This window comes from Amblyraja radiata, chromosome 16 (assembly GCF_010909765.2).
Source record: "Amblyraja radiata isolate CabotCenter1 chromosome 16, sAmbRad1.1.pri, whole genome shotgun sequence".
NCBI classification, from domain to species: domain Eukaryota; kingdom Metazoa; phylum Chordata; class Chondrichthyes; order Rajiformes; family Rajidae; genus Amblyraja; species Amblyraja radiata.
Genome location: NC_045971.1, coordinates 1393885 through 1538063, shown reverse-complemented (window position 1 = coordinate 1538063; position 144179 = coordinate 1393885). Strand labels below are relative to the sequence as shown.

The window sequence follows — 144179 nt, the reverse complement described above, 5'->3', positions numbered from 1 at the left end:
ACCCACACGAGTCACAGGAAGAACATGTAAACTCCACAAAGACAGCACCCAAGGTCAGGATCAAACCCGGATCTCTGGCGCTGTGAGGCAGCAGCTCCACCCGCTGCACCACTTGTTTCTTACATTCGTACATACACAAATTTGTAATTCTTTAGAATTCTTTACTTCATAGAGTTGAGTTAGTTTAGTCTAGTTTAGAGGCAGAGTGTGGAGACAGGCCCTTCGAATACTAACCCTCGCATACTAACACTATCCTACACACACTTCATCTTTCGTGTCCATCTTCCATGTTTCAAATGTTGACCTCGCTGTCATGGTCCGCCCTGAACAGGACACAAGCATCCGGCGACAATCAGTGGGAGCCATCACTTGTTGCAATAGATGGCGGTGGTAGCAGAATTAGCTCAGGATACTTCCAGTTCCCAGCCCCCCCCTGCCACGTGGAGGCTTCTGTTATGGGGCCCCTACACACACTGGGGACAATCTACAATTTTACCAAAGCTAACTAGCCTACAAACCTGTACACCTTTGGAGTGTGGGAGGAAACCGGAGCCAATGGAGAAAACCCACTCTAAAGTCCAAAGTGGGATTATTGTAAACGAGTGGCCAATGTTCAGTGTAGACTCGGGGCACGAGGCCTGTTTCCGCTCATGCATGGCTTTACTTGTTCTTGGCCTTGCTTGGACATTGCCTACCATTGCTTCCTCCACCATTCATTGGCTACAGGAAGGACTCCTGGATTTACAAGGTCAAGTAATTATTCATGAATACATTTTGGGAGCATTCAAGAGAGTATTTTTCCAAATTTGAGCGCAGGCTATTTCCGTTTACAAATCTTTAAGACGTTAGGAGACCTGCACGTAACTCCACGGAGCGCAATGCTGACTGTTTCAACAGAGCTGTCAATCAGAGCAGCGATCAGCCTGTCTTCCTGCTCGGGGATTTTAACAGATGCGATGTCACCACACTGCTTCCAAACTTGGAGCAATATGTCACCACACCTACCAGACTTGACAGAACGCTGGATCTGTGTTTCGGTAACATACCTGGAGCCTATGTCTCAAAGCCCCGCCCACCACTCGGTCACTCCGACCACAATGTCATTCTGCTGCTCCCAAAATACAGACATAAACTAAAAACAGAAGATATACAAACAAAATCTATTCAAGTCTGGAACGGTGACTCTGTCGATGCATTAAGGGGCTGCATGGAGATCACTGACTGGGAAATATTTTTCCAAAGTTGTGAGGGAGAACTAAATCTGCTGACAGACTCTATCTCCTCCTATTTGTCATTCTGTGTGGATGCTGTTATACCAACAAAACAGGTCAAGCTGTACCCTAATAACAAGCCTTGGGTTACCAAGGACCTGAAGCAGTGTCTTAACAACAACAACAACAAAGTGGCATTCCTACAGGGAGACAAACACAGAGTAAAACAGTATAATAGTGAGTTGAGAAGGAAGACCAGGCTGGCCAAACTCCACTACAAAAACAAAGTGGAGGAAAAATTCACCACTGGCAATGCAAAGGAGGCATGGCAGGGACTTAACACCATGATGGGCAGAGCCCAGAAACCGGCCCTGATCCAATGCTCTGACCCCCGCCACCTTTGCTGAGCAACTCAACATCTATTACAGCAGGTTTGACAGGACACATCCCCAGAATGACTGGACCCTCACCAGCAGTTCATCAATCACAGTGGATAAAAGGAAGGTTACATCTATACTGGGCCGCATCAACCCTCACAAAGCTTCTGGCCCGGATAGGCTCAGGGGCAAGGTGCTGAGGGAATGCTCAGTTCAGCTGGGTGATGTCATCACTCAGCTATTCCAGCATCTCCTTGACTCCAGCTGTGTCCCACGGATGTGGAAGGAGTCCACACTTATACCGGTGCCGAAGAAATCTAACGCCAGGGAGATGAAGGACTTCAGACCCATTCTTTCCAAGTGTATGGAGAGGGTGATAAGTGATCACCTCACTGCTATGGTGCTGGACAGGCTTGACCCACTCCAGTTTGCCTATAAGGCAAGGCGTGGGGTGGAGGATGCCTGTTTGACTCTCCTGGACACAGTTAGCAGACAGCTGGACTCCCCACACCCCCACACACGGATTTTATTTATGGACTTTTCTTCCGCTTTTAACACAGTCAACACGGTCACCCTCTGCAACCGCCTTCTGGATCTACAAGTCAACCCATCACTTATCCTGTGGATAAAACACTTCCTGCAGGACCGGCCTCAGCATGTGGTGGTAAATGGTTTTAAATCCAAGAACATGATTTTAAACACCGGTGTCCCCCAGGGTTGTGTCTTATCACCGATTTTATTTTCCATCTACACAAACAACATAACAAACAATAACAGTGACATTCCCCTTTTTAAGTATGCAGACGATATGGCCCTGGTGGCCCACATCCAGGATCACACTTCTCTGGCTGCCTACTATCAGCAGGTCAACACCCTGATGCTGTGGATCAAAGAGAGATCTCTGGAGCTTAACATCTCCAAGACCAAGGAGCTGTGTTGTGGGGGGAGGCGAACATCTTCCCCCCAACCTCTCTTTGAACCTCTGAGGCTGAATGGGCAGACAGTTGAGCAGGTAGAGGCCTTTAGATACCTGGGCACAGAGATTGACACCCGCCTGTCCTTCTCCCAGCACACAGACTCTGTGTACAAGAAGGCACAGCAACGCCTGTTCCTGCTGAGGAAACTCAGGAGCTTTGATGTCAGACAGGACATTTTAACAGCTGTCTATGAATCACTTATAGAATCTGTACTCACCTTTAACATCACACCCTGGTTCACCCTCACCTCTGTCAAAGACAAATCAAAGCTTTCCCGGATCATCAATCAAGCAAGCAAAATAACTGGCAAAACTCAAAATCAATTATCAGTACTCCACACCCAGGCAGTTAAAAGGAAAGCCAACCTCATTACACAGGATTCCACCCACCCCCTGCACAAGTCCTTCCAACTTCTGCCATCAGCCCGCCGATATAAAGTCCCACTATCCAAGAAAAACATCCACAAAAACTCACTCATACCCATTGCCATAAACAGCTTAAATAAAAAATGAACGAATTAACCCTGACGCACTGTCACTTTACACGTATCCACAACTTTTATCTTGTCTATTTTTATAGTTTCTAATCTTTATACTTGTTTTTAAGATCTATACACACTGTGTGTGCTCGCAGAAATCTGTGTTGTACGACTGCTTATCAGTACATTGTCTTGGTTGTATGTTGAGCCACGTCAAAGAAGATTTTCTGTCACGACAGACAATAAAGTTTTCTGAATCTGAATCTGAATCTGAACAGCAAAACAATGCAGTACATAATAACTATAATGCATGTGCCCTGAGTAAATGACATATTCCGTTCACTATGAGCTGCACCATGGGAGATATATTTATTAAATATATCATCATTATATTGTAATGCATTCAATATCCAATAGGCCGTTGTGTACCATTGAACAGACTTGAAAGGACTGTGAAATTTGTTGCTGGTTTTAGTTCGACTGGTAGTCAGTAGTTCCCAGTTAATCAGCAAACTTTACCCTGGTATCTGAACCTACTTTTCCTCCCTGGATTGAACCAGATCCTTAGTTCCACTAATAATTCAACCAACAGCAGCATTAATTGAGTGTTTCTAAATTCTCCTGCTCCTTACAGCTCAGTGATCGCCACAAGTTAAATCTTTAAAATACATCGTTGACATTACTCAAGCTGGTTTTTCATCCTTGGCGTATGACATATATCATACATCCAGATCTGTTACACGATAGACCGTGAGTGATAATATAATTCTCTTAGCTGTTCTGTTGGCAGTTCATCCAGCAACCTGAACAAAATTGGCTCTGCTTCTCTCTCCAAGATGCTGCCAAAACTGCTGAGTATTTTCAGCATTTTCTATTTTTATTTTAGATTTACAGGAACTGCAGTTTTCACTTTTAAATTTTCTTAACTTTGTTTTTCTATTTTAGTCTTTCTTCTCTGTCTTTCCCTCTCCCTCTCCTTCTCTCCCTATCCCTCTCTCTCTCTCCCTCTCTCTCTATCCCCCTCCCTGTCACCCACCCTCCGTCATCCTCTCCCCCTCCCCTCCCCCTCCCTCTCCCCATCCCCCTCCAGCCCCCTCTCCCTCCAGCCCCCTCTCCCTCTATCTCCCCCCATCCCCCTCCCTATCCTCCTCCCTCCTTAGACCCCCCCCCCTCCCCATCCCCCTCTAGCCCCCTCTCCCTCCCCCTCTCCCTCCATCTCCCTATCCTCCTCCCTCCTTAACCCCCCCTCCTCCCCAGCCCCCTCCAGCCCATCTCCCAAGGCCCGTAACCTTGGCGTGATCTTTGATTCCACCCTCACATCCGCCATGTCATTAAAACCTCCTTCTTTCATCTCCGCAACATTACCAAAATCAGACCCTCTCTCACACCTCCCGCTGCTGAAAGACTCATCCATGCCTTCATCTCCTCCCGACTGGACTATTGCAACTCACTTCTCCTTGGCATCAGCTCCACCTACATCAACCGACTCCAACTGGTCCAGAACGCAGCCGCCCGACTCATCACCCACACCAAATCCTGGCATCACATCACTCCAGTCCTCAAACAACTTCACTGGCTTCCCATCTCCCACCGGATCACCTACAAAATCCTGGTCCTCACCTACAAAGCCCTCCACCATCTGGCCCCCCCATATCTCACTGACCTCCTCTCCCCCTACCAACCCTCACGGTCCCTCAGATCCACATCAGCCGGTCTCCTCTCCATCCACAAGTCCAACCTCCGCAGTTTTGGGGACAGAGCCTTCTCCAGGGCAGCTCCCAGGCTCTGGAACTCCCTCCCCCAACTGATCCGCAATTCCGTGTCCCTCACCATCTTCCAGTCCCGCCTCAAGACCCATCTCTTCACCTCTGCCTATCCTTAGCCCCACGTCCCCCTCCCTTTTCATCTGTGCATTAATTGCCTCATGTTGTGTTTTGAATTGAATTCTGTCTTTACTTTGTGTACTAGTCATGTCTCTACTATTTATTTCATTCCCTTACATGTTTTTCCTCTACCTGCTAAATTTTTGTAAGGTGTCCTTGAGACTCTTGAAAGGCGCCCATAAATAAAATGTATTATTATTATTATTCTCTCCCTATCCCCCCCTCCCCCTCCCTCCTCCCTATCCTCCTCCCTCCTTAACCCCCCCCCCCCCCCACCTCCCTATCCCCCCCATCCCCCCCCTCCCCCTCTCCCTCCACCTCTCCCTTTCTTTCTTTCTCTCCTCCCTTGTTCTCTCCTTCTGCCCCCTATTTTATTGCATTGTTCTTGGTGAAGGATTACCTCTGGTTATCAGACACGGGTCTTCCATCACTGTAAAGCCAGCATCTTGCCTGCTCCATTTTAACGTACAGTGGAGGGAAGCAGTCCTCGGTCCCAGAGGCCTGCCAAAGAAGTGACACCAGCGATTCCAAGTTGACTCTAACGCTAATGAAACATTTCTGTAGCCAGAGTCCAGATGAGTCTTCCAGTGGCAGCATGAAGGGACATTTTATATTAATAATTGGGCTTGGGGGGTTTTTTTTCCAAACAACCTCTTTGCTATCTCTTGGGGGATGGCATTTCCAAAGCAGTCTCATTTACTGTGTAGGAAGGAACACTTTGGTGACTTACTCTAACAAAGTGCTGGAGTAAGTCACCGGGTCAGGTAGCATCTCTGGAGAAAAGGAATAGATGATGTTTCGGGTCAGAAACCTTCGTCAGACTCATTTACCGCTGGGAACAACGTTGTTGTCTTCTCGAAATGGCCCCTGAACAGATTGCGCGCTGACTTTTTAAGGTGGCGTTTAAGAGCCAAACACATGGGTTTGTCTGAAGTCACGTTGGGACCAGGTGACACAGGACAATGGATTTGCTTCTGTGGAGGAGATGAGAAAAACAACAATCCAATTATTTCATTGTCATCCAAAATCAAAACTCTGCAGGTGTCGGTGATACTCAACTTTCACAGGGTATTAGAGGGATATGGGCCAAACGCGGGCAGATGGGACTAGTGCAGATGGGACACGTTGGACGGTGTGGGCAAACATAGAAACATAGAAACATAGAAAATAGGTGCAGGAGTAGGCCATTCGGCCCTTCGAGCCTGCACCACCATTCAATATGATCATGGCTGATCATCCAACTCAGTATCCTGTACCTGCCTTCTCTCCATACCCCCTGATCCCTTTAGCCACAAGGGCAACATCTAACTCCCTCTTAAATATAGCCAATGAACTGGCCTCAACTACCTTCTGTGGCTGAGAATTCCAGAGATTCACCAATCTTGTTGGGCTGAAGGGCCTGTTTCCACACTGTATCACTCTATGACTCCATGTCCTCCAGCCTTGGTTGCCTTCTCCACCCTTCTCTCTCCCACCCGACTCACCTGCCAACCAACCTCTCCTTACCTGGATCCACTTGTCAGTTGCTAGTTCTTGCCCCCACACCTTCCCAATGGTGGTGGGATTCAGAGAATAATGCATTGAATGTGGAGGCTGGTGGGCGGAAAGATGAGGACCAAGGGAACTCTACCAGCTATCTCCCATCTACTCCATTTATCTAAAGAGGGGTCCCAATCCGAAAGGTCACCCGCCCATTTTCCTGCCCATTCTGAAGGGCCTGTTTCCCCGCTAGATGACTCCATGAGTCTGACTCTATCAGGTAGCATCTGTGGAGAGAGAAGCAGTTAACACTCCAGATCTATGATCTTTCACCTGTTCACGAGCATCCGATGAAAGGCCACCAGATGAAACGTCAATCTTCTCGCTCTCCACAGATGCTGCCTGATCTCGAGCCACCTTCAGTGATTCTGTGGAATGCATTGCGGTGGAGGCCAAGTCATTGGGTATTATTAAAGCGGAGATTGACAGGTTCTTGATTAGTGCGGGTGTCAGGGGTTACGGAGAGAAGGCAGGAGAACGGAGTTGATAGATCAGCCATGAATTACAATTAAAACACAAAGTACTTGTGCTGTAATGTAAGGATAAGCGCGTGACCAAGAAATCCAAGCACTAAATGAGGAGGAGCTGCGTTGTAATGCAACGCAAAGGGATCTAGGGGTAGTAGTACATGAATCACTAAAAGTTAGTATGCAGGTGCAGCAAGCAATCAGGAAGGCCAATGGAGTTTTGGCCTTTATTGCTAGGGGGATTGAGTATAAAAACACGAAGGTCTTGCTGCAGCTGTACACAGTATTAGTGAGACCACATTTGGAATACTGTGTACAGTTCTGGGGTCCATACTTAAGAAAGGATGTACTAGCCCTGGAGGCAGTGCAGCGAAGGTTTACAAGATTAATTCCTGCAATGAGGGGATTGACATATGAGGAAAGGTTAAGTAGGCTGGAACTCTACTCTTTGGAGTTTAGAAGAATGAGAGGCGATCTCATTGAAACATATAAGATCGTGAGGGGCCTTGATCGGGTGGATGCACCGAGGATGTTCCCAATGATCGGGGAAACTAGAACTAGGGGACATAGTTGCAGAATAAGGGGGGGCTCTTTTAAAACTGAGATGAGGAAGAACTTCTTCACCCAGAGGGTGGTTAATTTATGGAATTCACTGCCCCAGGGAGCAGTGGAAGCAGAAACGTTAAATATATTTAAGTCTAAAATAGATGGTTTTTTAGCTGCCAAGGGGATAAGGGGCTACGGGGAGAGGGCAGGGATATGGACCTAGGTATGGTTAGTATAGTAAGACCTGAGTGATCTCCTGGACAAGTGTCGATCGCCTGGATTGGGGTCGGAGAGGAATTTCCCGGATTTTTTTCCCGAATTGGACCTGGGTTTTTATCCGTTTTTTTGCCTCCCCCAGGAGATCACGCGGTTCTTGGGGTGGAGAGGGGTGATAGCGGTATAAAGGGGAGAGTAGTGTCTTGTGTTCTGTGTCTTGTGTCTACTGTTTGTGGGTAAGTGTGTCTGTTTAGTGTTCAGCCATGAGCGAATGGCGGTGCGGGCTCGACGGACCTGGTGGTCTACTCTCGCACCTACTTTCTATGTTTCTATGTTTCTACAACGCCAAAGGACTACCTAAACTGATTATACAAACTTATGCTAAAGACAATAACTAATCCATATGCAATAATCAACTGCCTACATGTTAATAAGCATATTAAAAAAACAATTGTATAGATGCAGGTATGGTTCACTGGTTTCGTTGAGTTAGGTCCATGACATTATGATAGAATGGCGGAGTAGATTTGATGGGCCGAATGGCCTAGTTCTGCTCCTATGACTTATGATTCACATTTCCAGCAAATTACTGACATTAGTCTTTTGATTCCAGATATGTTTTGTAATTTAAGGCTCGAGCCGCCAAGGGGGATTCAAACAAACGTCTCCAGCCCCATCGTCCAGAGAGCACACCAGTCATTTAACCCTTTATTCAGCTGGAGATGGACACAAAATGCTGGAGTAACTCAGCGAGGCGTACCTCTAGTCTCCCTCTCCAACTGACTCTCAGTTTGAAGAAGGGTCACGACCCAAAACGTCACCCATTCCTTCTCTCCAGAGATGCTGCCTGTCCCGCTGAGTTACTCCAGCATTCTGTGTCTATCTTCAACCTTCAAACCTGCAGATCTTCAGGAGCGTGAGGAAACCAGAGCACCCAGAGAAAACCCACGCGGTCATATGGAGAACGTATAAACTCCATACAGACAGCACCCCGAGCTCTATGTTCCATATCACCATCAATTTCCCATCTACACTTTTATCCAGCTGATTAGCTATGGGGAAGACCTGATGGAAGATGTCCTTCATGAACCCATGTCAGTGAACAGGTTGTGTTTGCATGACTGATACATTGATATAATTAACATTACTTTAATTTAGTTTAGCTTAATAATAATAATAATGGATGGGATTTATATAGCGCCTTTCTAATACTCAAGGCGCTTTACATCGCATTATTCATTCACTCCTCAGTCACACTCGGTGGTGGTAAGCTACTTCTGTAGCCACAGCTGCCCTGGGGCAGACTGACGGAAGCGTGGCTGCCAATCTGCGCCTACGGCCCCTCCGACCACCACCAATCACTCACACACATTTACACACATTCACACACAGGCAAAGGTGGGTGAAGTGTCTTGCCCAAGGACACAACGACAGTATGCACTCCAAGCGGGATTCGAACCGGCTACCTTCCGGTTGCCAGCCGAACACTTAGCCCATTGTGCCATCTGTCGTCCCAGCTTAGAGATACACCTTGGAAATAGGCCCTTCGGCCCACCTAGTCCACGCCAACCTGTTCACTAGTTCCATGTTATCCCAGTTTCACTCCTTACACACTAGGGGCAATTTACAGAGGCTGATTACCCTGCAAACCTGCGCGTCTCTGCAATGTGGGAGGAAACTGGAGCACCTGGAGAAACCCCACGCGGTCACGGGGAGAAGGTGCAAACCCCCGTACAGCCAGGATGGGACCCGGGTCTCTGGTGCTGTAAGGCAGCAACTACCGCTGCGCCGCCGTGGTGGGATTTAAACATGTCTCCGGAGTAGCTCAATAATTCGCCCATTCTGCTGGCCGTCCGTTACACGGCCACATAAAACGTGTTTTGTTTGCACACCGGGCGTGGATCAACAGATAAAGACACACTCTCCCTTCTCTGTGTTGGGAGGAACTGCAAATGCTGGCTTAAACCGAAGATAGACACAAATACCTGTAGTAACTCGGCGGGTCAGGCAGCATCTCCGGAGAGAAGGAATAGGTCTGGAGAAGGATCTCTCCAGAGATGCTGCCTGGCCCGCCGAGTTACTCCAGCATTTTGTGTCTGCCTTGTGTCCCTTCTCAGCCTGGTTTCTACAGTCTACAGCAGGCAGCTGAATCTGAATCTGAATCTGAGCTCAGTGTAGGCTGTGTCTTGGCAGGGGCTGAGGTGTGGCAGCTTTGACCAGCTGGCATTGAGCTGCGATCCTTTACACGGGAGAATGGAGGGAGGGTGGATTGTGTAGAGGAACAGATGCTGCGGGAAGTGTCAAAAGCTACATTTCAACCTGGTTTGGTTGGCAAGTTATTGAATGTGTATTGTGCTTCCCAGTGCTGGGTGGTCTACTATTAACACCCAGTATTCACCTTCTGTCTGCCTCAATTCCCTGTGCAATTCTCAATGTTCCCCATTTGTTTTCCGGAGAATCGGCAGACGATCACAATGCCGCCATGGTCAAAGCAAGGTGGGGGCCATGGTCCTCGATCAAGGGGGATGCACGGCCCCCCCAGCACCTTGCCGGCAGCATCAGAAGCCTGAACCTGTATCTGCTCCAAGCTGTGTAATTGAAAAGCAAAACGCCTTCAAGTAAAAATAGAAATTGCTGAGGACACAGAACACTGTGGCGCAGCGGTAGAGTTGCTGCCTTTACTGCGCCAGAGACCCGGGTTCCATCCTGTCTACGGGTGCTGTCTGTACGGAGTTTGCACGTTCTCCCCGTGGGTTTTCTCCGGGTGCTCCGCTTTCCTCCCGCACTCCAAAGACATGCATGTTTGTGGGTTAATTTGCGGCGGTGAAATTGCAAAATTGTCCCTAGTGTTCACGAATTCATGTTCATAAATTCTAAGAGCAGAATTAGGCCATTCGCCCCATCGCGTCTACTCTGCCATTCAATCATAGCTGATTCATAGCAAAAGGATTTGAGTATAGGAGCAGGGAGGTTCTACTGCAGTTGTCCAGGGTCTTGATGAGACCACACCTGGAGTATTGCGTACAGTTTTGGTCTCCTAATCTGAGGAAAGACATTCTTGCCATAGAGGGAGTACAGAGAAGGTTCACCAGACTGATTCCTGGGATGTCAGGACTTTCATATGAAGAAAGACTGGATAGACTCGGCTTGTACTCGCTAGAATTTAGAAGATTGAGGGGGGATCTTATAGAAATTTACAAAATTCTTAAGGGGTTGGACAGGCTAGATGCAGGAAGATTATTCCCGATGTTGGGGAAGTCCAGAACAAGGGGTCACAGTTTAAGGATAAAGGGGAAGTCTTTTAGGGCCGAGATGAGAAAAATATTTTTCACACAGAGAGTGGCGAATCTCTGGAATTCTCTGCCACAGAAAGTAGTTGAGGCCAGTTCATTGGCTATATTTAAGAGGGAGTTAGATGTGGCCCTTGTGGCTAAAGGGATCAGGATCAGGGGGTATGGAGAGAAGGCAGGTACAGGATACTGAGTTGGATGATCAGCCATGATCATATTGAATGGCGGTGCAGGCTCGAAGGGCCGAATGGCCTACTCCTGCACCTATTGTCTATGTTTCTATCTATCTTTCCCTCTCGACACCATTCTAGACAATTTACAATTTTACTGAATACAACTAGCCTACTTCAGTCTGAAGAAGGGTCCCGACCTGAAACGTCTCCTCTTCCTTTACTCCAGAGACGCTGTCTGACCCGCTGAGTTTTCGCGGCACTTTGTGTCTATCGTCAACCTACAATCGTTTTTGGAGGTACACAAAAATTCTGGAGAAACTCAGCGGGTGCAGCAGCATCTATGGAGCGAAGGAAATAGGCAACGTTTCGGGCCGAAACCCTTCTTCAGACTGATGGGGGGTGGCGGTGAGAAGGAGGGGAAAAGGAGGAGGAGGAGCCCGAGGGCTGAGGAAGGGGAGGAGACAGCAAGGGCTAACAGAATTGGGAGAATTCAATGTTCATGCCCGCAGGATGCAGACTACCCAAGCGGAATATGAGGTGCTGTTCCTCCAATTTCCGGTGTTGCTCGCTCTGGCCATGGAGGAGACCCAGGACAGAGAGGTCAGATACGGAATGGGAGGGGGAGTTGAAGTGCTGAGCCACACGGAGATCAGGTTGGTTATTGCGGACCGAGCGGAGGTGTTCGGCGAAACGATCGCCAAGCCTCCGCTTGGTCTCACCGATGTAGATCAGCTGACATCTAGAGCAGCGGATGCAATAGATGAGGTTGGAGGAGATGCAGGTAAACCTCTGTCGCACCTGGAATGACTGCTTGGGTCCTTGAATGGAGTCGAGGGGGGAGGTAAAGGGACAGGTGTTGCATCTCTTGCGGTTGCAACGGAAAGTGCCCGGGGAGGGGGTAGTACGGGAGGGAAGGGAAGAATTGACAAGGGAGTTACGCAGGGAACGGTCTTTGCGGAAGGCAGACATAGGGGGGAGATGGGAAGATGTGGCGAGTGGTGGGGTCACGTTGGAGGTGATGAAAATGACGGAGGATTACTTGTTGTATATGACGGCTGATGGGGTGAAAGGTGAGGACTAGGGGGACTCTGCCCTTGTTGCGAGTGCGGGGATGGGGAGAGAGAGCAGTGTTGCGGGGTATGGAAGAGACCATGGTGCGAGCCTCATCTATGGTGGAGGAGGGGAATCCCTGTTCCCTGAAGAATGAGGACATTTCAGATGCCCTGGGGTGGAATGCCTCATCCTGGGAGCAGATGCGGCGTAGGTGGAGGAATTGGGAGTAGGGAACGGAGTCCTTACAGGAAGCAGGGTGGGAAGAAGTGTAGTCCAGATAGCCATGGGAGTCAGTAGGTTTATAGAGGATGTCGGTCAGAAGTCTATCACCTGCGATGGAGATAGTGAGGTCAAGGAATGGTAGGGAAGTGTCGGAAATGGTTTATAGTGGACGTCGTTTTTGGAGTGTGGGAGGAAACCGGAGCGCCTGGGGAAAACAAACCCTCGCGGTCACAGGGAGAACGAACAAACTCCGTACAGAGTCAGACAGCACCCCTAGTTCTGTGTTCTAAGTTCTTCTTTCCCCAACAATCTTCCATCCAGTCCACTTCACACCATTAGCAATCTGACGCCCTGCTCTGCATCACTTGTACATTTTCACTGCAGCCATCTGAAACTAATCAGCAATAGATCCCACAGTCTTGCAATCAACACGAGCAAAAAGACAATCAACTCATCCAAACCTCACAATCAGTTTACCTTCTAGTCTGCCAAACATCACCCAGTGAACATGACTATCAATCTAATCCTAATCTACTGTGCTGCCAGCGATGCTGTTTGCGTATCCTCCTATCTTTCAAACACATTCAAGCAACTCCTTCTGCAGTTGTACAGGGCCCTAGTGAGACCACACCTGGAGTATTGTGTGCAGTTTTGGTCCCCTAATTTGAGGAAGGACATTCTTGCTATTGAGGGAACGACCTCCCTAATATCTGTTCTGACTGTCAAACACAACTATATGCCGATGATGCAGTGCTATATACATCTAGTACTAACAAGTCTGAAATTGAAAGATCCCTTCAATCAGATCTTACTTCTGTTCAGAAATGGCTATTATTTAACAAATTAATTTTAAATAAAAATAAATCATGCAGTATGTTATTTGGTACCAGACAAGGCCTTGGTAATTCTGTAGATCTGACTATATCATTTAATGAAGGATCACCATTAGAACAAGTATTGAACTTCAAATATCTTTGTGTTTGGCTCCAAGACGATTACTAAAAAACTCAGCTGTAATCTAGCTATTCTTTACCGCCATATAAATTGTTTCACCTTTCAGATGAGAAAAATAATTGTCTCCCAACTACTACTACCAACACTGGATTATGCTGATATTGTCTATCAGAATACATTTGATACACATCTTCAACCCCTCAATGTAGTTTATAATAGTCTTTGCAGATTTATTTTAAGGTGTCCATATATAACTCACCACTGTTCTATGTACGAAACTCTAAACTGGTTATCCCCCCCACGCTCGAAGATGCTACCACTGGTTCCAGTTCATCTTTAAATGCATCCATCTCAATTACCCTTCTTATTTAAAACAAGACCTATTACCATACACACCCTCATATTCACTAAGACATATTCAGCAACCCTTCTTTTTCATTCCAAGAACTAACAAAGAAATTGGGAGACGTGCATTTAAATTCAAAGCTCCTTCTGACTGGAACACTCTGCCTAGTACCATAAGAACTATTAGCTCATTTCGTCTATTTAAAAATACACTTTTACCCTTCCTTATAAAACCATGTACCTGTTTCTAGTATTAGAGTCTTCGAGCTCCTTTATCTAGCTTGCTCTGTGTGTGATCATTTGGCATAACTATTGTATATGCATGGCCATTACACTTATGTATTATTGTATTGCATAGTGTAACAAGGTCTTATATTGTATTATGTCACAATATCATGAAATAATATATCATGTAATAATGTTGATAGTATGTATTAATGTACGATGTATGATAGGTGGTATATGGTATTATGCATCAACATTATGCTGTAACACATAACTATTATTATTATTGGATATGTAAAGCCAATTAACAATTGTTATAAACTGTAACAAGTTGGGATGGAGGGGTTTTGGGATTGGTGTGTGGGTAGGTGGGTCAATGAGAGCCTCTATGTATGTTATGTCTTGTGCTGTATGTTCTATGTTGGACCCCCTCGAAAACGAGATGACTGTCCATCTCAAGGGGTCCATGAATAAACTTGTTTCAAATATCATGAACAATGTACTCCACTGTGCTCCATGTTAATCCAAAGAGATAGGAGTAGGATTCGGCCATTCGGCCCATCAAGTCTACTCCGCCATTCAATCATGGCTGATCTATCTCTCCCTCCTGCCCCCATTCTCCTGCCTTCTCCCCATAACCTCTGACACCCGTACTGATCAAGAATCTATCTATCTCTGCCTTAACTGTATCCACTGACTTGGCCTCCACAGCCTTGTGTGGCAAAGAATTCCACAGATTCACCACCAGGTTTTTTAACATGATTATCAATTTACCCTCCTGACCTTCAAACCTCCCTGACAATATGTCTTCCCATTCTCCAAACGTGACAAGCAATGCCTCTCCCCATCCACTAAACCTAGGATCAATACACACTCCAGTCCTCAAGACATCATTACCAATATACCATTGTCTCTGGTTGAGGTCATTAGCAATGTACCCTTGTCCCTGGTTGATGTCATTAGCAATGTACCCTTGTCCCATCAAAACCTAGTTGGCAGTGAGATACACCATGGAGATACGAGAAACTGCAGACAGAGGATTTAGTTTAGTTTAGTTTAGAGATACAGCGAGTAAACAGGCCCTCTGGCCCACATAGTTCCCGCACTATCCTACACACACACGGGACAATTTACATTTCAAGTTCAAGTTCAAGTGAGTTTATTGTCATGTGTCCCTGTATAGGACAATGAAATTCTTGCTTTGCTTCAGCACACAGAACATAGTAGGCATTTACTACAAACCAGATCAGTGTGTCCATATACCATGATATAAATATATACACACATGAATAAATAAACTGATAAAGTGCAAATAACAGAAAATGGGTTATTAATAATCAGAGTTTTGTCCGAGCCAGGTTTAATAGCCTGATGGCTGTGGGGAAGTAGCTATTCCTGAACCTGGTTGTTGCAGTCTTCAGGCTCCTGTACCTTCTGCCTGAAGGTAGCAGGGAGATGAGTGTGTGGCCAGGATGGTGTGGGTCTTTGATGATACTGCCAGCCTTTTTGAGGCAGCGACTGCGATAAATCCCCTCGATGGAAGGGAGGTCAGAGCCGATGATGGACTGGGCAGTGTTGACTACTTTTTGTAGTCTTTTCCTCTCCAGGGCGCTCAAGTTGCCGAACCAAGCCATGATGCAACCGGTCAGCGTTTACACCTAACCTGTACGTCTTTGTGGGAGGAAACCAGAGCACCCGGAGAAAACCCATGCAGGTTCACGGGGAGAATGTACAAATTCTGTACAGACAGCACCCGTAGTCAGGATGGAACCTGGGTCTCTGTCGCCCTGAGGCAGCAACTACTGCTGCGCCACCATGCCACCCCCCGAGGATTCTTCAGCCAAAATACAAACTACCAAGGAAACTCAAGCGGGTCGGACGGCAGATGCGGATGGAGGTGGGCAGACAATGTTTTACTTTGGGATCTCTCTTCAGCCCGGTGGCATAATGGAGAGATGGCTGGTCGGGAGAGGTGGGGGCAAGACTGGCAAGTGCCAGGTGGATTCAGGTGAGGAGGGGTTGGTTGGCAGATCGGGGGGGAGATGGGTGAAGGTGGCAACCGAGGCTGGAGGTGGAGAAGACAAACGGGAGGAAAGGGTGAAATAGAGTGAAACACAGAACCAGTAGGATCGATGATTCATGAGTTCAGATGTTCATAGGTCATAGGAGCAGAATTAGGCCATTCAGCCCATCCAGTCTACTCTGCTATTCAATCGTGGTTGATACAACTTTCCCTCTCAACCCCATTCTCCTGCCTTCTCCCTATAACATGCTTACTAATCAAGAACTTAGCAATCTCCATTTAAAAAATACACAATGACTTGTGCTCTACAGCCGTCTGTGGCAATAGATTCCACAGATTCACCACCCTCTGGGTAAAGAAAGTCTCCTTTCTAAAGGTGCATCCTCTTACTCTGAGGTAATGACCCCTGGTGGGCAGCAGAATTGGTGGGGGGGGGGCGGTTATTGGGGGGCGGGGGGAATGGGGGACCTGTGGTATGGAGGAGTGGAGAAAGAGCAGTACCATATAACATATATAACAATTACAGCACGGAAACAGGCCATCTCGGCCCTACAAGTCCGTGCCGAACACTTATTTTCCCCTAGTCCCATCTACCTGCACTCAGACCATAACCCTCCCATCCATATACCTATCCAATTTATTTCCAGTATTAGTACCAAAAGCTATTATAATGAGCAATATTGGTTCCATCCTGTCAAATTTCTCAGGAATGTAACCCCCAAACAATAAACGATATGAGCAATGTATCCCTTAGCTTTGCAATATCACTGGCTACACATCCATCCGCCTCTCCTCTGAACGTCACTGTCAATATATGTAGGAAGGAACTGCAGATGCTGGTTTAAACCAAAGGTAGACACAAAATGCTGGAGTAACTCAGCGGGACAGGCAGCACCTCTGGAGAGAAGGTACAGGTGACGTTTATCGGCTCGAGAACCTTCTTCAGACTGATCTCAGGAGAGTGGGCAGGGCAGAGATGGAATGTAGTCGGAGACAGTGGGAGAACTGGGATTGGGGAGGGAATGGAGTGAGAGGGAAAGCAAGGGCGATTTGAAGTGAGTGGTTAGGCTGCCAGCTTTCCGGTCTAAAAAAATGTATTCAAAGTTGGAGAGAACCCTCAGCCCGAAGAAGGGTTTCGGCCCGAAAAACGTTGCCTATTTTCTTCGCCCCATAGATGCTGCTGCACCCGCTGAGTTTCTCCAGCACTTTTGTCTACCTTCGATTTTCCAGCATCTGCAGTTCAATCTCCACTATAGGAAATAGGCAACGTTTCGGGCCGAAACCCTACGGGTTTCAGCCCGAAACGCTGCCTATTTCCTTCGCCACATAGATGCTGCTGCACCCGCTGAGTTCCTCCAGCACTTTTGTCTACCTTGTCTACTTTTCCAGCATCTGCAGTTCCTTCTTAAACAGAGAGAATAACTTTACCCGTTTCGAGTTGTGACGGGTGCAGGGACAAAGGTCCTTCCAAAGAAAGGATGAGCCTTGAAAGACATGCACGCACAGAACATGGTATGTTCACAGGGAACTGCAGGCGCCAAAGAAGAGTAAATCAGTGGGCCTAGAAGCATCTCTGGAGAACATGGACAGGCGACGTTGTGGGCCAGGAGAAGTGTTTCGACCCAAAACATCACACGTTCAGCAGCCGAGGTCCCTGATTAAATCTGGGTCCCTGGATATATGAGGCAGCAGTTGTATCAAATGCACCATTGTGCTGCCCTCTAACAACCCCTCTCAATCTTTCAGCACTGGTTTAACAGTGCATTACCTACCAAAAATTGTTTGTACATCGGCAACGTTTCATTTCACCATAACAGGGCGTTCTTCTGAACGAAGATCTAACCTGTAGCAGTCGGACTTAGATTAGTGTAGTATATGGTCACGTGTACCGAGGTACAGTGAAAAGTGTTTTTATTGCGTGCTAACCAGTCAGCGGAAAGACTATACACGAGCCGTCCACGATGCCGAGCTACATGATAAAGGGAATAACGTTTACTGCAAGATAAGGTCCCGATAAAGTCCAATTGAAGATAGTCCGAGGATCATCAATGAGGTGGATGGTACAGTAGCTCAGGACCGCTCTCTAGTTGTTAGTAGGATGGGAAACGGGCCTACAGTACTATTTTGAAGAAGATTTAGTTAACTTTGGAATGATTTCTCAGTCTGAAGAAGGGTCTCGGCCCGAAACGTCGCCTATTCCTTCGCTCCACAGATGCTGCCTCACCCCGCTGAGTTTCTCCAGCGTTTTTGTCTACCTTCGATTTTTCCGGCATCTGCAGTTCCTTCTTACACAACATGATGGGGGAATAAATACTGGTTTTCCAACAATGCCCAGATCTCACTAAAAGGAATGTGTAGGAAGGAACTGCAGATGCTGGTTTAAACCGAAGGTAGACATTAAAGGGCCTGTCCCACGAGCATGCGACTCCATGCGGCAAGCGTGACCTAAAGGGCCTGTCCCACGAGCATGCGACTGCATGCGGCAAGCGCAACCAAACCAGAAGCGGGGGCCGCGTGGAGGTCGAGTGAGTGACATGAAGTTCGAACGAAGTCCGCGGGATGTTCGCGCTTGACGTACGGCGTCGAGGCGGCTGAGGGCCGGCAGGCCGTTGCCGCGCGGAATTTTTGAACACGGTCAGTTTTTCGGAGCCCCGCGCGATGTCGGGACGAGCTCCGCACAACTCCATACGGCTCCGGCGATCGAAGTGGGACCGGCCCCGCGAGGCCGTACGGCTCAAGCGACCACGTTAGGTCGCGCTTGCCGCATGGAGTCGCATGGGTCGCGCTTGCCGCATGGAGTCGCATGCTCGTGGGACAGGCCCATAAATGCTGGAGTAACTCAGCAGGACAGGCAGCATCTCTGGAGAGAGGAAGGGTTTCTGCCTGAAGAAGGGTCTCGATCCAAAACGTCACCCATTCCTTCTCTCCAGAGACGCTGCCTGTCCCGCTGAGTTACTCCAGCTTTTTGTGTCCATCTCCCTAAAATGACCCAAAAATATGATTCCCACTTCTGGGAGCTCACTGTGTGCAACTTGAATAAGTTACTTTGTCAGCTGAAAAATGCCATGGATCGGCCTGTGCAGAGAGATAGAAAATGTTAAAGTTTGACAATCTATTATCCTCACTAAAAACCCGTCACGGCATGGGCCTTCGTGTCTGCAAGTCTTGGATCGATTATAGGTGGGTAAGAAAAACCTGCATGGAAATTAAAGACTTGGTTGAAGAGACATAGTCTCGAAACATGGTCGGGTGGCACGGTGGCGCAGCAGTAGAGTTGCTGCCTTGCAGCGCCCCACAGCGCCAGGGACCTGGGTTCGATCCCGACTACACGTGCTGTCTGTGCGGAGTTTGCACGTTACCCCGTGACCTGCGTGGGTTTTCTCCGAGACCTTCGGTTTCCTCCCACACTCGAAAGACGTGCAGGTTTGTAGGTTAATTGGCTTGGTATAAAGGTTGTAAAATAAATGTCCCTAGTGTGTAGGATCATGTTAGTTGGTCAGTGCGGACGGGGCGGGCCGAAGGGCCTTTGTCCGTGCTGTATCTCAAAAACGAAACTTTTAAAAAACTCAGGAGACCAGCACGAAATGGCTACTTTCCTGGTGCTTCGTACTTTTGACATTTTGAGTTGTGACATTTGAAGTGTACTAGATGTGAGATAATTTAATCTTTCGCTCGAAAATCTTCGCCGGTGTTGTCATGGTGAACTGAGGAATAAGCTGTTCTCTAACAATAGACCTGACATTCTTGCACAGCGATGATGGGTAATATATTCCTGTGGCTCGGTGGCCTCTTGCTCAGCTCTGGGTTAAACCCACACATTAAACTGATGGGTGGACTGAAAGGTGGTCCTACAGGGCCCTGGATTAAATGCTAAACTTGTCTTCCTCCCCAACTGGTTATTAAAGGTGCTCAGAATGAACTGTAAATCCTGACAATGCAGCACAAAATGTAGATGATGTGGACTAGTTTAGTTTTGTTTAGAGTTGCAGCACGGAAACAGGCCGTACGGCCAGGCCACCGAGTCCATGCCGACCAGCGATCACCCCTGTACACTAGCACTATCCTACACACACTAGGGACAATGTACACAAGAGCTAATAGGACTTGGTGTTTCAATCCCTGTAATAAGTCGGGACTCTTGCTATTTGCAGTGGGATTGGAGTGGTGAAAGGTAGGGTAGGTACGTCAATTAGTCATCAGGTGGGCTTTGACGTTCATTGATAAGCCCACAACGTCTCCAGAGGGCTCAACGGTGATACCTGGCGTCCCAGTTACACCCCCCTCAGTTCCATACCCTCCTGTCTTCATCTTGCAGCCCAATTGTTGTCTTTCCTTTTGATCCAAAGCCAATTGCTGCTTTTTTCTGCAGAATTTGATAATGATTTGATTGCTTGTTGGAGGGAGCGATCCCTCACCCCCATTTTCTTTAATAGCCTGGTCATAGATGTAGCAACAAATCCCCTGCATCCCACTTCGACAGGGGAAATCTTGGTCTTCCAGCCATTCTGGGCAGCTTCAGTTGCCAGTTCAGAGTACTTGGTCTTTTTCCTCTCATCAGCTTCTTCATGGAACTGTCAATTCCAGCAAATTAACCTACAAACCTGCATGCCTTGGGAAACCAGTGAACTCGGAGGAAAGACATTCTTGCCATAGAGGGAGCACAGAGAAGGTTCACCAGACTGATTCCTGGGATGTCAGGACTTTCATATCAAGAAAGACTGGATAGACTCGGCTTGTACTCGCTAGAATTTAGAAGATTGAGGGGGGATCTTATAGAAACGTACAAATATTTTAAGGAGTTGGACAGGCTAGATGCAGGAAGATTGTTCCCGATGTTGGGGAAGTCCAGAACAAGGGGTCATAGTTTAAGGATAAGGGGGAAATCTTTTAGGACCGGGATGAGAAAAACATTTTTCACACAGAGAGTGGTGAATCTCTGGAATTCTCTGCCACAGAAGGTAGTTGAGGCCACAGTTCATTGGCTATATTTAAGAGGGAGTTAGATATGGCCCTTGTGGCTAAAGGGATCAGGGGGTATGGAGAGAAGGCAGGTACAGGATACTGAGTTGGATGATCAGCCATGATCATATTGAATGGCGGTGCAGGCTGGAAGGGCCGAATGGCCTACTCCTGCACCTATTTTCTATGTTTCTATGTATCTAAAACCCACGCGGCCACAGGGAGTCTGTACAAACTCAGTGCAGTCAGCACCTATGGTCAGGATCGAACTGGGGACCCTGGCGTTGTAAGGCAGCAGCTCTACCGCTGTGCCATCGTACACCCTCTAATTGTCGCTCATTTAATGGTTGGTTATAAAACCTGGTCAGATGCACTTATTGTGATTATAAAGTATTTGCTGACTACAAAACACTTTGAAACGCCTGATTCTGAAAACAGTTATACCAACGCAAAATATGTCTTTCTTCCTTTTTGTGCTGGACAATGAGATATAGAAATTCTTACATCAATAATTTATTTTTTGCCAAAGAAAATCAGAACAACATTTCAATATTAGTCACAGTTAAATCCTGTAATCTAATTGATTGCAAATAAATGGCCCATAAAAAGAAAGATTTTACTTTATGAAGTGATTTCTCTTCTCTTTCAGGACTTCCCTCTTTTCTTCTAGCAACCAATGAATATTTTTAAAGCATAAGTAGTTTTTATAACATACTTAAAAAAGCCGATTTGTACAATGAAAGCTCCCATGCAATGAGAGCGATGTGATGTTGGTTGTGTAAAGTTGTGCGATGGAAGCCTGATGAAGGGTCTCGACACGAACAAACGTCACCGATTATTTTTTCTCCAGAGATGCTCCGTGACCCGCTGAGTTACTCGAGCATTTTTTGTCTATCTTCGGTGTAAACCAGCATCTGCAGTTCCTTCTTACACGGGATGAATATTAGCCCAGGTTCCAGTGGAGAATTCACTTGCAAATTTTCCGTGGGGTCTTGTGCATTCATCTGGCAGAGAAGACGGGGCATGTCTATTGTAAATGGGACATGTTGGGTGGCGTGGTCAAGTTGGGCCAACGGGCCTGTTGCCATTGACTCTATAAGCTTTGTGGCTGTTGCCTCACAACTCATTAGGTCATTAGATCATAAGTGATAGCAGAATTAGGCCATTCTGCCCATCAAGTCTACTCCACCGTTCAATCATGGCTGATCTATCTCTCCTTCCTAACCCCATTCTCCTGCTTCTCCCAATAACCCCTGACACCTGTACTAATCAATAATCTATCTATCTGTGCCTTAAATATATCCATTGGCGGACTTCTGTGGCAACGAATTCCACAGATTCACCGCTCTCTGACTAAGGAAATTCCTCCCCATCTCCTTCCGAAAGGAACGTCCTTTAATTCTAAGGCTATGACCTCTAGTCCTAGACTCTTCCACTAGTGGAATCATCCCTCTCCACATCCACTCTATTCAAGCCTTTCACAATTCTACACGTTTTAATGAGGTGTCCCTTCATCCTTCTAAACTCCAGCGAGTACAGGCCCAGCGCCGTCAAACGCTCATCATAGGTTAACCTACTCATTCATGGGTTCATTCTTGTAAACCTCCTCTGGACCCTCTCCAGAGCCAGCACATCCTTCCTCAGATATGGGGCCCAAAATTGCTCACAATGCTCCAAATGCGGCCTGACCAGCGCCTTATAGAACCTCAGCGTTACTTTGCTGTTTTTGTATTTTAACCCTCTTGTAATAAATGCTAGCAATGTGTGAACTATCATTACTACCGATTTGACTTGCAAATTAACTTTTTGGGAATCCTGCACCAGCACTCCCATCTCTTTCACCTCCGATTTCTGCATTCACCCCCATTTAGAAAATAGTCTACGCCTTTATACCTAATCCCAATATGCATTGGTAGCAGAATAAACTGGTTCAGGATTCACTTTTTTGCTCCCATCCTGCCTGTTCCTTTCTGCCCCAGACTCTCGACTGACCAATAGTTGATACAAGGGTTTAGGTTCCAGTTTATCATTGTCACATGCTGAGCTACAGTATAAAGCTTTATTTTACATGCTGTGCAATCAGATCAGATGATATTTTATATAGATTCACAGCGTCGCAATGGTAGAGTTGCTGCCTCACAGCGCCAGAGACCCAGGTTCAATCCTGACTACGGGAGCTGTCTGTACAGAGTTTGTACGTTGGCCCTGTGACCGCGTGGGTTTTTGTCCAGGTGCTCTGGTTTCCTCCCACACTCAAGATGTGCAGGTTTGTAGGTTAATCAGCTTCAGGTAAAAGATTCTAAATTGGCTCTTCTGTGTAGGATAGAGCTAGAGTACGGGGTGATCGCTGTTCGGCACGGGCTCGGTGGGCCGAAGGGCCTCTTCTCCGCACTGTATCTCTAAAGTCTAAGATGTTATGGAAGGACCATTCAGAAGCCAGATAACAGAGGGGGAAGAAGCTGTTCTTCAATCTGGACATGCTGCAGTTATGCCATTCCTAAAGCAAAATCAGTAAATCCTGCATTTAGTATTTGTTGTTAGTACCAGGTTTTATTGGTGAGAAAACATCGAATCAACTGTCCAGTTTGAGCATCAGGGATCTATCTTTTTATCAGCTTAAACTGTAAGATGTGTCCCCTGGTCACCAGCAGATTGAGATAAGGAAAGACTAATATTGTTGGCCTATAATGATATCCATGTTCTCCTGCTATTTATGTGTTGGTTAAGGCCTTTGTGTTGGGCAGCGGCAGGCAGTGTGAATCTGTCAAATGTAATCTTTGAACCTGAAGCAATGATCATTACTGAAGATGAGTTCTCTCCTTCGCTGAATCTTTCCCTTTCAATTATCCTCCCTATCTGCACCCAGTCAATAATACATGAATACAAAATAGTCTCCAATCTCCTGAACTCCAGAAATACAGAGTAACCATAGCAACACATTCTCGCTGGAACCCAGTTTGAAGGAGTAACAGAGATATCAAACTGCCTGGTGAGGTTCAGGAAAGTGGAGGGGGGGGGGGGGGGGGGGGGGGGGGGGAGCGCTGACATCAAAGATAAATAGCTTTAAAGAGCTGTGTTTAGTTTAGCTTGGAGACAGGGCAAGGAAACAGGCCCTTCGGCCCACCGAGTACGTACCGACCAGCAATCCCCGCGCATTAACACCATCCTACACCCACTAGGGGCAATTTATACTTATACCAAACTAATTAACCTACAAACCTGCACGTCTTTGGAGTGTGGGAGGAAACCGAAGATCTCGGAGAAAACCCGCGTAGGTCACGGGGAGAGCGTACAAACTCCGTACAGACAAGCATGGAGTTGCCAACTTTCTCGCTCCCAAATAAGGGACAAAGGGTCAAAATACGGGACAAATTCCCGACGACATAGAAACATAGAAACATAGAAAATAGGTGCAGGAGTAGGCCATTCGGCCCTTCGAGCCTGCACCGCCATTCAATATGATCATGGCTGATCATCCAACTCAGTATCCTGTACCTGCCTTCTCTCCATACCCCCTGATCCCTTTAGCCACAAGGGCCACATCTAACTCCCTCTTAAATATAGCCAATGAACTGGCCTCAACTACCTTCTGCGGGAGAGAATTCCACAGATTCACCACTCTCTGTGTGAAAAAAGTTTTCCTCATCTCGGTCCTAAAAGATTTCCCCTTTATCCTTAAACTGTGACCCCTTGTTCTGGACTTCCCCAACATCGGAAACAATCTTCCTGCATCTAGCCTGTCCAACCCCTTAAGAATTTTGTACGTTTCTATAAGATCCCCCCTCAATCTTCTAAATTCTAGCGAGTACAAGCCGAGTCTATCCAGTCTTTCTTCATATGAAAGTCCTGCCATCCCAGGAATCAGTCTGGTGAACCTTCTCTGTACTCCCTCTATGGCAAGAATGTCTTTCCTCAGATTAGGAGACCAAAACTGTACGCAATACTCCAGGTGTGGTCTCACCAAGACCCTGTACAACTGCAGTAGAACCTCCCTGCTCCTATACTCAAATCAATTCGTTGACCGGCTGGGCCGTGGCTGGGTGAATGATGAGTTGGCCCCGGGTGCTGGACTGCACACAAAGCCCAGCCGGCGGGCCAGCTGAGGAGTTTTGTCCCACAGCACCCCGTCCAATTCATGAACCGATGATCGGCCATGAGAAAGAGGGGTGGTGGTGTCGGCGGTAAGCGAAGGTCCGAATGTCGGACAGCTGGCCACGGGCGAGGCGCTGATGCTGCTGCTGCTGCTGCTGCTGCTGCACTCCATGGGCTGCACTACGTTGGGACAGGTGAGGCGGGGCCATGCGCGGCGCTCCGACCTGACAGTCCCCTCGACCCGAGTAGTAGCGGGCAAATACGGGACAAGGGCGGTCCTGTACGGGACAAACCAATTAAAGTCAAGTCAAGTCAATAGAGTTTATTGTCATGTGTCCCAGATAGGACAAAGACATTCTTGCTTGCTGCAGCACAGCAGAATATTTTAGGCATGACTACAGATCAGATCAGTGTGACCATATACCAGAGAATATATATATATACACACACATAAATACATAGATAAAGGGCAATAGGCTGTTATAGTTCATAGTTTGTTTGAAGTTGTGTTTAATAACCTGTTGGCTGTGGGGAAGAAGCTGTTCCTGAATCTGGACATTGCAGATTTCAGGCTCCTGTACCTTCTACCTGATGGCAGCGGAGAGATGAGTGAGTGGCCAGGATGGTGTGGGTCCTTGATGATGCTGGCAGTCTTTTTGAGGCAGCGACTGCGATAGATCCCCTCGACGGTGAGGAGGGTCAGAGCCGATGATGGACTGGGCAGTGTTTACAACTTTTTGCAGCCTTTTCCGCTCCAGGACACTCAGGTTGCCGAACCAAGCCACGATGCAACCGGTCAGCATGCTCTCTACTGTGCACCTGTAGAAGTTCGAGAGAGTGCAATGTACGGGATGTCCCAGCTAATACGGGACAGTTGGCAACCTTAGACAAGCATCCGTAGTCGGGATCGAACCGTGGGTCTCTGCCACTGTAAGGCAGCAACTCTAGCGCTGTGTCACCTTGCTGCCCGGTTTGACAAAGGCTGCGTGGGGTTTGACAGCAGATTCTAACCCCTGTACCCAGCCCAAACATTGCCACTCTTTATAGATTTCCTCTCCTGCTAATCGAGCAGATGAGCAATTTAAGAAAGAGTCTGGGTGTACGCACACACAAGTATATTTAGCTCCTTGCCGTGATATTTCTATTTTTCTCCCACCTCCCACTCCCACCTGCTGAAGAACAGATGTAAGGACTTCCTCCAAGAGCTTCAGCAACGAACAGCGCTTACAGCACCGGGCGACCCAGGTTCGATCCTGACTACGGGCGCTGTCTGTACGGAGTTTGTACGTTCTCCCCGTGACCGCGTGGGTTTTCTACGAGATCTTCGGTTTCCTCCCACACGCCAAAGTCGGCCGGTGCAGACCCGATGGGCCGAAGGGTCTGTTTTCATGCTGTATCTCTAAACTGAACATGGATAGGGATAGGCAGGATATAAACCATGGGCACACAGTTGAGATCAGAGTGCCTTGGCATTATGTGTAGGAAGGAACTGCAGATGCTGGTTCACGCTGCAGATAGGCGCAAAAAGCTGGAGTAACTCAGCGGGACAGGCAGCATCTCTGGAGAGAAGGAATGGGTGACGTTTCGGGTGGAGACCCTTCTTCAGACTGAGGGAGGGGGTTACATATGAATCCAGGAATCACTGGATTAGCATATGAAGAGCGTTTGACAGCGCTGGTGTTTAGAAGGATGAGCGGGGACCTCTTTGAAACGTACCGAATAGTGAAAGGCCTGGATAGAGTGAATGTGGGGAGAATGTTTCTACTAGTGGGAGTGGCCGGGACCACAGGTCATGACCTCAGAATAAAAGGACGTTCCTTTGGAAAGTAGATGAGGAGGAAGGGAGCAATCATTTGGGGCAGCTGAAAGTGGAGAGGAGAGGAGGGGAGAGGAATGTGTGTCTGGTGGTGGAATCCAGTGCGTGCTGACAGAACTGTGAAAGGTTTTTACCCAGAATAGGGAAATCGAAGGACATTTGTGTGAGGTGAGAGAGGGAAGATTTAATACAATCCTGAGGGGCAACCTGTTCAGTCAGAGGGTGGTGGGTGTATGGAACGAGCTGCCAGAGGAGGTAAACATAGAAACATAGAACATAGGTGCAGGAGTAGGCTATTCGCCCCTTCATAGAATCATAGAATCATAGAAAGTAGGTGCGAGAGTAGACCACCAGGTCCGTCGAGCCCGCACCGCCATTCACTCATGGCTGAACACTAAACAGACACACTTACCCACAAACAGTAGACACAAGACACAGAACACAAGACACTACCCTCCCCTTTATACCGCTATCACCCCTCTCCACCCCAAGAACCGCGTGATCTCCTGGGGGAGGCAAAAAAACGGATAAAAACCCAGGTCCAATTCGGGAAAAAAATCCGGGAAATTCCTCTCCGACCCCAATCCAGGCGATCGACACTTGTCCAGGAGATCACTCAGGTCTTACTATACTAACCATACCTAGGTCCATATCCCTGCCCTCTCCCCGTAGCCCCTTATCCCCTTGGCAGCTAAAAAACCATCTATTTTTGACTTAAATATATTTAACGTTTCTGCTTCCACTGCTCCCTGGGGCAGTGAATTCCACAAACTAACCACCCTCTGGGTGAAGAAGTTCTTCCTCATCTCAGTTTTAAAAGAGCCCCCCCTCACTCTGCAACTATGTCCCCTAGTTCTAGCCTCCCCGATCATTGGGAACATCCTCGGTGCATCCACCCGATCAAGGCCCCTCACGATCTTATACGTTTCAATGAGATCGCCTCTCATTCTTCTAAACTCCAAAGAGTAGAGTCCCAGCTTACTTAACCTTTCCTCATATGTCAATCCCCTCATTGCAGGAATTAATCTTGTAAACCTTCGCTGCACTGCCTCCAGGGCTAGTACATCCTTTCTTAAGTATGGACCCCAGAACTGTACACAGTATTCCAAATGTGGTCTCACTAATACCGTGTACAGCTGCAGCAAGACCTCCGTGTTTTTATACTCAATCCCCCTAGCAATAAAGGCCAAAACTCCATTGGCCTTCCTGATTGCTTGCTGCACCTGCATACTGACTTTTAGTGATTCATGTACTAATACCCCTAGATCCCTTTGCGTTGCATTACAACGCAGCTCCTCCTCATTTAGAAAATAACTTGCCCTATCATTTTTTTCCCCAAAGTGAATGACTTCACATTTATTAGTATTAAATTTCATCTGCCAAGTTGTTGCCCACTCACCTAGCTTATCTATATCCTTTTGCAGACTCTTCCTATCCTCCTCATCCCCTACTTTCCCTCCCATTTTCGTATCGTCCGCAAATTTTGATATATTACACTTGGTTCCCTCCTCCAAATCATTTATATAAATTGTGAACAACTGGGGTCCCAGCACCGACCCTTGCGGAACCCCGCTAGTTACCGGTTGCCATCCCGAGTATGAACCATTTATCCCCACTCTCTGCTTCCTATTTGTTAGCCAATCCTCTACCCATGCTAATATATTACCCCCAATCCCATAATTTTTTATTTTTAGCAATAGTCTCTTATGTGGCACCTTGTCAAAAGCCTTTTGGAAGTCCAAGTATACCACATCCACCGGTTCCCCTTTATCCACCCGGGTTGTTACTTCCTCAAAGAATTCGAGCAGATTCGTTAAACACGATTTCCCCTTCACAAAACCATGCTGGTTCTGTCTGATGAAGTCATGTTTATCCAAGTGCCCCGTTAGTGTTTCTTTAATAATTGTCTCTAACATTTTACCCACCACCGATGTTAGACTAACCGGTCTATAGTTACCCGCCTTCTGTTTACTTCCTTTTTAAAATATAGGTGTTACATTGGCCATTTTCCAATCCACTGGGACCGTTCCTGCCTCCAGGGAGTTTTGGAAAATTATCACCAATGTATCCACAATCCCCACTGCTATCTCCCTCAAGACCCTTGGATGTAATCCATCAGGCCCAGGGGATTTATCCTCCTTCAGTCTCATTAATTTCCCTAATACCACCTCCTTGGTGATCTTAATAGTATTTAGCTCCTCCATTCCTACCGCCTCCTGTTTATCCAGCGTTGGAATATTTTTTGTGTCTTCTATGGTGAAGACTGATACAAAATACTCGTTTAATGCCTTTGCCATTTCCATGTTCCCCACCAACAACTCTCCAGTCTCACCCTCCAATGGACCAACGTTCACCTTAGCCACCCTTTTTCTTTTTATATAGCTATAAAAACTCTTACTATTAGTTTTTATGTTGTTCGCTAAATTCCTTTCATAGTCTATTTTCCCCGTCTTAATTAATCTCTTAGTTACTTTTTGCTGACCTTTAAATGCTTCCCAATCCTCTACCCTCCCACTATCTCTGGCTACCTTATATGCCCTTGCCTTCAGCCGAATACTATCCTTTATAGTTTTACTGAGCCATGGCTGACTGTTCTTACCCTTACCCCTTTTTTTCTTCATAGGAATAAATTTTTCTTGAAGGTTATACAGTAGATCCTTAAACGTACACCACTGCTCATGTACCGTCTTATTCTTGAGTCTGCTATTCTTCGTGCCTGCACCGCCATTCAATATGATCATGGCTGATCATCCAACTCAGTATCCTGTACCTGCCTTCTCTCCATACCCCCTGATCCCTTTAGCCACAAGGGCCACATCTAACTGCCTCTTAAATATAGCTAATGAACTGTGGCCTCAACTACCTTCTGTGGCAGAGAATTCCAGAGATTCACCACTCTCTGTGTGAAAAATGTTTTCCTCATCTCGGTCCTAAAAGACTTCCCCTTTATCCTTAAACTGTGACCCCTTGTCCTGGACTTCCCCAACATCGGGAACAATCTTCCTGCATCTAGCCTGTCCAATCCCTTAAGAATTTTGTAAGTTTCTATAAGATCCCCCCTCAATCTTCTAAATTCTAGCGAGTACAAACCGAGTCTATCCAGTCTTTCTTCATATGAAAGTCCTGACATCCCAGGAATCAGTCTGGTGAACCTTCTCTGTACTTGTAGTTGAGGCTGGGTTTATAACATAGTGACTGGCTCATAGATACGAAAGGTTTAGGGCCAAATGGACCAAATGTGGGCAAACGGGACTAGCTAAGGTGGGGCATCTTTGTTGGCATGGGGGAGTTGGGCCGAAGGGCCTGTTTCCATCAAACCATATGACATCGGCTCAGAATTAGGCCATTCGGCCCATCGAGTCTGCTCTGCTATTCGATCATGCCTGATCATGCTGTATGACTATGACTCAGATGATCCCTTGAATACAGTGGCTGTTAGCGATGAATGTCTTTAGTCAGAGGGTGGTGAATCTGCGGAATTCTTTGCCACAGACGGCTGTGGAGGAGGCCAGGTCAGTGGATATTTTTAAGGCAGATATAGATAGATTCTGGATTAGTACGGGTGTCAGAGGTTATGGGGAGAAGAAAGGAGAATGGGGTTCGGAGGGAGAGGTAGATCAGCCATGATTGAATGGTGGAGTAAACCTGATGGGCCGAATGGCCTAATTCTACTATTCCTTATGACCTTGTGACCTCATGAGGACCAGGAATCTTTTCCTGTGCTTTCTCCACGAAGAAGGAAGGTGACATAGATGAGGTGCGATCAAGGGCTCTGACTACGACGGTGGTGGGGATGGGACGGGCCAGGAGAACGGGAGACATTCCAGAGGTACCTGAGATGAAGTCTCATCATCAAAGCAACTATGATGAGAGTGGAGGAACTGATAGAATGGCAGGAAGCAGGAATAGACAATAGACAATAGACAACAGGTGCAGGAGGAGGCCATTCGGCCCTTCGAGCCAGCACCGCCATTCAATGTGATCATAGCTGATCATCCCCAATCAGTACCCCGTTCCTGCCTTCTCCCCATATCCCCTGACTCCGAATAGACAATCGAATGGAGGACATAAAGTCAAGATAGCTGTGGGAGTCAGTAGGTTTGTAATGGACAGGTGTCCATTCTATACTGGGATTTATACTGAGCCATGCAGACAGAGAGGGAAGAGCTAGATAAGAACGCAAAGTACTGGAGTAGCTCAGCAAGTCCGGCAGCATCTCTGGAGAACATGTTGCGGGTCGAGACCCTTCTTCAGGCTTGGTCCTTCTTCAGAGATGGAGCACGGGAAGGAGAGAGCAGGGTGGAACGAAAGCAATCGCAATGAAGTTTTCATTGAGTGTGAGTCTCTGGTAATCCGGTAATGTATGAAGAGGGGTCTCGTCCAGAAACATCACCCATTCCATCTCTCCAGAGACGCTGCCTGGCCCGTTGAGTTACTCCGGCCTTTTGTGTCTACCTTCATTTTAAACCAGCAACTGCAGTTCCTTCCTACACACTCCGGGCTTATCACATGGACTCCCTGATGGAGTCACCGAGCCATTCATCGTAGAAACAGGCCCTTCGACCCAACTTGCCCACACTGACCAGCATGCCCCATCTGCACTAGTCCCACCTCCATGAATTTGGCCCATATCCCTCTAAACCTATCCTATCCATGTACCATCAGAGGGAAGTCTTTTAGGACCGAGATGAGAAAAACATTTTTCACACAGAGAGTGGTGAATCTGTGGAATTCTCTGCCACAGACGGTAGTTGAGGCCAGTTCATTGGCTATATTTAAGAGGGAGTTAGATGTGGCCCCTGTGGCTAAAGGGATCAGGGGGTATGGAGAGAAGGCAGGTACAGGATACTGAGTTGGATGATCAGCCATGATCATATTGAATGGCGGTGCAGGCTCGAAGGGCCGAATGGCATACTCCTGCACCTATTTTCTCTGTTTCTACCTGTCCAAAAGTTTTAAAAATACTTTTGAAGTACTTTGTGATAGTGCCTGCCTCAACTACTTCCTCCAGCAGCTCGTTCCATATACCTACCACCCTTTGTGCAAAATAATTCCCCCTCAGGTTCCTATTAAATTATTCCCCCTTCACCTTAAGCCTATGTCCTCTGGTTCTTGATTCCCCTATTCTGGTTAAAAGACTCTGTGCATCCACCCTATCTCTTCCTCTGATACAGTCTCAACCCCACGGCACGGTGGTGCAGCGGTAGAGTCGCTGCCTTTCAGCGCAAGAGACCCGGGTTCAATCCTGAGTACGTGCGCTTGCCTGTACGGAGTTTCAACGTTCTCCCCGTGACCTGCGTGGGTTTTCGCCGGGGTGCCCAGCATCCTCTCACACTCCAAAGACGTACAGGTTTGTCGGTTACTTGGCTTGGTATAATTGTAAATTGTCCCTAATGTGTGTAAGATGGTGTTAGTATGCGGGGATCGCTGGTCGGCGCGGACATAGTGGGCCGTAGAGCCTGTGTCCGCGATGTATCTTTAAATCGATGATGCTGCCTGACCCGTTGAGTTCCTCCAGCATTTGTGTTTTGTGCTCCAGATTCCAGCATCAGCAATTTCTCTCGCCTACTCCCTTTGTTCTGCTTCCCCTCCCCACTGCTTTGTGATTTAAAACCTGACTAGTTGATGTATGTTCCCCGGTTCTGATGGAGGAGCTGTTTGTTTCTCCTTCCACAGATGCTGCCTGACCTGCAGAGTGTTTCCCCGCACTTTGTGCTGCGAATCTCATACGATCATCAGGTCATAAGTGATAGGAGCAGAACTAGGCCATTCGGCCCATCAAGTCTACTCCGCCATTCAATCCTGGCTGATCTATCTCTCCCTCCTAACCCCATTCTCCTGCCTTCTCCGCCATGACCCAGGTTCTGCAGGGGTATGAGTTGTAAGGCCAGTGTACCACGGGCTTGAGGAGCAGGGACGGTGATGTTTCTGCCTTGTGACACACTGCAGTGTTGTCAGGTGTTCATTCACTTCTTACTGCAAGGAAGCAGCTCACCTGGTGCATCATAAATCTTCATTACATCTCGCAGCCAGCCTGCGCCAACATCCCATCAGGGACCTGTTCCACTTTTTACATTCTGATGAATCAACACAACCTGTTTTCACGTTCTTAAGTCGCAGAATATTTTATGAGTTCAGAGCCATAAGAGAGGAGATGCAGAACCTTTGGGTCCTTAGTTCGTGGTCTTCTGACTTAGTTATCCTGCCCCTCGTTATCCTTCTTTCTGGGTTCAGCCTCATTGGACCTCATTAGCTGGCACCCAACACGGGCGACTGTCTGTGCGCTGATCACAGATGTGGAGCTGCAATCACACATTACAAGCGCTCCACCCTTTTAAACCTCTACCCTGACTGCAGCAGCATTTCTTCTGCTGTTATCAGGCAACTGAACCATCCTACCACGACTAGAGAGCTGCCCTGAACTACTGTCCACCTCAGTGGAGACTCTCGGACTATCTTTGATCGGCCCTTGCTGAGCAGTGTTAAATAGACAATAGACAATAGGTGCAGGAGTAGGCCATTCGGCCCTTCGAGCCAGCACCGCCATTCAATGTGATCATGGCTGATCATCCCCAATCAGTACCCCGTTCCTGCCTTCTCCCCATATCCCCTGGCTCTGCTATTTTTTAGAGCCCTATCTAGCTCTCTCTTGAAAGCATCCAGAGAACCTGCCTCCACCACCCACTGAGGCAGAGAATTCCTCAGACTCACCACTCTCTGTGAGAAAAAGTGTTTCCTCGTCTCCGTTCTAAATGGCTTACCCCTTATTCTTGAACTGTGGCCCCCGGTTCTGGACTCCCCCAACATCGGGAACATGTTTCCTGCCTCTAGCGTGTCCAAACCCTTATCAATCTTATATGTTTCAATGAGATACCCTCTCATCCTTCTAAACTCCAGAGTGTACAAGCCCAGCCGCTCCATTCTTTCAGCATATGACAGTCCCGCCATCCCGGGAGTTAACCTTGTAAACCTACGCTGCACTCCCTCAATAGCAAGAATGTCCTTCCTCAAAACTGCACACAATACTCCAGGTGTGGTCTCACTAGGGCTCTGTACAACTGCAGAAGGACCTCTTTGTTCCGATACTCGACTCCTCTTGTTGACGTTATTCCCTTCATCCTGTGGACGACTCGCTTGCAATCATGTCCTGTCTTTCCGCTGACTGGTTAGCACACAACAAAGACATACGTTTTTCACTGTACCACGGTACACGTGGGAAAAGTTCCGCACAGTGGCGCAGCGGTAGAGTTGCTGCCTTGCAGTGCCAGAGACCTGGATTCGATCCTGACTACAGCGGGTGCTGTCTGTACAGAGTTTGCAGGTTCTCCCCGTGACCAGCAGCGGCTGGGACTGTAAAATGGTACCAGAATGGTGCACATGGACTCAGTGAGCTGTTCGGGTACGGGAAGGAACTGCAGATGCTGGTTTAAACTGAAGATAGACACAGATTGCTGGAGTAATTCAGCGGGACAGGCAGCATCTCTGGAGAGAGGAAGGGTCTCTGCCTGAAGAAGGGTCTCGACCCGAAACATCACCCATTCCTTCTCTCCAGACATGCTGCCTGTCCCGCTGAGTTACTCCAGCATTTTGTGTCTATCTTGAGCTGTTCTGTACATTCTGTACTAACTGGGGATTGTGCAAAAAAAAGCATTTCATTGTACCTGGTACACAAGAAACCTGAGACCAGACACACCACTGCCGATGAAGTACACGTCTTATTCCACTTCCACAGTAATGCCAATGAATTGAATTAGTTTCATTGTTCGTACACTCTCGTTATCACCTTCTCCACAGCCAACAACAGACCATTGTGGGCTCCACCTTTCCTTGATCACCGATGCTGGCTTTGATTTGTTCTTTCATTCATTTGTTCTTTGTACCTCAGCATGTTCGGTGCTGGCCCGAAGGGCCGAATGGCCTACTCCTGCACCTATTGTCTATTGTCTACCTGTTCATACCTCTAGTTTCCCTTTCCCCAGACTCTTATCTCTTTTAGAGAGAGTCATCGAGTGATACAGCCTAAAAACAGGCCCTTCGGCCCAACTTGCCCACACCGGCCAACATGTCCCAGCTACACTAGTCCCACCTACCTGCGCTTGGTCCATATCCCTCCAAACCTGTCCTATCCATGTATCTGTCTAACTGTTTCTTAAAAGTTAGGATAGTCCCAGCCTCAACTACCTCCTCTGGCAGCTCGTTCCATACGCCCACCACCACCTTTTCTGTTTTTCTCCAGAGATGCTGCCTGACCCGCTGAGTTACTACAGCATCTTGTGTCCAACTGAATTTCAGAGACCAGCTATGGTGCGAATAAGTCACTATTATGCCTTTAGCACCATAAGCCAGGGATGGAGTTTACAAGATTGTTACAAGATTGCTGACAGCTACAAATTCCGTGTGATATTTTCTGCAGATGTGAAAGCTGATCTTTCAAAGCAAGATTTTGATTTGCTTATTACAGCAAAAAAATTGTATTCTTAATTAGTTAAATTATTGCATCAAGATAGAAGATGTGAGCTTAATTGGTTTGAATGCAACAAAAGTGAGCCTCTATCTGTCTACTATACAGCTAGCCAGCTGTAGGTAAGTTTAGTTTCGAGTTACAGCACGGTAACAGGCCCTTCGACCCACCTAGTCCGCGCCAATCAAAGATCTCCGCACATTAACACTATCCTACACACATTAGGGACAATTTACATTTTTACCAAGCCAATTAACCTACAAACCTGTACAGCTTTGGAGTGTGGGAGGAAACTGATGATCTCGGAGAAAACCCACGCAAGTCGCGGGGAGAACGTACAAACTCCGTACAGACAGCACCCGTAGTCAGGATCGAACCCGGGTCTCTGGCGCTGTGAGGCAGCAACTCTACCGCTGCGCCACCGTGCCTCCAGGTGTTGCCTTTTCATATCTCAATGTTTCAGAACTTGAGCACATTCTTGCTATTGAGGGAGTGCAGCCTAGGTTTACAAGATTAATTCCCGGGATGGCGGGACTGTCATATGCTGAGAGAATGGAGCGGCTGGGCTTGTACACTTTGGAGTTTAGAAGGATGAGAGGATATCTCATTGAAACATATAAGATTGTTAAGGGCTTGGACATGCTAGAGGCAGGAAACATGTTCCCGATGTTGGGGGAGTCCAGAACCAGGGGCCACAGTTTAAGAATAAGGAGTAAGCCATTGAGAACGGAGACGAGGAAACACTTTTTCTCACAGAGAGTGGTGAGTCTGTGGAATTCTCTGCCTCAGAGGGTGGTGGAGGCAAGTTCTCTGGATGCTTTCAAGAGAGAGCTAGATAGGGCTCTTAAAAATAGCAGAGTCAGGGGATATGGGGAGAAGGCAGGAACGGGGTACTGATTGGGGATGATCAGCCACGATCACACCTCCACACAGAGAGTGGTGAATCTCTGGAACTCTCTGCCACAGAAGGTAGTTGAGGCCACAGTTCATTGGCTATATTTAAGAGGGAGTTAGATGTGGCCCTTGTGGCTAAAGGGATCAGGGGGTATGGAGAGAAGGCAGGTACAGGATACTGAGTTGGATGATCAGCCATGATCATATTGAATGGCGGTGCTGGCTCGAAGGGCCGAATGGCCTACTCCTGCACCTTTTATCTATTGTCTATTGTCACATTGCTTTAGGAACCCAGACCTGAAACATTAACTGTTTCTCCTTCCACAGATGCTGCCTGACCTACAGGCCGCTTCCAACATTTTACTGTTTTAATTTCAGATTTCCAAAATCTGCGTTTTTTATTTCTGATTCCCAACGTCTACGGTTTGGTGGTTTACATCGCACTAGGTTTTGAATGCAGCAAGAGGCGCACAAGTCTGAAGAAGGTGCATTACATGAAGGACCAAGACCAGAAACATCGTCTGTCCATTCCCTCCATAGATTCTGCGTGACCCTGTGAACTAACCCATGTTTGTCGCTCTCCAAAGGGCAGTGTCAGATCTGGTGAGTGATTCCAGTGTCTTCTATTTTTAATCTGCAGCGGTAGAGTTGCTGCCTTACAGCGCCAGAGACCCGGGTTCGATCCTGACTACGGGAGCTGTCTGTGTGGAGTTTGGGCCTGTTGCCGCGCTGTCTGGCTCTATGACCCTGTGACCGGCCCCATAGCAGAAGCATCCACGTGGCGGGGCTGGGAACTGGACGTATCCTGAGCTAATTCTGCTACCAACGCCATCTATTGCAACAAGTGATGGCTCCCACTGATTGTCGCCGGAAGCTTGCGTCCTTTTCAGGACGGACGATGCCAGTGATGTCAACATTTGGAACATGGAAGACAGACACGACAGAAGACTCTGTGACTCTGTGACTCTATGAATCTATGCCTCTATGACTCTATGCATAGCTGCCGTTGCCCCACAACTCCAGAGACCCGGGTTAGATGTGCAGTCTGCAAGTTCTCCATGTGACCATTTGGGTTTCCTCCAGGTGCTCTGGTTTCCTCCCACATCCCAAACACGTGTGGTGCTTGGTCACTGTAAACCTCCCCTCATATGCAAGTGACAGGCACGGTGGCAGAGTTGCAACCTTGCAGCGCCAGGGACCCGGGCTCGGTCCTGACTACAGGAGTTTGTACGTTCTCCCTGCGACTGCGTGGGTTTTCCCCAGGTGCTCCGGTTTCCTCCCAAAATCCAAAGATGTACAGGTTTGTAGGTCAATTAGCTTTGGTATAAAATTGTAAATTGTCCCTAGTGTGTGTAGGATAGTGCTAGTGTACGGGGGGATCGCTGGTCAGCGCGGATTCGGTGGGCTGCCCCTAATTGTCATCTGGAAATTCTCCAGTCCTTGTGGTAAAGGTACTCCTCACTGTTGCTGTTGGGTATACACATGGTATAGAACATAGAACAGTACAGGACAGGACAAGCCCTTTGGCCCACAATGTCTGTGGCGAACATGAAGCTAAACTAAACTGACCTCCATGCGACAGAGGTTCACCTGCATCTCCTCCAACCACATCTACTGCATCCGCTGCTCTAGATGTCAGCTGTTTTACATCGGTGAGACTAAGAGGAGGTTGGGCGATCGTTTCGCCGAACACCTCCGCTCGGTCCGCAAGAAGCTACCTGACCTCCCGGTGGCTCAGCACTTCAACTCCCCCTCCCATTCCCCGTCCGACCTCTCTGTCCTGGGTCTCCTCCATGGCCAGAGCGAGCAACACCGGAAATTGGAGGAACAGCACCTCGTATTCCGCTTGGGGAGCCTGCATCCTGCGGGCATGAACATTGAATTCTCCCAATTTCGTTAGCCCTTGCAGTCTCCTCCCCTTCCTCAGCCCTTGGGCTCCTCCTCCTCCTTTTTCCTTCCTTCTCCCCGCCACCCCCCATCAGTCTGAAGAAGGGTTTCGTCCCGAAACGTTATCTATTTCCTTCGCTCCATAGATGCTGCTGCACCCGCTGAGTTTCTCCAGCATTTTTGTGTACCCTAAACTGATCTCCTCTGCTTGAACATGATCCTCCACATCCCTCCATTCCCTGCATATCCATGTGATAGCCATACACATACAAGTTAGTGTAGGAAGGAACTGCAGATGCTGGTTTAAACTGAAGATAGACACAAAAAGGCAGAGTAACTCAGCGGGGCAGGCAGCATCTCTGGAGAGAAGGAACGGGCGATGTTTCAGCTCCACACAAAACATCACCCATTCCTTGCTGCCTGTCCCGCTGAGTTGCTCTGGCTTCTTGTGTCTATCTACATACAAGTTAGGGTGGTGTGTAAGTTTGGTGGGGAAGTTGAGCCTGCATCATTAAAACCTCATTGCATACAACAGCATTTTAATAGAGGGAATGGGAATTGCAGTAAGGGCAAGGCAAGGTATGAAATAATAACCTCCGCCAGCTCAAATAATCACGTACCCACTAACGTGCCCGTGGCAATGTGGTGGTGTGTCAATGGTGGCTGCCTTGCTCTCTGTCTAATGGGAGCTGCAAATGGTCTAAAGTCAAGCAGAATGAAAGCTGATTGATGCTGGAAAATAGCATCGGATGAAAAACAGGTCATTTTAGATATATCAGTCTCTGATTATTGGAAAGATACGAAGGGGACAGAATCTTGCCTTGAAAAAAAGTGCAAGCGAGCTGCAGGAACATTTTTTAGCGGTAACGAACTGAAAGAAATTGACAAAGAGTTGACAAAATGGACACAGACGAAGGGAACAGTTCAATTCAGTTTTAGTTTATTGTCACATGCACCGAGGTACAATGAAAAGCGATTGTTGCATGTTAAACACAGTGGGAAAACAATACATGATTACAATCGAACGATTTACAGTCTACAGATACATGCAGTGAAGAAAGCGAATGGAATGTTAGCATTCATAGCAAAAGGATTTGAGTATAGGAGCAGGGAGGTTCTACTGCAGTTGTACAGGGTCTTGGTGAGACCACACCTGGAGTATTGCGTACAGTTTTGGTCTCCTAATCTGAGGAAGGACATTCTTGCCATAGAGGGAATACAGAGAAGGTTCACCAGACTGATTCCTGGGATGTCAGGACTTTCAAATGAAGAAAGACTGGATAGACTCGGCTTGTACTCGCTAGAATTTAGAAGATTGAGGGGGGCTCTTATAGAGACTTACAAAATTCTTAAGGGGTTGGACAGGCTAGATGCAGGAAGATTGTTGCCGATGTTGGGGAAGTCCAGAACAAGGGGTCACAGTTTAAGGATAAGAGGGAAATCTTTTAGGACCGAGATGAGGAAAACATTTTTCACACAGAGAGTGGTGAATCTGTGGAATTCTCTGCCACAGAAGGTAGTTGAGGCCAGTTCATTGGCTATATTTAAGAGGGAGTTAGATGTGGCCCTTGTGGCTAAAGGGATCATGGGGTATGGAGAGAAGGCAGGTACAGGATATTGAGTTGGATGATCAGCCATGATCATATTGAATGGCGGTGCAGGCTCGAAGGGCCGAATGGCCTACTCCTGCACCTATTTTCTATGTTTCTATGTTTCTACGACGAGGGAATAACGTTCAGTGCAAGGTAAAGCCAGTAAAGTCCGATCAAAGATAGTCCATGGGTCACCAACGTGGTAGATAGTTCAGCACTGCCCTCTGGTTGTGGTAGGATGGTTCAGTTGCCTGATAACAGCTGGGATGAAACTGTCCCTGAATCTGGAGGTGTGCGTTTTCACGCTTCTGTACCTTTTGCCCGATGGGAGGGAGGAGAAGAGGGAGTGGCCGGGGTGCGACTCGTCCTTGATTATGCTGCTGGCCTTGCCGAGGCAGCGTGATGGTGTAGATGGTGAGATAGAACATCGTGAGGTGAAACATAGAGAGAGAGAGAGAGAGAGAGAGAGAGAGAGAGAGAGAGAGAGAGAGAGAGAGAGAGAGAGAGAGAGAGAGAGAGAGAGAGAGAGAGAGAGAGAGAGAGAGCGAGAGAGACAAAAAGAAATGTACGAGTTGTTAAGGGCGCTGGAGGCCGATGGGTAGGAGGAAAGGCAAAAGTACGTAAGAACATAAAAATAGCACTAGAAGTAGGTTATTCCGTCCCTGTAGTCTTTAGTTTTAGTTTCAGATTTATAGATATAGCATGGAAATAGGTTCTTTAGCCACCAAAATGTGTAGGAAGGAACTTAATCTCTTGGAGAACTGGAAGGTCTTGGAGCAGAATTAGGCCATATGGTCCATCAAGTCTACTCCGCCATTCAATCATGGGTGATCTATTTATCCTTTCAATCCCATTCTCCTGCCTTTTCCCCATAACCCCTTATACCCGTACTAATCAAGAAAATATCAATCTCCACCATAAATATATCCACTGACTTGGCCTCCACAGCCGTCGGTGGCAATGAATTCCACAGATTCACCACCCTCTGACTAAAGAAATTCCTCCTTATGTCCTTTCTAAAGGTACGTCCTATTATTCTGAGGCTACTGTATGGCCTCTGGTCCTAGACTCTCCCACCAATGGAAACATCCTCTCCACATCCACTCAATCCAGATGCTGTTTATACCGAAGATAGACAAAAAATGCTGGAGTAACTCAGCGGATCAGGAAGCATCTCTGGAGTGTGGGAATCTACCAAAGGCCAATCACCCTACAAACGCACAGGGCTAATTAACCTACAAACCACAACATGCAAACTCCACGCAGACAGCATCCAAGGTCAGGATCGAATGGGGGGTCTCTGGCTCTGTGAGGCAGCAGCTCTACCAGCTGTACCACCGTGTCACTTTCACATTGAAACATTCATTGGGGTCTGGGCTGATCTGATCTCTAGATACTTTCCTGCCAGGATACCATAACACTTGTCTCCCTATAGAACAATGCATGTTGTCTTCGCCTCGAATATGTTCACCCTCCCTGGAGAAAAGAATCCCAAAAATAGTCACAAGTTGTCCAAGAGCAGAGATTCTTCTTCATTACCTCCATTTTAAGTGGCCAAGTCCCACTTTTCTTGTAACTGCGATCTTTCATTCTAGGACACAAGAGACGGCAGATGCTGGAAACTAGAATGAGAAAACAAAACTGCTGGAGGAACTCAGCGGATGAAGCGACATCAATCGGAAGGGAAGATGTCTGCATTTCAAAACCCAAACCTGGAACGCCAACTATCAATTTACCGCTGCTTCCAGCTAGTACCTTCGAATCCAGGGATCTCTTCCACTCCCTCTCCAAAGCCTCCCCATCCATCCTATAATGAGGCGACCATACTCAATATTTCACACAATACCTTTTGTTTCAGATTTCCATCATCTGCGCCTCTTTGTTGTATTTATGAACTAATTCTCGGGAACGGGTGGCACAACTTTGACACTCCTCCCTTAGATGAGCAGAAACGGACCAACACGTCAAGGTGGCATGGTGGCGCAGCAGGTAGTGCCGCTGCCTCACAGACGTCATAGTCCCGGGTTCGATCCTGACCTCGGGTGCTGTCAATAGACAATAGACAATAGGTGCAGGAGTAGGCCATTCGGCCCTTCGAACCAGCACCGCCATTCAATGTGATCATAGAAACATAGAAACATAGAAACATTGAAAATAGGTGCAGGAGTAGGCCATTCGGCCCTTCGAGCCTGCACCGCCATTCAATATGATCATGGCTGATCATCCAACTCAGTATCCTGTACCTGCCTTCTCTCCATACCACCTGATCCCTTTAGCCACAAGGGCCCCATTTAACTCCCTCTTAAATATAGCCAATGAACTGGCCTCGACTACCTTCTGTGGCAGAGAATTCCAGAGATTCACCACTCTCTGTGTGAAAAATGTTTTTCTCATCTCGGTCCTAAAAGATTTCCCCCTTATCCTTAAACTGTGACCCCTTGTTCTGGACTTCCCCAACATCGGGAACAATCTTCCTGCATCTAGCCCGTCCAACCCCTTAAGAATTTTGTTCAAAAGGGAACTGCAGATGCTGGAATATCGAAGGTACATAAAATTGCTGGGGAAACTCAGCGGGTGCAGCAGCATCTATGGAGCGAAGGAAATAGGCGACGTTTCGGGCCGAAACCCTTCTTCAGACTGATGGGGGGTGGGAGAAAGAAGGAAAAGGGGAGGAGGGGGAGGGGCCCGAGGGCGGGCGGAAGGGAGGGTGGGAGGAGACAGCTAGAGGGTTAAGGAAGGGGAGGAAACAGCAAGGGCTAGCAAAATTGGTATTTTGTAAGTTTTGTAGTACAAGAATTTTGTAAGTTTCTATAAGATCCCCCCTCAATCTTCTAAATTTTAGCGAGTACAAGCCGAGTCTATCCAGTCTTTCTTCATATGAAAGTGCTGCCATCCCAGGATCATGGCTGATCATCCACAATCAGTACCCCTGTCTGTGTGGAGTTTGCCTGTTCTCCCTTTGACTCGGCATGGGTTTCCTCCGGGCGCTCCGGTTTCCTCCACATCCCAAAAGCGTGCGGGTTTGTAGGTCGATTGGCCCTCTATAAATTGCCCCTAGTGTGGTAGGGAGTGGGTGTGAAAGTGGGATAGCATGGACCTAGTGTGAATGGGTGATGGATGGTGGGTGTATAGGCGATGGGCCGAAGGGCCTGTTTCCACTTGAAACTAAACTAAAGTTACCGACTAGCCCAACTTGGACAATCCAACCTTAATACTGAATGATGAAATCGTTCCTTCTGATCATTAATAAGCTGGTATTTACACCTGGAGCCTTTACACACACTCTGTCACACTCCCGATGTCTCAAAAATCAACACTGACTCCCTTCACGTTTCTCAACCAGCCAATTATTTGGAGATTTGGCGACAACCATGTCTAAAAAAGCATCAGCCTCAGGTGAAACACTTTAAACAGTCTATTTGATGCAGATGAATTGCCCGATGTTGGAAAGGAAAAGACTGCTCTCATTTATCAAACCGACGCGCATGCTGAAAAAAAATGATCTCGCAGAATTCGGGGCGGCACGGTGGCGCAGCGGTGGAGTTGCCGCCTCACGGCGCCAGAAACCCGGGTTCGATCCTGACTACGGGTGCTGTCTGTATGGAGTTTGCACGTTCTCCCCGTGGCCTTGATTTCCCCCCCCCCGAGATCTTCGGTTTCCTCCCACACTCCAGGTGCGTAGGTTCATTGGCTTGGTAACGTTGTACATGTTCATAAGTTGTCGGGGCGGAGTTAGGCCTTTCGGCCCATCGAGTCTACTCTGCCAATCAACCATTGGTGAGGAGATGATCTTTCCCGCTCGACCCCATTCCCCTGCCTTCCCCCCATTACCCTAGTGTGTGGGATGGTGTTAGTGTGCGGGGGCCGCTAGCTGGCGCCGACTCAGTGGGCCGAAGGGCCTGTTTCCACGCTGTATCTCTAAACTAAACTGAGAATATAGGAAGTGGACTTGGGCAGCTCACAAATGAAGAAAGGCCCAACCAGTCAAATGAGGTTCAGTGTGGTGAAGTTTCCCAAGAAATCTTTCAAACACCAGTAAATTATTGATGAGGCCTATGGAACGGATACTACAGTATGATACACAGGCTTGGAGAATGCTTAGCATGTTCAAATTGCTTTACCCTCAATGTTTTTATAGCAATTCTGTAAGTTGATGTGAAGTTTCCTCTCATTCGGGTCATAGAATCATAGTCAGTGTGGAAACAGGCCCATCGGCTCAACGTAGCCACACCGACCAGCATGTCTCATCTACACTTTTCTCACCTGCCTGCGTTTGGCCCATTTCCCGCTAAACCTGCCCTATCCACCTCCCTGTGTAAGACAGAACTGCCGATGCCCGGTAAAATCTACACAGAAAACAGGCCCTTCAGCCCACCGAGTCTATGCTGACCATCACCCACCAGCGGTTCACACTAGTTCACTTTCACTCCATGCACACTAGGGACAATTAACCTACAAACCCGCACATGTTTGGGATGGGGGAGGGAACCAGAGCATCCAGAAAAAAACCCTGGGGCCACAGGGATAGAGTTGCTGCCTCACAGCGCCAGAGACCCAGGTTCGATGCTGACCACGGGCGCTGTCTGTACGGAGTTTGTACGTTCTCCCCATGACCTGCCTGGGTTTTCTCAGAGATCTTCAGTTTCCTCCCACACTCCAAAGACAATGGACAACAGGTGCAGGAGTAGGCCATTCGGCCCTTCGAGCCAGCACCGCCATTCACCGTGATCATGGCTGATCATCCCCAATCAGTACCCCGCTCCTGCCTTCTCCCCATATCCCCTGACTCCACTATCTTTAAGAGCCCCATCTAACTCTCTCTTGAAAGCATCCAGATAACCGGCCTGCACCGCCATCTGAGGCAGAGAATTCCACAGACAGGTTTGTAGCCTAATTGGCTTGGTATAAATGTAAACTTGTCCCTGGTGAGCGTTGGAAAGTGTGTGAGGATCGCTGGTCGGTACAGACTCGGTGGGCCGAAGGGCCTGTTTCCACGCTGTATCTCTGCACTAAACTAAGCTAAATAAGGCAGCCAGTTTCAAGTTTTGGGAAGCTTCAAATAGCTCCCTGTTCTATTCCAGATTTTATTTAGTAATAGAAATATTCCTCAGGGCAAGAACATTGAAATAACATTCAGGGCGTGAGCGAACTTTCACTGAAGCAGATTGATTTGTCGTCCACGATTTGCTGGACTGCATTGTAAATCTACCTGGAGGTTCACGTATAACCTGCCAGCTTTGTTTCTCTCCCCGTCCCCTCCTACCCCTTCATTTGACGGAAAGCCTCTCGAAGCAGGGGAGATAATGAACCTTATATGGTGGGAAGTGCTTGCATATTCTTGAAGGTCTCGAAGCTTTGAGGGGAGGGGAGGTGAGAAAGAACTTCGCTCCAGCTACGGACGGAGTGTACAGATGAGTTTCATTAGACGAAGCCCATGGGGAACAGTGAATTATGCCTCAGCCTTGGTTTATAATGACCCATTTAGGCGCAGGTTTCATGGTCACTTTCTACTTTAAGTATTTATTTTTTTTACCGTGAGAGAAAAGCGAATTCCTTTCCACTCGATTGCGAGAGTTGCAAGCCCACAGGGCCAGAGCAGGTTTCTATTTTTATCGTCACCTGGTGTCATTTAATGACATTACCTGGCAGGTGAAATCTAGGCTGAGACTCTCTGCTTTACACCTGTGCGGTGCCGGCAGCTGCCAAATTCTGGAGCAGCGCTCACTGCCAGTCCCTAGGGAGTTTCTAAACATATCCCTTCCATCGTCAGAGCATTGGAATAGGAATTTTAAAATTATAACGCACCAAGAAACCGTGGGATTACGTGGACCAGATTGGTTTCAGTAGTCAGGAAATCAGCCAGTTTAATCTGCAAATTTAACTCTGATACATTAGGGATTATCGATCTAATTAATTCTGTGAAGAATGGGAACATACTTGATTGCAATTTTTCTGGGAATTTGAACCCTTCTAATCTAAATATTCTAAGGAACATTCATTTATTTGTAATATAAAATTTAAAGAAAATTCATAAATTCATAAATTGCAGGAGCAGAATTAGGCCATTCGGCCCATCAAATCTACGCCATTCAATCATAAGATCATATCATAAGCGATAGGAGTAGAATTAGGCCAATCGGCCCATCAGGTCTACTCCGCCATTCAATCATGGCTGATCTATCTCTCCCTCCTATCCCCATTCTCCTGCCTTCTCCCCATAGCCTCTGACAGCCGTCCTAAACAAGAACCTATCTAACTCTGCCTTAAAAATATCCACTGACTTGGCCTCCACAGACTAGAAAGAAAGCAGTGATAATATTACAGGTGTTATTTATTTAGAGGATTAGCCGCATCTTCTGGATATATTTCAGATTTCCAGACTTTTTTCTTTGATTTTCATTAGTTTCCTTCAGAGATTTGGGTAAATGGTACCACCTTTATCGCCTACCAAGAAACAAGATTGTTGTATGTTTAATTCAGTTGAAAGATACAGCGTGGAAACAGGCCCTTCGGCCCACTGAGTCCACACCGACCAGCGATCACTCGTACACCGGTTGTGTTTTAGGCACTAGAGATAATTTACAGAAGCCAATTAACCTCCAACCATCATGTCTTATAGGCAATAGGTGCTGCCTAGGCCATTCAGCCCTTCTGAATGTGAGAGGAAACCGGAGCACCCGGAGAAAACCCACGCGGCCACAGGGAGAACGTACGAAATCTGTACAGACAGCACCCAAGGTCAGGATTGAACCTGGGTCTCTGAGGCAGCAACTGTGTGTAGAGAGTTAATTTAGGGAGAGTGTTTCTGGCATTATTTATTTATTTATTTCAAATTTCCAGACTAGTTCATTTTCATTGATTTATTTAACTCTCTTACTCAATATTGATCAAGCTGGGGATGTCACCCATCCACTGTCTCCAGAGGTGCTGCCTGGCCCGCTGAGTTCCTCCAGCACTCTGTGTCCTTTCGATCAAATTAGTGTTGGTATACTAGGTAATACGGCTCCAATACCTTACAGGATTTGTAGCTGCCATTCCATGGGTATTCACTTTTATGAACCAGTTTAATCCAAATACATTAGGAAATGTGGAATGGTTTCATCATAGATCATTGGGGAATGTAGTAGATAAAATATGCTGGAGAAACTCAGCGGGTGAGGCAGCATCTATGGAGAGAAGGAATAGGCAACGTTTCAGGTCGAGACCCTTCTTCAATTCTGGTTTGTGAATGAATACACCTTCTGCAGTTGTACAGAGCCCTAGTGAGGCCACACCTGGAGTATTGTGTGCAGTTTTGGTCCCCTAATTTGAGGAAGGACATTCTTGCTATTGAGGGAGTGCAGCGTAGGTTTACAAGGTTCATTCCCGGGATGGCGGGACTGTCATATGCTGAGAGAATGGAGCGGCTGGGCTTGTACACTCTGGAGTTTAGAAGGATGAGAGGAGATCTCATTGAAATGTATAAGATTGTTAAGGGCTTGGATACGCTAGAGGCAGGAAACATGTTCCCGATGTTGGGGGAGTCCAGAACCAGGGGCCACAGTTTAAGAATAAGGAGTAAGACATTTAGAACGGAGAAGAGGAAACACTTTTTCTCACAGAGAATGGTGAGTCTGTGGAATTTTCTGCCTCAGAGGGCGGTGGAGGCCGGTTCTCTGGATGCTTTCAAGAGAGAGCTAGATAGGGCTCTTAAAAATAGCGGAGTCAGGGGATATGGGGAGAAGGCAGGAACGGGGTACTGATTGGGGATGATCAGCCATGATCACATTGACTCGAAGGGCCGAATGGCCTACTCCTGCACCTATTGTCTATTGAATATGTTTTGTTTATTATTGTCACGTGTACTGAGCTACAGTGAAAAGCTTTTGTTGCTTATTATCCAGTCAAAAAAAAGGCAACACATGATTACAATCAAGCCGTCCACAGTGTACAGATACAGGATGAAGGTACAAAATATAATGCAAGATAAAGTCGTTCAAAGGTCTCCAATGAGGTAGATGGGAGGTCAGGACCGCTCTCTAGCTGATGAGAGGACAGTTCTGTAGCCAGATAACAGACAAGAAATTGTCCCTAAGATAGGTACAAAGCGCTGGAGTAACTCAGAGGGCCAGGGGCAGCATCTCGGGGGGGGGGGAAAGGATGGATGACATTTCAGGTCGAGAGCCTGGTGCAGACCCGGCCCGAAACGTCACCGATCTTATTTCCCCCCCCCCCCCGCCTCGTGGACGCTTCTGCTATGGGGTCGGCAAAGACTTATAGAGTCAGAGTCACACAGAGCGGAAACAGGCCCTTCGGCCCATCTACACCAGTCCCACCTACATGCATTTGGCCCTTATCCCTCCAAACCTGTCCTGTCCCTCCCTGTGCCTGAAGAACTGTTTCTTAAAAGTTGTAATAATCCCAACCTCAACTACCTCCTCTGGCAGCTCGTTCCATACACCCACCACCCCTTGTGTGAAAATGTTACCCCTCAGGTTCCTATTAAATCTAACCCCCCCCCCCTTACCTTAAACCTATATCCTCTGATTCTCGGTTACCCTACTCTGGGCCAGAGACTCTGCATCTACCCGATCTATTCCTCTCATGATTTTATACCCCTGTATAAGATCAGCATCTGCAGTTCCTTTCCACACAAGAAACTGTCCCTGGTCTGGTTTAGTCCAAATGCCTTTTTATAATGTGTTCTAGTTCATAAGTGATAGGAGCAGAATTAGGCCATTCGGCCCATCCAGTCTACTCCGCCATTCAACCATGGCTGATTATACCCGATACGTAGATCATTTCAGCTCCTGCTTTTGCACTTCAGAACAACTACCGAAGCATTAACAGGGTTAAATCTTGTCACCGCAAAGTCTCTACTGCAGAAAGTGTAAGACCAGTCTGCAGTTGTGAAGAATTACACCATTAATTATTTTTTTAATAACAGGAAGCGCCCGGTAGAATACAAAGTACAACTCGCTTCTGCTTCTCTGCTGCCCACTACCTCATTATTTCACACAATGTGAATCTCGCTGTCAAACTACTGGGACCAGACACTTTTGATGAACTCATTTTAAGCAACTGCGGAACAGAGTAAGAAAAAAAAATCCCTTAGCTCGGCTGTGTGTGTGTGTGTGTGTGTGTGTGTGTGTGTGTGTGTGTGTGTGTGTGTGTGTGTGTGTGTGTGTGTGTGTGTGTGTGTGTGTGTGTGTGTGTGTGTGTGTGTGTGTGACTGATTAGCATCAGTTGTAATATCTCTGAGAATCCCATCTTTTAATGAATGCTTCATTAACCTCATTAAAATATTCTATCTGCTGGAATTTCCTTTCGGTGTTCGTTTGGAAATTTTTCTTCCCCAAAAAAATTGCTGAGCTTTACCTTTTGTTGCTTGACAATACATTTTAGACTAAGGGGCCCAGATGGATATTAATAATGCAGGAAAACTGCGTTTATGCAATGAATTTCACCGTGGAGTTGTTGACAGTGCACCATGTCTTTGCCTCGTTCTCTCCTCCCTCACTCGGTCTCGAAGCATAGAGTAGCAAGACTGTCTGACCGTCACGGTACATGATATTGGTGAGACACAGCAACCTGGCGGCACGGTAGTTTTGATGCCTTGCATCGCTCGCAGCGCCGGAGACCCGGGCCAGATCCCGACTACGGGCGATGTTTGTACGGAGTTTGTATTTCCTCCCCGTGACCGTGTGGGTTTTCGCCGAGATCTCCGGCTTCACCGCCCACACGTACAGGTTTGTAGGTTGATTGGCTCGGTTTAAGTGTAAATTGTCCCTAGTGTGTGTAGGATAGGGATGATGTGTGGGGATCGCTAGTCGGTGCGGACTAGATGGGCCGAAGGGCCTGTTTCCACACTGTATCTCTAAACTAAACTGGCCACTCTTGCATGTAGACTCAGTGGGCTGTTTCTGCGCATTATGTACTGAACTGGGGATTGTACTTAATATTTTTTAGTTTAGAGATACAGCGCGGAAACAGGCCCTTCGGCCCACCGAGTCCGCGCTGTCCAGCAATCCCTGCACACTAACACTATCCTCCACACACTAGGAACAATTTACAATTTTACCGAAGCCAATTAACTTATAAAGCAATAAAGCTGTTATTCATTGACGACATCTCGGCATTCAACATAATCATCCCCTCCAAACTGGTTACCAAACTCGCAGAACTGGGTCTCTGCGCATCCCTCTGCAATAATGGATCCTCGACTTCCTCATTCACAGACCACAGTCTGTTCGTATTGGTGGAAATGTGTCAGCCTCGATAACAATCAGCACGGGAGCACCTCAAGGCTGCATGCTCAGCCCCCCTGCTGTACTCACTCTATACTTATGACTGCGTAGCTGGTCATAGTGCGAACTCCATCATCAAGTTCGCTGTTGTGGGGCGTATCACTGATGGAGATGAGTCAGAGTATAGATGTGAGATCGACCCGATTGACCAAATGGTGCCAGCGCAATAACCTGGCCCTCAACACCAGCAAAACCAAGGAACTGACTGTGGACTTTGGAAGGGGTAGGGTGGGGACCACAGTCCCGTTTATATCAATGAGTCGATGGTGGAAAGGGTCAAGAGATTCAAATTCCTGGGCGTGCATATCTCTGAAGATCTCTCCTGGTCCAAGAACACTGATGCAATTATAAAGAAAGCACATCAGCGCCTCTACTTCCTGAGAAGATTACGGAGAGTCGGTTTGTCAAGGAGGACTCTCTCTAACTTCTACAGGTGCACAGTCGAGAGCATGCTGACCGGTTGCATCGTGGCTTGGTTCAGCAACTTGAGCGCCCAGGAGCGGAAAAGACTACAAAAAATAGTAAACACTGCCCAGTCCATCATCGGCTCTGACCTCCCTTCCATCGAGGGGATCTATCGCAGTCGCTGCCTCAAAAAGGCTGTCAGTATCATCAAACATCCTGGCCACTCACTCATCTCCCCACTGCCTTCAGATTGAAGGTACAGGAGCCTGAAATCTGCAACATCCAGGTTCAGGAATAGCTACTTCCCCACAGCCATCAGTCTATTAAACTCAACTCAAACAAAATTCTGAACATTAATAGCCCATTGCACTTTATCTGCTTATTTATGTGTGTGTGTGTATATATATTCAATGGTAAATGGACACATGCCTACTATGTACTGTTGTGCTGAAGCAAAGCAAGAATTTCATTGTCCTATCTGGGACACATGACAATAAATTCTCTTGAATCTTGAATCTTGAGGTTTTGGGATGCGCAAGGAAACTGGAGCTCCTGGAGAAAACCCACACAGGTCACGGGGAGAACGTACAAACTCCGTACAGACAGGCGGCACCCCTAGTCAGGATCAAACCCGGGTCTCTGGCGCCGTGAGGCAGTAGCTCTACCGTGCAGCCCGACACCCTACCTACATACGACAATGGTCATACTGATCTACTTGCAAGTAAAGAATTGTACTCAACCTTGGTAGGCGTTATAATCAAGGAACCATTCAACCTTTAAACAAAGTGGTTCCATGCCACAGTTTTTAATGTGGGACACATCTGATATTACATGTCTCAATGGTTAAGCAAAATTTAACAGAGGATTTCCAACAGTGCAGATAAGGAGAAACTTGATTTTAGTGGCAGGGAGGATTTGAACATTGAACTCTCCAATTTTAGGTAACTAACCAACAATTCCCCCCCTCCCCACCCCCCCTTCATCCTCTCCCCCCCCACCCCCCACCCCCCCCCACCCTGTCTCTCTCCTGTGCGCACACATTTCACCCACCATTCCCCCCACCCTGCCCATTTCCCTGTCCCACTTAATTCCCCTAAATCCTTTCCTCTAGCTTCATATCTCTTTTTTATCTCATAAACATTTGCCTCATTCTTCTCATCTCTGGCCTATGTCCGCCTCTCTGCTGATCAACCCCCTCTCCTCCCCCCCCCCCCCCCCCCCCCCCTCACCTGTATCCACCTATCACTTGCCGGGCTTTGCCCTGTCCCCACCTCTTCCAGTGTTCTCTCCCCTTAGTGCAACAGTCTGAAGAAGGGCCCTGACCTGAAACGTCGCCAATCCGTGTTCTTCAGAGGTGCTGCCCCCTGACCCATTGAGTTACTCCAGCGCCTTGTGTATTTTTTTGTAAAGTAGCATCTGCAGTTCCTTGGGTCTACATTTGTAACTCCTTCACAGATAGGTATTGCTGACCCCTAAATATCCTTGACCAATGTGGCAAGCCAGAACTTTCCAGAAGGCAGTTGGCATCCGACAAGATATGGTCATCGAGTCATAGAGCATGGAAACGTGGAAGCAGGCCCTTCGGCCCAACTTGCCCATACTGACCAACATTTCCCATCCACACTAGTCCCACCTGCCCGTATTTGGCCCATATCCCTCTAAACCTGTCCTATCCATGTACCTGTCTAATTGCTGCTTGTGATAGTTCCTGCCTCAACTAACTCCTCCGGCAGCTCGTTCCATACGCCTGCCACCCTTTGCATGAAAAAGTTACTCCTCAGATTCCTATTAAATCTTTCCCCGCTCACCTTAAACCTCTATCCTCTGGTTCTCAATTCCCCTACTCTGGGCAAGAGACTGTGCGTCTACCCGATCGATTCCTCTCATGGTTTTATACACTGCCATGTGAACAGCATCTGCAGTCCCTTTCTACACAAGAACCTGTCTGGTTTAATCCAAGTGCATTTTATAATATGGTCTAGTTTATACCCAATACATATGGATCACATATCGATCACAGAGTCAATAGACTTCCTTCCCTATAGGACATCAGTGAATCAGATGGATTTTTATGGGACCTTCTCGGATCATGGTCACCATTTCAGACAATGGGTTCTCATTACTTAATTAGTTAAAGTTAACTTCTCCAGTTGGTGCAGTGGAGTTTTTACCTCTTGACTTACTGCAGGTTTAGTTTAGTTTAGAGATACAGTGCGGAAACAAGCTCTTCGGCCCGTTGAGCCCACACCGACCCAATGATCCCCGCACACTAACGTTATCCTGCACACTCTCGGGGCAATTTACAATTATTCCAAGCAAATTAATCTACAAACCTGTACATCTTTGGAGTGTGGGAGGAAACTGGAGAAACCCCACTCAGGCGACGGGGAGAACGTACAAACTCCGCACAGACAGCGGCCGAAGTTGGGATCGAACCCGTGTCTCTGGCGTTGTAAGGCAGCTAGCTACTCTACCGATGGGCCCACCTTGCTACAGCTAGGATACTGCATTATTAACCCAGAGGCACAGCCAGTTGACAGGCACAAACTGAAGCCACAGTAATTGGCAAAAAGGACTCGAATGAAAGTGAGAACCTTTTGTGGGGGTGGACATGATGGCGTTGTGAGTGGAAGCTGATCCAATGGTGACCTTCTAACGCAGCATCCTGCAGGGCAGAGGGGAAGGGCGGGGAATGGGACCAATTAGCCATCTCTTCTGAAGAACCGGCAGACAGGACAACCTTTTTGCACTGCGCTGGAAGAAAAGATCACCAGGTGAAACTCTACGTAATTGATGAGTGAACTCATTGATCCACTATTTGTTTTCACGTATCTCAATTTCGAAGGGATCGTCATGTACTGGTCACCTCTGAGAATGCAGACCCAACCCCTTCCCATCAGCGATTCCAAAAGATGCCATTGATCCAGAAAATGGCAAAGATATTTTAGTCTCTAGACCTCATACCTTAGAGATAGTACAGAAACATAGAAACATAGAAACATAGAAATTAGGTGCAGGAGTAGGAGTAGGTGCAGATGCAGGAGTAGGCCATTCGGCCCTTCGAGCCTGCACCGCCATTCAACATGATCATGGCTGATCATCCAACTCAGTATCCTGTACCTGCCTTCTCTCCATACCCCCTGATCCCTTTAGCCACAAGAACCACATATAACTCCCTCTTAAGTATAGCCAATGAACTGTGGCCTCAACTACCTTCTGTGGCAGAGAATTCCAGAGATTCACCACTCTCTGTGTGAAAAATGTTTTTCTCATCTCGGTCCTAAAAGATTTCCCCCTCATCCTTAAACTGTGACCCCTTGTCCTGGACTTCCCCAACATCGGGAACAATCTTCCTGCATCTAGCCTGTCCAACCCCTTAAGAATTTTGTAAGTTTCTATAAGATTCCCCCCTCAATCTTCTAAATTCTAGCGAGTACAAGCCAAGTCTATCCAGTCTTTCTTCATATGAAAGTCCTGACATCCCAGGAATCAGTCTGGTGAACCTTCTCTGTACTCCCTCTATGGCAAGAATGTATTTCCTCAGATTAGGAGACCAAAACTGTACGCAATACTCCAGGTGTGGTCTCATTGATCCCACCAAGTGACCAGTGATCACCTCATTCACTAGCACTATCCCACACACAAGGGTCAATTTACCATACTCACAAAACAAACGTGCAAACTCCGTACAGACAGCACCCGCGGTCAGGATCGAACACGGGTCTCCGGTGCTGTAAGGCGGCAGTTCTACCGCTGCACCGCCGTGCCGCCATTGAGGCCATTCCCCCGATGGGTCCATCATATACTATCTCACACCCAAACATTGTATAACATTGTATGTCCACAAGGTCTGTATTAATAGGGACCTCAGCAATTCAAAGTAATGAGTTCCCAAAGACATTACAATGGACTTTGCATGATATATTTATCTGCAAATAATGAGCCCTAGAGAACAGTGGTGCAGAAAGACACAATTATGTACAACATTCAAGAAAGCAGGAATATTAATTTGTTCAGGAAGGTTCAGTACAGCATTCCCGTCACCATTATATTTGTTTCTCATCCAGCACAGTAGGGTGCCGTCCCTCCTGCCAAGTAGCATGCACATTGCCAGGAGATTTAATGTACATAATAAAACTGTGCCGACTGTTTGACAATGCAGGAAGAATGTTTACAACCAAATAGCATCGGAGGGGAGAGTTCGCCAGGTCCTTTGGTCAAATACCTGGGCTCAATCGAACCACTCTCACCACTGAAAACAAAGATCATGAGATCATAAGTGATAGGAGTAGAATTAGGCCATTCGGCCCATCAAAAGTCTACTTCGCCATTCAATCATGGCTGATCCATAACCCCATTCTCCTGCCTTCTCCCCATAACCTCTGACACAAGCACTTAATCAAGAATCTGTCCATCTCTGCCTTAAATATATCCACTGTCTGTACCTCGTAGAAAACCCACGTGGTCACGGGGAGAACGTACAGACTGCGTACAGATAGCACCCGTAGTCGGGATCGAACCCAGGCCTCTGGCACTGTTGGTGCTGCAAGGCAGCAACTCGATTACTGTGCCACCGTGCTGCCCTCAAACACAAGTTGGGCCGAAGGGCCTGTTCCCGTGCTGTAAGACTCTGTGACTCTAGGTGGGAATGTGAGCAGTGAGGAGGCTGCCAAGTGGCTTCAAGGCAACATTGGCGAGCTGAGTGTGTGGATATAACTGGAGTACAAGATCGGCATGGGCGAGATGGGCCGAAGGGCCTGTTTCTGTGCTGTAAGATTCTATGACTCTTGGCCAGACTATCCCTTCAGGGTTCCAAAAGATGCCATTGATCCAGAAAATGGCAAAGACATTGTAGACTTTAGAGATACAACATGGAAACAGGCCCTTCGGCCCACCGAGTACATGCTGAACACCGATCACTATCCTACACACTAGGGACAATTAACAATTTAACTAAGGCCAATTAACCGACAAATCTGTACGTCTTTGGAGTGTGGAAGGAAACTTCCACCCGGAGGAAACCTTCGCGGTCATTAAGGAAAATGTATAGGCTTCCAGCAAACAGCAACTTTAGTCAGGATCGAACCGGGGCCTCCAGCGCTGGAAGGCAGCAACTCTACCGCTGCGCCACCGTGCCGACCCCTAAGTTTCAGCATGTTTTATGAACACCAGAAAAGGGTGGCGCAGCGGTAGAGTTGCTGCCTCACAGCGCCTTCAGCGCCAGAGACGCGGGTTCGATCCAGACCATGGGAGCTGTCTGTACGAAGCTTGCACGTTCTCCCCGTGACCCGCGTGGGTTTTCTCCGAGATCATCGGGTTTGTAGGTTAATTGGCTTGGTATTCGTTTAAATAGTTCCGGGTGTGTGTGTGTAGGGTAGTGTTAATGTGATCGGTGGGCGGTGCAGATGCGGTGGGCCGAAGGGCCTGATTCCGCACTGTATCTCTAAAACTTAACATGGATAGGGACTGGTTATGGTATAAACTACGGTGCAGGCCGGTGAGATCAGAGTGCCTCTGCATTATGAGCAGGAAGGAGCTGCAGATGCTGGTTTACGCCACAGATAGACACAAAATGCTGGAGTAAACTCAGCAGAACAGGCAGCATCTCTGGGGATCAGCAATTGATTTTGCAGCCATTAATGTTGGGTGCGGGGACTGGACGTTGCTTGCCCAGGCTGGCTGAGGGCCCATTGCCAGCCTGCAGTCCGTAGATACACTTCATCATTCCTTTACTCAAGCAGCAGCTTTGAAGGATTTTAATAACTTGCCTTGGCACTTCTGCCTATTCATGAACCTTGTGCTGACTTTAATTTATCGTTCCATTTGCTGGGGATGGAATCCTTCATAACACAACGCAGGAGGCTTTGATCTTCAGGTATTAAACTCACCGCTTTGCAATTTCCAAGGCAGGTCAATATTGCTTGGGAACATGCTGGGGATTTTATTATTATCTGTGTCATGAAGGCTTGAGAAGGGGAAGCATTTCATAGAAAGAACCATTAGTGCCCTCTACTGTTTATGTGCTTGTGAAAGAAGGATCTGTGTTGATAAAGTTCCCCATCAACGTCGCAAGTCACCCCACAGACAGACGGCACACTGGTAGAGCCACTGCCTCACGGTTCGGGCCTGACCGCGGGTGCTGTCTGTGTGGAGTTTGCACGCTCTCCATCTGACCTCGAGGATTTCTGGTTTAAGTTCATAGGTTGTCGGAGCAGAATTAGGCCATTCAGCCCATCAAGTCTACGCCGTCATTCAATCATGGCTGATCGATCTTTCCCTCTCAACCCGCCTTCTCCCCATAACCCCTGACACCCTTCATCCCACATCCCAAAGACGTGCAGGTTTGTAGGTTAATTGGCCTCTGCAAATTGCCCCCAGTACTGTATGTAGGGAGTGGATGAGAAAGCAAAATAACATAGAACAAGTGTTGAACGGGTGATCGATGGTCGGCTTGGAGTCGCTGGGCCGATGAGCCTGGTTCCATGTTGTATCTAAAAAAAAATAAGTTTACAGTTAATGACGTTCCCTTATGAAGTGCTATCAATGTTGGATTATATATGGCCAATGTGACCACAGTAAATTCCCCATTAATATGTTCCCCACTGTTATACTGTAGGACATGTTTAGTTTACAGACATCGCACAGAAACAGGCCCTTTGACCCACTGAGTCCATGCCGACCAGCGATCGCTCAGTACACTCACACTATGCTACAGTTTTTTTTACAGAAGGCAATTAACCTACAAACCTGTACGTGTTTGGAATACGGGAGGAAACTGGAGCATCCGGAGAAAACCCACGCAGTCCCAGGGAGAACGTACAGACTCCGTACAGACAGCACCCGTAGTCAAAATAGAATCTGGGTCTCTGGCGCTGTAATGCCCCTGTCCCACTTAGGAAACCTGAACGGAAACCTCTGGAGACTTTGCGCCCCACCCAAGGTTTCCGTGCGGTTCCCAGAGGTTCCAGGTGGTTGCCGTAGGTTGCAGGCAGTGGAAGCAGGTAGGGAGACTGACAAAAACCTCCGGGAACCTCACGGAAACCTTGGGTGGGGCGCAAAGACTCCAGAGGTTTCCGTTCAGGTTTCCTAAGTGGGACAGGGGCATTATTAGGCAGCAACTTTACTGTTGCACCCAGACTATATACTTTATTCCCTTTATCCTGTATCTGTACACTGTGGACAACTCAATTGTAAAAATGTACAGTCTTTCTGCTGACTGGATAGCGCGCAACAAGAAAGCTTTTCACTGTACCTCGGTACACGAGACAATAAACTGAACTATTATGACATTGTACCTGCCTCGATCAATGGATATTTGGACAGGTATGGATAGGAAAAGCTTGGAGGTAATGCCAGGTGCATGGAAGTGGGATTAGTTCAGTTAGGCAACTTGGTCAGCATGGATAAGTCGGGCCGAAGGGCCTGTTTCCTTGCTGTACATCTTACGTGATCTTACTTGAGATAAAACTCTCCTAGCGCACAATTTACACATGAGAAACAGACATTAATGGAACAAAATCTTAGCAAATGTATTTTAATTACCTTTCTTTAGACTTTAGCATTTAGAGATACAGCGTGGAAACTTGGCCCTTCGCCCCACCGACTCCGTGCCGACCAGCGATCATCCCGTACACTCACACTATCCTGCACGCACTAGGGACAACTTACAATTAACAGAAGCCAATTAACCTACAAAACTCTACGTCTTGGGGGGTGTGGGAGGAAACCGGAGCACCCGGGGAAACCCACGGGGTCACGAGGAGGACGTGCAAACTCCGTACAGACAGCAGCCATGGTCAGGATCGAACCCGGATCGAGAGCTGGCTGAAAGGCAGCAACCCCACCACCGCCCCTTTGAAGAAAGGTATTATATCTTCTGTTCCAGATTTCGAAAGAGGACTTTTGTGAAGTCTGAGGGTTTCACGAAGGGAATTTCTGAGCTTGTTACATAACTGGTTACACCCCATATTTCTGTGAAGTTTTAAACCACCTGCGAGTTTGACTCCGGTAATGCTGACACCATAGTCCTGTTTTGTCAGCACATCCATCTCCTGATGAAAAGTGTAACAGGGAGGCACGAGATGAAACAGCTAATTAAAGGAGGCTCTTAATTCTATACCCACACTGCAGGCAGGCATTGTGATTTACAGTAACATTACCCACTTGTATATTACATAAACACTGCTGTTTGCAACACAGGTCAATGTTGTGAAGCTACACACAGCTGTGTTTGCGAACTTACTGCTCAGACATTCTCCCTTCTCCTGCAAATCCATTATCATCAGGAATTTGGATAAAAAACCAGAAATTCTTGTTTCACGAGCAACCATTTAAATGTCTGCCCGCCCAGTCCACGGGTGGGGGGGGGGGGGGTGGAAATGGCACTGAACAGGAGATCAGAACTCTCTCCCTTCCCTGGGCCATAGTATTGATGGAAGTATTGGGGTGGGAGATTGCAACCCTCATTGAGGTTCAAACGAAATTTGGTTTCTGCAGACATACACAACAAGAAAAAGAACCAAGACACAACCCCATTTACACAAACATCCATCACAGTGAATCTCCTCCTCACTGTGATGGAAGGCAAAGTCTTATCTCTCCCCTGCTCTCCCCATTCTCCTCCCGATGTCAGAGTCAAAGCCCCCGCGGGCGATGGTAAGTAAGTCCCGCGGCCATCACATGTCCCACGGCGCGGTGTGTCGACGAATGCAATCAACCTGGCGTGCACAATCAAATAAGATCAAATAGAACAAGTTGTCCTACAACTTTAGGCTGCGCACTCAAGTATTGATGTTTCCACTAGTGGGAGAGTCTGGGACTAGAGGTCTGAGCTTCAGAATTAAAGGACATACTTTTAGGAAGGAGATGAGGAGAAATTTATTTCGTCACAGGGTGGTGAATCTGTGGATTTCGTTGCCACAGAAGGCTGTGGAGGCAAAGTCAGTGGATATTAAGGCAGAGATAGATAGATTCTTGATTAGTACGGGTGTCAGAGGTTATGGGAAGAAGGCAGGAGAATGGGGTTAGGAGGGAGAGATAGAGGGAGTTCAAGTTCAAGTTCAAGTTCAAGTGAGTTTATTGTCATGTGTCCCTGTATAGGACAATGAAATTCTTGCTTTGCTTCAGCACACAGAACATAGTAGGCATTTACTACAAAACAGATCAGTGTGTCCATATACCATGATATAAATATATACACACATGGATAAATAAACTGATAAAGAGCAAATAACAGATAATTGGTTATTAATAATCAGAGTTTTGTCCGAGCCAGGTTTTATAGCCTGATGGCTGTGGGGAAGTAGCTATTCCTGAACCTGGTTGTTGCAGTCTTCAGGCTCCTGTACCTTCTACCTGAAGGTAATAATAATAATAATAAATTTTATTTATGGGCGCCTTTCAAGAGTCTCAAGGACACCTTACAAAAATTGAGCATGTAGAGGAAAAACATGTAAGGGGAATGAAATAAATAGTAGAGACATGACTAGTACACAAAGTAAAGACAGAATTCAATACAAAACACAATATGAGGCAATTAATCCACAGATGAAAAGGGATGGGGACGTGGGGCTAAGGACAGGCAGAGGTGAAGAGATGGGTCTTGAGGCGGGACTGGAAGATGGTGAGGGACACGGAATTGCGGATCAGTTGGGGGAGGGAGTTCCAGAGCCTGGGAGCTGCCCTGGAGAAGGCTCTGTCCCCAAAACTGCGGAGGTTGGACTTGTGGATGGAGAGGAGACCGGCTGATGTGGATCTGAGGGACCGTGAGGGTTGGTAGGGGGAGAGGAGGTCAGTGAGATATGGGGGGGCCAGATGGTGGAGGGCTTTGTAGGTGAGGATCAGGATTTTGTAGGTGATCCGGTGGGAGATGGGAAGCCAGTGAAGTTTTTTGAGGACTGGAGTGATGTGATGCCAGGATTTGGTGTGGGTGATGAGTCGGGCGGCTGCGTTCTGGACCAGTTGGAGTCGGTTGATGTAGGTGGAGCTGATGCCAAGGAGAAGTGAGTTGCAATAGTAAAGTCGGGAGGAGATGAAGGCATGGATGAGTCTTTCAGCAGCGGGAGGTGTGAGAGAGGGTCTGAGTTTGGCGATGTTGCGGAGATGAAAGAAGGAGGTTTTAATGACATGGCGGATGTGAGGCTCAAGGGAGAGGGTTTAATCAAAGATCACGCCAAGGTTGCGGGCCTGGGTAACATGGAGATGAGTGTGTGGCCAGGATGGTGTGGGTCTTTGATGATACTGCCAGCCTTTTTGAGGCAGCGACTGCGATAAATCCCCTCGATGGAAGGAAGGTCAGAGCCGATGATGGACTGGGCAGTGTTTACTACTTTTTGTAGTCTTTTGTAGTAGACATGGGCCAAACGGCAGTGGGCCTAATGTAGATGGGGCAAGTTGGGCCATCGGGCCTGTATCCACACTGTATGACTAATGACTGGTACACTCACTGGAACCCAGAATAGCTAATGACACTAATAAGAGCCTGTCCCACTTGGCAATTTTTTTCGGCGCTGAATATTTCAAAACCCAGCGGCGACAAAAAAAAATGTTGCGACACGTGTGGAAACACCGTGCGTCAATACGCCGCGTCACGCCGCATCACGCCGCGACTTTTTCGGTGACCTGATACGTCAGTCAATGATGCCGACAGTCGCCGAAATAATCGCCAAGTGGGACAGGCCCTTTAGACACAAAGAAACTGCTGACAACCAGGAGAATGTGACAGAATATATCTAACTTCACTGACGTTATTCTGCAGAAAGCCTGCCATGGTTTACAAGACTCTTAACACATTAACCCAATAACACTTAGTATTTCGTGCATTATTTGGCACAGTGACTTTGACACCAGCTACTAATGAAGGAGCACAAAATGGAGGAGAGATCTTTCCAAGGCAGAGGGATCCAGGTGTAACCGACAAAGATCATATTGATAGGATATGCCTGACCACACCTTTGACCATTGTTCTGCTGTACACACTCTATTTGCAGTATAAACAGGGTCTCGAGCCATCGTGTTTCCTAAACACAGAGCAGGTCGCAGTGGCACAGGGCCGAGGGAAAGCAGGGTCGTGGGCTACATGCACTGCTGATCATCTCCACAGTCAGTCAGATCACACTGAGCCATTGACGGCACACCTGAGCGACACACAACACAAACAAACGGCCACAGGGGAAGAAACATGGAAAATAGGTGCAGGAGCAGGCCATTCGGCCCTTCGAGCCAGCACCGCCATTCAATATGATCACGGATGATCATTCAAAATCAGTGTAGCACTTCATCTTGTGGTCTATGTCCCACCTATCCCAGAAACGATCCCAGTGATCTAACTATCTCCAGTCCTCTCTCCTGCTTTAGCCTTGTGTACGTCTGTCCTGTCCTTCTCATTCTACTCTCATTAGCACATGGTGCAGAGAGTGCGCCTGAGATCACAACACTACAGCCTGACGCAGCGGTAGAGTTGCTGCCTCACAGCGCCAGAGACCCGGGTTCGATCCTGACTATGGATGCTGTCTGTATGGAGTTTGCACGTTCTCCCCGTGGCCTGCATGGGTTTACTCCGAGAACTTTGGTTTCCTCCCACACTCCAAAGACGTGCAGGTTTGTAGGTTAATTGGCTTGGAATTTAAAAAAAGTAAAAATCATCTTTAGTGTAGGATAGTGTTAATGTGCGTGGATTGCTGGTCGGCAGGGACTCGATGGGCCGAAGGGCCTGTTCCCGCCCGCGCTGTATCTCCAAAATAAAGATGCCTGAGGTTCCACAACACCAGTTTTATTTACAGCTACTTGCCCAAAACCATCAGGTTCTTGAACTGACACAGACAACCATAATCCTACATCAGCAATGGACCGCTGCAGAATGCATCCTACACTGCGTTTAGGAAGGAACTACAGTTGCTGGTTTAAATTGAAGATGGACACAAAATTCTGAAGCAACTTAGCAGGACAGGCAGCATCTCTGGAGGGAAGGAATGAGTGACGTTTCGGGTCGAGACCCTTCTTCAGACTGGACTTGTTTTCTGTTGTGTCTTGTTTTTTTGCACAGACTTTTTCTTTTCAGAGTCTGATAATAGTGTCATAGAGGCATACAGCTTGGAAACAGGCCCTTCAGCGCAACTTGTCCACACTGATCAAGATGCCCCAACTACACTAGTCCCACCTGCTGCCGTTTGGTCCATATCGTTCTCAAACCTATCTATCCAAATACTTGTCCAAATGTTTTTTAAACATTGTGACTGTACCTTGTTGGCTTGTAAAATCTATCAGTAATTTATGAATGGTTTGTATTTACATGCCTGTGACGTTGCTACCAGCAAGATTTCTGTTGTATTAACACCTCAGCATAGTTCTGCATATGGCAATAAATAACTGAAGAAGGGTCTCGACCCGAAACATCACCCATTCCTTCTCTCCAGAGATGCTGCCTGTCCCGCTGAGTTACTCCAGCACTTTGTGTCCATCTTCGGAATAAATGATGACTTGACCTGAGTCCATGCTTTCTGATCATGAGTCAGGGTCTCAACCAAAACGTCAACGTTCAAGAGGTCGTCGCCTCAGAATTAAAGGGCGTCCCTTTAGGAAGGAGATGAGGAGGAATTTCTTTAGTCAGAGGGTGGTGAATCTGTGGAATTCATTGCCACGGAAGGCTGTGGAGGCCAAGTCAGTGGATCTATTTAAGGCAGTGATAGACAGATTATTGATTAGGACGGGTGTCAGGGGTTATGGGGAGAAGGCAGGAGAATGGAGTTAGGAGGGAGAGATAGATCAGCCATGATTGAATGGTGGAGTGGACGATGGGCCTATCACATAATTCTGCTCCTATCACTTATGAACTTATGAACTTTGCCCCCGCAGGTGCTGCTTGACCCGCTGAGTTCTTCCAGCGAATTTGGTTTTGCCTAGGGGGCAATTGTTCTCTTCATTGAAGGAAATAGAGGAATACTGGAAAGGTGGCATCGCAAGGATAGATGCCTGTTTCAAAACAGAAAACTCCCTAAATATATTCCAACAGAGCAGGAAATGAAATTGATGGGTTGGGATAATTTAAAAACAATTCCAACTCAAAATAACATCCCCTATAGTTGTAATAAAATTGAAAGAGAGGAACAGAGAGAGAATGTACCTGGACTCAGGTGGGAATTAATTAGAACAGCACTCTCCCTGAAGTTTTAAACTCAATGACCTGAAGCTATTTCTACTCATTGATGGGAGCTACATTTATTTGTGTGTGGGTTCACCGGTTTGAGAATGAGCACAGATCCCGATGGAATTCACAAAGAAAATGAGAATTATAATTCCTCATTAGGAGTGCGATTATTCGTTCCTATTGACAGGAATTGGCTGGCTTAATGAAGGATGCCAGAAACCTACATAGTTCCATCTTTACATCTGTGCAGAGTTGCTGCCCCACAGCGCCAGAGACCAGGGTTCGATCCTGGCCACGGGCGCTGCCTGTATGGAGTTTGTACGCTCAAGGTTCAAGGTTCACGGTTCACATTTATTTGTCACATGCACCAATCAAGGTGCAGTGAAATGAGTTGCCATGCAGCCATTCAATAAAAAATAACACAATACACAATAGAATTTAACATAAACATCCACCACAGCATTCTTCACTGTGATGGAAGTTCAGTCAAGTCTTCCTCCTTTGTTCACCAGTGGTCAGGGGCCTTGACCCTCCGCAGTCGCCACTATGGACGGCCCAATGTGCAAGCCCTCTCGTCGGGATGATCGCAGCCCTGACGTCAGGACAGAAGGAACATACTCCGCAGCTTGTTCCGCAATGAAGAGAACACAATCGGCCACTTCCTTACCGGAGACTGTGGCTCTTCTCTGGCGATCCCCGGCAAGGGATCGCCCCGCTCCGCGATGGAAAGTCCATGCTGCGCCCACTGCTGAAGCTCCGGGTCCGACTCCGGGAAAGGCCGGACGAATCCAAGTTGTGGGAGGTGAAAAAATGACAAGGAAAAAAATAGCATCCCCGTGACCTGCGTGGTTTTTCTCCGGGTGCTCTGGCTTCCTCCCACATTTCCAAAGACGTACAGATTTGTAGGTTAATTGGCTTTGGTAGAATTGCAACATTGTCCCCAGTGTGTGTGGGATAGCGTTAGTGCACAGGGTGATCGCTGGTCAGCATGGGCTCAGTGAGCAGAAGGGCCTATTTCCATGCTGTGTCTCTAAAGTCTAAAGTCAAGAATGGAGAGAACTAGAATGGAAGCAACCAACCAAATAACTCAGGCACACAGAGCAATAAACACACTGCTGGAGGGACTCAATGGGTCAGGCAGCATCTGTGGAGGCTGCTGGAGAATCAACATTTTGGCATCAGCACAAACCTGCATCTTTCCACACCAAACCTACCCCTTCGTATCTTGCCTCCAACAAACATATTTCCTTATAATCCTGATGCAGTGTTTTGACCCAAAACGTTGACTATCTCTTTTGAGTCTACAGATGGGAGATACAGAAACAGATACAGGTACAGATATAGATGGGAGAATAAGGGGTAAGGCATTTAGAACGGAGATGAGGAAATACATTTTCACACAGAGAGTTGTGAGTCTGTGGAATTCTCTGCTTCAGAGGGCGGTGGAGGCCGGTTCTCTGGATGCTTTCAACAGCTAGATAGGGCTCTTAAAGATAGCGGAGTCTGGGGATATGGGGAGAAGGCAGGAACGGGATACTGATTGGGGATGATCAGCCATGATCATATTGAATGGCGGTGTAGGCTCGAAGGGCCGAATGGCCTACTCCTGCACCTATTGTCTATTGTCCCTCACTTCAGTAGTCATGAAATGCTTTGAGAGGCTGGTGAAGAAACACATCTGCGCCTTCCTCCCTCGCAACATGGACCCGTTGCAGTTCACATACCGTCCGAACAGATCCACGGACGATGCGGTCTCCCAGGTTTTGCACACCGCTCTCTCTCATCTTGACAGCCTGAAGGGGGTCTATGTGAGGATGCTGTTCATAGACTTCAGTTCAGCCTTCAACACGATAGTCCCCACCAGACTGGCCGAGAAGCTACTGGAATTAGGGCTCAACACCCCCCTGTGTGCCTGGGCCCTGGACTTTCTCATCGCCAGGCCCCAGGTAGTCAAGATGGGAGGGAATACATCGAAGTCCCTCACCCTGAGCACAGGATCCCCCCAGGGTTGCGTCCTCAGCCCCCTATTGTACTCCCTGTACACACACGACTGTGTGGCTAGGTTCAGCTCCAACTCAATAATCAAGTTTGCTGATGACACTGTGGTGGTGGGCCTGATCTCAGACAACGACGAGAAGGCCTACCGGGAGGAGGTGGCTGGTCTAGCACTCTGGTGTCAGGACAACAGCCTCCTCTTAAACATCAAAAAAACTAAGGAGCTGATCATGGACTTTAGGAGGGCACATCATCCGAGGACGTACACTCCATTGAGGATAAATGGGGATACTGTGGATAAGGTGAACTGTTTTAAATATCTGGGAGTCCACATCTCTGAGGATATGACATGGACATCACACGCCGCAGCACTCGTGAGTAAGGCAAGGCAGCGCCTTTACCACCTCAGGCAACTGAGGAAATTCAGAGTGTCTCCGAGGATCCTCCAGTGCTTCTACTCAGCGGCTGTGGAAAGCATCTTGTCCGGAAATATCACAATCTGGTTTGGGAATTGCTCTTCCCAGGACAAGAAGGCTCTGCAGAGAGTAGTGCGTTCGACCGAACACACTATGGGAACTTCACTCGCCCCCCTGCAGGAACTATACATCAGGAGGTGCAACTCCAGAGCCAATAAAATCGTGAGAGACCCCTTCCACCCCTGCAACGGACTGTTCCAGCTGCTACAGTCAGGCAAACGCCTCCATTGCCATGCTGTGAGAACGGAGAGGTTGAGAAGGAGTTTCTTCCCAGAGGCCATTCGGACTGTAAACTCCTATCTCACCAGGGACTAACTTTACTGAACCACTCTACTGCTTTTTTTAAAATTGCTGTTTTTTTCCCTTTTTCCTTCCGCCCACAATATTTAATATGTAAAATAATATGTGATCCTGTTCCATTCTGTTTGTAGTTTGTTTGGTTGTTTGTTTGTTTGTCATTTTGCACAAAGTCCGCGAGCATTGCCACTTTTCATTTCACTGCGCATCTCGTACGTGTATGTGACGAATAAACTTGACGTGACTTGTCTTTTATCACTGTTAATCTCAGTCAGTAATTGGTCTCAAGGATAACTTGCAGCCACTTGTGCTATGGAGTCACAGAGTCATAGGGTCAAACAACCACTGTCTATTTGCCACAGCTATGGGTCATAGGGTCATACAGCATGGAACTAGGCCCCTCGGCCCAGCTTGCCTACAATCTTCAACATGCCCCATCTACACTAGTCCCTTTTACAGCTCACCCTTGACATCACCATCCATGCACCAAAGTGAAATGGGCCTCAGTGTAATGAGTCCTCTTGAAGAGGACCCTTGTGTGTAGCATGCTCTGTGTTCAACAGTGGGGGGGGTTAAGCTGGATGACATCCTTGCTATTGGGGCAGTGCAGCGTAGGTTCACATAGAAACATAGAAACATAGACAATAGGTGCAGGAGTAGGCCATTCGGCCCTTCGAGCCTGCACCGCCATTCAATATGATCATGGCTGATCATCCAACTCAGTATCCTGTACCTGCCTTCTCTCCATACCCCCTGATCCCTTTAGCCACAAGGGCCACATCTAACTCCCTCTTAAATATAGCCAATGAACTGTGGCCTCAACTACCTTCTGTGGCAGAGAATTCCAGAGATTCACGAGGTTAATCCCCGGGATTGCGGGACTGTCACATGAGGAAAGATTGTAAAGACTAGGCCTGTATTCACTGGAGTTTAGAAGGATGAGAGGGCATCTTATAGAAACATATAAAATTATAAAATGACTGGACAAGCTGGATGCAGGAAAACGTTCCCAATGTTGGGCAAGTCCAGAACCAGGGGCTACAGTCTAAGAATAAAGGGGAGACCATTTAAAACTGAGATGAGAATAACCTTTTTCACCCAGAGAGTTGTGAATTTGTGGAATTCCCTGCCACAGAGGGCAGTGGAGGCCAATTCACTGGATGGATTTAAAAGAGAGTTAGATAGAGCTCTAGGGGCTGGTGGAATCAAGGAATATGGGGAGAAGGCAGGCACGGGGTACTGATTGTGGATGATCAACCATGATCACAATGAATGGCGGTGCTGGCTCGAAGGGCCGAATGGTCTCCTCCTGCACCTATTGTCTATGTTTCTATGATTGGCTTCATGTTTCTGGATGGAAGCTTTGCCCTGCAAACTACCTGTGTTGGAAGGAACTGCAAGATGCTGGTTCACGCAAAGATAGACACAAAATGGCACATCACTGTGGATGGATCGATTGTAATCATGTGTAGTCTTTCTGCTGACTGGTTTACACGCAACAAAAGCTTTTCACTGTACCTCGGTACTCGTGACAATAAACTGAACTCAACTCAACTGAGCTGGAGTAACTCAGCGGGTCGGGCAGCATCTCTGGAGGAATGGAATAGGTGGTGTTTTGGGTTGAGACCCTTCTTCAGACTGGGGACTCTTCTTCTGACTAAGAGTCACGCTGAAGAAAGGTCTCGAGCCGAAACGCCACCTATTCCTTTCCTCCAGAGATGCTGCCTGACCCGCTGAGTTACTCCAGCCACCTTAATGCTCTCTTGTACAAAGAGCGACATTGAAGAAGCAGTCTGAGTAGTGGGAGTCTGGTCGGGTGCCTGAATACCTGAGTTCTGGCTCGGACTAGATAAGACTTTGTCCCGAATACTCAGGCAGAGCTCTGCTTTGATCATCGGCCAGTTGTATTTGCCACTGTTTACGGTGTAAACCTGGTCTCAAGCCACTGTGTTTCCAAAACAGACGCGGAGACAGGGGACTGATTGAAAACAGGGGATGTTACTGTAAGCATAGACACAAAACGCTAGAGTAACTCAGCGGGACAGGCAGCATCTCTGGAGAGCAGGAGTAGCTGACATTTCGGGTCGAGACCTTTCTTCAGATTGAGAACCCATCTTCAGGCTAACTCTCAGTCTGAAGAAGGGTCTCGACCCGAAACGTCATCCATTCCTTCTCTCCAGGGACGCTGCCTGTACCCGCTGAGTTCCTCCAGCATTTTGGGTCTATGCTTACAGTAACATCCCCTGATGTTCCATTCTTGCTCCATCCACTTGCACTACAGGTTGGTGCAGAGAAACGAGCAAACTACACCTGCAGAACCGGAATACCAATGCCAGTGCTGGAGGTGAGGTCTTATCTCATGGCAGACATTCCTCTGTGGCTGTCCAATAATATTTGTGACACCATTTGCAAATTAAACACAGAAAAATTGCCCAGAGTAGGGGAATCGAGAACCAAAGGAGATAGGTTTAAGGTAAGGAGGGAATGACGTAATTGGAACCTGAGGGGTAACTGTTTCACACAAAGGGTGCTGGGTGTATGGAACGAGCTGCCAGAGGAGGTGGTTGAGGCAGGTACATGGATAGGGCAGGTTCAGAAGGATATGGGCCATACACAGTCAGGTGGGACTAGTGTAGATGGAGCAGAATTAGGCCAATCGACCCATCAAATCTACGCTTTGCAATCACGGCTGATCGACCTTTCCCTCTCAACCCCTTTCTCCTGCCTTCATCCCATAACCCCTGATTCTATCAGTCTGCACTTTAAAAATACCCACTGACTTGGCCTCCACAGCCGTGTGCGGCAGTGAATTCCACAGATTCACCACCCTCTGATTAAAGAAATTCCTCCTCATCCATTTTCAAAAGGTACAGCCTTTTATTCTGAGGCTACGGCCTCTGGTCCTAGACTCTCCCACTCGTGGAAACATCCTCTCCACATCCACTCGATAGAGGCGGTGGAGGCAAAGGCTGTTGGGCCTTTGGGACGAGCTGACAGAGAAGGTAGTTGAGACAGGTTACTATCATAACATTTAAGATGCGATTGGACAGGTACATGGATAGGGGAGCTTTAGAGGGCAATGGACCAAGCGCGGGCAGGTGGCACAAGTGTAGATTGGGGCCCTTGGTCGGTGTGGGCAAGTTGGCCTGTTTTCGGCGACATCAGGGTCGGCAAAAGATTTTGAACATTTCAAAATCCAGCGGCGACAAAAAAAATGTTGCGACACGTGAAAAAACGCCGCGCGTCGATACGTCATCAGACCGCAGCACGCCGCATCACGCCTCGTCACTCCGCATCAAGCCACAAATGTTTCGGTGGTCTGATACGTCAGCCAATGATGCCGGTGGTTGCCGATAGAATCGCCAAGTGAGACAGGCTCTTATGACACTAAGAAATGTTAAACTGAGGGAGGCTAAAGAATTGCTGGTTTTATTTCAATATATGAGATGAATGAGGTTTCTTTTTCTTTCATCACTCCCCGGAAATGCTACATTTTAAGTCATCTCCTGCCCTGGTCCTGGATCTGTAGTAGTGGCAGCACAGAAGGCAGCGTGCCTGCCACAGAGCTTTGTAAAGATCTTTCCAATTAGCGCCGCTCCCTCGCTCGATCCCCGCGGCCCTGCAACCTTTGCAAGAATTTGCCCAATTACCTTGTGAAAGTTCCCAATGAATCAGACTCCACCACCGCTGCTTCAGATCACAACAAGCCAATGACACAAATGACACAGCTTTGTTTCATTTCTTCCACTTCTTTGACAATTAAATACCTTTTCTTTGGTTTCTAGCCTTGCTTAGTTTGAGTTTTAGTTTTGTTTAGTTTAGAGATACGGCGCGGAAACAGGCCCTTCGGCCCCACGAGCCTGCGCTGACCAGCGATCCCCCCCGCACACTAGCACTATCCTACACACGGGGGACAATTTACCATTTTTACCAAATCCAATTAACCTACAAACATGTACGTCTTTGGGATGTGGGAGGACACCGGAGCACCCGGAGAAAACAGGGAAAACGTACAAACTCCGTACGGACAGCACCAGTGGTGAGGATCGAACCTGGGTCTCTGGCGCTGTGAGGCAGCAACTCTAATGCTGCGACACTGTGCTGCCCGGACATCTTTCAAAGCACTTTAATTTGGTCAATGTTAGAGGCACTGGATGGTAAGACTCGGCTTGTACACGCTAGAATTTAGATGTTTGAGGGGGGATCTTATAGAAACGTACAAAATTCTTAAGGGGTTGGACAGGCTAGATGCAGGAAGATTGTTCCCGATGTTGGGGAAGTCCAGAACAAGGGGTCACAGTTTAAGGATAAAGGGGACCAAGATGAGGAAAACATTTTTCACACAGATGAATCTCTGGAATTCTCTGCCACAGAATGTAGTTGTGGCCAGTTCATTGGCTATATTTAAGAGGGAGTTAGATGTGGCCCTTGTGGTTAAAGGGATGAGGGGGTATGGAGAGAAGGCAGTTACAGGATACTGAGTTGGATGATCAGCCATGATCATATTGAATGGCGGTACAGGTTCGAAGGGCCGAATGGCCTAATCCTGCACCTATTGTCTATGTTTCTATGTTTCAATGTAATCATTGAATCAGGGCCCTTTATGCTTCTAGGGGACTGCAATGATGGGCTTTACCTGAAGCGGATGGGAACAGTGGGCAGTTGAGGCAGGAGGTTGAAGATGTGGGCGAAGGCTGTGGCCAGTTAGTTGGAGCACGATTTCTGACCCCGACCATGTACACCAACCGGGCCAGCCGGGCAAATAACCAGAGTTGACCCTCCCGTGAAAGCAGATCAGTCTACTGCCACCGAGGTGAGTGGGACGGAGGCAGCGGGAGGTAGAGGAGCACGCACGCCTTGGAGGAACTTGCCTTTGATCGCCTGTTTAAAATGGTCCTAAACGGCACTGAGTTCCACTGGTAGAGATGTATCTTTAGACTTTGGAGATACATTGCGGAAAATAGGCCCTCCAGCGTCCCGAGTCCGTGGCAACCACCCTCCCTGTGATCGGGTGCTCCGGTTTCCTCCCACATCCCAAAGACGTGCAGGTTTGTAGGTTAATTGGCTTCAGTAAAATTGTAAATTGTCCCTTGTGTGTGCAGGATAGTGTTAGTGAATGGGGTGATCGCTGGTCGGAGCGGACTCGGTGGGCCGAAGGGCCTGTGTCGGTGTCACTAAAGTCCAAAGCCTAAAGGTGATGGTGCAGCTGTGGTGTGGGGTGTTGATGGTCTTCTGGGCCAGGGAACGTGCTGATGATATTTAGGGAGGCCAATCGTAGAAACAAAGAAAATAGGTGCAGGAGTAGGCCATTCGGCCCTTCGAGCCAGTACTGCCATTCAATAGACATTAGACCATAGGTGCAGGAGTAGGTCATTCGGCCTTTCGAGCCAGCACCGCATTTCAATATGATCATGGCTGATCATCCAGAATCAGTACCCTGCTCCTGCTTTCTCCCCATATCCCTTGATTCCTAGCCCAAAGAGCTATATCTAACTCTCTCTTGAATACATCCAGTGAATTGGCCTCCAGGGCAGAGAATTCCACAGATTCACAACTCTCTGGGTGAAATTTTTTTTCCTCATCTCAGTCCTAAATGGCCTTCCTCTTATTCTTAGAAACATAGAAACATAGAAAATAGGTGCAGGAGGAGGCCATTCGGCCCTTCGAGCCTGCACCGCCATTCAATATGATCATGGCTGATCATCCAACTCAGTATCCTGTACCTGCCTTCTGTCCATACCCCCTGATCCCTTTAGCCACAAGGGCCACATCTAACTCCCTCTTAAATATAGCCAATGAACTGTGGCCTCAACTACCTTCTGTGGCAGAGAATTCCAGAGATTCACCACTCTCTGTGTGAAAAATGTTTTCCTCATCTCGGTCCTAAAAGATTTCCCCCTTATCCTTAAACTGTGACCCCTTGTTCTGGACTTCCCCAACATTGGGAACAATCTTCCTGCATCCAGCCTGTCCAACCCCTTAAGAATTTTATAAGTTCTTAAACTGTGACTCCTGGTTCTGGACTCCCCCCAACATGGGGAACATTTTTCCCTGTCCAATCCCTTAAGAATTGTATATCTTTCTATTTGGATCCACTCTCATCCTTCTAAAACAAGCCCAGTTGATCCATTGTTTCATGAAGTCTGCTCGATTGAAGTCGAGGAGGATCAGGCCACCAGCGTTTGCTGTCCCGGGAATGTTGGTGATCAGATATAAGTCACCAGTGGCCCCACAGCAGAAGCCTCCACGTGGGGGGGCTGGAAACTGGAAGTATCCTGAGCTAATTCTGCTGCCACCATCATCTAAATGTCGTTATGTATCGGGTATAATCAGCCATGATTGAATGGCAGAGTAGACTGGATGGGCCGAATGGCCTAATTCTGCTCCTATCACTTATGAACTAGATCACATTATAAAAGGCATTTGGACTAAACCAGACCAGGGACAGTTTCTTGTGTGGAAAGGAACTGCAGATGCTGATCTTATAGAGGTGTATAAAATCATGAGAGGAATAGATCGGGTAGACGCAGAGTCTCTGGCCCAGAGTAGGGTAATCGAGAATCAGAGGATATAGCTTTAAGGTAAGGGGGGGGGGGGGGGGGGGGGGGTTAGATTTAATAGGAACCTGAGGGGTAACATTTTCACACAAGGGGTGGTGGGTGTATGGAACGGGCTGCCAGAGGAGGTAGTTGAGGCTGGGATTATTACAACTTTTAAGAAACAGTTCTTCAGGCACAGGGAGGGACAGGACAGGTTTGGAGGGATAAGGGCCAAATGCATGTAGGTGGGACTGGTGTAGATGGGCCGAAGGGCCTGTTTCCACTCTGTGTGACTCTGACTCTATAAGTCTTTGCCGGCCCCATAGCAGAAGCCTCCACGTGGCAGGGGGAGCTGGAAACTAGAAGTATCCTGAGCTAATTCTGCTGCCACCATCATATATTGCAACAAGTGATGGCTCCCACTGATTGTCACCGGAAGCTTGTGTCCTGTTCAGGACGGGCGATGCCAGCGAGGTCAACATTTGAAACATGGAAGATGGACACAAAGTCATCCTACACCAGGGTGGTATGTAGACTGCTGAGAAGATGCTGGAGGTAACTTTGCTCAATAGACAAAACAAACTACACCTTACAATCAGATATTCCAGGTGAGGGGAGCAAAACTGAGCCACGTACAACCATCACATCAGTTCACCACGAAACCTTGATCATAAAAACAGACGTCCCTGCCTTTCCCCGTTATCGGAGGATTTCGTACAGTCTAGAACAGAATGCCGTTCTGGACGGCACAGAATGGAGAAACCCTCGGGTTGTAGAGCAGGGTCAGGTGAGTCAAGGTGAGTCATGTTTCAGTGAAGCAAGGAATGTAGCAAACCCTGATCTCCCTTCGAAACAGCCTCTTCGAGCATGTTTTCAAAGTCAGATTCAACGTTAGCTAGGTATGGGCTGGGGTGGGGATATCTGCCACATCACAAGCCCCCACCACAAACCTTGACTGCCTATATCCCCCTTGGTTGTATGTACCTACACCTCTGGCAGTAGCGTCAGGTCGAAGTGCTGCCTTACTCCAGCTGAGTTACTCCTACATTTTAAAAACATTTCGCCAGGTACGTGGATCGGGCAGGTTTAGAGGATTATGGGCCAAATGCAGGCAGTAGGGACTAGTATCGATGTGACATGCATACTAGTGTGGGCAAGTTGGGCCGAAGGGCCTGTTTCCGTGCTGTATCTCCAAACCAAAAAGCCCCGGGTTCGATCCTGACTACGGGTGCTTGTCTTTCCACGTTCTCCCCGTGACCTGCATGGATTTTCTCTGAGATAGACGATAGACAATAGGTGCAGGAGTAGGCCATTCGGCCCTTCAAGCCTGCACCGCCATTCAATATGATCATGGCTGATCATCCAACTCAGTATCCTGTACCTGCCTTCTCTCCATACCCCCTGATCCCTTTAGCCACAAGGGCCACATCTAACTCCCTCTTAAATATAGCCAATGAACTGGCCTCAACTACCTTCTGTGGCAGAGAATTCCACAGATTCACCACTCTCTGTGTAAAAAATATTTTTCTCATCTCAGTCCTAAAAGATTTCCCCTTTATCCTTAAACTGTGACCCCTTGTTCTGGACTTCCCCAACATCGGGAACAATTTTCCTGCATCTAGCCTGTCCAACCTCTTAAGAATTTTGTAAGTTTCTATAAGATCCCCCCTCAATCTTCTAAATTCTAGCGAGTACAAGCCGAGTCTATCCAGCCTTTCTTCATATGAAAGTCCTGACATCCCAGGAATCAGTCTTGTGAACCTTCTCTGTATGGCAAGAATGTCCTTCCTCAGATTAGGAGACCAAAACTGTACGCAATACTCCAGGTGTGGTCTCACCAAGACCCTGTACAACTGCAGTAGAACCTCCCTGCCCCTATACTCAAATACTTTTGCTATGAATGCTAACATACCATTCGCTTTCTTCACTGCCTGCTGCACCTGCATGCCTACTTTCAATGACTGGTGTACCATGACACCCAGGTCTCGTTGCATCTCCCCTTTCCCTAATCGGCCACCATTCAGGTAATAGTCTACTTTCCTGTTTTTGCCACTCAATGTGATCATGGCTGATCATCCCCAATCAGTACCCCGTTCCTGCCTTCTCCCCATATCCCCTGACTCCGCTATCTTTAAGAGCCCTATCTAGCTCTTTGGTTTCCTCCCACACTTCAAAGACGTATTGGTCTGTAGGTTGATAAAGGTAGACAAAAGTGCTGGAGAAACCCAGAGGGTGCAGCAGCATCTATGGAGCGAAGGAAATAGGCAACGTTTGTAGGTTCATTGGCTTGGTATAAATGTAAAATTGTCCCCTTGTGTGTGTAGGATAGTGTTAATATGTGGGCATCGCTGGTCAGTGCGAACTCAGTGGGCCGAAGGGCCAGTTTCTGCGCTGTATCTCAAATCTGAAAAAAATCGAGGCTAAATACCGAATGGCCTAATTCTGCTCCTGTGATTTATGAATATAAGGAGCTAAATCGATTACCTGAGCCTGTATTGAGAGGAGCGGCATGCAAGATGTTACCGCTCTCCAGAGTCGTGCTTCTTTACCCCAAAAGTGAACATCGCTGCTGGATCAGCATTGTGCAGTGACCAGGATGCGGATCCCGAGTTCTTTGTAGCCAGATGCTTGGGATGAGTTGACAACATTGATGACAGAATGGACCAGGAGGTCTTCCTGGAGTGAGTGCCCCCGGCCCTTGATAACCACACAAGTAGCAGGGACTAGAGTTGTAAGCATTTTCTCACTCAGGATCTAGTGTTTGACTTTGTGTTTTGGTTATAGTCACGTGTACCGAGGTAAAGTGAGAAGCTTTTGTTGTGCCCTAAGCCATCAGTGGAAATGCAATACACCATTACAATCGAGCTGCCCACACTGTGCTGATACATGATAAAAAGGAATAACAGGAATAGTGTTTAGTGCAAAATAAAGCCAGTAAAGTCCGATCAAAGATAGTGCGAGGATCTCCAGTGAGGTAGATAGTAGTTCAGGATTATTCTCTAGTTGTTCAGTTGCCTGATAAAAGTTGGGAAGAAACTGTCCCTGGATCTGGAGGTGTGCATTTTCACACTTCTAAACAATTTGCCCAATGGGAGAGGGGAGAAGATGAAATGAATGCGTTGCAATTCATCCTTGACTATGCAGCGTGAGGTGTAGATGGAGGCAATGGAAGGGAAGTTGGTTTGTGTGGTGGTCTGGGCTGCGTCCACAATTCTCTGCAATTTCCAGTGGTGTAAGAATAGTGAACAGTGCATGGAGGTGCACTTGTTCACCAAAACATTGGATTACGTTTAAAATGAATTTCCAAACCATATAACCATATAAAGACTTATACTTCCCAAGCCTAACATTGATTTCACGTGAATTGTGAATGCAGAGAAAGCAAAAAAAAAGCAAAGAATTCATTTTGGCGCACGCCTTCTTGGTATGGGATACTATGGTCGATTCCTTCAGAGCAAGTTCCACTAAACCTTGATCTGGTATTGACCAAGTGGAATTATTTTTAGTGATGTTTATTGGCAAGTAAATATTCCCCTACACGTCTGATATAACTGCCACCCTTCAGCAAAACACAAAGTCCTGGAAGAACTCAACGGGTCAGGCAGCATCTGCGGAGGGAATGGATGGCTGACATTTCGGGTTGGGACCCTTCTGCACCCTGAAACGTCATCTGCCCACTTCCCTCCATCTGTCCTGGGTCTCCTCCATTGCCAGAGCGAGCAACACCGGAAATTGGAGGAACAGCACCTCATATTCCGCCTGGGTAGCTTACGTCCCGATGGCATGAACGTTGAATTCTCCCAGTTTTGCTAGCCCTTGCTGTCTCCTCCCCTTCCTTAACCCTCGAGCTGTCTCCTCCCATCTCCCCGCCCTCGGGCTCCTCCTCCTCCCTTTTTCCTTCCTTCTCCCCCCCCCACCCCCTATCAATCTGAAGAAGGGTTTCGGCCCGAAACGTCGCCTATTTCCTTCGCTCCATAGTTGCTGCTGCACCCGCTGAGTTTCTCCAGCATTTTTGTGTACTTTCGATCTTCCAGCATCTGCAGTTCCTTCTTGAACACTCCCACCACAGATGCTGGCTGACCCGCTGAGTTACGCCGCCATTTGTTGTTCGGCCCAAGATTCCAGCATCTGCATTACAATGTAACTCCACTACCCTTGTTAGCCCAGTGACAGGAGAGCCGTTGACATTAATCACAAAGAGCATCGAAGCTCATCGTCTAACGACTGATTCCAAATATAAATTCTCCAGAAGGGCAACTCTTTCCCTCTCTCTCTGAATATTGGACGGGAGAACGTGCAGAGATTTTTGTTCTCAAATCAGGTCACACAACATCAATATTAGAAACTAAAGATAGATGTTTTTCCTCGATCTTCAATCTCTGCCAGTTGCTCATTAAAATTAGTTTGGGATCACCCAGGCCTCAGGAAATAGCAGATGCAGCGGAGCTCAACAGCACAGATGGGTGAACAGAGCCTTTTAAAGACCAGAAAGGTATTAGAAACATAGAAACATAGAAAATAGGTGCAGGAGTAGGTCATTCGGCCCTTCAAGCCTGCACCGCCATTCGATATGATCATGGCTGATCATCCAACTCAGTATCCTGTACCTGCCTTCTCTCCATACCCCCTGATCCCTTTAGCCACAAGGGCCACATCTAACTCCCTCTTAAATATAGCCAATGAACTGTGGCCTCAACTACCTTCTGTGGCAGAGAATTCCACAGATTCACCACTCTCTGTGTGAAAAATGATTTTCTCATCTCGGTCCTAAAAGACTTCCCTCTTATCCTTAAACTGTGACCCCTAGTTCTGGAGCATTAGGCATCACCAGCACAATGAACTCCATCGAAGGAAAAGGGGAGACACTAAGGAAAAGGGGTGGCCACACGGTGACGCAGCGGGTATAGCTGCTGCCTCACAGCGCCAGAGACTCGGGTTCGATCCTGACTACGGGTGCTGTCTGTATGGAGTTTGTACCTTCTCCCCTGTGACCTCATGCTTTTCCTCCGGGTGCTCCGGTTTCCTCCCACACTCTACTGACGTGCAGGTTTGTAGGTTAATTGGTTACAATGAAACGGCACATAAATCTCTGCACGTTCTGCCGTCCAATATTGAGAGAGAGCGAGAGTTGCTTTTCTGGTGAACCTATCACGATCATATTGATTGGCGGTGCTGGCTCAAAGGGCCGAATGGCCTACTCCTGCACCTATTTTTAATGTCTATGTTCCTATGTTAGCAACCGGGGGATCCAGTCGGCCTTGGCATTGTCATAGAGTATTGGCATCATTTGGATGAAGACCTGGGTCTGGCCAGCATGGGCTCACCAATACCAACTGGCAGAGTTAGACTGCACCCTTCGAAGGAGGCCTATGTAGCTCCTGTCACCACGGGGCACCCACAAACTACCGCAAACCTCGAGACTAAAAATGATTGACCAAATGTGTGCGGCATTCTTAACATTCTTCTCTCCAATGGACCATTACCCAATTGCTTTCAAACAGCTTAATTTCCCTGTCAAAATGGCTCTGCGCACCATGTGTAAGGAATTAATTGCATTTCTGCAGCATTGCCAGTGTAGAATTGTGACACACACAAGAAAGTAAATCAACAGATTCAATATATACGGATTTAAAGAAAAAAGCAACAGTATGTGCAAAAACCTTCTTGTTTCGAGTTTGTTTTAAAGTGTGTGTTGCGAGAATGTTTTGGGCCATTGGCCAGTGTTTCCCTGGGTGTAGATGGATCATTCACCTGAAGTGGTGCTTTAGTTGAGTTGCCTCAGGGTTTTGTGTGTGTGTATTTGCATGTGAATTGCTGCGTAGAACTTTCCACCCGTCCCCTCCCACTGCACCTGTAGAGAGGCTCGGCCCCGCACTATTTAAGGGCTTGCTCAGGTTTCAGTTCCTGCAGAAGTCCAGCCAACTAACCCCCGGGAACTTTCACCGCTCTGGGACTACACAGAGGCACCATGCTGTACTGGCACAACCAGACGGAGCATTACTGGCCAGCTCAAACCGAACACTACCACCAATATGTCAACTCCAACGCAGGCCGGTGAGTAAGAACCAGCTCAAAACAATCCTTGCTGCGTGAGGCTTAATGTTTCGTTTAGTTTAGTTTCGAGATACAGCGCGGAAACAGGCCCTTCGGCCCGTCGGGTCCGTCCCGACCAGCCATCGCTCATCAGTATAATAGTGCACTAGCACTATTATACGACCAGAAAATTAGATTAATCTTCACACCTGTAGGTCTTTGGAATGTGGGAGGACAAGCAGTTTAGTTTAGTTTGGTTTATTGTCACGTGGACCGAGCTACAGTGAAAACCTTTTACATCCAATGGAAGCCGGAGCACCCGTTGGAATACCCACACTGGTCGCGGGGTTACAAAAGGCCCTTCGGCCCACTGAGTCCGTGCCGACCAGTGATCCCCGTGCAACAGTACTATTCCAACCCCAGGGACGATTTACAATTTTACAAAAGCCACAAATCCTGCACGTCTTTGGAGTGTGTGACTTGATTGTAACGTGGAGAACCAAGGAACTGCAGATGCTAGCACCCTGAACAAAACGCAAAGCGTTGGAGGCACTCAGCGGGTTGGGCAGCATCTCTGGAGGAAAAGGATGGGTGACATTTCGGGTCGAGACCCTTCTTCAGAGTCGCTGGCACCATCGCTTGAGAAGTCGAGACCCAAAAGATCACCTGTCCATGTTCGCCCGAGATGCTGCAAGACCCACTGAATTACTCCAGCACTTTGTGCCTTTTTTTCACACATACCAGCAACTGCAGTTCATTGTATAGTAGTATCGAGTGGATGGGCAACATTTCAGGTTGGGATCCTTCGTCAGATTGATTGTAGGGGTTGAGGTGGAGGCAGGACAAAACTTGTTAGATAATGAGTAGAGAATTTCTCCAGACTCCCTTTGAGAACCCCCCCCCCCCCCCCCCCGGAGTGTGTAGGGTGGTGTTGATGTGCGGAGATCGCTGGTCGGTACGGACTCTGTGGGCCGAAGGGCCTGTTTCTGCACTGTATCACTCAACTAAACTAAACTAAACCACTCAGTTGATGCGGACAGTGTATTTTCTGTGTATCAACCAGCATCTGCAGTTCTTTGTTTCGACATCTATGCTTCTGAAGTTGCTGTTTCCGATTTCACAAACACATTCCGTGGGCATTCTGAGGGAGATTCTGACTGTCTTTAAGGCAACACTGTGGGGATTTCACTCACTAATGGGTTTGTAAGCACTTCCTCTGTCTGGCATATAATGGATGTGTGAACACATTCACTGTCAATGGACAAACTTGTCCTAAAAATAGAAACACGTTAAAACCATCCAGATGAAAGGAACAACGATAAAATTATCTCACCAACAATGATATATAGGTTATTGTCAGTTAGGAAATGCAGAGACTGGAGCTAAAGTAAGTTTTAATAATGTTAGAAACAAAGTGATTGATTGATTGAAGGATACAGCATGGAAACAGGCCACTCGGCCCACCGAGACTATGCTGGGGATCCATCACCCGGTAACATCAGTGCTGTGTTACCCACTTTCTCCCACTCCCTACACACTAGGGGGCAATTATCCTACAAACCCGCACGTCTTTGGGATGTAGGAGAAACCAGCCGGTGGAAAACGCGCGCAGTCACAGGGAGAACGTACAAACTCCACACAGACAGCACCCGACGTCAAGATGGAACCCGGGTCTCCGGCACTGTGAGGCAGTGACTCTACAAGCTCCACCACCGGATTCAGTGGACAGTTTCTTCCCAGCTGTTATCAGGCAACTTAACCATCCTACCACAACCAGCGAGCAGTGCTGAGCTACTATCTACCTCATTGGTGAACCTCGGACTATCCTTGATCGGACTGAGTGCTGGCTTTACCTTGCACTCAACGTTATTCCCTTATCATGTATCTCTACACTGCAAATGACTCGATTGTAATCATGTATTGCCTTTCTGCTGACTGGTTAGCACGCAACAGAAGCCTTTCACTGTACCTCGGAACTAAACTGAGCCGTGCCGACTTCAGCGCAATAGTTCCTTATGATTCCCCAGTGGGGAAGCTGAGGGGGCTTTAAACCACCTGGAATCAGATGTTAAACTACCTCCCCTTCCCCCTCCCTACTGTGTCCCACCTGGACCCATCCTCCCCTCCACCTCCCCTTCCACCTACTTTCCTTCCTCCAGCTTCACAATTCACAACTTTACACTTTAGAGCTATAGCACAGAAACAGGCCCTTCGGCCCACCCCGTCAGCGCCGACCAGCGATCACTTGTTCAATCCTACACTCTCGGGACAATTTTGTGATTTCAACCGAAGCCAATTAACCTAAAAAACCTGTACATCTCTGGAGTGTGGGCGGAAAACCAGAGCACCCGGAGAAAACCCACGCAGTCACAGGGAGAACGTGCAAACTCCACACAGGCAGCACCCGAGGTCAGGATCAAACCCGAGGCTCAGGTGCTGTGAGTCTGCTGTGCCACCACAATTTTTCAATCCGGGTTCGATCCTGACTACGGGTGCCATCTGTACAGAGTTTGCACGCTCTCCCCGTGACTCACAAGAGTTTTCTCCGAGATCTTCGGTCTCCTCCCGCACTCCAAACACGTACAGGTTTGTAGGTTAATTGGCTTGCTATAAATGTAGGTGTGTAGGATAGTGCTAGTGTGCGGGGATCGCTGGTCTGCCTGGACTCGATGGGCCGAAGGGCCTGTTTCCACACTGTGGCTCTAAACTAAACTAAAGTAAACAATCAGAGGAAGAGTCCCGACCCAAAATATCACCTATCCATGTTCCCCAGAGATGCTGCCTGTCCCGCTGAATTACTCCAGCACTTTGTGTCTTTTATTTTGTAAGCCAGCGTCTGCAGATCCTGGTATCTACTATATGTTAAACTGCGGCCCTTGTTGTTGTGTGAGAGCCACTGTCACTGTTACCTGCTGAAGAGCAGCGGAGGAGCTGTCCCTGGTGTGAAGGTCGATATTAATTTTTCAGCAAAACATTACTAAAAATAAGATGCATTTGTCAAGGTTGAGACAACTTCACATTTGAGCTCTCAGCCACTACGCCTGAGAGCATCGATCCATACTACAATAGAGGCACAACGGCAGCAGGTAGAGCTGCTGCCTCACAGCACCAGCGACTGGGTTCGATGCTGACCTCGGGTGCTGACTGTGTGGAGTTTGCATGTTCTTCCCAGGAGCGTGAGTTCCTCTCCGGAAGAATCGAAATCAATGTCTATTTTTATCCTACGATTTATTTTCCTAATCCGTAACTGGTGCCACTGATTCATAAATACCAGGTATAAGGATCTTTCCCTTTCTGCCCACTAACTGCCCACTGTATCAGGTCAGGTCGGGGGGAGTTCCCCCCGCCACGGGTACCATGTAATCCTGTGCTACCTGCTCCATGGTTGGATAGTCAGCGACTAAACCGTCTCCCCCACCTGGTTTGCCAGGTGAGGAGGGGGCTGTGGACCCCCAGCAGGACCTGTCAAAGGGCAGATGAGCTTCTAGCGAGCCAACGGCCATCTACACTTCAGTAGAAGTTGCGATCACTGTCGTACATAGCATTGTAATGCCCCTGTCCCACTTAGGGAACCTGAACGGAAACCTCTGGAGACTTTGCGCCCCACCCAAGGTTTCCGTGCGGTTCCCGGAGGTTGCAGGTGGTTGCCGGAGGTTGCAGGTAGTGGAAGCAGGTAGGGAGACTGACAAAAACCCTCCGGGAACTGCACGGAAACCTTGGGTGGGGCGCAAAGTCTCCAGAGGTTTCCGTTCAGGTTTCCCAAGTGGGACAGGGGTATAAGGAACGATGATAAAGCACACACACACACACCAACATCCTAGACATCCAGCGGCGGAAGTCCGCAGGGAATGGAGGACGGAGATGTGTGGTGCGTTCGAAGCCGGCACCACTGTGTCGCTAATGTTTGCAACATTGATGATGAATGAATCACAAAATTCTGCTCCCGTTTCATCCGACATCCCAAGGACGTGCGGGTCGGTAGGTTAAATGTCCGCTGTAAATGGCCACACATATGTAAATGAGCAGCAGAGCCCGGGGGAGCTGAATAATAAAATATATGTTCAGGATAGGATCAGTGTAACATGGGTGTTTACAGTTTAGAGATGCAGCCCGGAAACAGGCCCTTCGGCCCACCGAGTCCGTGCCGACCCGCGATCCCCACACATTAACACTGCAATACAAACCAGGGACAATTTGCCCTGAAGGTGATCAAGAGCAGCATCTTCAGTCAGAGACTGATTGCACCAATGTGCAAAACTGAGAGACATAGGAAGTCTTGTATACCAGCTGCTATAGGTTATATAATGCGCATAAATAACTGCACTTTTTTTCATTAATTGTATTTTAACTTGTATTTTAACTTGTATTTTAACTTGTTAAGTATGGAAGCTATTTGAGGAAATGTGTGGTGTTATGTCTGTCTTGAAGCTGTCGTGGCACTGTAATTTCCTGTAAAGGATTATTAAAGGTATAATCAATAATCAATCAATCAATTTACATTTATACCAAGTCAATTGACCTACAAACCTGTACGTCTTTGGAGTGTGGGAGGGAGACCCAGGTTCGATCCTGACTACAGGCGCTGTCTGTACGGTGTTTGTACGTTCTCCCTGTGACCTGCGTGGGTTTTCTCCGAGATTTTTGGTTTCCTCCCACACTCCAAAGACCTACAGGTTTGTACGTTAATTGGCCTGGTATAAATGTAAAACAAAATTGTCCCTAGTGTGTGTTGGGTAGTGTTAATGTGCAGGGATCGCTGGTGGGTGCGGACTAGATGGGCCAAATGGCCTGGATCGCGCTCTATCTCTAAACTAAACTAAACTCAATAATCTTCAGGCTTTTTTAACTCAATTTGGTGTTAATCCGTGTATATCTTTCCAGGTCAGGAGCAATAACTTCAGACTTCTGTGTAGGAAGGAACTGCAGATGCTGGTTTAAACCAAAGATAGACACAAAAAGCTGGAGTAACTCAACAGGACAGGCGACATCTCTGGAGAGAAGGAATGGGTGACATTTTGGGTCGAGACTCATCTTCTGACTTCTTTCGATTTCTCCGCACTTATTGGCACGGCTGGTGGAGCCCCTGACGCACAGCCCCAGAAACCCCAGGTTCAATCACTGCCTTGGATGCTGTCTGTGTGGAGTTTGCACGTTCTCCCTGAGACAACGTGCCACTCCCTGAGGCACCTCTAGTTTCCTCCCACATCCCAAAGACATGTGGGGTTTGGAGTTTAAGAGAAGATCTCAGATGCTGCCTGACCCGTTGAGTTACTCCAGCACTTTGTGTCTATCTTTAGCATCTGCGGTTCCTATCCGCACACTGTGTTTGTAGGTTAATTGGCCTCTGTAGATTTCCCCAGTGTATCGGGAGTGGATGTGGAAACGGGATAACAAAGAACTCGTGTGAGCGGGCAATCGACACAAGAAGCTGGAGTAACTCAGTGGGACAGGCAGCATCTCTGGAGAGAAGGAATGGGCGACGATTCAGGTCAAGACTAGTGTGAACGGGTGATCGATGGTCGGTGTGGACTGGGAGGGTGGAAGGACCTGTTTACATGCTGTATCTTTCAATCAATCAACCAATCTTTGGACTAATAATGTTAGTAGTCAAAGCACTAATTCTGCCTTGGTTGAAATTTGTCAACTCAATAAACTTCCAGAATGAACCAGGAACATCTCCCTGTCTACACAACTGCCTGGTTACATAGTTTGTTCACTTGGTTTCCAAACTGGAGATGATTGGAAAATGTGTGTTAGACTCAGAATTCATGGTTGTGGGATGATGTCAATGGCAATTGTACAATTACAGAATAAATAGTTTGAAGTTAATGTTTTTCACTGTTTGTTGCTGAAGTATTTCTTTGTATGGTTCATAAGGTTGTATTCTCATAAGTAATAGGAGCAGAATTAGGCCATTCAGCCCATCAAGTCTACTCCGCCATTCAATCATGACTGATCTATCTTTCCCTCTCAACCCCATTCTCCTGCCTTCTCCCCGTAACCCCCGACACCCGTCAACGCATCACCTTTTCTTCATTATAATTATTTACTGCAATAAGAAAACGTGAAATAGGAAGTGAAACAGGGCTTAAAAATAGCGGAGTCGGGGGATATGGAGAGAAGGCAGGAACGGGGAACTGATTGGGGATGATCAGCCATGATCACATTGAATGGCGGTGCTGGCTCGGAGGGCCAAATGGCCTCTACTCCTGCACCTATTGTCTATTGAAGTGTGTGAAAATAGGTACATCAAAGGAAAATAATATTGAAAAATAGTTGGGAGATCAATTAAACAGGTAGACAAAGAATGCTGGAGAAATTCAGGGGTGAGGGAGGCAGCATCTGTGGAGAAAGCCTGAAGAAGGGTCTTGACCTGAAATGTCACCTATCCCTTCCCTCCATAGATGCTGCCTCACCCGCTGAGTTTCTCCAGCATTTTTTGGCTACTTTCGATTTTTCCAGCATCTGCAGTTCCTTCTTAAACAAATAAACAGGAAGGTAACTTTCTTATTGAAAATAAAATGTGTAGGGTTACGACAGTATTCGCTGCTGTGATTTTCTCCACACACACACACACACACAGACACTGAGTGCTGATGCAGTAACATGCAGTGCAAATGATCATATCATACAGTCCGTACAGGGATAATCCCGTTAATCCATGGCCATAGTGTGGTAGTTCATCAGGTGAAATGTGTAGAAAGGAATTACAGAAGTTGGTTTATACTGACGATAAAATACAAGTGCTGGAGTAACTCAGCGGATCAGGCAGCATCTCTGGAGAACATGGATGGGCGACATTTCGGGTCAGGACCCTTCCTCAGACTCTTCTGTCTGAAGGACAGTCCCATAGAAACATAGAAAATAGGTGCAGGAGCAGGCCATTCGGCCCTTCGAGCCAGCACCGCAGTCAGTATCGACCCGAAACGTCACCTATCCATGTTCTTCAGAGATGCTACCTGTCCTGCTGAGTTACTCCAGCATTTTGTGTCTATCTTCACAATAAGGAAAAGGCATTTGTTACCTCAGCCATCAGAGGAACGGCACAGTGGCGCAGCGGTAGAGTTGCTGCCTTACAGCGAATGCAGCACCAGAGACCCGGGTTCGATCCTGACTACGGGTGCTGTCTGTACGGAGTTTGCATGTTCTCTCCTTGACCTGCATTGGTTTTCTCCGAGATCTTCGGTTTCCTCCCACACTCCAAAGACGTACAGGGATGTAGGTTAATTGGCTTGGTAAATGTAAAAAATTGTCCCTAGTGTGTGTAGGATAGTGTTAATGTGCGGGGATCGCATCGCTGGTCGGCGCGGATTCGGTGGGACGAAGGGCCTGTTTCCGTGCTGTATCTCTAAACTAAACTAAGCTAAAGGAACTATTTATTTAAAAGATGCCCTGGCTGGCATTTAGAAAAGGCTATCAGAACGGCTTAGTGGAAGCGGAGACACTATGGAAATGTAGGAAACTGTGCCAGAAATTTACAGTCGGCAAGCAATGTAAACATGAGCAGTAAGCTGCTTTAGAATTGTGTATTGAGAAATAAATCTTGGCCAGAATATCAGAAGCACGTCCCTAGTCTGTAACGCAACCTGAGAGAGCCGTGTTCCTCAGTGTAATCTTGTTGTTATATAGTTGCTCAGGACATCAAAAGAGCTTTACAATTCACAAGTACAATTTGTACAAGGAATTGCAGATGCTGATGGCCAGGACCTACACAGTAAAACAGCTGGGCTCTGGGGAGTGTTGTGGAGCTGGGAGAGCAGGTACATAGTTGCTTGAAGGTGGCATCACAGGTGGATAGGGTGGTCAATAAGGCTTTCAGTATATTGGACTTCATGGTTATGGAGACCGCTTTTCGGAGCTCTGCAACGGCAACTTCTCCCGCCCTAGTTGCGGGGTTGAAAATGACCTGGAGCGGGGCCTAACATCGCCCGGTGCGGCTTTAATGGCTGCGGGACTTGCTAGCGCCCGCCGGGGGCTCCAACATCAAGACCCGGAGCGGGGCCTAACATCGCCTGGCGCGGCATTAACGGCTGCGGGACTTGCTAGCGCCCGCCGGGGGCTCCAACATCAAGACCCGGAGCGGGGCCTAACATCGCCCGGCGCGGACCTAATGGCCGCGGGACTTACTTACCATCGCCCGCCGAGGGCTTTGACTTTGACATCGGGAGGAGAATGGGGAGAGATAAGACTTTGCCTTCCATCACAGTGAGGAGGAGATTCACTGTGATGGATTTTTGTGTAAATTGTGTTGTGTCTTGGTTCTTTTTGGTGTTGTATGTCTGCAGAAACCAAATTTCGTTTGAACTTCAATGAGGTTCAAATGACAATAAACGGTATTGTATTGTATTGTATTGTATGTCAGAGTATTGAGTGTCAAAGGGAGGTCCTGTTACGTAGGTAGGTAGTTAGTTGGAGCAGGTACTACTGCGACCTTTAAGAAACATTTAGACAGGTACATGGATAGGGTTGGTTTAGAAACATAGAAACATAGACAATAGGTGCAGGAGTAGGCCATTCGGCCCTTCGAGCCTGCACCGCCATTCGATATGATCATGGCTGATCATCCAACTCAGTATCCTGTACCTGCCTTCTCTCCATACCCCCTGATCCCTTTAGCCCCAAGGGCCACATCTAACTCCCTCTTAAATATAGCCAATGAACTGGCCTCAGCTACCTTCTGTGGCAGAGAATTCCACAGATTCACCACTCTCTGTGTGAAAAATGTTTTTCTCATCTCGGTCCTAAAAGATTTCCCCCTTATCCTTAAACTGTGACCCCTAGTTCTGGACTTCCCCAACATCGGGAGCAATCTTCCTGCATCTAGCCTGTCCAACCCCTTAAGAATTTTGTAAGTTTCAATAAGATCCCCCCTCAATCTCCTAAATTCTAGCGAGTACAAGCCGAGTCTATCCAGTCTTTCTTCATATGAAAGTCCTGACATCCCAGGAATCAGTCTGGTGAACCTTCTCTGTACTCCCTCTATGCCTTAGAAGGATATAGGCCAAAAGCAGGCAGGTGGGACTAGCTTAGATGAGGCATGCTGGGCGACGTGGGCAAGTTGGGCTGAAGGGCCCGTTTCCACTCTAAGGAACTGCAGATGCTTAGTTTACCAATAAAAGACAGAAAGTGCTGGAGTAACTCAGCAGCTCAGGTAAAAGAGTGATCTTGTTTACACTATAGGATGGACAATTTGCCCACAGCAAGCCCTCATCAACAGCAGTGAACAAAGTGGCTAACTAAGTTCTTAGGCCCCCTTCGGCCATGGCTGACCATGTATGTCTCCAGGTTTGGGGGATGCCATACATGACTTTAACGTGGGGAGACTGGTGCACAGACAGCCACCCCACACGGTCTTTGACAGATCTGGGTCAGGATCCAGTGGCATGGAGTCCAAGACGACCGGAGACCCTTTTCTGCCGCAGTCTTCATCCGCCTTCCCAGCCGTTGTGACGTTAGCTCCACTAAGGTCAGCCATCGTCCTCCTCCTGTTCCAACGTTGAGGTCTTGGCTAACTAAGTATTGGTTGAGGATAATCATTGATTATGATTGACCAGGGACAATTTACAGAAGCCAATTAACCTGCAAATTTGTAAGTCTTTGGAGCGTGGGAGGAAACCGGAGAAAACTCACGCAGTTACAGGTAGAACGTGCAAACTCTGTACAGACAACAACCGTAGACAGGATTGAGCACTGGTCTCTGGCGCTGTAAGGCAGAAACTCTACCGCTGCGCCACCGTGTCGCATATACAAGTCTGCCCTATTAACTGGGTGCCCAAGGCTCCAATACACCTAGTGGTATGAATATTGATGTATTTAACTTCAGGTAACAACCTGGTACTCAACCCATCAAAGACAAAAGAACTGGTCGTTGACTTCAGGAGGACGAGGAGAGAGGAACCTGCTCCTCTCTACATCAAAGGAGACATGGTGGAGAGAGTCACTGGCTTTAAGTTCCTGGGAATAAACATCTCCCAGGACCTCAAATGGCAAATGAACACCGTCACTCTCGTGAAGAAGTCACAGCAGCGGCTGCATTTCCTGAGGTCTCTGCGGAGAGCAAACGTCTCACAGCCGCTGCTGCTGTCCTTCTACCGATGCGCCGTGGAAAGTATCCTCTCCTATGGCATCCTGGTGTGGTTTGCTAGCTACACTGTGGCTGAGAGGAGGGCGCTGCAGAGAGTTATAAAAACTGCGCAGAGCATTACAAACGCTCAACTGCCCTCCTTGGATGATATATATAGGGCCCGATGCTTGCGCTGGGCCACAAACATCAAGCAGGACACATCCCACCCTGCCAACCACCTTTTCACTCTGCTACCCTCTGGGAGGCGATTCAGGTCTCTGAAGGCTCGCACCGGTAGACTAAAAAATAGTTTCTACCCATGTGCGATAAAATAACTTAATTCCAACAGAGAACGCTGGGGAAGCAACATGTAATTCTAAGAAATGCAACATTCTTTTAAAATTATTTTTAAATACTTATTTATTATTTTTACTAATAAGTGTACATATGTGTCAATGGTTGTCGTGTTTGTATTTTTTTAACCGGAGGAGATGCAATGGAATTTCGTTGCACAGTATTCTGCAATGACAATAAGCGTATTCATCCATTCATTCATTCATTCATTCATTCATTCATTCATTCATTCATTCATTCATTCATTCATTCATTCATTCATTCAGGTAACCCCGACATTCCCTCTCTCTCCATCCCTCCCACACCCAAGCCACACCAGCTTCTCGTTTTCACCCAACAAACAGCTAACAATGGCCTGTTTCCTGTATCATCATTACTTTTTTTGCATCTATCTTTCATTCATTGTTCTTTATCTCTCCACATCATTGTCTATATCTCTCGTTTCCCTTATCCCCGACCAGTCCGAAGAAGTGTCTCCACCGAAACGTCACCCTTTCCATCTCGCCAAGAGATGCTGCCTGTCCCGCCGAGTTACTCCGGCTTTTCGTGTCTATCCTCGGTTTAAACCAGCATCTGCAGTTCCTTCTTACACAAGGTACAGAAGGACATAGAAACATAGAAACATAGAAACATAGAAAATAGGTGCAGGAGTAGGCCATTCGGCCCTTCGAGCCTGCACCGCCATTCAATATGATCATGGCTGATAATCCAACTCAGTATCCTGTACCTGCCTTCTCTCCATACCCTCTGATCCCTTTAGCCACAAGGGCCACATCTAACTCCCTCTTAAATATAGCCAATCAACTGGCCTCAACTACCTTCTGTGGCAGAGAATTCCAGAGATTCACCACTCTCTCTGTGAAAAATGTTTTTCTCATCTCGGTCCTAAAGGATTTCCCCCTTATCCTTAAACTGTGACCCCTTGTTCTGGACTTCCCCAACATCGGGAACAATCTTCCTGCATCTAGCCTGTCCAACCCCTTAAGAATTTTGTAAGTTTCTATAAGATCCCCCCTCAATCTTCTAAATTCTAGCGAGTACAAGCCGAGTCTATCCAGTCTTTCTTCATATGAAAGTCCGGACATCCCAGGAATCTCAGAAACATACTTGAGTGAACAAATCTTCAACACACTGATTCCATGCACGCTTACCGATTAATTCCACTATGGTGAGTTTACTCTTCATGTCAAACGCAAATTGCTCAAGGATTTTAATACATTATCATAAACATGTTAATGACTCGTTTGTGGAGACGAATATTCTATTCCACAAAGAATTTGTTTTACTTTAGGGTTAATCTAAATTGGAAACACTCACGAAGATTTTAATAATTGTAAATGAAAATACTAATAGAAGACATTAGCTTGAAAGACATTCCCTCGGAGGAAATCACAAGTTCTCAGAAGTTAATTACTGAGAATTAAGTGATGAACTGTCAGATATCCTGAAGCAAGAGTGAGAACGGTGAATATTTGTCCCGGTGCTTCTTGTCAGTTTGTCATTGTCGAAATGTCTCCTGTTAATTTACTAATTTGTTAATTTGACCGGCACAGTGTGGTTCTATATCATTCCCCCCTCCCCCCTCGTCCCATCAAAAAAAAACCTAGCCTGAAATCATCATAATATGCAATCCAAAATATGGAGACTAGGTTTTTAAGAAGAAACTGCAGATGCTGGAAAATCGAAGGTAGACAAAAGTGCTGGAGAAACACAGCGGGTGCAGCAGCATCTATGGAGCGAAGTAACGTTTTGGGCCGAAACCCTTCTTCAGACTGAAGAAACGTTGACTATTTCCCTCGCTCTATAGATGCTGCTGCACCCGCTGAGTTTCTCCAGCACTTTTGTCCACCATGGAACCTAAGTTGGCTGTGTGACCATGGCAGCATCACAGGAGAACTCAATATAATTTGAATCGGACATTTCGGGGGTTGCAAGGACACGACTGGCAGAGTTTGTATGTTCCTCCGGTGTCCTGAGTGGGGTTTTCTCCGGGTGCTCCGGTTTCCTCCCACACTCCAAAGCCTAATTTGGCTTCGATAGCCCTTTGGCCTACTGAATCCGCGCCAACCAGCGATCCCCACACACCAACACTATCACACAGATGAGGGACAATTTACAATTACCAAAGCCAGATTAACCTACAAGCCTGCACGTCTTTGGAGTGTGGGGGGGAAACCGGAGCACACCGAGTAAACACACGCGGTCACGGGGAGAACGTGCAAACTCCGTACAGACAGCACCCGTTGTCAGGATCGAACCCGGGTCTCTGGCGCTGTGAGGCAGCAACTCTACCGCTGCGCCACCGTGCCACCCAAACTTAAGAACTTATGAAGAGGCTGGTACACAGGGTGCAACATATGTTTAACCAACGATGGTGAAGGGTTTTGTCTCTCCTTTCAGGGACGTGCTGCCACTGCCACTCTTCAAGCACGAGGACTCTGCCCTCTCTACAGACCATGAGCCCAGTGCCGTCAGCTTCCAGTACGTTCTGAGCGCCGCCACCTCACCTGCTGTTAAACTTCATGAGGAGACACTCACCTACCTCAACCAAGGTAACGCCACATGCAAACAACATGACCAACACAGGGCAGGTGTGCAAGGACATCACCTCCTACACACAGAGTGCTGGAGTAACTCAACGGGCCAAGCAGCATCTCTGGACAACATAAGGGTGATGTTTCGGGTCAGAGCCTTCTTATCCTGTCCTGAAACATCACCCATCTATGTTCTCCAGAGATGCTGGCTCACCCGCTGAGTTACTCCAGCAGTCTGTGCCTTTAAAAAATGTATAAACCAGCATCTGTAGTTCCTTGTATCTCCTCTAACAAAGCTGTTATCCTTCCACTGGATGAGATGAGATTCTGCACCTATCCATGTTCTCCAGAGGTGTTGCCACATACCCATGGTCTCCACAGATGCTGCCTGACCCACTGTGTTACTCCAACACATTTTTTCTTTTTTTGTAAACTGACCTCTGCAGTTCCTTGCGTCTGTCATTCAACACGGCTGAATTTCTACCCCCCAACAACGTTCTTCCTGCCTATAACAATAGACAATAGACAACAGGTGCAGGAGTAGGTCATTTGGCCCTTCGAGCCAGCACCACCATTCAATGTGATCATGGCTGATCATCCCCAATCAGTACCCCGTTCCTGCCTTCTCCCCATATCCCCTGACTCCGCTATTTTTAACAGCCCTATCGAGCTCTCTCTTGAAAGCATCCAGAGAACCGGCCTCCACCGCCCTCTGAGGCAGAGAATTCCACAGACTCACCACTCTCTGTGAGAAAAAGTGTTTCCTCGTCTCCGTTCTAAATGGCTTACTCCTTATTCTTAAACTGTGGCATATATAACATATATTTCATATTTATCTCCTAAATTACAACATAGAAGGAGGTCCTTCGGCCCATTAAATCCATGCTGGCTCTCAGAATGATTGTATTCCTCCACATACTTCCCTGCCTCCCAATCTCTCGTTCACATGCCCACTGACAGACAGTTCTTGGGTTCTTGAATCAAGCACTGACTCTATTCTAAGAGTGGATGTTGGGAGGATGTTTCCACTAGTGGGAGAGTCTAGGACTAGAGGTCACAGCCTCAGAATTAAAGGACGTTCTTTTAGGAAGGAGATGAGGAGAAATTACTTTAGTCGGGCGGTAACGGTGGGGCAGCGGTAGAGTTGCTGCCTTACAGCGCTTGTAGCGCCGGAGACCCGGGTTCAATCCCGACAACGGGTGCTGTCTGTACGGAGTTTGCACGTTCTTCCCGTGACATGCGTGGGATTTCTCCGAGATCTTCGGTTTCCTCCCACACTCCAAAGACGTGCAAGTTTGTAAGCTAACTGGCTTGGTAAATGTAAAAATTGCCCTAGAGGGTATAGGATAGTGTTAATGTGCGGGGATCGCTGGTCGGCACGGACCCGGTGGGCCGAAGGGCCTGTTTCCGCGCTGTATCTCTAAACTAAACTAAAAAGAGGGTGGTGAATCTGTGGAATTCATCGCCACGGAAGGCTGTGGAGGCCAAGTCAATGGATATTTTTAAGGCAGAGATAGATAGATTCTTGATTAGTTCGGGTGTTGGAGGTTATGGGGAGAAGGTAGGTGAATGGGGTTAGGGGGGAGAGATAGATCAGCCGTAATTGAATGGCGGTGTAGACTTGAAGGGCCGAATGGACTAATTCAATTCCTATTACTTGTGACCACTTATGACCTTATGACCCTGGGGAGGATATAAGTTACGGCCATTTAACCTACCGACGAGCACGTCTTTGGTCGTGGAGGGTAACCCGAGCACCTGGGAGGAACCCTTGTGGTCCCGGAGAGAATGTGTGGACGGACCTCACACGGTCAGAGCTGAAGGCAGGAATTGAACCTGGACCATTGGAGCAGTGGGGCAGCTGCACTACCTGCTGCATCAGCTTGTCCCTTCTTGATTCTTTAATTTATCACACATCTGCCAGTCCCTGTTTTTGAGTGCATGGTCTCCACAGTTCTCCAGCAGAGGGAATTACAAACATTGCCCATCGTCAGAGCCAAGACTATTTTTTCTCAAGTCCAGCGTTGCTAGCCTACCAGTTATTTGGACCCCTTGTATAGTAGTCTTCAGCCAGAAGAAGCACCCTGCGTAGACTTACCCAGTTAAGCCCTTGTATGTTTAGTTTAGAGATACAGCGTGGAAACAGGCCCAATCAGCCCACTGAGTCCGCACCACATCCCCGCACACTAACACTATCCTACACACACTAGGGATAATCTACATTTACACCAAGCAAATTAACCTGCAAACCTGTACGTCTTTGGATGTGGGAGGAATCCAAAGATCTCGGAGAAAACTCACGGAGAGAACATGTACAAAATCGGTAGAGATAGCACCCCGTAGTCAGGATCGAACCTGGGGCTCTGGCGCTGTAAGGCAGTAGCTCTACCACTGTGCTGTGTTTAGAAGTATTTGTGTTGTACTGTCTGTTCTACGGCTGAAGAATACCTACATAGAACCTGATCTCCCGGTGGCTCAGCGCTTCAACTCCCCCCTCCCATTCCGAATCCGACCTTTCTGTCCTGGGCCTTCTCCGTGGCCAGAGTGAGCACCACCGGAAATTGGAGGAGCAGCACCTCATATTCCGCTTGGGCAGTCTGCACCCTAGCGGCATAAACATTGACCTCCAATTTCCGGTAGCCCTTGCTGTCTCCTCCCCTTCTCAGCTCTCCCTCAACCCTCGGGCTCCTCCTCTTCCTTTCTCCTTTCTTCTCCTCGCCCCACCCTACATCAGTCTGAAGAAGGGTTTCGGCACGAAACGTTGCCTATTTCCTTCGCTCCATAGATGCTGCTGCACCCGCTGAGTTTCTCCAGCACTTTTGTCTACCTACATAGAGAGTGCAGCACAGGAACAGGCTCATTGGCATACAATGCCCACGCCAAACATGATGCCAAGTTTAACTAATCTCCTTTGCCCACTCACAATCTATATCCCTCCATTCCCTGCATATCCATGTGCCTATGCAAAATCCTCTTAAATACAAATCATATCACAGCATTGCAGGCATTGCACCACTCTATGTGTAAAGATTCTGCTTCACACATGCCTATAAATGCTTGGAGGTAGACAAAAGTGCTGGAGAAACTCAGCGGGTGCAGCAGCATCTATGGAGCGAAGGAAATAGGCAACATTTCGGGCCGAAACCCTTCTAGAAGTAAAATGGCAACGTTTCGGGCCGAATCCTATAGATGCTTCCTTCCTTCTCAGCTTCAAGCCATGACCTCTTGACGTTGACATTTGCACCACCGCCCCAAGATGAGTGAATCTTCACTCGTCCAATCTGCGTCCTTTATTGGGTTTGCATCTGTCTAACGTCATAAGTGATAGGAGCTGAATTAGGCCATTCGGCCCCTCAAGTCTACTCCACCATTCAATCATGGCTGATCTATCTCTCCCTCCCAACCCCATTCTCCTGCCTACTCCCCATAACCCCCCGACATCTTGAACCTAACAATGAAGTGGCTGAGGCTTAAGGAGGAGTTGAGGGTGGACTGTTAAAGTGCTTGGTCTCCACACCTCATGTGTGATAAGGTTGTTTCCTCTACAGGTCAGTCCTATGAGATCCGGATGCTGTGCAATCAGAATATACGGGGACTGATGGAATCAAACGGGAAGCTACTGAAGGTGAGACTGGCGCAGAGGTGAGAGGGTGGAACGGGGCCAAAATCACAGCGGGATTCATGCCAGGCGCTTAATGGACAGCACAGGCTCAGTGGGCAGAACGATCTGTATCTAGTGTATTGTCAACGACTCCGCTAAACGACAAAAGAATCACAATCACAATCAAGAAGCATTCTCACCCTAGTCACTTCCTCTTCTCCCCTCTCCCTTCAGGCAACAGGTATAGAAGTGTGAACACACACACCTCCTGATTAAGGCACTGTCTCTTCCCAGCTGTTATCCAGCAACGGAACCCTCCACTTACCAAGCAGAGAGCGGTCCTGACCTCCCATCCACCCCATTGGAGTCCTTCAAACTATCTTAAACCGGACTTTAATGGACTTTATCTTGCACTGAATTGTATACCCTTTACCCCGTATCTGTACAGTGTGGACGGCTTGATTGTAATCATTTGTTTAAGAAAGAACTGCAGATGCTGGTAAAATCGAAGGTGGATACAAAAAGCTGGAGTAACTCAGCGGGTGAGGCAGCGTGTCTGGAGAGAAGGAATCATGTATGGTCTTTCCACCGACAACAAAATAGCTAATATGGGTTTGGCAGTCTAAATAAATAAATATGTGAGCAAGGTATTGCGGGTCAGTTCTGTAGCTGGCAAAATAGAAAGCTGGATCTCCTAAATTCCTTATGTATGCTAGGTTAGCATGGACATTGTGGGCCGAAGGGCCTGTTCCTGCGTTATGTTTGTGTAAATTTTTTATTGTGGTTGTGTTCTTTATTATTGTACCGCTGCTGGCAACCCAAATACCACCGACCTTGGTTGTGTGGCAATTAAATTATTTCAATTCAATGCTGTTCCACTGCTTAATTCCAGCCCACAGAAGTTGCACATGTCTGTACAATGGTTCACGATCCCAACCGAGGCTGTGTTACATACCGCACAGGATGGTAGGCACAACATAGAAACATAGACAATAGGTGCAGGAGTAGGCCATTCGGCCCTTCGAGCCTGCACCATTCGCCATTCAATATGATCATGGCTGATCATCCAACTCAGTATCCTGTACCTGCCTTCTCTCCATACCCCGATCCCTTTAGCCACAAGGGCCACATCTAACTCCCTCTTAAATATAGTCAATGAACTGGCCTCAACTACCTTCTGTGGCAGAGAATTCCACAGATTCACCACTCTCTGTGTGAAAAATGTTTTCCTCATCTCGGTCCTAAAAGATTTCCCCCTTATCCTTAAACTGTGACCCCTTGTTCTGGACTTCCCCAACATCGGGAACAATCTTCCTGCATCTAGCCTGTCCAACCCCTTAATAATTTTGTACGTTTCTATAAGATTCCCCCCTCAATCTTCTAAATTCTAGCGAGTACAAGCCGAGTCTATCCAGTCTTTCTTCATATGAAAGTCCTGACATCCCAGTAATCAGTCTGGTGAACCTTCTCTGTACTCCGTCTATGGCAAGAATGTCTTTCCTCAGATTAAAAGATCTCAGAGAAAACCCACGTGGTCACGGGGAGAACGTACAAACTCCGTACAGACAGCACCTGTGGTCCGGATCGAACCTCCAACACTTTGTGTCGTGACCACCTCTCTTGTTTTGTTTGGTAGAGCACAGTCCGGGTGGTGTTCCACGACAGACGTCTCCAGTACAGTGAACACCAACAGTTCCAGGGGTGGAAGTGGAATAGGCCAGGAGACCGGTTGCTTGACATCGGTAAGTCCAGCGTCGCGCTTCTGCAAAGAGCTTGCCGATCGTTGCTCTTTCACCGGCACCTGGACCAGTGCCAGAGACTCCAGGTTCGATCCTGACCTCGGGTGCTGTCTATGTAGAGTTTGCACGTTCTCCCCGCTCTGGTCTCCTCCCATATCCCAAAGACACGCAGGCTAATTGTAGGTTAATTGGTCCTCTGCAAATCGTCCCCAGCATGTGAGGAGTGGATGTAAAGGTGAGATAACATGGAAGTATGTGAGTGAATGATCGATGGTCGGCGTGGGCTCGGAGGGCCGTGGGGACACGTTTCCATGCTGTACCTATAAACTAAACTGTTGTATAGTTTTGGTCTCCCCACCTAACAAAGGATGTCCTTGCCTTGGAGGGAGACGGGGTTGGTATTGAGGGGGGTTGTTCTGGGACAACTGGGACAACCAACTGGGGTGTCGTGGGGTTAACAATGAAACACCAGTGAAGGGAGGTGCCCAACTGCTAACTCCAATGATATACTTTGGATTAATTCAAAAGGCCGCACTTAATGGCCTAGAAGGCCGCAGGTTCCCCATCCCTGATTTAGGACCAAGTGCGAGACCATTTAGGACCGAGGTGACTCCATGGGCGGTGAACCTGTGGTGGTGTACAGTCACAGTTTAGTTTATTGTCACGTATACTGAGGTACAGTGAAAAGCTGTAGCGGAAAGACCAAAAGCACCGGTATGGACCACCAAAAGCGCAAACAAGGTGGTCTATGGACAATGAGTCATTTTGTTCATTTAAAACAAGAGGTTGACAAGATCTCTTAACATTAAGGCGATCAAGGGGTATTAGAACAGTGGTGATTTGGAAGATCAGCCATGGTCTTGATGAATGGCTGTGCTGGCTTGAGAGACCAAATGGTCGAACCCCTGCTCCTATTTTTTATATTTTTATGTTCGTACCTTAAAAGTAACTTTCCTCCAGTTAGTGTCATGGAGCCATATGGGGCAGCACAGTAGCACAGTGGTTGAGTTGCTGCCTTACCAGAGACTGGGTTTCTATCCTGACTATATGTGTTCTTGATTAGAACGGGTGTCAGAGGTTATGGGGAGAAGGCAGGAGAATGGAGTTAGGAGGGAGAGATAGATCAGCCATGATTGAATGTCAGAGTAGACCTGATGGGCCGGTGGGCCTAATTCCACTCCTATTCCTTATGTCCTCTTTGTACAGGGTTTGTATGCTCTCCCTGTGACCACGTAGGTTTTCGCCAGGTGCTCCGGTTTCTTCCCACATTCCAGAGATGAGCGGGTTTGTAGGTTAATTGGCTTCTGCAAATTGTCCCCAGTCTGTGGGATAGAACTAGTGTACAGCCCAGACTCGGTGGGCCGAAGGGCCTGTTTCCACACTGTATCTCCAAACTACAGCATGGAAACAAGCCTTTAGGCCCAACTTGGCAAATCCAAACTAAGTTCGTCCCATTTGCCAGTGTTTGGCCCATATCCCTCTAAATCTTTCCTATCCATGTACCTGTCCAAGTGCCTTTTAATGCTATTATAGTATCTGCCTCAGCTACTTCCTCTGGCAGCTCGTTCCATATCCCTACCGAGTGAAAAAGCTGCCCCTCAGGTTTGTTGTATTAAACTTTGTCTCTCTCACCTTGAACCTATGTCCTCTGGTTCTTGTGCAATCACTCGATCTGTTCCCCTGATTCATTGCCACCGATAGGTGTGGAGGCCAAGCCTATGGATATTTTTAAGGCAGGGATTGACAAATTTAAGATTAATGAGGGCGTCAGGGGTTATGGGGAGAAGGCAGGAGATTGGGGTTGAGAAGGAAAGATAGATCAGCCATGAATGAATGGCGGAGTAGACGTGATGGGCCAAATGGCCTAATTCTGCTCCTAAAACCTATGAACTAAGGATGATTTTGTACACACTTGTGCCACGTACGCCTGGAGCACCTTTCTTGCTTTTACAGTGAGTTCCAGTTTCTCCGCTCCTTAAATTGAATTTATATTTCTGAGTAATGTTGATTATAGAGTCATAGAATCAAAGAGTGATTGGGCATGAAAACTTGCCCACACCAGCGACCAACAGCTACACTAGTCCCACCTTCCTGCACTTGGTCCATATCCCTCCAAACTTGTCTTACCCATGTACCTGTCTAACTGTTTTTTAAACGTTGGGTAGACAAAAATGCTGGAGAAACTCAGTGGGTGCGGCAGCATCTATGGAGCGAAGGAAATAGGCAACGTTTTGGGCCGAAACCTTCGGAAATAGGCAACGTTTTGGGCCGAAACCTTCGGAAATAGGCAACGTTTCGGGCCGAAACCCAAGGGTTTCGGCCAGAAACGTCGCCTATTTCCTTCGCTCCATAGATGCTGCCGCACCCGCTGAGTTTCTCCAGCATTTTTGTCTACCTTCGATTTTCCAGCATCTGCAGTTCTTTCTTGAACATCTTAAACGTTGGGATAGTCCCAGCCTCGACTACCTCCTCTGGCAGCTTGTTCCATACACCCACCACCCTCCGTGTGAGCCAATCTGTGGCACGGTGGCGCAGCGGCAGAGTTGCTGCCTTACAGCGAATGCAGCGCCGGAGACCCGGTTTCGATCCCGACTACGGGCGCTGTCTGTACGGAGTTTGCACGTTCTCCCCGTGACCTGCGTGGATTTTCTCCGAGATCTTCGGTTTCCTCCCACACTCCAAAGACGTACAGGTTTGTAGGTTAATTGGCTCGGTAAATGTAAAAATTGTCCCTGGCGGGTGTGGGATAGTGTTGATGTGCGGGGATCGCAGGTCGGCGCGGACCCGGTGGGCCGAGAGGGTCTGTTTCCATGCTCTCCCTCTAAACTAAACTAAATTATAGCTCGAGTCCAACTCTCTTGTTGTCAAGGTCTTGCCAGAAAATGTCCCGACCATTCAACAGCTAATCCTCGGAGCCCAGATGAGGAAGGCAATGAGTCAAAGCTCACATCTGTATTGGTTCCCCCTTCACACTGCCATGGTTTGTTGAATGATCCAGTGCCGGTGAACAGCACTCTGAGATCTCTTGCCGCACTTCATTCTTTGTTTCCATGGTACAAATTCAACGCGCACACACATTCGGGAACGGTTTCACCGGCACATGATAGCATCAGCAGTTTCTGCCGTTTGTATGGGCTTGGCCACACACAGGTTGCTAACAAGAACTGAATCAAATCTAAGATAGACACAAAATGCTGGAGTAACTCAGCAGGACAGGCAGCATCTCTGGAGAGAAGGAATGGGTTACGTTTCGGGTCGAGTCCCGACCTCCAGACGAGTTGTAAACCAGCATCTGCAGTTAGAAGATTGAGGGGGGATCTTATAGAAACTTACAAAATTCTTAAGGGGTTGGACAGGCTAGATGCAGGAAGAATGTTCCCGATGTTGGGGAAGTCCAGGACAAGGGGTCACAGCTTAAGGATAAGGGGGAAATCTTTTAGGACCGAGATGAGAAAAACATTTTTCACCAGAGAGTGGTGAATCTGTGGAATTCTCTGCCACAGAAGGTCGTTGAGGCCACAGTTCATTGGCTATATTTAAGAGGGAGTTAGATGTGGCCCTTGGGGCAAAAGGGATCAGGGGGTATGGAGAGAAGGCAGGTACAGGATACTGAGTTGGATGATCAGCCATGATCATATCGAATGGCGGTGCAGGCTCGAAGGACCGAATGACCTACTCCTGCACCTATTGTCTATGTTTCTATGTGTCTATGTTCCTTCCTACACATTCCAGCCATTCCAGCTTTATCTTGCCCCCACCTCTTTCCCTGCTTTCTCCCCCCCCCTCCCCACTACTACAATTAGCCTGAAGGAGGGTCCCCAACCAAAATGTCACCTATCTAAGTCCATACACTGCCTGACCTCTGAGTTACTACAACACATTGCACCTTGTGTGTTCATCTGAGCATTTGTACACAAAGCAGGTCATAGAGTCATAGAATCTTACAGCATAGAAACAGGCCCTTCGGCCCAACTTGCCCACACCGGCCAACATGCCCAATTTACACTAGTTCCATCTACCTGCGTTTGGCCCACATTCCTTTAAACCGGTCCTATCCATGTACCTGTCTTCAAGTTTCTTAAAGTTGTGATAGCCCCTGCCTCAACGACCTCCTCTGCTACCCCATAAACCCACCACCCTTTGAGTGAAAAGTGACCACTTAGATTCTTATTTAATCTCCCCCCCCCCCCTCCTCCTCTTAAACCTATGCTCTCTCTTCCCCTGGGCAATTTGCCACAATCCAGATAGCACAGGGAGTATTATGAACAAACATGCAACTGGTCTTTTGATTAGCCTAATAGTACATTGGATTGAAAGTGAGGGTTGTACCTCCGATGGAAGAAAACGAAGGACATATGATCTTCAGTGAGAAGTCGGGGAGCCATTTGCTCCCATCTTTGCTCTACCATTGAATTACGTAGATCATCACCGATATTTTTCTTCAGCACCATGTTTGTGCACACCAGCCCCTAAACATCTTGATTCACCTCAATTTCCAAAACCCTGTTGAACCCTGTCTTGAATATGCTCAGTGACTGAAGTTCAACGTCCCCGCTAGAATCATAGAGTCATAAGTTCACAAGTGATGGGAGCAGAATTAGGCCATTCGGCCCATCAAGTCTACTCTGCCATTCAGACATGGCTGATCTATCTCTCCCTCTCAACCCCATTCTCCTGCCTTCTCCCCATAACCCCTGACACCCGTACTAATCAAGAACCTATCATCTCTGCCTTAAATATATCCATTGACTTGGCCTCCACAGCCTTCTGTGGCAAAGAATTCCACAGATTCACCACCCTCTGACTAAAGAAATTCCTCCTCATCTCCTTCCTAAAAGGATGTCCTTTAATTCTGAGGCTATGACCTCTAGTCCGAGACTCTTGCTCGAGTGGAAACATCCTCTTCATGTCCACTCTATCCAAGTCTTTCACTATTCTGTACGTCAAGCAGGTACAGGCCCAGTGCCGTCAAACGCTCATCATATGTTAACCTACTTATTCCTGGGATCATTCTTGTAAACCTGCTCTGGACCCTCTCCAGAGCAGCACATCCTCCCTCAGATATGGTGCCCAATATTGCTCACATGTGTGTGTCTATGCCTCTATGACTCTCCCCATTGCAAATATCCCCTTCCTCACATACTGAGATGAGACGTGTCCACCTTACGATCTTACCAGGGCCCTGCGTAACTCTGAAAAGCTGTCCTGCCACTCGCGTTCAACTCCACCTGTGGTAGAAGTTAACACATCACTATCTTTCCTAATTAAAGATTTTATGATATTATCTGTGAGACGAGGCCAAATAAATTAGCAAATAAATGTTCTCTCTGACAGGAAGTTGCTGCAATTAAAATGTTAACATGTAAAAACAAAATTGGGAAAATTAAATTGATATTCTCCAATGTCACATGTTGCAACAGTATAGGGGGAGGCAAGTGACAGATCATCGGCCAGTATAAATTGTTGAATCAGCATATTGCAGTTAGCACCAGCCCCTGATGTAGTGAAACTGAGCTAAGAGATGGCGTACAGTGAAGTATTATGCGCACACAACGTGAGGGACCCAGGTTCAATCCTGACCTCGGATGCTGCCTGTGAGTGGAGTTTACACATTCTCCCTGTGACCATGTTGCTTGGTTGCTTGACCTGTGTATAATTGCCCCAGGTGTGTCGGGAATGGATATGAAAATGGGAAACATAGCACCAATGGGTGATTGAAGATCAGCGTGGACTCGGTGGTCCAAAGGGGCCCGTTTCCGTGCTGTATCTTTCAATCAGTTCAATACAATTCAATTTATGGGAACTCACGGTGGGGCAGCGGTAGAGTTTCTGCCTTACAGCGAATGCAGCGCTGGAGACCCGGGTTCGATCCCGACTATGGGCACTGTCTGTACGGAGTTTGTACGTTCTCCCCGTGACCTGCGTGGGTTTTCTCCGAGATCTTCGGTTTCCTCCCACACTTCAAAGACGTGCAGGTTTGTAGGTTAATTGGCTTGGTGTAAATGTAAAAATTGTCCCTAGTGGGTGTGGGAGAGTGTTAATGTGCGGGGATCGCTGGTCGGCACGGACTCGGTGGGCCGAAGGGCCTGATTCCGCGCTGTATCTCTAAACTAAACTAAAAGTAAATTCAGATGGCAATGGGTTTAAGGTACAGGACAAGATGTTTAGAGATACCGTGCAGAAACAGGCTCTTCGGCCCATCGAGTCCGTGCCGACCTGTACACTAGAACTATCCCACACACTAGGGACAATTTACAGAAGCCAATTAACCTACAATCCTGCATGCCATTAGAATGTAGGAGGAGACCGGAGCACCCGGAGAAAACCCACGCGGTCACGGGGAGAAGGTACAAACTCCGTACAGACAGCACCCGGAGTTAGTATCGAACCCGGGTCTCTGGCGCTGTGAGGCAGCAAGTCTACCGCTGTGCCACCCAGGTGATCTGAGAAAGACCTTTTCATCCAGAGTGTGGTTGGAATCACAGCCTGAGGGGTGGTGGAGGCAGTGACCTTGACAACATTTAGTGAGTATCTATCTACACACGTGTTTGAGTCACCAAGGCTACAGACCAAATGGAATTCATGTAGATGGTTGGCATGGATATAGTGGGCGGAAGGACCTGTTTCTGTGTTGTGTTCGCTACGGATCCATGTGCAGTCCTAGTCTCTGACTCTTGCAGGCAGATATATTTCTCTTCTGTGTAGGAAGGAACTGCAGGTGCTGGTTTAAACCGTAGACACAAAAGGCTGGAGTAACTCAGGAAGCATCGCCGGATTGACATCACGGGTTGAGACCCTTCTTCAGACTGAAAGTCACGGGAAAGGGGAACGAGAGACATAGAGATGGTGCCAGTCCCGCTGAGTTACGCTAGCTTTTTGCAGCTCTCTTAGGTTTCTAATGCTCGATAGACCATGAGCTCGGTGCTGAGTTTGACTTCTTGGACTTCCAACAATCTTCCATTCCAACAGGCAACGCTGCTCGTGTGGAAGGCAAAGATTTCTCAAGCTTGCACAAATTTCTTTGAAAAGATAAACTGATCCTGAAAACATGACGGAATAATAATAATAATAATAATATATTTTATTGTCATTGCACATAAGTGCAACGAGATTTCGTGTATGCAGCTTCCATCCGATGTCATAACTTAAATAACTAATAACATTTAGGTTTAGAAACATAGAAAATAGGTGCAGGAGTAGAGGCCATTCGGCCCTTCGAGAATTCCACAGATTCACAACTCTCTGGGTAAAAAAGTGTTTCCTCATCTCCGTTCTAAATGGCCTACCCCTTATTCTTAAACATAGAAACATAGAAAATAGGTGCAGGAGTAGGCCATTCGGCCCTTCGAGCCTGCACCGCCATTCAATATGATCATGGCTGATCATCCAACTCAGTATCCTGTACCTGCCTTCTCTCCATACCCCCTGATCGCTTTAGCCACAAGGGCCACATCTAACTCCCTCTTAAATATAGCCAATGAACTGGCCTCAACTACCTTCTGTGGCAGATAGTTCCAGAGATTCACCACTCTCTGTGTAAAAAATGTTTTTCTCATCACGGTCCTAAAAGATTTCCCCCTATTTAGATTGAGGATTAGATACCCCGGGAAACATGGTTTGTAAAAAAGAGCATTACAACAGTAAAACAGTTCAAACAGACTAAAGTGCAGATGTATCTGTGCGACGTGGCCATCCGAGGGATTCTAATGTCCACAGTAAATATAATGCTGTTTCGAGCTCCAAATTACAGAGGATATTGATCACTGTTAGTAGAGAATGACGAATGGCCATCCCAATGTCCACTTTGCAAATGACCAATTAGTTTTTATTATATTTTACCTTTGTTTATTGTTGTGAATAAATCCAAGCAGTGTAGTTAATAATAATAATAATAATAATACATTTTATTTATGGGCGCCTATCAAGAGTCTCAAGGACACCTTACAAAAATTTAGCAGGTAGAGGAAAAACATGTAAGGGGAATGAAATAAATAGTAGAGACATGACTAGTACACAAAGTAAAGACAGAATTCAATTCAAAACACAATATGAGGCTGATGTGGATCTGAGGGACCGTGAGGGTTGGTAGGGGGAGAGGAGGTCAGTGAGATATGGGGGGGGGGGGCCAGATGGTGGAGGGCTTTGTAGGTGAGGATCAGGATTTTGTAGGTGATCCGGTGGGAGATGGGAAGCCAGTGAAGTTGTTTGAGGACTGGAGTGATGTGATGCCAGGATTTGGTGTGGGTGATGAGTCGGGCGGCTGCGTTCTGGACCAGTTGGAGTCGGTTGATGTAGGTGGAGCTGATGCCAAGGAGAAGTGAGTTGCAATAGTCCAGTCGGGAGGAGATGAAGGCATGGATGAGTCTTTCAGCAGCGGGAGGTGTGAGAGAGGGTCTGAGTTTGGCGATGTTGCGGAGATGAATGAAGGAGGTTTTAATGACATGGCGGATGTGAGGCTCAAGGGAGAGGGTGGAATCAAAGATCACGCCAAGGTTGCGGGCCTGGGGAGATGGGGAGACAGTGGTGCCGTCGATGGTGACAGTGGGGTTACTCTGGCTGCTTTACGCCTCATAGGTTTGTGAAGAGTTTAGTTTAGTTTAGTTTCGAGATACAGCGCGGAAAGAGGCCCTTCAGCCCATCGATCCGCACCATCCCGCACATTGACACTATCCTCCAAACACTGGGGACAATTCTTACATTTGTACCGAGCCAATTAACCTACAAACCTGTACGTCTATGGAGTGTGGGAGGGACCCGGATCTCTTGGAGAAATCCCACGCAGGTCACGGGGAGATGTACAAACTCTGTACAGGCAAACACCCGTAGCCAGGATCGAACCCGGGTCTCTGGCGCTGTAAGTGCTGTAAGGCAGCAGCTCTACCGGTGCGGTTACAGTGGCCATCTTGTTTGTTGTACAGCAAGGCGGTTTATCACCGCTGTTACGTGGGCCACTCTCACTTGATGTGGCAGAGACAAAGTCAGTCACACAGAGTGAAAACAGGCCCTTCGGCCCAACTTGCCCACGCCGACCAGCATTCCCCACCTGCCTGCATTTGGCCCATATCCCTCTAAACCTATCGTATACATGTGCAGGTCTACATGTTTCTTGTAGACAGTAGTACCTGCTTCAACTATCTCCTCTGGCAGCTCGTTCCATACACACACTGCCCTTGGTGTGGCAATATCATAACGTTTGGTCCAATAGAGACATAGTCTGTGTCCACAAGCTGTCAAGGAGACTCAGGATAATGGAGAAACTGTATGGTATATCATTGTGATGTTTTGGTGCATTCATTGGTTGCAGCATGCACAGAAGCAGCTAGATTGCAACCACAATTCATCTGCAGTTTATGCCCTTCAGGCCAAGGTAGTTTAATATAATTCCATACGCTGCAGGGTGCTGGTGCATGTCACGATCTTCCCTTGGTCAGAGAACAATTCTTTGGTCTGAAGTATTTGTATGTAATTGAGCTAATCCATCATATGCCATGGCTTGCTTTCACACTGTGTCATTCTCTCTTTCTTTGTTAAATGATTTTGTTGCATCAGATATTCCCCTGTCAGTCGGAATTGTCGATCCTCGAGTAAACCCCATCTTGCTGAATGCTGCGGAGTTCCTCTGGGACCCCAAGAAACAAACCTCTGTCTCCATTCAGGTTTGTGTCACTTCCTACTTCCTCTCTCCGCTCCTCTCCATCTCTGCTCTCTACCCTGTGCCCACCCCGATTTATCACCTTTCTATTTTCTTCTCTCGTCCCTTACCTTACCTTGGAACACGGAGAGGATGTTTCCACTAGTGGGAGAGTCTAGGACCGCAGGTCACAGCCTCGGAATTAAAGGGCGTTCCTTTAGGAAGGAGATGAGGAGGAATTTCTTTAGTCAGAGGGCGGTGAATCTGTGGAATTCATTGCCACAGACGGCTGTGGAGGCCAAGTCAGTGGATATATTTTGGGCAGAGATAGATAGATTCTTGATTAGTACGGGTGTCAGGGGTTATGGGGAGAAGGCAGGAGGATGGGGATAGGAGGGAGAGATAGATCAGCCATGATTGAGTGGACTTGGTGGAGTAGACTTGATGGGCCGAATGGCCTAATTCTGCTCCTACCACTTATGAACCTTCTATTGCTTTTTCTTCCTTCATTAATTTTTCTTTCTTCCGGATAAGACAGAGACGGCAGTTTATTTCTCTCTTCCAAATCTGGGTGATGACTGGATATTATTTTCCCCCCGTAAAAGAACAATTCCCAGGGTGATAATGTCAAAGACCAGAGGGCATAGCTTTAGGAGGGAGAGGGGTAACGTTTAAAGGAGATGTGCGCGGCAGGTTTTTTACACAGAGTTTAGGGGGGTGGGGGGTGGGGGGGGCGGTTAAGCCTAGAACATGGCGCTGGAGGCAGATGCAAGAGTGTGTCTAAGAGGCTTTCACGGTTGTGTATGGATTGAAAGGGTATGCATCATGAGCAGGCTGGTGAGATCAGTGTGCCTCAGCATCATGTATGGGAAGGAACTGCAGATGCTGGTTTATGCCGAAGAGAAACACAAAATGCTGGAGTAACTCAGCGGGACAGGCAGCATCTCCGGAGAAAGGAATAGGTGACGTTTCGGATCGGAACCCTTCTTCAGACTCTATCTCTCTTCAATGCCTTGGCATCATATTCGGAACAGACAATGTGGGCCAAATGTTCCCGATGTTGGGGGAGTCCAGAACCAGGGCCCACAGGATAAGGATAAGGGGGAAATCATTTAGGACCGAGATGAGGAAAACATTTTTCACACAGAGAGTGGTGAATCTCTGGAATTATCTGCCACAGAAGGTAGTTGAAGCCAGTTCATTGGCTATATTTAAGAGGGAGTTAGATGTGGCCCTTGTGGCTAAAGGGATCAGGGGATATGGAAAGAAGGCAGGTACAGGATACTGAGTTGGATGATCAGCCATGATCATATTGAATGGCGGTGCAGGCTCGAAGTGCCGAATGGCCTACTCCTGCACCTATTTTCTATGTTTCTATGTTTCTATGTTTAAGAATAAGGTGTAGGCCATTTAGAACGGAGATGAGGAAACACTTTTTTACCCAGAGAGTTGTGAATCTGTGGAATTCTCTGCCTCAGAAGGCAGTGGAGGCCAATTCTCTGGATTTTTTCAAGAGAGAGCTCTTAAAGATAGCGGAGTCAGGGGATATGGTGAGAAGGCAGGAACGGGGTACTGAATGTGGATGATCAGCCATGATCACCACAGTGAATGGTGGTGCTGGCTCGAAGGGCCGAATGGCCTACTCCTGCACCTATTGTCTATTGTCTATTAAATACTATAGTGGCTTTTAAGAACTTTTAGGTAGGAACATGGAAATGCAGGGAATGGAGGGATAGGGATAGAATCATGTTCTGCACAAACATCTTAGGCCGAAGGGTATGTTCCTGTGCTGTACTCTTCTATGTTCTATGACCTATGACTGGATGGTGCATAACGCTAGGCACACATTTAGGTTTCTCCTTGCTTTCTGCTTTCACAGCTGATGTGGCTGACGTCCTAATGCCCCAAGAATAACCCCTTGGAACTCAGCTCAGAACCTGATTGAGTTCCCCATCTCCGATACATAATAATCAGGAACATTCACCATCTCACTCCCTCTTCATTTTGTTGTCAGTTCAGCTGTCTCACAGAAAGCTTGCCACAATTTCAATTCTAAGGCAGAGATGGATCGATTCTTGATTAGTGCGGTTGTCAGGGGTTAAGGGGAGAAGGCAGGAGAATGGGGTTAGAAGGGAGAGATTGAATGGCACAGTAGACTTGATGGGCCGAATGGCCTAATTCTGCTCCTACCACTTATGACAATTGCTTGTTTAACGATCGCGGGCCAGATTGACACGGTGGCACAGCAGTAGAGCTGCTGCCTTACAGCGCCAAAGACCCGGGTTCAATCCCGACTATGGATGCTGTCTTTATGGAGTTTGCACGTTCTCTCCGTGACCGCGTGGGTTTTCTCTGGGTGTCCCGGTTTCCACCCACACCCCAGGCTTGTAGGTTAATTGTCTTCCGTAAATTGTCCCAAGTGTGAAGGATAGGACTGGTCCACTGTTGATCATTGGTCAGCATGGACTCGGTGGGCCGAAGGGCCAGAAACTAAAACTATAACACAATGAGGTTAAGTTTAATTCAAATGGCAATGAAATCGATGTGCTTTGAGATATGCGGTGATCTGTGAGTCTTATACTTTCATAAGCAAAGTTGAAGAAATGTTTTAATTACTGACATTGTGGGGTGTGATGTGGTCCTGCCTGTTGGTCAGTGCCGATGTACAACAACAAGAGTTGGGTAGATACAGTGGAGAGTCCCTCTAGTCTTGACATGTGGCCAAACCACATCTACAGGAGATCTCTCTGTACAATGCAGCATCTACGGCAGCCACCACTTCCTTTGAGATGCAACTAGGGCCCCAGTTAAACAGTACAGTACAGAGGGCCATGCAGAAATATCCCTGTGCCCCCCCCCCCCCCCCCACCCACGTGATGATGGCTTTGACTGGAGCCATGTTACTGATGGGCGGGAGGCACCGCGGTAGAATTGCTGCCTTACAGCCCCGGGGGACCCGAGTTCATCCCTGACCACGGGTGCTGCCTGTACGGAGTTTGCACCTTCTCCCTGTGACCTGCGTGGGTTTTCTCCGGGTGCTCCGGTTTCCTCCCCCACTCCAAAGCCGCTCAAGTTCTGTAGGACGTGCAGGAAGGAACTGGTATAGACACAAAAAAGAGGCTTGTAGGTCAATTGGCTTCGGTAAGTTGTAAAATTGTCCTTAGTGTGTGTGTGTGTGTGTGTGTGTGTGTGTGTGTGTGTGTGTGTGTGTGTGTGTGTGTGTGTGTGTGTGTGTGTGTGTGTGTGTGTGTGTGTGTGTGTGTGTAGGGTTGACCACTGGTCAGTGGGCTGAATGGCCTGTGTCTAGCGTCTGACACAATGTCTAACTCTGCTCCTCAGGTACACTGTATCAGCACGGAATTCACTCCCAGGAAGAATGGCGGAGAGAAGGGGGTCCCTTTCAGGATCCAGATCGACACATTCAAGATGAGCGAGAATGGAGACTACACTGAGCATCTGCACTCCGCCAGTTGCCAGGTCAAAGTGTTTAAGGTACCAAACGTTTCCACCAGGTATGGTGAAGGGGAAAAGATTCAATGGCCTCTCCCACTTGGGCGATAGATGCGCCTCATTTACGCGTCACGACGTGACATAATTGACACGTGACGCGTGCACGGTGTGCATTACGCGCGCATGTTGCGCGGTGAGACGTGGTGGCGTAGGCAGCGACGCGCGGTCACGCACGCCCCCCCCCAGGATTTTGGGATTCACAAAAAAATCTTCGCGCGCCAAATCTCCGCGTGACGGCAAATGGCGCCCAAGTGGGACTGGCCCTTTAATAGGAACGTGAGGGGTAACTCTTCCCACACAAAGGGCGGAGGGTGTATGGAACGAGCTGCCAGAGAGAGGAGGTAGTTGAGGCTGGGACTATCGCAACGTTCAAGAAACATTTAAACAGGTACATGGATAGGACAGGTTTGGAGGGATATGGGTCAAACACAGGCAGGTGGGACCATGTTGGTCGGTGTGGGCAAGTTGGGCCGAAGGACCTGTTCCCATGCTGCATCAATCTATTCATCAATGTTTTTCCCAGCTATTATCGGGAAAAACGGAACCATCCGATCATCAACTGTAAAGCGTTCGTGACCCAACACCCACCCCAATGGAGACCCTCGGACTATCTTTAAATGGACTTTACCATGCCCTAAACATTCTTCCCTTTATCCTATATCTGCAGACTATCGATGTAATCATGTATAGTCTTTCTGCTGACTGGTTAGCACGCAACAAAAGAGCTTTTCATTGTACCTCGGTACATGTGACAATAAACTAGGGTGGCACAACAGCTCCAGAAACCCGGGTTCGATCCTGACCATGGGTGCTGTCTGTACGGTGCCTGTACTGTACATTCTCAACCTGACCTGCGTGGGTTTTCTCTGAGATCTTCAGTTTTTCCCACACTCCAAAAAACATACAGGTTTGTAGGTTAACTGGCTTGTTATACATGTAAATTGTCTCTAGTGTGTGTAGGGTTGTGTTTCTAATGTGCGGTGGTGGCTGGTCGTTGTGGACCCGGTGGGCCGCAGGGCCTGTTTCCGTGCCGTATCTCTAAACTAACAGTCGCTGGTAAACATTTTACTTTGCTCTTGTTTACAAACTAAACTCGAATAACCTAAAACTAAATAGCCTACCAGTCCGCACTTCTCAATGGAGCAGGGGACTGCAGTTGTTGGCAACCTAGCCCAGTCATTAGTTGAGGGAAAACAATGAAATAAACAGCCATTGTTTATTCTCATCTGGTGGGTCCTTTTATCAATTCGTCAGATCCATGGTGGACTTGCCATTTGTGTTCCATTTATCAAAGTGTTGGCTCGGTTTGGGGACAACTCAGTAAAGCTCCAACTTGCCAGCATGTCCCCCCGATGACAATCCTTTGTACCAGAGTTTTGACAATGGGAGTCGATCAACAGTTCAAGCAAAAAGGGCTCCAGGGAATTTCAAAGTGTTTACAGCCAATTAAACAGTCTTGAAAAGCCGCCACTTCTGAGCTGAATGGAACGCAGCGGGCCAATTTGCACACCGCAGGCTTGCAAAATAAGCAACGAGTGATAGATCAGAGATATTCTGTTTGTAGTGAAATTGCTTGAGGGATCAAGACGTACAAGTAATTGGAGCAGGACATGGACACATACCTCCTGCTCCCTTCTCTGCCATTCAATCAAATCCCAGCAGATCAGAACTTCACCTCAGATAGGCACAAAGTGCTGGAGTAACTCAGCAGGTCAGACAACATCTCTGGAGAAAGGAAATAGGCGACGTTTCGTGTTGAGACCCTTCATGGTGACGTTTCGTGTCGAGTCTCTTCATCCCTATCGCTATACGGTTGTATAGGGCTCTGGTGAGACCACACCTGGAGTATTGTGTCCAGTTTTGGTCTCCTAATTTGAGGAAGAACAACCTTGTGATTGGGGCAGTGCAGGGTAGGTTCATGAGATTGATCCCTGGGATGGCGGGACTGTCATATAAGGAAAGATAGAAAAGACTAGGCTTGTATTCACTGGAGTTTAGAAGGATGAGGGGGATCTTATAGAAACATATAAAATTACTAGACTAAGTGGGACCCGTTGGGTCCTATGTTCACACGGGAGGGCTGGTCCCCCGATGCAATATTCCAACTCTCCACCAATTCCAATATTGGTGGCCAGTGGGGGGGCTTTCTGGAGCGCTGGTATGGGTTCTTGGGGTGGCAGCTCAGTCCCTCAAGCCTGATCTGCTGGCAGCTCACTCACGGCTGGTGGGCTGACAGTTGACTCATGGCTATTCCTTGAAATTCCATTTCAAGCAGGGTGCAAGGCCACCAAATTCAAATCCATTTTCCTACCATTTCAAGCAGGGTGCAAGGCCACCAAATTCAAGTGTAGTTTCTTACCACTTCGAGCAGGGTGCAAGGCCACTGAATTGCCTTATAACTTCAATCCAAAGCACCCAAACCACCATTTGCAGTAGTGCCTTTTAACTTCAAGCCAAAGCACCCAAACCACCATTTGCAGGCAGTGCATTTTTACTTCAAACCAACCATATTTTCATTTTCAAACGACATTAAGGGCACTCACAGTTGAGTAGACATGTGTTCAGTGCTGCTCAGAGAGATGTGACCCTCTGGCTTCCTCCATCTTGCAGAGACTGAGTGAGGCACACCACTTCTGGGTTTTATAGTCCCTTCCCCCTCCCACCAGCAGGGGCAGCAGAGGGAAATGGCAATTAAAAAAAAAAACATTAATATCTCTCGGATTTTTCATCGATGGGAATAATCCTCCGGTCCCGGAAGGCGGAGGGGGGCTCTGAGCGAGGTGGCCAAAAATGACGGCCGTAGGTGGCGACGTTCTCTTGGAAATCACAGCACAGCAAGCCAAAAGCGGTCAAGATCAGACTTTTAGTAATATAGATAAAAGGACTGGACAAGCTAGATGCAGGAAAAATGTTCCCAATGTTGGGCGAATCCAGAACCAGGGGCCACAGTCTTAGAATAAAGGGGAGGCCATTTAAGACTGAGGTGAGAAAAAACTTTTTCACCCAGAGAATTGTGAATTTGTGGAATTCCCTGCCACAGAGGGCAGTGGAGGCCAAGTCACTGGATGGATTTAAAAGAGAGTTAGATAGAGGTCTAGGGGCTAGTGGAATCAAGGGATATGGGGAGAAGGCAGGCACGGGTTATTGATTGGGGATGATCAGCCATGATCACAATGAATGGCGGTGCTGGCTCGAAGGGCCGAATGGCCTCCTCCTGCACCTATTGTCTATGTTTCTATGTTTCTATCTCAGTTCCATTGCCACTGTGTTTTAGTAGTTCACAAACTTATCTGCATCAACTTTAAATGTGTGATCTTATAGATGGTGTGGGCTTCCTCCAGGTGCTCTGGTTTTCTCCTTCATCCTAAATATATGATGACACAATAATGCAGTCAGTAGAGCTGCTGCCTCACAGCGCCAGAGACCTGGGTTCAATCCTGACCTCGGGTGCTGTCTGTGCGGAGTTTGCAAGCTCTCCCTGTGACCGCGTGGGTTTTCTCCGGGTGCTCCGGTTTCCTCCCACATTCCAAAGACGTGTCGGTTTGTGGGTTTATTGGCCCCTCTGTAAAATTGACCCTAGCGTGTAGCATGTGGATGTAACAGAACAACATAGAACTGGCATGAATGGGCGGTGGTGGATGGTCAGCGTGGACTGGACGGGCCAAAGGACAAGTTTCCACGCAATATCTCCAAAAATAAATGGTACGAGAGACTGGTTACACAAGGTTCCTTGTTAGTTTCATAAGCTCATGAGTTCTTGAAGCAGAATTAGGCCATTCAGCCCATCTAGTCTAGTCCACCATTCAATCATAGCTGATCTATCTCTCCTTCCTAATCCCATTCTCCTGCCTTCTCCACATAACCTCTGACACCCGTTAAACTCCTGAACTGTTCACCTCTTTGACACCCCATTTCACAGAGATGTTGCCAAGTATTAACTTGTTTAATTCCATCATTAAACTTTAGTTTGTTCTAGCCCTGCTTCAGATTGCACCCGGATCTTTGCACCAATCTGCTGTTTTGTGCTTCAAATGTTCGAGCTAAGAGACACTGTGACATCTGAAATGATTATGTCGTGGAAGTTCTCGATTAACTTTTGATGCCTTGCTCTCAATCTGTAAAATAGCGCAAATATCAAAAAGCACGGACTGCATCGGTCACTTTAGTTTGATCCACAGCTCGTTCCCACCCTCGGAGAACTTTGTTCCACAAGTGACTCCTGTAGAATTGTACAAACCTCAGGTGGACACGGCAAATGCCTGACAAGCACAAAATAATGTCACAAGTTCACAGGTTATAGGAGTAGAATTAGGCCATTCGGCCCATCGAGTCTATTCCACCATTCAATCATGGCTGATCTAGAAACATAGAAACATAGAAAAATAGAAAAATAGGTGCAGGAGTAGGCCATTCGGCCTCTCCGAGCCATTCACTATTATCATGGATGATCATCTAAAATCAGTACCCCGTTCCTGTTTTCCCCCCATATCCCTTGATTCCTTTAGCCCTAAGATGTACTGTAAATCTAACTCTCTTGAAAACATCCAGTGAATTGGCCTCCACTGCCTTCTGTGGCAGAGAATTCCAGATTCATTACTCTCTGGGTGAAAAAGCTTTTCCTCATCTCAGTCCTAAATGGCCGACCCCTTACTCTTAAACTGATCCCCTGGTTCTGGATCTCTGGCACCTAATCCCATTTCCCGCCTTCTCCCCATAACTCCTGACACCCGTTCTAATCAAGAACCTGTCTATCTCTGCCTTACATATATCCACCGCTTTGGCCCCCACGGCCCTCTGTGGCAATAGACTCCACAGATTAACTACCCTCTGACTAAAGGAATTCCTTCTCACCTCCGTTTTAAAGTTCACCCTTTAATTCTGAGACTCTCCCACCAGTGGAAACATCCTTTCCACATCCACTCTGTCTATGCCTTTCGTTATTCTGCTGTAAGTTTCAATGAGGTAAACAGCACGGAACCAGGCACTTTTGTCCAACTTCCCATACCGCCCAAGATGTCCCTTCTACACTGGTCCCACCTGCCTATGTTTGGCCCATATCCCTCGAAACCTTTCCTATCCATGTACGCCTAAATGTATTTTGAAAGTTGTTATAGTCCCTGCCACAACTACCTTCTCTGGCAGCTCGTTCCATATACCGACCAACCTCTCACTGGATGACAAAGCTGCCCCTCAGGTTCCTATTCAATTTCTCCCCACTCACCTTCAACCTGTGACCTCTGGCTCTCCATTCCCCAACTACCGGGTCGAAGTTCACCCGAGCAATTCCTGATCATTTATTCGTTCCCAGCCCAAAGGTGCGGACAGAAAACTGAAGACCGATAGGGAGAAAGTGGAGAAGCGCTCGCCGCAGGAGAGATCCAAGTATCAGCCAGCGTTCGAGGCCACAGTGCTAACGGAGGTGAGGTGGAGTACAGCTGTTCGCACAGACCACCTGCAAAAGGACACACAGTGCTGGAGTAACTCAGCAGCTCGGGCAGCATCTCTGGAGAAAAGTATGAGTTGACCTTTCGGGTCGAGACCCTCCTTCAGAGAGAAGCCAGCAACGATGGCCAAGGAAAGGTGGAGCCCACAATGGTCCATTGTTGGCTGTGGGGAAGGTGATACCAAGTGATACAGTGAAACTCAGCAAGACGATAGCAATACCAGCATAACGGCAGGGGTGGGGGTGGGGGAGGGGGGGAGGGACGGAGAGAGAGGGGGTGCAAGAGGTACTTGAAGTTAGGGAAATCAATATTCATATCGTTGTAAGCTGCCCAAACAAAATATGAGGACTTACATGGATAGGTGACGATTCAGGTGGGGACGTTTGTTCAGACTCAGGGATGCCGCCTGGCCCGTTGAGTTACCCCAGCACATTATGTCCTTTAACGGAACTAGCCTTTTGTTGGGAAGGTACACAGTGCTGGAGTAACTCCGCACCAGGCAGCAACTCTGGAGAACATGGATAGGTGACATTTCAGGTCGGGACCCTTCCTCTGATGAAAACATCACCCATCCACGTCACCTATACCTTGGGGATACAAGCAAAGAATTTCACTGTGCCTTGCCACATGTGACAATAAAGTATTCCATTCCATTCTCCAGAGATGCTGCCTGACCCGTATAGTCACTCCAGCACTTTGTGTCCTTTTGTGTAAAGCAGCACCTGCAGTTCCTTGCTTCGACACAGATCCTTGCTGGACTTTGCCGGACGTATGTATGCCTGATGCCTCACTGATTGTGTTTTCCTTGTTTCACCCAGTGTTCCCCTTGGCCTGACACTGTGTCCACCTCGAACACAAGCCCAGCCCGCAGCCCAGGTTACAGTCCAGACTCTCCCATCCCCTTCCACGCCACAGAGGGGTAAGTTGTCCCTGACCTGGACCCTTGTCACTGGCGCTACGGCCTTTCACTGTAACCGGTCAAAGTGAAGGCGCACGGAAGGGTTGCATCAAATTCCTAATTTGAGGAAGGACATTCTTGTTATTGAGGGGGTGCAGCGTAGGTTTGCAAGGTTAATTCCCGGGATGGCGGGACTGTCATACGCTGAGAGAATGGAACAGCTGGGCTTGTACACTCTGGAGTTTAGAAGGATGAGAGGTGATCTCATTGAAACATATAAGATTGTTAAGGGCTTGGACACGCTAGAGGCAGGAAACATGTTCCCGATGTTGGGGGAGTCCAGAACCAGGGGCCACAGTTTAAGAATAAGGGGTAAGCCATTTAGAACGGAGATGAGGAAACACTTTTTCTCACTGAGAGTGGTGAGTCTGTGGAATTCTCTGCCTCAGAGGGTGGTGGAGGCAGGTTCTCTGGATGCTTTCAAGAGAGAGCTAGATAGGGCTCTTAAAAATAGCGGAGTCAGGGGATATGGGGAGAAGGCAGGAACGGGGTACTGATTGGGGATGATTGGAGACGGCATCAGTTACTGGGTGGATGGGCTTTGATGCTACCAGGGACAAGCCTCAGTGGGCAGTCATTCACCATGTGTGGGATGGTCTGGTCTGGATGTCCGCAGTCACAAGCAGGGCTGTCTGTCATCCCCCACTGATGCAGGTGATGGGCTGCTCTTGCATGGAGGGTGTGGATTCTGTTCAGGGTTGGCTATTGCTTGCGATGGAGGTCAGAACCCGGTGGTTCCACTGTGGGGTCTGTGATGATCTCTCCGCTGTTGGTGTCGGCATCTTTCCAGGCTCTGCGCCACTCAGTCTCCGAGTCAAAGTCTTCCAGGGATTTAACGGAAGAGCAGGAGTGTTTGCGGGACTTCAGGCACATGTTGGGCAGATGATTCAAGTCAGCGTGGATGGGAAGGTCAGGGTTAACCTCGATGGTGAACCAATCCGCCCAACATCCTCTCCCTTCGGCAGATGCTTTTTTTTTCCCATACAAAACACTTTTATTCAGAACAAACAAGAACACAGAGTAGTAACACGATCAGAGAATGCCTATATTGGCATTGTACTAACAAAGTTATCAAATTAAAATATTAACATTTTTATCAACGATACATTCGACCTCCAGCGGTGACCAGCATTCACGGAATGCCTCCACAGTCCCCGTGGTCACCGCGTGTGTGTTCCCTCTCCCAGGACACGCGGGCACGGACGTAAACCCCGGATAAGGGGCCGGCAGCCCTTCTGCGTGTGCTGGGAGGGGGCGATATGAGAGAGGAGCAGGGAAACACGGCAAAAATGTTGACTTGAGTGTCCCTGTGATGACCCACACTGCAGAGTTAAGGACAGCGTCAACTCGCTTGGTCCACACTGAACATCAGTTACCCATCACACTAGGTCCATGTCATCCCATTTTCTCAAGGGGTTGGACAGGCTAGATGCAGGAAGATTGTTCCCGATGTTGGGGAAGTCCAGGACAAGGGGTCGCAGTTTAAGGATAAGGGGGAAATCTTTTAGGACCAAGATGAGAAAAACATTTTTCACACAGAGAGTGGTGAATCTGTGGAATTCTCAGCCACAGAAGGTAGTTGAGGCCAGTTCATTGGCTATATTTAAGAGGGAGTTAGATGTGGCCCTTGTGGCTAAAGGGATCAGGGGGTATGGAGAGAAGGCAGGTACAGGATACTGAGCTGGATGATCAGCCATGATCATATTGAATGGCGGTGCAGACTCGAAGGGCCGAATGGCCTACTCCTGCACCTATTTTCTATGTTTCTATGTAACCATTCCGTCCACACTAGGGGCAAGTTACAGAGGATAATCATCTTTGTTTGGGTTAGATGGGGCTGAGTATCAGAGACAGAGATCTGTTTAACGACCCCCCCCCCCCGCGGTCCAAAAAGAAAGGCTAGGCCTAGGAGGAGTTGACAATCCTCATCAGCTTTCCTTTCCTATATTAGTATTAATATAACATGGATAGATTAACATGAGGGACTAGGGCAGGGATTACAGCTTTAGACTTTAGAGATACAGTGCAGAAACAGGCCCTTTGGCCCACCGAGTTGGTGCCGACCAGCCATCACCCTGTACACCACACAAGGGACAATTTGCAATTTACAGAAGCCAATTAGTCCGAAGAAGGGTCTCGATCCGATACGTCACCTATTCCATTCTCTCCAGAGATGCTGCCTGACCCGCTGAGTTACTCCAGCATTTTGTGTCTTATCTTCGGTGTAAACCAGCATCTGCAGTTCCTTCCTGCACAACCCAGAGACCTGTACATCTCTGGAGTGTGGGTGGAAACTGGAGCACCCGGAGAAAACCCACGCAGGCCACGGGGAGAACGTACAAACTCCACACAGACGGCACCCGTAGTCAGGATCGAACCAGTTGTCTCTGGTGCTGTGAGGCAGCAAGCCCTGCATTTGTCCTGTGCGTATATGTCCCTCGTATTAAACCTTCCTCTGAAGAGGTTTGCATTGTGTCTGACAGATGTTTCTTGTGTTGCAGTGGCTGCTCTTCCCCAACACATCAGGGAGACAGGGCAGGACTAAACCCGATAGAGGTCAGTATTGTATTGTCTTCCGTTACACTCAGTGTCCTCCAGGCTCCAGAGCTGCCACCAGCCCAGCTCAGAGGATGTTGAGTCCACAGGTTATAGTGAAACTGCTGCAGAATCTGGCAAGGAGCAGCTATTTCTTCTTTTAGTTTAGTTTAGGTGAGAGATACGATGCAGAAACAGACCCTTCGGCCCCTTCACCGAGTCCGTGCCGACCAGTGATCCCCGCACACTTACATTATCCTACACACACTAGGGACAGTTGACAATTATACCAAGACGCTGAGATTTCTCTCTCTTCGCAGCATCTGTCACCAACGTTAACGATCCAGGAGACACAACAATGGCTTCATCGCCACCGATTCACCACCTTCTGTAAACTCTTCGCCAATTTTTCAGGTAAATGCCTAGAATTGTTGCCACCAGTGGGGTCTAGTTGGAGGATGCATTGGATGCATGTGGAAGAGAGAGGAAGAGAGAGGGAGAGAGAAAAAGAGCGCGAGTGGAGAGAGAGATGGTGGAGAGAGAGATGGTGGAGAGAGGGAGTGAGAGGGAGAGAGAGAGAGGGAGAGAGAGAGAGGGAGAGAGAGAGAGAGAGAGAGAGATGGAGAAAAAGAGAGGGACATAGAGGAAATGAGAGTTATGGATTGGATAAAATTGAGGTTGAGATCCAGTTCGAAAATGACCAAAGTTTCAAGGACTACTCGTGAGTTCGTAGTCATACTGCAGGGAAACAGGCCCTTCGGCCCAGCCTGCCCATGCTGACCAATATGCTTCTCGATTCCTCTACTGTGGGCAAGAGACGTTGCGCGTCTATCTGATCTATTCCTCTCATGATTTTGTGCGCGTCTATAAGATCATTGTGCCTAGGAAAGACACAAAATGGCGGAGTAACTCAGCGGGTCAGGCAGCATCCCTGGAGAAGATGGATAGACAATGTTTTGGGTTGGGACCCTACGTCAGACTGGTCCGTGTGTACTCATTGAGCTGAAGTCTCTCTTTTCACGTTGTCCGATTCTAGAGTTTTGTGACTTTAACCTGAAGCAGTTCTAACCTTCACCCCGCCTTTATTCTGCACCCAGCCAAAGCAGTGTGGACGAGTAGGGGAATAAGATGGAAGCTTACTGAACTGGGATATGTTAATACAACAGCGGGACTGGAGTTTAGTTTAGAGATACAGCGCGGAAACAGGCCCTTCGGCCCACCGGGTCCATGCCGACCAGCGATCCCCGTACATTAACACTATCCTACACCCACTAGGGACAATTTTTACATTTACCAAGCCAATTAACCTACAAACCTGCACGTCTTTGGCGTGTGGGAGGAAACCGAAGATCTCGGAGAAAACCCACGCAGGTCACGGGGAGAACGTACAAACTCCGTACAGACAGCACCCGTAGTCAGGATCGAACCCGGGTCTCCGGCGCTGCATTCATAGAAACATTGAAATTAGGTGCAGGAGTAGGCCATTCGGCCCTTCGAGCCTGCACCGCCATTCAATATGTTCATGGCTGATCATCCAACTCAGTATCCTGTACCTGCCTTCTCTCCATACCCCCTGATCCCTTTAGCCACAAGGGCCTCATCTAACTCCCTCTTAAATATAGCCAATCAACTGGCCTCAACTGCCTTCTGTGGCAGAGAATTCCACAGATTCACCACTCTCTGTGTAAAAAATGTTTTTCTCATCTCAGTCCTAAAAGATTTCCCCTTTATCCTTAAACTGTGACCCCTTGTTCTGGACTTCTCCAACATTGGGAATAATCTTCCTGCATCTAGCCTGTCCAACCCCTTAAGAATTTTGTAAGTTTCTATAAGATCCCCCCTCAATCTTCTAAATTCTAGCGTGTACAAGCCGAGTCTATCCAGTCTTTCTTCATATTAAAGTCCTGACATCCCAGGAATCAGTCTGGTGAACCTTCTCTGTACTCCCTCTATGGCAAGAATGTCCTTCCTCAGATTAGGAGACCAAAACTGTACGCAATACTCCATGTGTGGTCTCACCAAGACCCTGTACAACTGCAGTAGAACCTCCCTGCTCCTATACTCAAATCCTTTTGCTATGAATGCTAACATACCATTCGCTTTCTTCACTGCCTGCTGCACCTGCATGCCTACTTTTAATGACTGGTGTACCATGACACCCAGGGCTCGTTGCATCTCCCCTTTTCCTAATCGGCCACCATTCGGATAATAGTCTACTTTCCTGTTCTTGCCACCAAAGTAGATAACCTCACATTTATCCACATTATACTGCATCTGCCATGCATTTGCCCACTCACCCAGCCTATCCAAGTCATCTTGCAGCCTCCTAGCATCCTCCTCACAGCTAACACTGCCCCCCAGCTTCGTGTCATCCGCAAACTTGGAGATGTTGCATTCAATTCCCTCGTCCAAATCATTCATATATATTGTAAATAGCTGTGGTCCCAGCACTGAGCCTTGCGGTACTGCACTAGTCACTGCCTGCCATTGTGAAAAGGACCCGTTTACTCCTACTCTTTGCTTCCTGTTTGCCAGCCAGTTCTCTATCCACATTAATACTGAATCCCCAATACTGTGTGCTTTAAGTTTGTATACTAATCTCTTATGTGGGACCTTGTTGAAAGCCTTCTGGAAGTCCAGATACACCACATCCACTGGTTCTCCCCTTATCCACGCTACTAGTTACATCCTCGCTGTAACCAGCAACTCTACCGCTGCGCCACCGTGCAGGCTCTGTGCCCGTGATAGTATTGTTGCTCGCAGCGAAGGTTTAATTGACAGGAGGGCAGCATGCGATCAGTTAGGCTGTGGTTGACTTCTGCGGATCGTGATGAAGGTGGTGGAGTCTGTAGAAGCCTGTGGCAAAGAGTGCAAGGCAACAAAGGAGGGGAGGGGAGGGGAGGGGAGGGGAGGGGAGGGGAGGGGGGGGGAGGTGAGGGGCGGTGTCAGACAACCATGCTGTCACCGCAAATAAAGCAGAGCAGGCCCAGAGTTATTCCAGCTCTGACAGAGAGAGAGCGAGACAGGAGGGGGATAATGAGAACCGCCTGGCAGCCGGCAGTGAGAGGCAATGCAAAGTCAAACAAGACGGAGAGAACAGGGAATAAAAAGGAGTGAGACGGCAGGTGAGTTTTAGCAGAAGGCTGGTTGATGAAAGCCAAGGTAGACACAGCTCTCCAGGCAGCATGTCTGGGTGACGTTTGGGGCCGAGAATGATGAAAGCCAACGTACCCTAAAAGTCTCTCGACCATCTTATCTTATCTACCTGTGATGCCTTTTTCAGGGAACTAGCTCAAGCCCCCAGATCCTCGTACATCTTCTCCACACCCTTTCCAGAACTGGAGGGTATTAGCTGCAAGGATCCATATTATCTACAGAGTGGATTGTCTTATCTGGAATGCCGGAGGTTGGTGGGGGGGGGGGGGGGGGAGACCTGATGGACGTAGTCAGGGAATAGCTTCTCCATGGATTGTCACCTTGTCGTGGTGGAGAAGCTTGGGTGGTCCTGAGATCCTGAGAGCGATGCCGTCTGGAGCGATGCTCCTGGTAGGGCCACCCATGGCGGTGAGGTCGAGGGGGAGGTCTCTGACAAAGAGCAATCCAACCAAGACCTCAACGGTGGAACAGGCGGAGGACGATGGCTGACCTTAGTGGAGCGTCACAACGGCTGGGAAGGCGGATGAAGGCTGCAGCAGAAAAGGGTCTCCGGTCGTCTTGGACTCCATGCCACTGGATGCTGACCCAGATCTGTCAAGGACCGTGTGGGGTGGCTGTCTGTGCACCAGTCTCCCCACGTTAAACAAAGTTACGCACAGGCGTCCTCCATCCCTGGAGACACCCATGGTCAGGTCAGCCATGACCGAAGGGGGCCTAAGAAGAGAGCCAGAACCTTTATCACAGGGTGGAAATGTCACAGGCTCGAGATTTTAGCTTTAAGGGCTGTCCCACCTTCACGACCTAATTCATGAACCTTTTTCATTCGTGGACATTTTTCATCAGGGTAGAAAAACGCCCCGACCTACTTGATGCCACGAGTACCCACGACTAACATCACAACTTACCTACGACCTCCTACAACCTCCTACGACCTCGTGACGACCATGCTGCGAGTATGAGACAAGGGCAAACTCGGCAGAGGTCGTGAATTAGAATGTCAAAGTGGGACTGGCCCTTTAAGCTGAGAGGGGCAAAGAGGGTGAGATTTGTACATTCTAGTTTTTGCTTAAATGGGAGCCACAGCAATTCATCAAACATTGAGGACCAGAGGGAGAGAACATTATTTTATAGTACCTCCCACCCTCTGTGTGAAAACCTTGCCCCCCCACCCAGTTTCCTCTCAATCTTCCCTCTCATCTTCAACCTATGTCCGCTGGTTCTTGATTCCCCCATCCTGTGTGAAAGACTGTGCATTCACCCTGTCTATTCCCCTCATGACCTTATAACATAACAGCAAGATCACCCTTCATCCTCCGGCGCTCCGATGAATGAAGTCCAAGGCTGCCCAACCTCTCCCTGGAGCTCAGGCCCCCTGAGTCCTGGCAACATCCTCATAAACCTTCCCTGCACTCTTTCCATTTTCCCAATGTCCTTCCGAAAGCAGGGTGACCAAAGTGTAGCCTCACGAACGTAACATAACATCCCAACTTCTCTACTCAATAGCTTGGTCGATGAAAGCCAATGTATCCTGTAAGCCCTCTTCACCATCCTATCTACTTGTGAGGTCGTTTTCAGGGAGTTGTGTTCAAGCCCTCGGGTCCTGGCAACATCCTTGTAAATCCTCGCAAGTCTTCTCTGCTCCCTTTCCAGCTCATTGTTGGGTAGTAAGTAGTTGCTCCTGAACCTGGTGGTGGTGTTGGGACTTCCAGCTTCTGCCTTCAATAACTGCTCACTGAGGCTCATGACAATAGACAATAGACAATAGGTGCAGGAGTAGGCCATTTGGCCCTTCGAGCCAGCACCGCCATTCATGGCTGATCATCCCCATTCCTGCCTTCTCCCCATATCCCCTGACTCTGCTATTTTTAAGAGCCCTATCTAGCTCTCTCTTGAAAGCAACCAGAGAACCGGCCTCCACCGCCCACTGAGGCAGAGAATTCCACAGACTCACCACTCTGTGAGAAAAAGTGTTTCCTCGTCTCCGTTCTAAATGGCTTACTCCTTATTCTTAAACTGTGGCCCCTGGTTCTGGACTCCCCCAACATCGGGAACACGTTTCCTGCCTCTAGCGTGTCCAAGCCCTTAACAATCTTATATGTTTCAATGAGATACCCTCTCATCCTTCTAAACTCCAGAGTGTACAAGCCCAGCTGCTCCATTCTCTCAGTATATGACAGTCCCGCCATCCCAGGAATTAACCTGGTGACATGACTGAATCTTAAATGATTTTATAAACTTCCAGTGACACAAAGAACTGGTGTAATGAGTCGGCGTAGGAGGAGGGGGGTCGCACGAGCAGAACTAAGGAACAGGGGCGGGTGATCGGGCCTCTTCCTCCTCTCCCCTCTCCCATCAAGTACAAGGTACAGAAGGATGGTTGAGTGTTCACATGGATGCAACCCAGACCACCCATCGTACAAACCAACCTCCCTTCCATTGACTCCATCTACACCTCACGCTGCCTCGGCAAGGCCAGCAGCATCATCAAGGACCAGTCTCACCCCCGGCCACTCTCTCTTCTCCCCTCTCCAATCGGGCCAAAGGTACAGAAGTGTGAAAACGCACACCTCCAGATTCAGGGGCAGTTTCTTCCCAGCTGTTATCAGGTAACTGAACCATCCTACCAACAACTAGAGAGCGGTCCTGCGCTACTATCGATCTCATTGGAGACCCTCGGACTATCTTTGATCGGACATTACTGGCTTTATCTTGCACAAAACATTATTCATGGTATCCCCTTTATCCTGTGTCTGCACACTCTGGATGGCTCGACTGTAATGGTATATTGTCTTTCCGCTGGTCAACTTTTCACTTTGCCTCACATGTGGAAATAAATTAAACTGGACTCAAAGCTCAAGGAAACTCTTCAAACGCCACCAAATGTCACGGTTGACTCTTGGACTTCAACTCGGCCTGGACAACTTGCCTCAACTCACATCAAGCTCTGTCCGAAAAAGTTCTGTCGAATTTTGAAAGTTGTCACGACACCTGGATAACGAACTGAAGGAATGGAACAAAACGCACCAGGGTGTCAGAGAAAATAAATCAAATCACGTATGCAGAAAATTCTCAGCTCTTCCGCAGTGCGGTGTAACTAATAGTCCGACAGAACGAGCGACCGAGAGAATGGATAATGAGAACAGGAGTGTGTGGAAAAATAGCAAGAGAGTATTTCACAACACGATGACAAAGATAAATTAAAGATGAATCTTCTAGCCAGCGCAGAGACCAGTTTTGGGAGAATTTAGTTTTCTCTTGAGCATTTTTTTTTGTGCTATGCTAAATACCTTGGAGGAAATGGCAGCTGGGATTGGTGTTTGGAGATGTCCTCTGTTACATAAAACCACAGGAATAGATCCAGAAGATGCTGGAGACTGTAAGATTGAAAGTGGGAAGAAGGAAGTGGAAAGAATAGATGATGAGGACAAAATTATTAAAGTGTAGAATACATAAATTAACCAAAGATAGACTGTGAGAAAGAGATTGGTCAGACGATCTCCAGACCTTCTCTCACTTAGCTCTTCACATTTGTCCCTTGAATCCAAGTGAGTTGCTGGTTGAGGTAACATATAGATGAGGACAGTGCAATTGGTAAGGGCATCAATAATGTTTTTGACAGGGTCTCACATAGGAAACTGGCCCTGGAGGTCAGAGCCAGTGGGACACAAGGTCAATTGGCAATTGGATCCCAACTCCAGAGGGCTGTTTCGGTCCTGTCTCTCGGGCCCCGACTTTGGAGTTCTGTCACAAGGCCAGATTTGGCCACAGGTTTGACTTTGTCTTTAAACATAGGCCCAGTCTCAACCTCAGGCATAGATTCACTGTTAATCAGTACAGCTTCAGCCCTGAGCCCAGGCTCAACTCTAGGCCACGTCTTAATCTCAGATCCCACTGCAGCCCTTGCAAGGGGTTACTGGAGGAACAGACTGGTTAGGCCGCAGATCCCACAGCCAGGCCCCAACTCCAAGCCCAGGCTCTAACCTCAGTCCCAGGCCCTAAACCTAGGATCAGGACAAAGGCCCTGAACCCAGGCCCCAACCCCAGACCCTAAACCCAGGCTCAGGCTCTAACCCCAGGCCTAGGCCTTAAACCTAGGATCAGGTCCAGGCCCTGACCCCAGGCCTGAACCCAAGACCCTAAACCCAAGCTCAGGCTCTAACCCCAGGCCTAGGCCTTAAACCTAGGATCAGGCTCTAATCTCAGGCTCTAAACCCAGACCCAGGCCCCGACCCCAGGCCTCAAGCCAGATTGTCTTTTAACTGTCTTTGCTTTGGCCAAATGATGATCTACTCGAGTCCATACAAGTGCTTGAGGCACAGACTCCAGAAAAACGAATCAATGTTCAAAAATACAAGCCAGGCCGCTCACGAGTGATGTCAAGAGGCAACATTTCAGCAAAGGCTGGAGGGAAATTCAACTCTGCTCGTGAGACTTCCGTATTCTCATGCAATTGAAACCTTCAACACACAAATCATCAGATATTTTATGGATTTCATGCCAAGGAAATAGACCCAATGGGCTATTGGTATATTATGGTCACCTGTACTGAGATATATCATGTTCTCATGCCAAATATGAATTCAACTAAACTATACCCGAGTACAACAGGTAGTGCAGAAAGAGAAAGGAAATAAAGTGCAGAATAAAGTGTGTAAGAAGGTCACAGTTTAAGGATAAGGGGGAAATCTTTTAGGACCGTGATGAGAAAAACATTTTTCACACAGAGAGTGGTGAATCTGTGGAACTCTCTGCCACAGAAGGTAGTTGAGGCCACAGTTCATTGGCTGTATTCAAGAGGGAGTTAGATGTGGCCCTTGTGGCTAAAGGGATCAGGGGGTATGGAGAGAAGGCAGGTACAGGATACTGAGTTGGATGATCAGCCATGATCATATTGAATGGCGAATGGTGCAGGATCGAAGGGCCGAATGGCCTACTCCGTGTTTGTTAGTCCGTGATGTGTGGACTCGGGTGTTTCAACGCTGCATCTCTAAATTAAACTAAAGGAAGTGAAAGATTTTTTTTAAATTGCAGATGATGGGAATGTCTGGAACTCAAAGGTTACGGGGAGAAGGCAGGAAAATGGGGTTGAGAGGGAGAGATAGATCAGCCATGATTGAGCGGTGTAGTAAGCTCGAGGGGCCGAATGGCCTAATTCTGCTCCTATGTCCGTGACGTGAACTATCATTTCTGCCTCCACCACCACCTCCAGCAGTGAATTCCATTCTCGGTATAAAAACTTGCCCTGCACATCTCCTTTAAACTCTGCCCTTTAGTCTTTGACATTTCCACCATGGGTAAAGGTTTGACTGTCGACCCTGTCTGCGGCTCTCACTATCTGGTCACGTTCTAGCAGGTTTCCCCTCAACCTCCGGCACTCTCAGAGAAACCTTTGATCTTCACTGACGGATCTATATTTGAACTTACAGGTGCTGATCTACTTAAACTCTCACGAGACGATATCATTCAGATCTGCGGCCCGGCCGATGGAATCAGGCTCTTCAACGCGTTGCGACTGAGGTAAACCAGCCCACCAGACCACCTTCATTCACCCTGTCCCGTCTGGTCAAACCACAGCCCAAGGCTCAGGCTAGTTTTACATCAGTTTAGTGATACAGCTTGGAAAGAGGCCCTTCAGCCCATCCAGTCCATGCTGATCCATTGACCACCCGTTCGCACCAGTTCTATACTATCCCACTTTCCCAACACACTAGGGACAGTTAACCTGCAGGCCCACCCGCACGTCTTTGGGACGTTGGAGGAAACCGGAGCACCTGGGGAAAGACCCACGAGGTCCCAGGGAGAAGTTTAGAAAGATGAGGGGACACCTTGTTTACTTGTACACTCTGGAGTTTAGAAGGATGAGAGGGTATCTTATTGAAACATATACGATTATTAAGGGTTTGGACACGCTGGAGGCAGGAAACATGTTCCCGATGTTGGGGGAGTCCAGAACCAGGGGCCACAGTTTAAGAATAAGGGGTAAGCCATTTAGAACGGAGACGAGGAAACACTTTTTCACACAGAGAGTTGTGAGTCTGTGGAATTCTCTGCCTCAGAGGGCGGTGGAGGTCGGTTCTCAGATTACTTTCAAGAGAGAGCTAGTCAGGGGATATGGGGAGAAGGCAGGAACGTGGTACTAATTGGGGATGATCAACCATGATCATATTGAATGGCGGTGCTGGCTCGAAGGGCCGAATGGGCTACTCCTTGCTTATTGATCTCGTTGACATTTTCCAAATGGTGAAAGGCCTGGATAGAGTGGACGTGGAGAGGATGCTTCCACAAGTGGGAGGGTCTAGGACCAGAGCCTTGGAATAAAAGGATGTACCATGTACACCAAAGATAGACCCAAAGTGCTGGAGTAACTCAGCGGGTCAGGCAGCATCTGTGGAGAACATGGATAGGTGACGTTTCACAGAGTGCTGGTGTAACTCAGCGGGTCAGGCAGCATCTGTGGAGAACATGGATAGGTGACGTTTCACAGAGTGCTGGAGTAACTCAGCGGGTCAGGCAGCATCTGTGGAGACAAGGACCTGAGAAAGGGTCCCCGACCCAAAGCGTCACCTGTACATTTTCTCCAGAGATGCTGCCTGACCCACAGTTACTCCAGCACCTTGTGTCTAACCCTCTATCACTTGCCAGGCTTTGTCCCACTACAATATCTTTTCCAGCCTCTGATTTTCACCTTTCCATTCCTTCCAGAGAATCAGGGACAGTTTCTTCCCGGCTGTTGTCAGGCAACTGAACCATTCTCTCACCAACTAGAGTGCAGTCCCGACCTCCCATCTACCTCATTGTATTTTTAACTATCTTTAATCGGACTGTATTTGCTGTTGTACTATTTACCTGTACCCTGTGGGCGGCTTGAATGTAATCATGTGTAGTCTTTTCTTTGACTGGATAGCAGGCAAACAAAAGCTTTTCACTGTACCTCGGTACACGTGACTATTATAAAGTAAACAAATGCTGCCTGACCTGATGAGTTGCTCCAGCACTTTGTGTTTTGCTCAAGATTCCAGCATCTGCAGTTCCTTCCGTCTCCGTTCCAAGTTTCTGAATGCTTTACTCTTTACAGTATTTACTATTTGTTCTCTGGATGCTTTCAAGAGAGAGCTAGATAGGGCTCTTAAAGATAGCGGAGTCAGGGGATATGGGGAGAAGGCAGGAACGGGGTACTGATTGTGGATGATCAGCCATGATCACATTGAATGGCGGTGCTGGCTCGAAGGGCCGAATGGCCTACTCCTGCACCTATTGTCTATTGTGTGGCCCACAAACACTTGAAGGAAAGAAGAGTTAAAGAGGAGACGAGTCACAGGCCACGGTGCATATTTTATCAGACAATATATCAAAATAAAACTGGAATAAACTCATTTAATGGTTTTAAACAAGTTGTTGCAGGTGTTGCAGGTCCCGATGTTGCAGGTGTTGCAGGTCCCGATGTTGCAGGTCCCGATGTTGCAGGTCCCGATGTTGCAGGTCCCGATGTTGCAGGTCCCGATGTTGCAGGTCCCGGTGTTGCAGGTGTTGCAGGTCCCGATGTTGCAGGTCCCAATGTTGCAGGTGTTGCAGGTCCCGATGTTGCAGGTCCCGATGTTGCAGGTGTTGCAGGTCCCGATGTTGCAGGTCCCGATGTTGCAGGTCCCAATGTTGCAGGTGTTGCAGGTCCCGATGTTGCAGGTCCCAATGTTGCAGGTGTTGCAGGTCCCGATGTTGCAGGTCCCAATGTTGCAGGTGTTGCAGGTCCCGATGTTGCAGGTCCCGATGTTGCAGGTGTTGCAGGTCCCGATGTTGCAGGTCCCGATGTTGCAGGTCCCGGTGTTGCAGGTCCCGGTGTTGCAGGTCCCGGTGTTGCAGGTCCCGGTGTTGCAGGTCCCGATGTTGCAGGTCCCGGTGTTGCAGGTGTTGCAGGTCCCGATGTTGCAGGTGTTGCAGGTCTGGCGAACAGTTTGATCGTGAATATTTAGGTAAACATTGCCACCTGGTGGCAACACTGACTTATTGCTGAAGCTGCATTTCTCCATCTGAAGAAGTCTGAAGGGTCTCAAACTGAAACTACTGAGTAATGGGCCTGTCCCACTTAGGCGAATTTTTCGGCGATTATCATAGTGGGACAGGCAGCATCTCTGGAGAGAAGGAATGATGTGACAGTTTGGGTTGAGACCCTTCTGATGTCAGGGGAGAGGGAGATACTGAGATAAGGAAGTGTAAGGTGTGAAAGGTTTCTCCAATTTGCGCTGGGCCTCACTCTGACAATGGAGGAGGCCCAGGACGGAAAGGTCAGTGTGGGAATGGGAGGGGGAGTTGAAGTGTTGAGCAACCGGGAGATCAGGTAGGTTTAGGCGGACTGAGCGGAGACCGAGTCAACGCTTGGTCTCCAGAGAAAATATCCAGTGTCCCAGGAATGTTGGCAAGTCGAGACCGTACCCGAGCTTATGGATGGACCGTTCAGAAATCAGAGATCAGTGAAGAAGCTGTTCCTGAGTCTAGTGGAGTGAGCGCACCTTCGACCTTTGGTATCTTCTGCACGATGGGAGCTGTGGAATGACTGGGTTTCACTCAGTTTTGCTTAAGAAGGAACTGCAGATGCTGGAAAAATCGAAGGTACACAAAAAATGCTGGAGGAACTCAGCTGGTGAGGCAGCATCCATGAAGAGAAGGAATAGGTACCTCGCCTATTCCTTCTCTTCATAGATGCTGCCTCACCCGCTGAGTTTCTCCAGGGCTTAGTTAAGTAGTTCATTGCCATGAGTTACAATGAAAAGCTTTTTGTTGAATGTTATCCACCCAAACATACTTGATTATAATCGAGATGTCCACATTGTATAGATACGGTGATAAAGGGAATTATGTTTAGTGCAAGATAAAGTTCGATTCAAGATAGTCCGAGGGTCTGGCTAAAGGATTAATAGTTTAGTTGAGAGATACAGCGCAGAAACAGGCCCTTTGGCCCACAAAGTCCGTGGAGCCCAGCCATCACCCGAACACTTGTTCTATCCAATACATTTGGGACAATTAAGGCAATTAACCTACAAACCTGCCCGTTTTTGGGATGTGGGAGGAAACTGGAGCACCCAGAGAAAAACCAAACGTTCACAGGGAAAACGTGCAAACTCCGTACAGCCAGCACCCGTAGTCAGGATCGAACCCGGGTCTCTGGCACTGGAAGGCAGCAACTCTGCTGCTTGGCCACCTGGCTGCCCTAATAGGTCAGGACTCTTCAGTTAGTACAATGGGATCATTTACACCAACCTCAACCACAAACCATGGGAGGCGCATGGATAGAGCTGCTGCCTCACAGCATTTCATCCCGACTACGGGTGCTGTCTGTACGGAGTTTGTATATTCTCCTCGTGACCTGCGTGGGTTTTCTCCGGGTGCTCCGGTTTCCTCCCACACTCCAAAGTCGGTGCAGGTTTGTAGGCTAATTGGCTTTGGTAAAATTGTATGTTGTCCCCTAGACGGGGTGTGCAGGATAGTACTAGTGTGCAGGGGTCGCTGGTTGGCATGGACCCGTTGGGCCGAAGGGCCTGTTTAAACAGAAAAGTCAGAGTGGAAAGACTGAATGAGGGGTTTGTGTTCAGTAGCGGAGGGAACTGCGTGTGCCATGATCTGGAAACAATGACCCGATGCTCCTGCTTGTGTCCACAGGTCCATTCGTCCCCGACTTACCATTTACATATGTCGGGAACCCCAGCAAGGAAAAGAACCAGAGAATTCCCCGGACACTCCCAGTACGTCGGTGTGTGGTGCGTATCTGTGTCCAAAAATGATAGACATAGAGATAGACACGTATCAAATTCTTAAAGGGTTGGACAGGCCAGATGCAGGAAAAATGTTCCCGATGTTGGGGGAGTCCAGAACCAGGGGTCACAGTTTAAGAATAAGGGGTCGGCCATTTAGAACTGAGATGAGGAAAAACCTTTTCACCCAGAGTTGTGAATCTGTGGAATTATCTGCCACAGAAGGTAGTGGAGGCCAATTCACTGGACGTTTTCAAGAGAGAGTTAGATTTCGCTCTTAGGGCTAACGGAATCAAGGGATATGGGGGAAAAGGCAGGTACAGGATACTAAGTTGGATGATCAGCCATGATCATATTGAATGGCGGCGCTGGCTCGAAGGGCCAAATGGCCTGCTCCTGCACCTATTTAATATGTTTCTATGTTTTTAAGTGCTGGAGTACCTACCTGCAGCAGTGTTTAACAAAGATAGGCACAAAGTGTTGGAGTAACTCATCGGGACAGGCAGCATCTCAGGAGAGAAGGAATGGGTGACCCTTGTTCAGACCAAAGACCAAAGATCTTATAGCTATAGGATCTTTGGTTCAGACTGAGAGTCAGGGGTGAGGGAGTCTAGAGTTATGGAAGGGTAAGGTGTGAAAATGACAGATCAAAGCAGACGATGATAAGGAAATGTGTAATTGTTCATTGTTAGCTGAGGGGAAGGTGACAAGGAGGCATACAAGCAGTATAAACAAGTCTGGTAAGGAACATAGCTTTACGGTCAGTGAGTGGTGGCAGATTGTGTGGTTGGGTAGGGGGGGGAGCAAGAGCGGGGGGCACCTCAGTCCAGTACAATCTCACCAAGGCACAAAGTGCGGGAGTAACTCAGCGGGTCAGGAAGCATCTCTGGAGAACATGGATAGGTTATGTTTTGGGTTAGGACCCTTCAAACATGACAATGATCCCGGGAACGATTGTGTTAACATATGATAACATATGTTTGACCGCCCTGCGCCTGTACTCACTGGAGTTTAGAAGGATGAGAGGATTCCTCATTGAAGCTTACCAAATAGTGAAAGGCCCGGATAGAGTGGATGTGGAGAGGATGTTTCCACTCAAGGGAGAGTCTAAGACCAGAGGCCATAGCCTGAGAATAAAAGGATGTACCTTTAGAAAAACGAGGAAGAATTTCTTTATTCAGAGTTTGGTGAATCTGTGGGATTCACGCCACAAACGGCTATGGAGGTCGCCAATGGATATATTTATTGTGGAGATTGACAGCTTCTTGATGTGTACGGATGTAAGGGGTTACGGGGAGAAGGCAGGAGTATGGGGTTGAGAGAGAAAGATGGATCAGCCATGATTGAATGCGGAGTAGACTTGATAGGTCGAATGGCCTAATTTTGGTCCTATAACCTATCAGTACGAAGAGGGTGTATAAAATCATGAAGGGCCTAGATAGGCTGAATACACACAGTCTTTTTCCCAGGGTGAGGGAACCAAGAACTGGAGTGCATCGTTTAGTTTAGTTTAGAGATACAACATGTAAACAGGCCCTTCGGCCCACCGAATCCATACACCAGCGCCATCCTACACACCAGGGACAATTTACAATTTTACCAAGCCAATTAACCTACAACCCTCCCCACATAGCTTCAAGGCAAGACAGGAAATATTTAATGGGTAGCTGAGGAGCAACCTTTTCACACACACGGTGGTGGCTGGTGTAATTCAGTGGGTCAGGCAACATCTCTGGAGAACCTCGATCGGTAACGTCTTGTTTGGGACCCTTAGTTTAGAGATACAGCGCGGAAACAGGCCCTTCGGCCCACCGAGTCCGCTCCAACCAGCGATCCCCGCACGTTAACACTATCCTACACACAATAGTGACAATTTTACACTTTCACCAAGCCAATTAACCTACATACCTGTACGTCTTTGGAGGAAATTCGAAGATCTCAGAGAAAACCCACGGGGTCATGGGGAGAACGCACAGACAGCACCCATAGTCAGGATCGAACCCGAGTCTCCAGCGATGCAAGCGCTGTAAGGCAGCAACTCTACCACAGCGCCATCGTGCCGCCCTTCAGACTGATTATGGTGGAGGTGGGGGGTAAAAGCTGTAAGAGGAGGGACAGGACAAAGCCTGGAGGGTGATACGTTATTGGGGGGGGGGGGGGGGGGGGGGGGGGGGGTTGATAGGCAGATGGTTGGACAAGGGCCAGAGATGGAAAGACAAAAGGTGTGAGACAGAAAGATTAAGGAGTTGTCAATTGTGGAGCTGGAGGAGGGAATGTGGAAGGGAAGAAATAGGTGCAAGTCCAGGGCAGCAGGGATGGGTGGGATTAGATTAGTTACCTAAAATTGGAGAATTCAGTGTTCATACCATCAGGTTGTAAGCTACCCAAGGTGTTGTTCAAACAGGGAACTGCAGATGCTGGCTTTTACAAAAGAAGAGACTAAGTGCTGGAGTACCTCTGTGAGTTAGGCAGCTGACCCGCTGAATCTTTTGACAGTCTGAAGAAGGGTCCCGACCTGAAATGTCATGTTTCCGAGAGAGCCGCCTGGCCCTCTGAGTTCCTCCAGCACCATGTCACTTTTTGTAAACCAGCATCTGCAGTTCCTTGCGTCTGATTGATGTCGGTGTCAGTTCACTGGTTTGGTGGTATTCTCAAGATGGTCTCACACGCTCCCCCTTTTCCCTTCCTGGCAGTATACAAGGAAATCTACCTGGAGGATTTGACAAAAGCCGAACTGACAAACAAGTTGGCAGCTCTGTTCAGCATTTCACCAAACCAGATTCTCCAGATTTACCGGCAGGGCGTGGCTGGGATCCACATACTAGTCGGTGATCAGGTGAGTCGCTGAACGCTGATCACCTACAAATTCGTGTGCATAACTGACAGGAGCAGAGTTAGGCCATTCGGCCCATCAAGTCTACTCCGTCATTCAATCACGGCTGATCTATCTTTCCCATTAAACCCCATTCTCCTGCCTTCTCCCCATAACACCCAACACCTGTACTAATCAAGAAAATGGCCTGTAAAAACTATTGTATTGTATTGTATTCAATTTATTGTCATTATCTCATAAGAGACAACAAAATGGATTTTCCTTACAGTCAAGTAACATAAAAATAAATAATAAATAAATAAATAATGTTAACAAAAAGCACAAACGCAGAAGTCCACGACACAACACAGTGGCACCAAGTTGAGGAAGGTACCATAGTCCAGCCAGCCTCCCCACCGATCTTCCCAGATATTCACCCGTGGTCTGGGCCTCCCGAGTACCCGCAGTCGCCGCCACGGGCGGCCCGATGCTCAGGCCCTCTCACCGGGAACGATGGAACCCCGACGGAGAACCCCGACGGAGAACATCCTCAGCGGCCCAGACCTCCAGATCAGCCGCCTCCCACCGGAGTCCGCGGCTCCCGAAGTCCACAGGCTGAACCGGACGGAGTTGCAGGAGTCCGCGATGTTGGTCAGCGCCGCCCGCGTTGGGAGCTGTGCGAACCACAGCTCCACAATGTCGGTGCAGCAGGCCCAGCACTCCGGGGCTCCAAACGGCGATCCCCGGTAAGGCATCACCCGCCCGCCCCGCGATGTATCCAACGCTGCGCCGCCGCTGCTGCTGCTGGAGCTCTGGTCGGCCCCGGCAGGAAAGGCCGCGCCAATCCAGTAGGTAGGCCGCTGGAGGGGGGGGGGGGGGTGGGGGGGGGCAAGGAGGCGACTCGAATAATAGTCATATCCTATGTAGTGCCCATTACATGATCCCTCTTCCATTCATTTGTAGGGCTTATTTTTTAGTTTAGTTTAGAGATATAGCCAAGAAACAACCCCTTGGGTGCACCGACCAGCAATCCCCGTACATTAGCACTATCCTCCAGATAAGGGGCAACTATCAATGATCTATTTCACATTTTCGTTGAACCTCATTCCCTTTGTCCTTTTTTCACACCTTACACTTCCTTACCTATACACTTCCTTATCTATGTACCTCCCACCCCCCTGACATCAGTCGGAAGAAGGGTCTCAACCCAAAACGTCATCCATTCCTTCTCTCCAGAGATGCTGCCTGTCCCGCTGATTACTCCAGCATTTTGTGTCTATGGACAATTTACAATCTTTACCGAAGCCAATTAACCTACAAACCTGTACGACTTTGGAGTGTGGGAGAAAACTGTAACACCCAGGGACATCCCACGCAGTCACAGGGCGAATGGACAAATTCTGTACAGACAGCTCCCATAGTCAGGATTGAACCCGGGTCTCTGGTGCTGTAAGGCAGCAATGTGTGAGTTGGAAGGGGAGCCTGATTGATAAAAATACATCGATAGATGCTCCTGAACACATCAACAGTGATGTAACCTGGGGTCATTGGGTGTTTCGGGTCTTTCAACATCAGACACCCTCACCCAGGTGACCCAGCCGTGGTTGATTCGGACCAAGTTCTGTGTTCAGGTGGCATTCGCTCCTCCCCATGGACCTCCTCTCCTGATCCAGAGCCATCTCGAGGCTTTCTCCGCTGCCTCTGTGGTGTTCTTGAAGGCTCTTCTCCTCGCCACTCCGTTGATGCCCAGTGCACTCAAGGCTTTGTAGAGCGATTGCCCTGCAAAACCTCTGCAGCCAACCTCGATGGGCATACACCTTGCCTTCCAGCCCTGCTGACTGTCCAATATACTGGAGCATTGGACAGTAGCTCCCAACCTTTGTCATGCGTGACTGAACCTCGATCAAACATTTGGACCCATGGCCCATATTTTAAGATAGCATGATAAATAAATTGACAATTCTGTCAAAATGCTTGAATTTTCAAAACATTTTAATTTTGACTTTGCAGCTAATAAACATAAAAAGTAAAGCATTAAATAAAAAGTCAAATTGAATAATTGAAAACAAAATTAAAGCATGAAATAATATTTTTTGGACCCTCGTAACAGCCTAGTTTTGAGCCTTGGTGGGCCAATTCTATTGGGAATCAATCTAAACTGACCAGTGTAGAAGACAGGTGATTTTTTCACATTGTACTCTGTTTACAGATGATTCAGAACCTTCCGGATGAATCTAGCTTCATAATCAACTCCCTGAAAGGTAAAGGGTCTGGATTCTACATTACATTAATGAGATCAGCACATATTGCCAAATATATAAAATTGTGAGAGGCATAGACAGGGTAGACAGTCAGAACCTTCCCCCCCCCCCCCCCAGGGTGGAACTGTCAAGGACTGGAGGGCATAGGTTTAAAGTGAGAGGAGCAACATTTAGAATTGTGGGGGGCAGGTTTTATTTCTTACACATAAAGTAGTGGGGACATTGAACGTGCTGCTGGGGGTGGTGGGGGAGGCAGTTAGGATGGGGCATTTATAGAGGCTTTTAGATAGGTGGACAGAATGGAGGAATATTGATCACGTGCAGCAGATGAGCTTGCTTCATCATGGCATCATTTACTTGGCACAAACATGGTGGGCCGAATGGCCTGTTCCTGTGCTGTACTGCACTACTTTCTAGACTGGTAGAGGACATAAGCAGGTTTATATCCTACAACAGCCACAATGGGTACTTGGAAGTTTACATGACACAGTGGTTAAGTTGGTAAGGAAGGAACGGCAGATGCTGATTTAAACCGAAGATAGACACAAAAAGCTCAGCGGGACAGGCAGCATCTCTAGAGAAAAGGAATAGGTGATGTTTTGGGTCGAGACCCTTCTTCAGACAGAAGTTAGTGGATTGGTTTGCTGGTTGCCTTTGGGAGGGGGAATCGATGTACAAGATAGGGAAAAACATTCATTTACAATACATAGACTATAATTTTGTGTGTGTGTGTGTGTGTGTGTGTGTGCGCGTATACACACACACACACACACATATATATGTATTATATATACACACACACACTGAACTTTTTTCTCTCTTGTAGTGCAGTACATTGCTTCCAGTGTACTAGGTTTGCATATTCTGTTGTGCTGCTGCAAGTAATGCCCCTGTCCCACTTAGGAAACATGAACGGAAACCTCTGGAGACTTTGTGCCCCACCCAAGGTTTCTGTGCGGTTCCCGGAGGTTGCAGGTAGTGGAAGCAGGTAGGGAGACTGACAAAAACCTCCGGGAACCACACAGAAACCTTGGGTGGGGCGCAAAGTCTCCAGAAGTTTCCGTTCATGTTTCCTAAGTGGGACAGGGGCATAATAAGAATGTCATTGTTCAATGTGGAACATACGACAATATAACACTCTTAACTCTACGGGGAAAGCAATCCGACATAATAGACAGTCTGCAATTTTCAGTCACCCACAAGATGAATTCTGATTTTCTAAGAAGCCTTTGTGTTTTCTTTGCAGTAGACAGCCTGGGCGGATACTACATGATATTAAAATAGAGCTTCTGCATCTGGAAATTAAACCATTGGAAGCAACAGCTGGAGCAGAGATCAATCCTGTGGAAAGCTTTGTGCAATCTTGGCATCACAATCTAACCTCCTCCTCCACAGAGCGCTGAATGGCACGGAATTATTCACCTCAAACGATGTTTGGGATACTAGCCTGGATTCTCTCAAAATGAGTTCATAAACCCTCCACTGAATATTTAGATCAACTACATAAAACTATTGGTTGTCCACCAGCCACTCTGGGCTATCTTTATGCCCGGGCATTGTATTAATGACATTGAGCAGATGCCTGTGTGAATAGCTGTTGTTCTACTACTAGATGTTGGAATTGAACCAGATCTCAGCAGTCAAGACCAGATCATACCTCTGCACGTTTCCGCTATGCCTTCTGGTGTCACCATCCAGCTACCATCTGCCCTCTTCTGTGCATACGTCAGTGGTCTGAGTTTGGCAAGTCACCTTTAACAAGGCTCAATAATGAACCTTCAGAAACCTTCCTGCAATTGAGGAACTCAAGCAACAGGGCAAGGCCAAAGTGAATTGAACACAAACATGTAGCATTAATAGTCTTGGATGTCGGCTGGGAACATGTTAAAGGGTGAGGGGATGCACTGACATCAAGTCATGCTGCCTGCCGTCCCGATCACTCCGAAGGTTTAACTGTTCTACAGAAACCATGTAACAGCTCGACTAGTTTCCAATGTTAACATCAATATAAGCCTTTGCAGGTACTTCCTTTTTAATCAGTGTAAACATTTACACAGGCAATGTGAAATGGCAAGGTTCCTTTTCTAAAACGCGTACTGAAAAAACAAATAAAGATAGTCCATGTTCGGTGTTCTGACTTTATTGATAACTGGCATTGCTGCATCTCTATCAGACTACTTGGATTGATCAACAAAGGATCAGTAATGGCGCCAAGGTTTATGGTTCAATGGTACTTTATTGGCGTGTACTTAAGTTCAGTGAGAGTTTTTTGCATACAGTTCAGTGACAATCCAACTATATATTTTAGACACAAACATAATACCTTCCACCGACATCCAAATCTGACAACTTCTGGTGGTACTGTGGCACGGTGGCGCAGCGGTAGAGTTGCTGCCTTGCAGCGCCGGAGACCCGGGTACCATCCCGACTACGGGTGCTGTCTGTACGTTCTCCCCGTGATCGCCTGGGTTTTCTCCGAGATCTTCGGTTTCCTCTTGCACTCCAAAGACGTACAGGTATATAGATAAATTGGCTTGGTATAAGTGCAAATTGTCCCTAGTGTGTGTAGGGTAGTGTTAATGTGCGGGGATCACTGGTCGGTGTGGACTCGGTGTGCCGAAGGGCCTTTTTCTGCCCTGTGTCTTAAAACTAAAAACTGCAAACAATCAAACTGAGTCTGAAGATGGGTCTCGACCCGAAACATCGCCTTTTCTCCAGAGATGCTGTCTGACCTGCTGACTACTCCAGCTTTTTATGTCTATAATCAAACTCACTGGTCTGATTACATAATTTAATCTGACCTGAGGGCCAGGTATCTCACAGCATGGAAAGGGTCTTGCTGCGTTTATTGTCTTTTGCAGGTATTGACGGTATGCCTGGCATTGGAAAGGAGGGTCGTGATGGTGCCCGCGGTGAAATGGGCCTTCCAGGTGAACAAGGGCATCGAGGCCCACCTGGGCGGTGGGATTCCTGGTATCTGTGATGCTTCTTCATGCATGGGCCCACCTTATCTCAACGTTAAACTGGGGAGAAGGCAGAAGAATAGGGTTGAGGGGGGAAAATAGATCAGCCATCATTGAATGATGAAACAGACTGATGGGCCAAATGGCCTAATTATGCTCTTATATCTTATGGCCTTATGACCTACAAACACCTGGACCTCATGATCTGGAAATCCCAACTCTGGCTCAGTCAGGGTCCCTTTTTTTCTGGCCCTCATTGGGTCCCCTTTAAACCTTTCTCCTCTATGCTCAGTTTTAAATAACTCTGCTGTGGGATGACTGTCGCCATTCATATCATTTCCTTCCAAGTTTTCTCTTATTGTGCTGTCATGATTATTGTTATTGTCCATCAACCAAATGACTTCATCTATAGTTTAGTTTGTCCCGTGTCCCGAGGTACAGTGAAAAACATTTGTTTTGTGCTAACTAGCCGGTGGAAAGACAATACGTAATTACAATCGAGCCACAGTGTACAGATACATGATAAGGGAATAATGTTCAGTGCAAGGTAAAGCAAACAAAAGTCACCAAATATGTAGATAGTAGTTCAGGAATGCCCTCTGGTTGCTGTAGGATGGTTCAGTTACCTGATAACAGCTGGGAAGAAATTGACCCTGAATCTGGAGGTGTGCGTTTTCACACCTCTATATCTTTTAGATGGGAGGGGAGAAGAGGGAGTGGCCAGGGTGTGACTCGTCCTTGATTATGCTGTTGACCTTGCCGAGGCAGAGCGAGGTATAAATGGAGTCAATGGAAGGCTGGTTGGTTTGCGTGATGGTCTGGGTTGCACCCACAAGTCGCTGCAATAGCATACCTCGGTAGCAAGCCGAGTGTCATCCGTACAAAGACATTTCCTGTCTTAACACCACTCCCATACCATTTTGCAGACCACATTCATGATCATTTGTTTTTGCTCTTCTATGTTTATCCCATACTAGGTTCACATCTTTCTGTGCCTTGCCTCTTTGTGGTTATCTCAATGGCCCTTAACTGCAATCATCACATCTGACCCAACCTTCTCCAGCAGCAAACTCAAGACCAAACAATGCATAAAAGTTTCCCTCAAAAACATCATCTCATCTTCAACCTCACCCTCTTGTTTCTCATTCCACTGCATGGAAAAAAAAGATTCTGAACATCTACCTTATCTATCCTGTTGTAATGAGGATAGACTATCCTTTGCTCTGTGGAAAACAAACTCGCCCTATTCAATCTCTCCCCATAACTAAAATCCTCCAATCCAGCCAACATCCTGGTAAAACTCCTCTAATCCTTCTTGTAATGTAATAGTCTTAAGTGCACTCAATTCAGTTCTGGTCTAACCAGTGTTTGGTATGTCTTGGTCAACATCTTATTTACCTGTGTTGCTAATTTGAGAGACAAATGACCTTGTTACTCAGCATTCCTTAGCACCCCACCACTTAGTATACATGTCTCTACCCATTTCCCTTCCAACTTGATGGGATTAAATTCCATCTGCCAATGCACTGCATAACTTTCATCTGATGCGTGTTCTGCTGTAGCCTTGGGCAACCATCCTCTCTGTCCCATCACGTCAACTTTGATGTGTAGGAAGGAATTGCAGATGCTGGTTTACACCGTAGACACAAAACGCTGGAGTAACTCAGCAGATCCACAGAGCCTCTTGCCCAGATTAGGTGAATCAAGGACGAGAGGACATAGGTGAAAAGATTTAATAGGAATCTGAGGGGTAACTTTTTCACTCAAAGGGTGGTGGGTGCATGGAACAAACTGCCAGAGGTAGTTGAGGCAGGGATCATCCCAACATTTAATAAAGTTAGACAGGTACATGGATAGGACAGGTTTGCAGGGATATAGACCAAACTTGGGCAGGTGGGACTAATGTAGCTGGGACATGTTGGCCGGTGTGGGCAAGTTGGGCCGAAGAGCCTGTTTCCACACTGTATCACTCTATGACTAAGCAGCATCTCAGGAGAAAAGGAATAGGTGTCATTTCAGATCGAGTCCCTTCTTCAGACTCAAGAAGAAATTTCTCAACCCGAAACTTCACCTATTCATTTTCTCCAGGGAAGCTGCCCGACCATCTGAGTTACAACAACTTTCACATCAGCTGCAAATTTACTAATTGTGCCTCCTACATTTATATCCAAGTAATTCATGCCTCCTGAATACATATCCACCTAACTTGCTTTCTCAGTCTTCAACTGTGTTAACTCTGTTCCCAGAGATGTCCACAAAGCTGCTGTTTCCAGCAATTTGCGATATTTCAGATTTCCAGCACCTACAGTTTTTATGTTAACAACAAACAAGTGGTATAGCTCCAGCACCTCTTGATATCGGCTAAGGAACCACGTGTGAAAGACTAAAAACTAGCACACGGGGCAAACATTTTACTTTTAAGAGAACTGCAGACTACCCTAACAAGGAATTAAACCAATTGAGAGAGAATATGCATCGTGGAGGAACATGCAATGAGTTATACAATTGAAAGCAAGGCTCAGCAGTGGCTTAGTCTCAGTGCCAGACACCAGGGTTCGATCGGACTTTCTGTATGGAGTTTGTACATCCCCGTGACTGCATGGCTTTCCTCGAGTGAGTCGGTTTCTTCTCACATCCAAAGATGTGCGGGTTTGCAGGTTAATTGGCTTTTGTAAATTGACTCTAGTGTGTAAGGAGTGGATGCAAAAGTGGGATAAAATAACTTGTGCATACGGGTGATACACATTATGGTCTCGGTCGGTGTCAGGGCCTGTTTCCATGTAACCTACAATCAATCAAATATGATTTTTTTTTAAAGGAGTAAACATAACACATCCAAGCTCTCATGTTCATCTTGCTGTTTCTAGTCATTTTCCTCATGAAGAACGCCAATGGAAAGATTCAGAATATACTTCCCAGCTTTGTTATTCAATGTCAAGGCAGTCAACTGCAATCTGCTCCCGAGCCAAATGCTTTCCATGCCAATAGTTCCAACAGCACCCTGGCTGCTCCAGTAGTTATTTTGGGCAACATCACATCCCCATCAGGAACTGTGTTAAGACCATCACAGAAATAAAAGTTCACAGCAAAGAAGGTCACCATTCAACCCCCTGCAGTTCCTTCATACATGCTTCCATTCAATAATTGTATTGTGTATATTTCTATTAGGTCTCTGGCATTTAAGTGTTCTCTGTTTCAGCACTTCACATCTTGTTCAGGTTTATTGGTCTAAGCAGCAAAAACGTTTTAACTTGAAGCTCCACCAGCCACCAACGAGGACAAAATTGGAAAAATCCTTGCCCTCCATTCTTTAAAAGCCAATAATTATTAGATCACCTGTACATCTTTATTCCAAAAAAGAAACAGAGACACAGTAAAGGAAATACTTCACTATTTAATACATTGGCATTATATTATGAACACTCAGTGTTTGAGAATATTAGCACAGATTACAATATAATTGGAATACAGTATGTACAACACAGCTTTATATAATATATAGGGATTTAACAAGATTTCAACATATTTACCAAATGTAATATTTAAATGTAACACAGTTTTCTTTAAAGCTGAAACACAAATTGTCAGATTATTTCTCATTGGTAAGGCCTGAATAGACTTTGCTGCAATGACCCAGTCCCCTTGGTATTGAGAAATGAAACACATCTATCTGCCTATGTTTCATGGTAGTGGTTGAAATTAGATGAAGTATAAAAGACAAAAAGAGAGAAGTTTTAAAATTCACTGTTCAGAAAATTACACATGGAAACAATCAGAGGCGTCAACATTAGCAGACTTTAAAATCACAGGTTTACTTTGGTATCTAACCCATGGATGGTCCACAAGGCATATACTCACCAACCATATAGAAGGGAGGTCCTTGTTGTTTCACTTTAGTTTAGTAATAGGGAATGACCTTTCAACATCATCTTGCTAGGGACCATACGGGCCTCAAAGGAAGCCTGCGCTGGACCTGTTTATTTTGTCTGCAGCTCCATTCTCAATGGTGGGGGAAAATAA

General features: G+C 47.6%; 1 protein-coding gene across 1 annotated transcript; it reads left to right on the top strand.

Moving 5' to 3' along the window:
- The first annotated feature begins 78743 nt into the window (after window positions 1-78743).
- Window positions 78744-139345, top strand: LOC116981778 (transcription factor CP2-like protein 1). Its single transcript, XM_033034857.1, has 15 exons — window positions 78744-78876; window positions 91673-91824; window positions 95355-95431; window positions 97044-97149; window positions 106696-106802; window positions 110117-110269; window positions 115596-115706; window positions 116550-116650; window positions 119191-119245; window positions 119545-119638; window positions 127807-127897; window positions 132032-132129; window positions 134817-134959; window positions 137145-137196; window positions 138443-139345. The coding sequence occupies exons 1-15, from the start codon at window positions 78791-78793 to the stop codon at window positions 138478-138480; spliced, it is 1464 nt and encodes a 487-aa protein (XP_032890748.1). The 5' UTR covers window positions 78744-78790; the 3' UTR covers window positions 138481-139345.
- Window positions 139346-144179: the final 4834 nt, after the last annotated feature.

What these genes read in the sequence shown, in the direction of transcription:
- LOC116981778 (XM_033034857.1), top strand. Translation starts at nt 78,791, where the DNA reads ATGCTGTACTGGCACAACCAGACGGAGCATTACTGGCCAGCTCAAACC. An exon ending in GCCAGGTCAAAGTGTTTAAG is followed by an intron (nt 110,270 to 115,595) that starts GTACCAAACGTT and finishes ATTCGTTCCCAG; the next exon opens with CCCAAAGGTGCGGACAGAAA. An exon ending in AGGCCACAGTGCTAACGGAG is followed by an intron (nt 115,707 to 116,549) that starts GTGAGGTGGAGT and finishes TGTTTCACCCAG; the next exon opens with TGTTCCCCTTGGCCTGACAC.